At 43.9% G+C, this 122,020-nt stretch overlaps 4 protein-coding genes across 5 annotated transcripts; 1 reads left to right on the top strand and 3 right to left on the bottom strand.

Annotated features, from left to right (window-relative positions):
• Nucleotides 1–1,476: 1,476 nt before the first annotated feature.
• Nucleotides 1,477–43,363, bottom strand: LOC144717624 (RING finger protein 24-like). 2 transcript variants are annotated; one of them, XM_078593133.1, is made up of 6 exons: nt 43,118–43,363; nt 23,103–23,261; nt 14,922–14,964; nt 14,758–14,799; nt 11,495–11,574; nt 1,477–5,812 (listed from the first exon to the last, which is right to left on the bottom strand). In XM_078593133.1, the coding sequence occupies exons 1-6, from the start codon at nt 43,174–43,176 to the stop codon at nt 5,503–5,505; spliced, it is 693 nt and encodes a 230-aa protein (XP_078449259.1). In that variant the 5' UTR covers nt 43,177–43,363; the 3' UTR covers nt 1,477–5,502. The 2 variants fall into 2 exon arrangements, with proteins under 2 accessions (XP_078449259.1, XP_078449260.1); XM_078593134.1 differs by lacking the exon at nt 43,118–43,363 and adding an exon at nt 24,665–25,181.
• A 9,343-nt stretch (nt 43,364–52,706) lies between these two features.
• C4H5orf24 (chromosome 4 C5orf24 homolog) lies at nt 52,707–82,367 on the bottom strand. Its single transcript, XM_078593127.1, has 9 exons — nt 82,213–82,367; nt 78,558–78,598; nt 74,602–74,731; nt 72,807–72,869; nt 71,589–71,722; nt 68,958–69,142; nt 56,197–56,436; nt 55,203–55,373; nt 52,707–54,274 (listed from the first exon to the last, which is right to left on the bottom strand). The coding sequence occupies exons 3-9, from the start codon at nt 74,691–74,693 to the stop codon at nt 54,062–54,064; spliced, it is 1,098 nt and encodes a 365-aa protein (XP_078449253.1). The 5' UTR covers nt 74,694–74,731; nt 78,558–78,598; nt 82,213–82,367; the 3' UTR covers nt 52,707–54,061.
• Nucleotides 82,368–84,995: 2,628 nt separating this feature from the next.
• Nucleotides 84,996–92,371, bottom strand: YKT6 (YKT6 vesicular SNARE protein). The gene is made up of 8 exons (XM_078593128.1): nt 92,181–92,371; nt 89,696–89,839; nt 89,110–89,192; nt 88,724–88,824; nt 87,761–87,865; nt 87,570–87,635; nt 87,340–87,441; nt 84,996–87,099 (listed from the first exon to the last, which is right to left on the bottom strand). Exons 2-8 carry the CDS (start codon nt 89,797–89,799, stop codon nt 87,064–87,066), a joined length of 597 nt encoding a protein of 198 aa, XP_078449254.1. The 5' UTR covers nt 89,800–89,839; nt 92,181–92,371; the 3' UTR covers nt 84,996–87,063.
• A 657-nt stretch (nt 92,372–93,028) lies between these two features.
• On the top strand, nt 93,029–111,790 carry LOC144717622 (transmembrane emp24 domain-containing protein 4-like). The gene is made up of 6 exons (XM_078593129.1): nt 93,029–93,218; nt 96,097–96,197; nt 97,854–97,979; nt 103,509–103,655; nt 109,089–109,228; nt 110,001–111,790. The coding sequence occupies exons 1-6, from the start codon at nt 93,089–93,091 to the stop codon at nt 110,104–110,106; spliced, it is 750 nt and encodes a 249-aa protein (XP_078449255.1). The 5' UTR covers nt 93,029–93,088; the 3' UTR covers nt 110,107–111,790.
• The last annotated feature ends 10,230 nt before the right edge of the window (nt 111,791–122,020 follow it).

The raw sequence follows: 122,020 nt of genomic DNA, 5'->3' as shown, positions 1-122,020 counted from the left end.
CTGCGAGCAGCCTTTGCCCCAATTCGAATCTGCCCGCTTATGCGACACGGGTCTCCGGGCCAACTTTGGTGGGGTGCCCTGCCACCAGCCGCCTCTCCGATGTGGCATATCGTGTGACAGCGTGACAGGGGGTGACAGCGTGACAGCGTGACGGTGTCATGCCGAGCGCAAGCGCCGCCGGTGTGCATCGGCTATGGCGCCCTCGCCCGCTGCTAGGCTAGGCTGTGTGCCAGCCGTGGTGGCTGCCGGCACACTGTTGCGGCACTTGCCAACTGGGCTTGTCAGGGCATTTTCACACTTGGGAGACTTGTGCTACTTTTGTGCTGGGTTGTGCAGTGCCTCCCCGCCCCGTGCCTGCGTCACTCCCATCTCGTCCCAGTGATTGTGGGTGTGTCTGCACGCACAGGGTAACTTGATGCAAGCTGTACGGTAATCTGTGTAGATTGCTATTGCAGTATGAGGTGGCTGGTGAGTGAAATGTTTTGTAATCGTGAATGCGCACCCGTGTCATGTAATGAGTCAAACTTGGGCACAAGCGAGAATTGCACAATTTAGCTTTCGGCATAAACCCAACTTTCCACGTGTACTTTTACCCAAATTCAGCTCAATGCTCTGCAGTTAGGAAGAAGGGAGCTTTTACAAATTTAGAAACTCAATATGATCCTTTGTCGATGCCTACGAAAACAACAAATATTTTAATGGGACCGTGGCTTCCAAGGGCATCCGCGATGTTCGTCGCAGGTCGCCCTTGGGCTGTTCGGCACCACGGGATTTGCTGCACAGTTCTGTTTCGGTGGAGGCGGGGGGGGGGGCGACAAGGATGAGACGCTCACGCGCCCTACGCGAATTAGCGGAGTCCAGTTTTCCGTTGAGACGAGGGAGAGGGAGGGGGGGCATTGTAAATTACTCATTGCGTTCATCGACTCGTGCAGGCAAAAACTCGTTCGAAAATCCCCCCCCCCCGCCTCTGCAGATTTCATACCCACCCACATTCGTCATGACAAATCGAGGGGCGGATATTTAATTGAGCAATATGAAGGAATGTAGCTGCATTGGTGTTGCGCGCAGGCTTTTGTTCATTGCTGACAACTGTGGAATAATCCGGCGCGAATCATTTTTTTTTGGCGTTGGAAACCACAGCCCATTGCATCAGCGGCACAATCACGGAAACTCGCTCGGCTGTTTCGATTTATTACCGCTGGTTTAGATTAGAGGTCTTCTCGTATGCGTTTATTGTTGTTTGCCGATTACCAAAGTGGGCTTTAGTGGTGCGGAGCGATGAGCGTTATTTCGGAGGGTTGCTTCACAATCGGATTGGTGATGGGGAAGGCGTTTTTTTTTATAACGTAATAATTTTCGAGAATCATCTGGTCATTTCTTGTTTAAGAGTATAATTCCATCGCATGGAAACATCTTGGCACAACAGCAAAAATGAAGTTACTCACGCGCGCGCACTCAAAACTGTCCTTGGCCCCGTTTTTGTTTTTCATATTTATTAAATGCGAGCATTTTTTCCATGGAAACACATCGTCGAGAAATGCAAGTTACGCTCTAACAATACAAATAACTTTTTTTTGTAATGTTTTTTTTCCCCTCGGTTTTTGTTTCTTTATTTACCTAGAATCTGGTAATAAATATGTACAGGCTCGTTTCGACAAGAAACAGACAGCAAGCAGACCGCCGCCACCACCACCACCACCACCAAAGGGCAATGGTGCAAAATTGGCATTTGTTGAGGACCCAATGCCACAAGCTGTGGTGCACCAACAGCAGCAGACTGAGGCACAATTTCTGGGCGTTGGCAACATCCCTTCAGAGGGCAGCAGGCGGGGAGGTAACGGCATTTTCCATCGATCCCCATTGCACAAACCACAACGACCGCAACGCATCCAAGTCTCGTGCCCTTGAAATCCATCCGCGATGTTCTGCATATCACTGGAGATTCTTGGTCAGGGGCCCTTTCAAAAAAAAAACTTTTGAAAAACTAAAATTTGAATTGCGCTACTGAAACACTTGGAAGAGCACTGGACCAGGGCAATTAAACCTGATTTTATTTTTATTGCGTCTCCACACTGTTCAGAAACTCCGTGCCAGTGCAGTCCCAATTGGGTGATGTATTTTGCACTAAAGTACCATTCGATTGCGTGTTTCACAATTGGTTTGATTTTTGGCAGGTTCAGTGTTCTTTTTTTCATCATACCTTTCATAACGCATTTAAATTTGTAAATATAACAAAAACAATTTCACAAGTGGGCTAAATTTCGTCTTCATGCAAATAATGGTGTTTCTTTTGTTATTGAAGTGGATATACCGGGGCATCCCTTCCCTGAATTAGCTCGCTATTTCGAGGACACACTGTACTGGGTATTGGTGACATATCCGCAGTACGGTGGCTATGGGAGACTGCATGTTTCTTACAAAAATTCCTATCGCGATCCAGCCGAGTATCGTGCCACCCCAGGAAGCGCACGACCCTTGTCAGCATCTTTCCTTCACCTCCCTCCAACTTCGACTTTCATTTTGTTCCTTCGTGAGTTCAACAATGCCCTGCTTCAGTGCTACTTAAGAGCAAGTGGGTGCGAGTACAAGTGTGAAGGACCCTGGTTTACTTATATCTCCTTGTGTTTTGTCTTTCTTTAGGCAGCTGTGTATACATTGATATATCGTATATATGTCTAGAGGATTTTTTTCCACTGAATTTTTGCACACGTGTAGGCGGGCCAGTGATATGTTTTGGGGGGAAATAAGATTTCTATTCAATGACTTGATTAGTAATTGAATAGAAAGATAAACATGTTCTTTATACTTTCTCTGCACAGTATTTTTAAGAGGATAGTTCTTCCCAACGAGAAGATACAGGCCCGTTGCGGATATGAACAGCGGTGAATATTTTAGAAACGTTAATATTTACGTAAGCTAGAAGCGGGTCGTCACTCGCCGTCGGATTAAATTGGATTGGAAGAGGCCTTTTTGTTGAAACACTTTTTTGACGTGCTAGCTTGCACTGTGGCATTTCCTTTGCACCTTCAGGTATTCACTTGTATGTATTGTGAACTTCTTTCGCACCGTACAAAGCCAACCGTGCTAACTGGAGGTGCACTCCCCCCTGCTCCATGTAAACATGGGCTGCGAAAAAACTTCTCCAGGAGATCTCCACGCACGGAGTACAAGAGTAACAGAACCATCGGCGCACGCTGATCGGAAACTGGTATGGATAACTAAATGAAACTGCTCGCCTGTAACCTGTGGGACAAGCGCCACCTCTAATTGATGAATTAAAGCAGGCAATCGTTTGCTGCCTGTATTTTACTTGGTCTCTGTTCCCACATTGGATGCTGTATATATATTTACAAAAACTAATTCAAATTCTTTTACAAAATTACCTTTTGTTCATCTTAATTATGGCATAAATCCCAAGGCCATAGTCCTTGCATATCGCGCAATGAATACCGGACCTGATACATTCTTTTTAAAACACTTTCATGATATTTGACAAGCTTTTTTTCTTCCTCTTATAGTTTTCAACCTCCTCAGGCAACGTTCTTCTGAACGTTCAGGGTAACTGTCCAGGCTGGTGCTATGTTTTTACCAGTGTGGTTTCACCTGATGTAGCTTAAAAAGGGGCATTGTGTGTCAAATATTGGGCTTATTTCCAGACTTGAGATGAGAAACCGATTGTACTCGCGTTTCACGATTTAACCTCAAAAGGGGGAAACATTTCGCCATCGCTTGAAGCAGAAAAAATCCCGCACTGTGCCGCGCTATCGTTTACATTGTCGTGCAATAGTAAAAAATGAATCCTGTTTAACATAACAAAATAACACTGTATTATGTAAAAAATTAAAAGCTTAACTGTAAAAATAAATTAATGATTACAACAACAAAACGAGGCTTTCACAATAAATATCAAATAGCAATTTGTAGTCATTTTAACTTACAATTATAAATTTCAAGTTGTAAACAATCAGGCACAGGGTAGTGTTGCTAATCTACAAGTCTGACATTGATGTGTTTTAGAACCGTAAGAATTGGATGAAGATGTTATTTTGTGGTGGAAATGTTGATCGTCAGTCAGCCTTGCCTGCTGCTCGAAAATATGGTTCGGAAAGGAGCGGGTCAATATTGTAGGGGCCTTTTTGGAAGCGTGCTTGTAAAGTGGCCGACGGACAGGCCAACCTTGTTCACGTTCAGATTTTTCATGAAAACCCCACAAGAGGTCTTCATTTCCAAACAACGGGATACATTCCCAAAATGGATTTAGTTTCAGCCATTTTGTCCAAGAGCAACCAGGGCCAATTCAATAGATGTTATTTCATGAAACCAACCTGTCACGTCCAAATAGAAATATGTTCAGTCAAACATACGCCTCTTGGCTTTTTGCTTCCGAGCTAAACACTGGATATTAAATACAACTCGAGCATCAATGAATGGCACCTGTGGAGGGTGAACCGTGGTAATTACATCGACCACTGTAACAGAATTGGTTCATTCCATATCCAGTCTTGCAGATGTGATGTTTGCAGTGAATTCATATGTGCAGAGCAAACCAACTACTCTCCATAGGGGTCTCCTTGCACGATCAACTTTGCCAGCGTACCAATGATCCCAAATGATATTAACTAACTTTCTGTAGACCTCCAAAATCATACATCTTGCACATCACCAGGTATAAACATCACATAATTACCTTGCCATTTAAGTAAAAATAAAAACTATCATAAAAATGTACAGTATTACACAGAATAACTTACAATAATAATGTTCAAGTCCTTATCACAATTTCCTCTGCGTTGCCCTCGTAACGTTAACCACACATCACCAACATTTAACGTGGCTTTAAACTTTGGTGTTATTCCTTCACAGCAAAACTTTGTTTCAAAGCTTTCCTTATACTAATATTTGTCGATAAATGATGCAGTATTTTACACTATAATTCATCGTCATTTTCACAGCCTTGTCCTCTGGAAATCTGTTATTTTACTCAGGTCTCCTTTCCCCGCCTGTGTAATTTTAGCGAAGGTGGAAATAATGCAAAAAAAAAAGGCTCGTAATTTTTACTCCCCTTTTTTTAACAAAACGGACCATTAGCAAAAAAAAAGCAGATGTGATGCTGAGCAAAAGTGAGCTCTTGACAGCGTGTGCCCATAGCGAGTGAGACGGGAGCGGCTGCAGGCGGCAGCAGCAGCAGCATTCGCAACCGGGCAACAGCGGTTGACACGACAGACCGCTCGCTGCGCACGCCCTGCGATGGTCTGAAGCGGGGCTCTTCCAATGTCCATACTGGTAAACGCAGGCCCGTCACGACGATGGGCCCACTACCACCTGCACCAACTTTGCGTTCTCCCCCAACAGTCCCTTTTAAAAACTTCGCAAGTCCAAACTTCGTCGGTGGCGGCGGCATCCGGTGCCCGTCGCGACGACCCCCGGAAAAAATGGAGCCAAGGTGCCCCCCGCCGTCAAACGACGGCACGCGGTCACGAAACAAAGATTCCCTTTTGTTATTTACACCGCAGAGAAGCCGCCGCTGGGCCCTTCGGCCCCGTAGAGCGCCGCTCGCGAGATCTGCTGCCTGTCGACGGGGCAGCCCAAGGAGCTCGGTGACCCCAGGGCGCCCACGCCGAGGCCAAGGTCCCCGGAGTCGCTCGTGTCACTCGCATCCCCGGACTCGGCCGATGGCAGCAGCCGCTGGCGCTGCGTCGGCTCGAAGGAGGCCGGCTCGCCCTGGCTCCTGATGGCCTTGGAGCCAGGCAGCAGGATGGGCGTGATGCACATGGGGCACGACTTGCGGATCTCTAGCCAGCGCACCAGGCACCTGTGACGGATGAGGAGGAGATGAGTCAGGCTCAGCGTCGGGTGAAGAAAAAAAATGACATCCTGAGGACGTTCTTAACGCGGAACAATATGTTGTCAGGTGCTGGCTGGGAGATTGTTTTGTCACATACTGGGGAGCTACTTTGGTATGTTTTGTTTGCCAGGAGCTTGAGTTCCGGGAGAAGCTGCCAGCATGTGACAACATAATGCATCCGGAACTGAAGGCAAAAATATCGTCTCGGTAGCTGAAGGAGCACATGGACGACATGGTGCCGAACAATACGTGGTGACACAACCAGAAAACGCATATGAAAGCCGTACAGCACAAGCGCGAAAAAACTGCGCAGTAATATTTCAATTGTGGTGTCGGTGGCGTCAAATGACGAGACGAATAAAAGCACGTTGGGAACTCTCGCGGCGAGCAATGCCCGTAGCATTGCGGAGCGGCCACTGGAAAGTTACATCAAAGATTGCCTCCGAGAGTCATTTCCATAGACCTCTGGCAACAGGACACACCGTGCACGCGGTGTCTGTCGCGTAACAAACCGGACTTTGTCGTTCTGAGAGATGAAACTGGTGTATTGAAAACGCCGATTCGTAAAAAAAAAATTGGTGCGGCCGAGAGAAATGTATTATTTATTTTGCAACCAAATCATCTGTGACAACGGGCACGTGCAGGAATTAACCTGCATTCGCGAAGTCAGAGATAAGCATATCATTTTTGACCTGTGACATATATGAATATTATCTTTAAAGTATACCACGTACTGAAAGTGAATCAACAAACTTGATTTGAAGCTTTCGTGACTGCAGAAATGACTCGTTGGTTCTTTCGGTAAAGTCACGTAGAAAGAAAATAAATTAAATAATAGAATACGACGTTTCGATTGCAACACAAGCAACCGTCATCAGGTAGAACTAAATTTGAGAGAGAGACAAAACACAGACACAGAGACACAGACAGACACACAAGCAGAGAGCCAACACAGAGACACAGAGAGAGACACACAACATAGTTGTTGTGTCTCTCTCGGTGTTGTTGAGTAAAGCACCAACATTTATTGGCTTGTGTGTTTATGAAATTGTAAGCTCTTAAAAAAGTGAGACCTTTAAACGTTCTCAGAATTTGTTCTGTAACATCTGCTTCTGTGGGCCACTCTCACAAGAAGGGTTCATAGCTGCAGCGTAAATTCCAAATAGATCATTCGTCACGAGACACGACGCCAAAAGCACAATTGGGTTAAAGTTTGGAAAATTATTCTTGCAGGAATGAGATGAAATCCAACAATTATTAATGTGCGATGTTCCCTTTGCAGTCGTATTAAGGGCTATGAAATTATCACAATGAAACAAGAGCATATGGTTACTGGAATCCAAAAATAGAACACCCACATAGAGCAGCTGGCAGCTGTTAATCACTCCTATTTGGCTGGGAGACAGACATGTTCCTCACCCACATATCAGGCACACTGTTCGTATTCAAGAATGCTTTGAAGTGGGTAGCTGTTTAATGTGAAATGGGAATTATTATACTCCTCTGCACTTGAATGCTAAAATTGTTGCTCTGCCAATATGTATGTTTTGCAATTGGCAAGGCGAGCGAGTATAACATCTGCAGGGGCACTTGGTTACAAAAAGTTTGCCCCCTTAACAGAGAAGAATAAACAGCTTCCCAGCAGGCACTGCTTGGATGGTGGATTTGGAGAGATGAGACGAAGCCACCGCTATTACATAATCTCATCTTGTTCAAACCTGCTGTCAAAACACTGAGGTTCCACGAACAAGTAGGGGAAATTCTAGATTTGAAGCTTTCGTGACTGCAAGGATTCATATTCTTAGGTTTTTTCGGTAAAGTCATTACTTGATACAGCTGTCGTGGCTGTGAGGGTTCCACCTGAAGACGGAAGCTTGTGTTGCCTCCGAAACGTCGTGATTTTTATTTTATTTTACTTTTATTAATTTTAATGTTTTTACCTACGTGACTTTACCGAAAAAACCTAAGAATAAGTAGGGGAAATTGCTCGGCTTATTCGAATGAAATATGTTTGTATACATTTGAGCAACAATTTTCCAAAACGGAAGTGTTTCTAATTAAATGGCCACTGCTGACGTCGTGTGCCGTGATTTACGCGTCGTTTTCACAGCAGTTCCCCGATGATGCCTGTTTCGTGATCGGACGTGGAGCTTATTCGGTCGTCAAACGTAGTCGCTGTGTTCCAAATGCATCTATTTGACAAAATATCATGTATATGTTAATCTTGTACACGTGCTTTGGTACGTATGTAATTTTTTTTGGTATCAAATAGTGTGCAAGGTCAAGGTGCAGTCTGTAATTTGCTTGCTCATGCCACTGCCGGCAGAGGCCCTTCTGGCGGCATTGGCTATAGAGGGCAAGTTGGCTTCGTCATCCACGGTGGCCAGACATGTTCAATAAATGGCGCTCATTATGACAATACCGCAAATTGAAAATCCAGGAAACAGTGGCTCTCGTCCACTCTATACAGCCTCGGTTTGAATTCCAAAATGCCCACATCACTCGACCCCCCCCCCACCCAGAGATACACCCCCCACTCTGCACGTGGTAGATGTCTGGGGTAGCTGCCTTATAAAATATAGGAAACTTCCCTGAACATTAAATGGTCTGGTATCTGTCAGTTGCGTAAAAATACAGCACTCCAGACGTGCAGTTACATGTGGTTCTTCCGGTATTGATCGTGCTTTTGGGATGACGGTGCCTTCACAATTGCAGCACCTAAACTCAGGAACTCCTTGCCCTTCGAGTTCAGGACTTCTGAGACACACACAAATCTTCAAATCACGACGAAAAACGTATCTGTTTAAAATGGCTTTCTCTCTTTAGTTATTTTCAAAGCGTCTTTCTTACTTCTTCTTTGCTTGGCTAATGTAAAACTATTTCTGCCTTTCCATGCATAGCGCCGTGAGATCGATTGTTTAAGGGCGCTTCATAAATTGAAATTATTATTATTGTGAGAAATTATTCTTCTCATTGCTCTGGCTTTTATGGTGGTGGTATCTCCGCTCCAGGCCTAATCCCGACTAACAAGTAGCACAACGAAAATCGCTTCATATACACGGCCACACAGGATCCGCTTTCCCTTAAATGAGCAATGTTTCAAATTGTACGTTATCCGCCAAGCTCACTTAACACAGCGGTGCACTGGTCGCTTTCATTTAAGTGAGCTTAGTGCCCGGACAGATTTTCTGCTGCCGCTGGAAATTGTAGCCAAGCGGAGTTAGCAGCAGATGTACCGGGCCTGACAGCGGGAGCTCACGCCAATGAGCACACTTGCACCGAGTGACCTTTTCATTCCCACTCACTGTGCTGCACGCACCGTATGCTCGTTAAGTTGGGGAGCAACAACGGACCTTTGGAAGGGGCGCCGTGGTGGCGAGGTGTTATCTCCCTCACCTGGTATGCAGTAGAGCGTGGGTTCGATCCCTACCCCTGACGCCTGTATATTTGGAGTTTGCGTATTCTCCCCGTGGTCGCGTGGATGTTTTATCCGGGCCCTATGGTTTTTCCCTCCACATTCAGAAACGTGTGCTTAAGAGTGTTTGCCTGCTATACATGTCCACATGATAAGCCACTGTGTTGAGCTATCATTCATGGCCAGGTCGTTTCTGACAAAGAGCTTTCTAGCTCAGTGGGCCTTACCCGGTAAAATATAACACAAGTTAGTTTAGTTTTAAATACGGGACGAGTGACAGGTCAAACGCTAACCAGAGTTATTGTTTCAAGCCCTGACAATGTGGGTTTCGCCATGGAGTCTAGGCTGTGCGGGATTGGTCGCGTGGGAACAACATTCCCCACCGGAGGTATCATAATAATCATAATCAGGGTTTAAATTAAACCAGAGCGCTCCAGAGATGAGCTCTGTGGGGTTATGGGTTGGTTGAGGGGGAGTGGGGGGGGGGTGCCAGAAAATATTCCACAAGATACTAAGCCCTGATCATGCTACTACTGCGTAGGTTTTCGTGCTTTTGCTGCACAGATCTCTGACGTGTTGTCTGGTTCCTGAAAAATCTCCCAGCACGTGGATAAAAATACGTCGAACCAACACGCGGTGCAACGCAGCAACACATCGGAGAGCTACCACCATAATCGTCATCATCATCAGCCAACGTCTGTCCACTGTCAGACAAGGGCCTCCCCTGCAAGCCAGCACCATCCCTCATAGTCACGTGATGCAACAATCCGTCTCTCTCGTATTATGCAGGAAACTCGCATGCTGTTCAGGTTACTTGACAGCCAGTGTTTGGCTAAACCAGTGCTTCTTAAACCTGGGGTGCACGCACCCCCTGGGAATGCGAGATGCCATTTCTGAGGGTGCGTGAAATGGCCAGATTATTTTTTAAGGTAAATCATCCAAACACAAATTAAGCATGGGTACGTAAGCACAACTACTTTGTTTCATCAAACCTATTTATTGACCTTCTTGGTTCTTTCGGTAAAGTCACGTAGAAGGGAAGTAATAAAATAATAAAAATAAAACATAATAAAATAAAATAATTATTATTATATTATTTTATTTTATTATGTTTTAATTATTATTATATTATTTTATTTTATTATGTTTTATTTTTATTATTTTATTACTTCCCTTCTACATGACTTTACCGAAAGAACCAAGAAGATGAATCCCTGCAGTCACGAAAGCTTTAAATCGAAATCTATTTATTGACGTAATTTTTTTTACAACTGAGAACCAAAAGGGGTGCAAGGCTGCAGTAATCGTTAAGAACCACTGGGCTAAAGAAACACTTGTAGATACCACAACTTCCAACTACTCAGGTTAACTCGGCCTTAAATGAGTACCCAGCAATGCGTGCGAGTTCCAGCGCTGATTCACGATGGCAGCCTAGGGTGGCGCTGTCCTTAGAGGTTGGCCGTCCATGTGCGCTGTGTCAGTGTTAATGGGGGCTCGCTAACGATGCGTCATGCATTAATTAAAACAGGTAAATTGTGGATGTCTTTGCAAGTATCCTGCAGTGTTCCCATTTGTGTGTTAGAGAAAAGTCCCATTCATGCAGATTTTCGTTTTTGAAAAAAGATGTTGCTGCTCACTTGTATTTCCAGCAATGTGGAGAACTGCAAGGTCGATGTGATTTTAGGAATTCAAGTCAAGATGGGAAACTTACTCAAATCGTTTAAACCCAGGTCTAACAGATGGTTAAAATTCCAGTCAAAGTTTGGAGACAGCCGATAATCCCTCTGGGGTCAATAAAGTAAGGCCCATTTTGTGGGTTAGTCAGCAGTGGTCGTTCTATGTAGAATTCCTGCCCCTGGCTTGGAGTTAACGGTGAAAGCAAATCAACCGAGCTGTCTGCTTGTCGTCATTCAAATATAAAGATATCACTTCATTATTTCATAGTGGGTGAATTATTAAATTCCCTGTGCCACCAAAAGTACATTGTCACGTGTTACAATGAAACCAGCATGAATGACCAAAAATATATAGATGTAATGTGCGTGTGTGTGTGTGTTGCACACCGCCACTTAGTGGCGAATGGCGGTTGTTGTTGTGTTGGATATTAAATTTGTTCCTGGACACCTCCCCAAATGGCGTTTTGCCTCACGATATTCGTGGCTCACACTCTCGGCACTCCAAAGAAAACACAGAGAATGCCCCGCCCCCTCCCCCCCGGTCACCGGGTCACTTACTTTCGGTGGAAGGCGTGCCGGCACGGACAAATGCCCAGCTTGTCCTTGAGCGTGAAGTCCTCCAAGCAGACGGCACAAGTCTGCACGATCACAGAGTCAACGTTACCAACGCGGCCACAACACCGGCACATGGTACGGCACACGCCCGCCGACTTGCTCCCGCGCGCCATTTCGCACAAACGTTCAACTTTTGGAAGAGGTTCACAATGTTTATAGCACTGCCCGATTTTCAAAGCCGAAATTTCGCAGGATTTGGCGTGTGGATGAAGAGGCAAAGCTGCCGAACTTGTTATCCCCCCGAGTCGCGGTTAGAGAAGGGAAGGTGCCCCAGCATGGCTATTGAGGCCAAGGCTTGCAGTCGTGAGTTTTAAATGAATTGCTTGGCCAGAATTATTGTGCTTGCGTGGAAGAGTAATAATGCCACATGTATCTTGAGGCTGTTTCACATTTAAAAAAATACACATAATTGCAATGTCAAACTCTGCTTCTGGCTAGGAATGCCCTCAAGTCAAGCAGCAAGAGTAAATGTGAAAAAATGCCATCTGTTAGTCCAACACGCATGTTCACATTGGTTCAACACGAGTATTTATTTTAATGCAGTGCAGTAGATTTAAAAATACATAATAAATGTACACATGTTTCTATAATTCGTTATTATGCATGGCGACATGGTGTTTTTTTATGTATGTCCACAAGCTGCCATTGTGTGGTCTGATAAAGGCTGTAGTTGATAAGATGTTAATAAAATATTAAGAATGTAAATGTGTCAATTTGCTTATTTGGTTTAGTGCTCTGAATTGTACACTGAAAGCAATTTTTATTAATCCACTGCTGGAGGGCCTTCCAACGCCGGCCGGGTACGGGTACGGGTACCTGTTTCCGACCCTGGTGCGGCCAGGTACGGGTACGGGTAGGCCGTGAGTCACTGGTGAGTCACCGTTTGTCACTCATTTCCCAACGTCTTGTCTCTTTTCACAATTCAAGTTCCTAGAATCAACCCACCCGCGCCTGCAACATGGCTTCATCCCAGAGGTCGCAATCTGGTACCCGTACCCGTACCCTACCCGATACCCGGCCGGGTACGGGTAGGGTACGGGTACGGGTACCCGTTTGCGACCCTGGTGTGGCCGGGTACGGGTACGGGTAGGCCATGAGTCACTGGTGAGTCACCGTTTGTCACTCATTTCCCAACGTCTTGTCTCTTCTCACAATTCAAGTTCCTAGAATCAACCCACCCGCGCCTGCAACATGGCTTCATCCCAGAGGTCGCAATCGGGTACCCTACCCGTACCCTACCCGATACCCGGCCGGGTACGGGTAGGGTACGGGTACGGGTACCCGTTTGCGACCCTGGTGTGGCCGGGTACGGGTAAGGAATCAAAACCCGTTTGCGACCTCTGCCCACAAGTCCAGGTCTCTGCTTTACAAATTAGACTATCCTGGCCTCCCAAGTACTCACCTGTTTAAACAAAAACAAGCTCATGCCAGGTGGCTCAGGGGGAACGCGAGCGGCTCGCAATCAGAAGGATCTGAGTTCAACTCCTGGTTGGGGGTTGACGCGACTCATCATCACTCCGGGGTTGATAAAATGAGCATCCGTTTTGTGGGGAAGTTAACACTCGCCGATTTCAGGATCTACTGCACCCCCCCACACCCACCCCTCACCACCATAGCAATAGGGAATTTCCACGACTTTCTTACAGCTTTCAAAGGGAGATAAGCACCACATAAATGCTCATTTGCGCAAGAAAATCCCCTGTCTTTTTTATTTATTTCTTGCCGTGCAGCGCGAAAGAAGCTGCCCTACGAGCCGGGCAGCTACACAACACCATTTTTGTCCATAATCAACGTTTTTGGGTTTAGATCGCGTTATTTATAAATGTGTCGTAACCCTCCACCACCCGACACGGCCAATGAATAATATTGGTCGCGAAAGCCTACGTGTTAAACCATTTTTGTCACAATGCGCACGTCAAAGTTCGCAAACTGTTGTTTCTCCAGAATCACGTGGTCATGAGGGGGATCCTCCATCCGCGATCACGTGCGGAGCACATGATCGCGGATGGCAGCACCGATCGGGATAAAAATGGCATCGACACAAGGGCATTACCGTTGGCGCACACACTCGTGTGGACTCGGCTGACCGGGGCAGGAGCCAACATTTTGGTTAGAGGCGGGTTTAATTTACCGGCTCATGCAATCCGATTCCCGGAGCACGTCGCCGCAACCCCCACCACCCCCATACCCGCCCCTTGTGTGCCTGGTTGTCTATACATAGGTGCCCGCTGACGAATAGAAATACTAAGTGAAATCTCAACGGTAAGTTGTTGCTTCTCCCAAAACAAACAGTTCAGATCGTAACGTTACATAGGCTGTCTCAAAGTGCACTGTCCCCTTAGCGGTATCGGAACGTGACAATAACGCACTGTTCTCCTTTAACATATCTGTGAGATCCTTTGGCTCACAAGTTCATCAAACGAATCTCTTTTTTTATCCGCTCATCACCTTTGAAGCCACTTGTGTTCATCACGACTGGCTCGGCAGGTCAATTACAGTTCGGATGAGAGTCTGATAACCATTTTTCCATGAGTGGTAGCACAATTACTTTTTTCTAGGGTGTCCCTATCGTTTCCATATTGTATTCTGCCCCAATGTGCTATTTGATGAAGGTCTGCGTTTAAGTGTTACATGCATCTTGGCTAACTTGTGGCGATGGTTAACAGATTTTTTTTCAATACTGCACATCGAGCCCACGTTATTACCAAAGCCAAAATCATGGCCAACTCTCTGAGGAACATATCAAGTCCATTTTAAAGACATAAAACGTCTGACAGACACCGCCTCATGTTTACGATGTTTTTGATGTTTTCGACGCTGGGCTGGCCTTCTCTTTCAAGGCTAAGGTGCCTGCAAATGCCGTAAATAATACGTTGGAATGAAGCCATATGGTTTAGTTCCCAGTCAATTTTCCTAATCCACACTACAGTATTGACGATCACTTGTGTAGCTATTTAACGACGGGCAATTGCACTGCATTACGCCGGGTCACTGAAGAAATAGAGCCGCGAAGGTTCGCTCCACCCAGGGCAGACACTCGGTGATCAGACGCACGCTTGGCTCGCAGCCATTCCCACCACGGCATTTGCGTCTCGACTGTAAGCTGGAAATCGACGGCAGCGATTTTGCCAAAATCACGATGTAAACTCAATATTGGCGCCGTAATTCAATTTGTAAACGCACAGAGACATCACCGTGCTATTTACCTCGTAGCAGTCAAAGTTCCGTGCTTTTCCTTTTTTGATGACCTGTTGAAAAGAAGAAAATAATTTTCAAAAATTATAACAAAAACAGAATATAAGACACTAGATGTAGTGCCAAACCGTACATATTGAACAAAAGCGACAACAGAGTAAATAAAATCTCTTACCTCATTGTACTTGTTAATTTCACGCTGCGCTTTGAGCCGTAACCTGGCAACAACATGAACCAAAAATATATATTTATTTCTCATGTAAAATTGGCACTGAATACAGATTATTTCAATTAACAGCGTTTACATCCCATTATTCTCTCGACGTGAGGTAGATTCAAGTCAGCCATTGAAAAATCACAGTCGTTCGTGGTGGGTTTTTTTTTGTTCTCTGGCTAGTAACTTCAGCCAATATTGGCCATGGCCTGATACCAACAATCTTAATGCCCTTCTGAAAGCCAACTTTGTCTCACCTTAATTTGTGTAAAAAAAAACTTCCCAAACCACAAAACCAGTATAAACCACATTTTGACTCAGATTTACCTTTGCCATATTTTGCTATGCAAATATTCAAAAATAAAGGGTGCTTAATGAAAAGGGCATTTGGCTCGGGCAATGCAGTTGGCAGCAAACTGCGTAACAAATAATGCAAATGCATGAGTGAAGTCCTAGGATTTTCAGAAGCCACCTGATTAGTGTTTTCATTTACACTTTGAAGTTCAGCCTTTTCAAGTCGTGAATTAGCTCTAACTTAATAAAATCGAATTTTTCCCCGAGCCAACAGTTCAAAGTCCCCACAGAGAGCCATGGCACGTGCTTATTAGTCAGCCCGCACCAGCTTCCAGCTTGTAACCTCACGTGGCGCCACATGGGGGTATAACATTGTATGGCCTTTCCCATACAACACCATTCTCTCCACTCGGATAAGGGGGCCCCATAAAAGGTTAATGTGGAAAGTGGAAACAATGTAAAAGTTCATACTGCAGTGGTGTAATTATAAAGGCTGCAGCTAGCCTTTTACAGACATTTGCGCGTTCTTAGATGTAGCCGCATATGTTCGGAATATCCTGTCGTCTTTATTTAACCAAAAAATTAAAAACAGGCCCCATTGAGACACGTGATGCATGGCCTGTTTTGCAAGGTTGGCCTGGGTTACATGAATACATTTAAAATACTGTACAACAAAATGTTTACAAACGTTTTATCGTCTACAAACCTAGATTTGATTTGTGATAAATTGGATACAAATGTGAATATTGTCAAAGAAAAACAGAATGTAATACTTGGGGGGTTATAGAATATGTTCAAAGTCGTTCGTAAAATTTTAAGCCAAATATTGTACAAACTAACCATTTTTACACTTTGTTAAAGGATTTTTTTTCGACAACAAAAGCAATTTTAAATGCAAGGCTACGTTCAAGTGCAGTATCTGTGCCAAGTGAGATTAGAACTGGTCCTGAACCCCCCTCCGTCCTTTCACCAACCCGAAACAAACCAGCATGGTGAAGTATGGTTTAAAAGAGAACTCTATTATCGAAACGAGGTGGAGAGCTCTTCATGCGTTGGTGGGAAGAGAATGGCTGGAATGAATTAATTGTTCCACCAAGTACACAATGTGGCAAATTACTTTGTTGAACTTAACACATTTCATTCATTTATTATTAATTCATCAGCCAGGTGAGAGCCCATTGTGACTATCTATTTTATTTCAAGGGAGCCCATAGTCAGAGCAATGCAAGTACAATAGAACATGTGAAGATTAAAGGTCCATAACAGCTGTCGACAATAACAATAATATTGCAAATAAAGCTACATTTATTACCACGTAACAATTACAACACTGAAGCTCCCGACACAAAGCCCATGCATTGTGCACCATTCGGCCATGTGACACGGCAACCGCGCGCGTGTGGTTTCGATTGCCACAGCTGTCCTCTCATTGCCTGCCCTCAAAAGAGATCGGTTTGGAGAAAAAAAAATCCACGGAAAAAGACGTGAACTTAAAAAATATATATTCTATCTCTCATTCAACAAAAAATCGACACTCAATTGCGTAGCGGTGTTGTTCTCTTCTTAAACGTCGTCTTTCGTGTATGCACGTTGTGGATGGAATACTTTTGCCACGATTGGATGAAGGCCTCAACAAACAGTGCGAGTCTTGGGGATTGTTTGGCAATGCTTCACCGCACTGACCAGTACAGGTCGGTGACCAATTTAGACATCAATCTGGCACCGATCTTAGCCATGGCCAGGAAACAAACTCAGGACGCAGGGTTCGTAGCAGCGAACCACTTTGCCACTGCTCAATCCCACCAAACCCCACCCCATTTCGACCTCACCCTACCCCTACGTTACGAATACTAGTTAATTATAATGGTGTAATTGATATAATCACCAACAGAACAACAGTACGTTCGAAAAGTTAAAAAAATAACGTCGTTTTCACTGACATCTGGTCATTATCACAGGAATAGGTGGTTTCCCATATTCCCAGCAATGTCCCGCCAGAACGCACACTAAACAAACCCATCACGGGGGGTTCAACGGTCACACAGAAAGCCCCTTAAAGCACCACAGCCTCTCGAACATTCTTCCCTTTGACTTCCACCCCCCCCCCCCTTGGGGACTCTCACTTGATCCAAGTTAACAATTGCCACTGCAAACCACAGCACTCAGTTTATCAACACGAGCCACACAGCGTTAAAAAAAATACAGTCAGCAATTGCGCAAAAAAAAACACATGGAACCAATGAAAACATTGCTTAATCCTGTGACACACTTCTGTATGCGCGTCACTGCTGTCGAAATTTACCCCACATTACTGTTATATGATTACAATGCAAGGACAATTACGGTAGTTTCTGAGCAAGCCGCACATACTCATCTCCGAGGTAAAGGTGCTTTTAATAACATAATTGCCTAACCGGGACTCAACCTAAAGTGCCGCTTGAATTGAGTCATTGGGGCCATTTCATGCGTTGAATCACTTGGCACCAGATTTGTGGCAAGTCGCAATGAATGAGTGTGCCGTTCTCAGATAAGGGAAGTAAAACTACCGATCGACTACTCGGCAACAGGCAAGCAGGCAGTGTTTGGCAGCCGAAGTTTGATGCCAGTTAACGTCTTAAATCAGTGGCGACTGACACGTGAAAGATGATTGGGGCCCACACACCCCTTCACCAGCCTGCACCGACCAGCTTTGATAAGTGTGGTCAAATAACCCTCATGCCCACACAGTGGAATGAGGAGGCCTTCACCCAGCAGTTGATTGTCAGAAGGGCTGCAAGTTATTTATTGTAAAACTAGCCTTTTGCCCGTCCAAGGACGGGTGTATTGCAGTAAATCTGAAACAATTCAGCGGGAGAACTGCTGTATCTTTTTAACTTGAAGACGATTGCTTGTGCTGCGATCGAAACGTCGTAATTTTTGGTTATTTTTCTATCTGCGTGACTTTACCGAAAGAGCCAAAGAGTATGAAATCCTGCGGTCACGAAAGCTTTAAGTCAAGATTACATTGGCGTCATCTGGTCCAACACCGTGTGAGACTAGGCTCTAAGAAAAGCTGTCTCGGGTGTGGACCAATCAATTTCAAGCACAGTGCATACATTATCAGAGTTGTGGTTTTTGTTTGCATTCCGACCGTAGGTATTGTGGTCAATGCAAACATGACTCCTTGTAAAAAAGGTGTCAGTTTTGTTGCCAGATAAAAGGGTAAAAAAACAAATATCATATTTTGCTACTGGCAAAGGAGGTTCCAATGGTGTAAATTACATTGTTTGTCGAATAAATGTTTATTATCGATTCCTATCATCATCTGTGGTCAATCCACTGCTGGATGAAGGTCTCCTTCAAGCCGTTACCATCTCTCACAACTTTGCGATGTAATAATTGTTTAGGATGTTGTAAGCAACACATTATGGATGTTGTATACAACACAATATACATAATTACAACACAATCGCCCTAACCCTAACTAATGTTAACAAGGGAAAGCATACCGTATCTTGGATCAACCCTTGCACGTCTTTAATTAAAATACATTTTAGAGAGGCTAAACCATTTAAATAATTTTCGAAAGTTTTTTTTTCAAGCACTATACTGTACAGAATTTGCATCTTTTCTGCGTTTTGCCATCCCCTTATTTAAAGACTTTATCAAAGTTAAAGAAACATTTTCTAATTAAATACTTACATTCTATGCAAGCCTAGCTGCTGTCGTGGGCCACCCAAGAATTATGCTTTGGCAGTGTTGCACAAGCACAACAAAGACAGACCCCCGTGTCGCCTTAACAGACTGCTGGGGGCTAATGCTGTTAGCGAGCAGGCAAGGCACACGAGGAGGGGGGGTGGCCAGCACCACGCCCGACCGCCTTTGTCTTCCCCCCGTGGCGATGTTTACCGCACACCGCACCTGGTACTCATTCGAGGCTGACACGACCTAGGGGAGGGACCCCACCACCCCCGCCACCCCCAGGAGCAGTTCAAGATCACTGTCACTGGGTGTTGACCGTGAGCCCGATTCGAAACTCGTGTGTCGCCCGGTTCGGAGCACGCAGCTCCCTAACCGTTTGCACTCTCGCTCAAAAAAAAACACGAAAACACACACACACGAACTCAACACTGCCTTAAAAAGATTTAGACATTTGTTTGTGTTTTTTTATTAAAGCGTTATTCAACAACGCGTTGGGTCCATTTCCTTTCTAAGCGCACGTAAGAGGCGGCTCTTTAAACCCCTCCGGTGGGTGACGTCATTCATTTCCGGCAACATCGCTGACGAACACCGCCAGACGTGGGAGGGAGAGGGCCTCGTGGTGGTGGTGATGATCTCCCGTGGAATGTTACAAGGGGGAAAACCGAGTTTTAATCTTAAATACGATGGGTTTTTTTTTAATAAGGAGCAGCTCACGGGCGGCAGCAAGAACGTGCATTTTATCTTGCGATGTATCAACATTGGGGGGGTAAGAGCCCCTTTTTCGATTTAAAGCTTTCGTGACTGCAGGGATTCATCTTCTTGGTTATTTCGGTAAAGTCACGTAGAAGGGAAATAATAAACTAATAATAAAAAATACAAATAAAACATAATAAAATAATTCTCACTATTTGAGAATTATTTTATTATGTTTTTTTTTATTATTTCCCTTCTACGTGACTTTACCGAAAGAACCAAGAAGATAAGAGCCCCTTTGTAACGTAAACATAAAATTATAACTGGAGTAAATGCTCTCTAATCATCGTGCATCGTCTTCGCAGTGTTTCGTTCGCCTTTTGGCGTCGTTCTCTAGTTTACTGACACTGCTGGCGAGACTAGGCCCTAAATCAGGCGTTGCTGTCTCTGATGTAGTGCAATCAGTTTCAAAGACAATGCCACATTATCATCATTACAAGAGCACCTTTGTTCGTTTGCATGTTCACCACAATCACACGTGTGCGGTCAATGCAGCCTCGATTCCTTGCAACAAAAGGTTTCTATTTGGTCTTTGAACATCTTAACACCTCCTTGTTTTATTGCCACAAAGGGGTAAACACTCTCTCCTTTTTGTTTTACATACTGGAGTAGTTAGAATCTGTACAGGGCTGGGCAGTGTCGGTGGGGGTGCTGCTGCTGCTAGTGGTGGTGGTGACGCACAGAGTGGAAATTTCCAACTCGTTCGGAGGCGCAATGGGACCCACGCGTGGTGGATTCTCTTTCGCTGTGCGAGTGTGGTGCGAGCCCGTGGCGTGGAGAAGAGAGAGAAACGCTGCAGAAGGGGCACTCATCCATTGCGTTAAATGGAGGAACGTGAGAGCCCCCCCACCTCCTCCCGAGCACGTGCTCGCCCACGTGTACATTTCCCGTCGTGGGGTTTATGTTGTGATAGTTGCAGGCTCTGGCGTGTTGCGTAATAATTGTTTGTTTGTTTTCCCAATCGATATTGTATTTACAAAGCTGCTATCGGCATTGGCACGGTTTCGTGTATATGTGTAAGGAAATTAATGTAGGGGGCATACGTGTGTGCTGCTATTGTAATTGATGTTTAATAACACGCCCTTACAGGGTGTGTCCTTTAAAAAGTACACCCAGGTAACGTTCTTGGGTGAACTGTTACTTTATATGCCCTATAGAGGTAGCCACGATTTTAAAGGAAAGTTGCTGTTTTGTCAAAGCCAACATACACAATTTCAATACAGCAAATAAAATGGCCAAATTATTCCTTTAAAATAATACAACGGTGCTGCTGCTTTGCTTGCGAGCTGCATTTTCTCGGTCGCTTTCAAATATAAACATACCGTGAGCAAAACGCGCGTTCGCGTATCCACCGTGACGTTGCGAGCACACGCAAACAGCGTGCCCACTGCAAAATTGGGCTAAAAAAAAGCCTCGCCAACCATCTGTCGATCTTTACCGAGGCTCTCTGCTCAGTTGAGCGAGATCACAGGCAAAGAGCCCCAGTAATATTCCACCGCGCAGCATTGCATATAAATATAAACACAGCGCCGATGAGTAATCCGCATTAGCAGCAGTGCCCGTCACTTGCATTGAACTCGTGGTACACGTAACCTCTACCCTTCTCTCTCGTGCCCAAGCCATGCTGCTGTCGCGTGAGATATAAACTCATTGAGCCAACTCTTCGCCTGTCGGCGATCTACATCGGTGCTTCTCAACCTGATTTCATTCCACGACACTCACTTTCGAGTTTTCCCGATTTTTCGCGGCACGCCGAACCCAACAACCACCTTGACGCCAGGCGTGTGGGTATCCGCTGCTGTACCGTCGTATTACTGCTCACGAATACAAATAAACGTGGGTATTCGCGACTGTGCGAGTACCCCCCCCCCCCCATGTCTGCCGTGTGTGTGTCTTCGTGTCTGCCCAATTGCGAAAGTGTCCCATCGAGGTAGTTGAGAGGGCCTGGGGGTGGTGGCCATGCTGCACCGCGACCAAAACCAGCGGGAGGTGTGGGGATGTGGGGTGGGGGCTGGATCAGCCACTGAACGGCATGGAGAGTTCCAATGTCCCAGCTCGCAAACAGCGACGGGTTCTTTACTTTCCTGTATTCTTCAAATACCGAGGCACACCAGGGACCTGTCGCCATAGCAGCACACTGGTGTGCCATGGCGCGCGCTGCTTGCAAAGCACTGATCTATGTGAATGCATGCCAGGCCAAGCCCCTCCTCCTTTCGGTGTCACGAGGGTTGTGGCTAAAAAAGTTCGAAAAATTTGTTACGCAGGGAACCTCTGCACAATTCAACGCAACGCGCACACCCACCAACCTCATTTATACCACGTACTTTATGTGCTAGAAATAAGGGTTATTGGCCAAAACATCTTTTTTACAGTATAGTTTTCGTTTTAAGGCAGTGTTATTGATGAGTGTTTTTGTAATTGATAATGGTTCACCACTACCAATGCAGCAGCATCGCCACAGAATATGTTTAACCCCATTTATACATGACACATGTGGCTAACAATGTTGCTGTAACATCTGCCTTGCGATGAAAAATGTTTAATGTTATATTGTATACGCAGATGCCATGATGTTTTGACCAATGTTTAGCCACCATTGCCCAATGCAGAGTGTTTGCTGGGTGTGCATTACCTATGTCACAGGGTTTCCAAAATTCCTTTAAATTACAAGCCACAACAGTTCAACGTATTCCACTTCCACCCACTGCCATATGGGGATGTGCAATCTATAAGGCCTTCACGTGCATTTGAATGGAGATTAGTGAATGTGAAAAGGAGGTCTGTGGCGGGCTGAATAGACTGGGACATTACAAAGCCCAGTAAAGAATATTCCACACAGCAGAGCCTCCAACAATACAGGCACTATAACAGTTGTCACCAACAACAGCGTCATAGAAAACTAGAATTTCCGATACCAGCAGAGAAGTTGAGCACAAACCGACGACGTCCATTCAAACATTTCAAAAACGTTGATGACAGATTTTACAAATCCGAGTTGTACATCATTTATTTAATTAAATACATATACTTCCGTTAATTTCTCTATATCAAATCTATATTTTAGTCCATTATCCATCCGTTTTTTTTTTTAAGCAAGCAATCTCTGCACGAGTTGCAATCGTGTGGGTCTTCTTTTGAAATGTTTAAGCAAACAAACTCTCAGCCAGATGGTGTCATTATCAAGGAGCAATTAAGCAAGCAAATTCTGGACCAGTTTCAACTGTCTGGGTCTCTTTGATTAAATTAGTGCAAAGCTTGGAACGCCAAGAGGCAAATGGACTAAGCTGATATCGTGTTACTGGAGAAATTGATAATACACACATGTTATTATTTGTGTGTTTATCCGTTTCTATGTGTGTGTGTGTCTGTATGTGTAATTGCATGGGTGAGTGGGTATGTGTTGTTGGCACTTACTTTACGAGATGGCAGCAGAAAATGAGGCTCAGAACAAAGACGAACACGGCCGAGCCGGTGGCAAAGACGACGAGATTTAGCGGCAGGTCCTGCAGACCCACGCTTGGCATCGCAGTTGTGCTGTCAGAGTAGCCCCAGGAGTAGACTGGAATGTACATCCTGGATGGGAGGGGCAGAATGTGTGGTGGGGAGATGGGGGTTTACAACATGTGTGGTACATAAACCGTTTTATCTTATCAGCAAACCAATTGTAAAGGAATAAACGTAACGGGCAAAAGTCAAAAGTAATTTCTGTGCCATGGTTGGCTTAGTTTTGTTTATGTTTTAACCAGGTGACAACTTAAGAGACCAAGTATCATTTCAAAGAGTGACCTGGGTCATTAGTCTGTCAGCACAGGGCGATGATGGCTATCCATCATCCCAATTAAATAATGTGCGTGGTAGGTTTCGAAATCGACAAATTTGGACACCGATGCTGGTCGACTCGTGCAAATGACGTCAGGAGACCTTCAACGTTCTCCGTGAAGCTGATGGCACCGTAGTATTAGTCAGAGCGGCGGTGGTTACCATCTGAAGTAATAACCAGGGCGGCCGCTGGGTTTGAACCGCGACCGTTCGCACACAAAGCGCCAAAAGCGTTACAGCTAGGCAATGTCATCGCCCAATCGCCCATCAACGTCCTCGTAATCAATACAATACGCAAATTTGACTCATGCAGTCTAAACGCAGCTACTTCTCAAGATAACAGGTAACATCTGTTTAGATAATGCCGATTATTTACCGAGTAATTGCCTCATTTCAGCCTCGAGACTGACATTCAGGCGGTCCCTGCTACAACGGACGGGATGTTTGGCCAATACCATGAACGAGTGGGTTGCCTTCGTGTCGGACAGACAAACCCCATACAACCTGGAGAAATCCCATAAAACCTGGACAAACCCCATACAACCTGGAGAAATCGCATAAAACCTTGAGAAATCCCATACAATCTGGAGAAATCCCATAAAACCTGGACAAACCCCATACAACGTGGAGAAATCCCATAAAACCTGGACAAATCCCATACAACCTGGATAAATCCCATAAAACCTGGAGAAATCCCACGGCGCATCGGAAGGGGATAACCCTCAAAGCTCCGCACAGATGGATTCAATGCACGGGCAGGCTCAATCCACAGTTAATCGCATCAGGTTATTGGCTATCGTTAATTAAGACTGCATTGGCCATTGGCGAGGATAATTTTGCAATATAATCAATGAGCATCTGTATGATAGTGAACTGTACAACAGCAGGCTTAACTGCATCACATACAGCCATCTGGCACGAGTTATTTCAGCAGACTGGGTCATGCATTCTTGCCACGGACACAGTATTTGAAGAATGCATAATTTAACACTTTTGTAATCTTATGACATTAAAAAAACAACTGCAATACAATGGAACGAGCTTCTTTTATCGGCAGACAAATCGATACAGTGGCAGTATATACACACACACAGTACGATAAAGCTTGGCAAACAATGTACATTTGATTAGAGATGTATAGATAATGTTTCTCTTACCCGTATGAAAGCCAAAACGATGGTGAGCGGCGATTCACGGTGCAGAATATTTGAAAGATTTCTCTGCCCAGCGATTTCAATTTAGACCGACCAACACTCAACAATCACAACGCATTAAAAGTCCGATCTGCAAGCAGCAAAGGTGGGCAAGGTGGTGGTCTCGGGGCTAATAGATTTAGCCGAATACACGACCCTAAATAATAATGGGCATACAGAAGATGACTGCAAGTCTACGCTTCTTCCCACTTTGTCTTCAAAGCCAACTTGCTGGTGTCCCCCGTACACTTGGAACTGAACTGAAAGCCGTGCCGGATGTCGCTCTAACGCCGTAGCAAGACAACAATGTTTGGCAATTGTTCGCCCTTATCACTGCAGCAATGCTGAGACACAGAGCGAGAGAGAGAGATCGAAGGCGACACACACACATCTGTGTTGTGGCTCTCCGCTGCTCAAGGCTGCACAGCTTATAGAGAGAGAGCTGCGCTCATTCCGTGTGGAAAATTCCCAAGTTCAGCCCCGACAATCGGAGCTCCGCCTACACACAGAGGGAGCCTCCTCCCCCTGCTGCCCCCTCCCTCTCTCCCCGTCCTCCTCCTCTCCCCTCCCTCCCCATCCTCCTCCCCCTCCCCATCCTCCTCCCCCTCCCCATCCTCCTCCCCCTCCCCATCCTCCTACCCCCTCCCCATCCTCCTCCCCCCTCCCCACCCTCCTCCCCCCTCCCCACCCTCCTCCCCCCTCCCCACCCTCCTCCCCCCTCCCCATCCTCCCCCCCACCCCATTCTCCTCCTCCCTCCTATCCTCCCCCCATCCTCCCTCCTCCCCCCTCCCCGTCCTCCTCCCCCCCTCCCCGTCCTCCTCCCCCCCTCCCCACCCTCCTCCCCCCTCCCCATCCTCCCCCCCACCCCATTCTCCTCCTCCCTCCTATCCTCCCCCCATCCTCCCTCCTCCCCCCTCCCCGTCCTCCTCCCCCCTCCCCATCCTCCTCCCCCCTGCCCATCCTCCTCCTCCTCCTCCCCCCCATCCTCCTCCCCCTCCCCATCATCCTTCTCCTCCCCATCCTTCCCCCTCCTCTTAGCCCCTCCCCTTCATCCTCCGCCACGCACGCGCGTCAGTGGCGCGCGCGCGCGTGCGCGACGTGAGCTCCGAGGGGGCGTGACTCCATCCGCTCGTCATCCGTGATGCGTCTGGGGCGTGGCTTGGGGGCGTGTTTCTGTGTGAGTGTGTTGGGTGTGAACCGGACCTGGGCCTCTCCTAGGTCGACTCAGCCTCAAATGAGTACTCGGTGCGGTGTGTAAACATCGGGTGGGAGACAAAGGCGGTCGGGCGTGGTGCTGGCCACCCACCCACCCCCTCGTATTCCTTGCCGGCTCGCTAACAGCATTAGCCCCAGCAGTCTGTGTTACAGGTAACACGGGGGTATTTTCTTTTTGTCTTTTGCAGAATGTGTCACAGAGTCAGTCCCACCTTGAGTGAGCTCCTCCCGCAGGCGAGGCTGTTAGTCACGGAGCCCGGCATGCCAAAGCAGCTTTGGTTTTGGCCGGATAGAGGAAGATCTTTGCAAACGAGCTTTATAACTCATCGGATTCCTCCAGTAACACATTCCTGCGGAGGGAGCTGGTAGGAACGTTACTGGGTTGCTCGGTCAATGGCCAGGGTCAACGGCGGCGTGGTGTATTCCGCAAATATGCCCGACTGTGAGGGCGGGCACAAGTCGGCGTGAGTAGGTTAAACGTTGAGTTTTATAAGGGCACCACGGGGTGACCAGCCCCTCCCCACCCAGCCCCACCCCTCCCACCCCCCACCCAGCCCCTTCATCCCCACCCAGCCCCTCCCTGCACGACGGACGGACACAATAATCCCCTGTGGGTTGATGTAACCAGGAGGTTCCTACCAGTATAAATATTCTGATATGGAGTACTCAGAGGAAACATGGGAAAACACTCAAAGCTTCACACGGATATATTTAACCACACTGTCTAGTAGAGGCCGACCTAAACTGAATTTCTGGTTTCGGCCGAAAACGAAATCAGACCGAAAGTAAAAAAAAATTACTTTTGGCCAAAACCGAAAGTTAACTTTTTGGCTTCGGCAGAAACAGAAACGATGCCGAAAGAGGCCATTTGCTCATTAATAATTATGAGCGGCTGACGTCACTCCACATGGGGGCGGGGGGCGATCTCCGCAACGATATTGAGACATTGAAGTAAAAAGGACGTCGTGATGAACAAGGGATTATAACCTTTAAATGAAATAGGTCTGTGTCACCACGCCCTTACAAACTGCACACGAATTGATGCAATGAATATCACGTCGCGGTCTGATTTTCGTTTGCAAGTTTCAGATTTATAGCAATACACCCGTCCTTGGACGGGCAAAAGGCTAGTTCATATCGAGTTGTGAGTGTCTGGGTACTCCGGTTTCCTGCAACATGACCAAACACAATGGAATTGGCCAAACATCTCGATTCAGGATCCTCTTGGAACAAAAAAAATGTTGCTACTCAGTGAATATTATGGGTAAAAGTGTATAAATATAACAAATACTGCTGGCAAACGCTGGCCTCAACGTCTTAAAATACTCAACAATGGCACATCCGGAGTTTCTGTTCAATTATTATGTACGCTCACAAAGAACTCTGAACTCTGAATTCACTCCTTATGCACTTAGAAGCATTTTTCCTGTGTGGGCAGTTAGTTTTTTAAGTCGACTGCTGGGAAATCCCACCGTCTAGAAAGGCAAGCAGGGTCGGGCCGTTCCTCACACTGCACACGTGACTGAACACCCACTGCCCATTCTCCTGCCCTGCATGCAATTGCTCTGCAATCGCTCTGCTTGACGACTGATGCAAGTGGGTCGCAATCTGATTTTCATATTTTAGTTATACAGCGCAGAGCACCGTAGAACAATTCGCTTTTTATTTATACAAATATAATGCAGTGACGGGCAATTCAAAGACTAAAATCATACTGAACTGCGATGGCATACAGTGCTAAATGGGATTGATTTTTTCTCTAGAAGGTTCCTTTTGGCAAAACATCACTCATGAACAAATAGTAATGTACAGTCATCTCTTTTACAATCCATTTCTGGATGAAGGCCTCTCCACACACCATTGTGGCCATGGGGTTATTTAATTACAACTCCACATGCTGGTCAGTGTGGGTTGGTGAAATGGAGGGTTTCACTACCATTTGAGATACCAGTCGACGGTGTTAGTCACGGGAATTAAACTCAGTTCATCGAGTTCATAGCGCAGTGCTTTAAACAAGTGCCAACGCGCCACCAAAATATAACATTTTTAAATACTTGTTTTAAAGAGCGCCAAGCTAAAACCCAATAACGGTTACTTGTAAATATACAAAGTGTACTGTACATGTAAGTGTATTCTCTAAAAAGCTACAAATTGAAAATGTCTTAACCATCCGCAAAAGTGTGGTATGAAGCAGAAAAGCTTCCATGTGAAATATGAATTCCAAGTTTTAACATTCGAGCTTAAAATAGCATGGCCGGGATGCTTCAGCCCTAATAAAGCTGGCAAAGATGCCATGGAAACATGCCACACTAAGCAAAATCTTATGGATAAGTGACATCATGCATGGCTAGAGTTCAAGAAAATAGGTCTGTCTCTCTTGTGTTTAAAGATCCCTTGCGTTTAAAGTGCCTACAATCCAGCCACTTGCAAAATTAAGTTGGTGGACTACGCAAAAATGGAACCAGCGTGCGTGTGAGATACTCGCATGCTGGAATATGATGGTGTGTACAGCAAAGAGGTATACGCTTTCTTATCAGTGTAGAGTTTAAGAGTTCTCTGGTATATGTTGGTTTTCTCTGACCACCCAACTTTCCTCCCGCACATAAAAGCACCTTCCTCCCAAGTGTTTACATGTCTTGGTCAAGCATCCCAAAAAGGGCCTCCCAAAATCTGGCAGTCATCCAGCGACTAAACACAGTAACTGCCCTTTGCAGGAATTAGGCAGCTGTTAAACAAACGAGCTAATACATTCAAACACAGCTGATGCAAATTATGTTCATCTTGGATACCGCTATGGATTATTAAAATTATGTTTGTAAAAAAATTGCAGTCTGGAACCTACCTCTTTACTGTACGATCTTTCCATTTACACGCAGGTCTCGCTTGCCAAATAATATAGACGTGGTCTCCATGTACCCTTGAAATAATGCTCATTATAATTTATAGCTCGTATCAATCCACGACTGGACGACGGTTCTGCCAAAGCCATGTCAGGCATGGGGGTTGTTTGACGACTGCACTATGCTGGTCAGCGAGGGTTGGTGAGAGGGTGGTGGATGGGGAGTGGGATGGTTGGTGGGGTGCAGAGGTCGCAAACTGGTTTTGATTCCTTACCCGTACCCGTACCCAGCCGCACCAGGGTCGCAAATGGGTACCCGTACCCGGCCGGGTACGGGTTCCCGTTCCCTACCCGTACCCGTACCCTACCCGAAATGAGTGACAAACGGTTACTCACCAGTGACTCACGGCCTATCCGTACCCGTACCCAGCCGCACCAGGGTCGGGCATCGAGTAGGGTACGGGTATCGGGTACCCGGTTGCGACCTCTGGTGGGGTGTAGGCCAGGACCAGCTTGCGTGGCACTTGCCATTGACAGAGCCGTTCCTTGGGTACGCCGGATGGGGGCGAATGCCCCGGGCTTCGCGGGGGGGGGGGGGCACGCTTCGACGCCACGGTGTCAGATGTTAATACTTACAGTTTTAATACTTAAGGTCCCATGATGAAATTTACGGTTTCGTTTGAAGGCGTCTGGAGGACCCACACAGTGGGATTTAACTTGGACCCCAAACCTTCCTATGGACGGCCCTGGCCACTGATGCCAGTTTTGGCTATTGACCGGGTTTATAGTGCACTGTGCCAACCACCAATTGTCTTAAATATGGGTTTAAAAGCTGCATAGTGTTTTATTCTACTAAAAAAAAGCAACTACCTTAACATTTGGCTGCCAGTGTAGTGTGCATATTATACTGTATACACGTGCTAGCAATGAGTTATGCTAACATAAAACGGGCAGCATTAAAAAAATGAGAGTGGGCATTTCATCGGGACATGTTAATGCTGAACTGTTTGGCAATACTCCAGTTGCCCACATTTTAAGGAATCTGATATCAGGAGTCAAAACTCTGCCAAGAGTCAAACTCTACCAAGGCCCCGATGGCTGGGGAGTTAAAGAGTCAGAATCAAGGACACGTGGAGCGACTTGCACTCTTTTGCCATAACTGCGTTTGCACATTCCCTATCCCAGCTACCGTTCGAGATAGCCTGTCGGATTTAAGTGTCCAACAATCACACGAGAATGATTAAAATCATTGATTGTAGGAGTGGGCCCGATTCAAGTATCATTTGCACCTGCTTAGATCGGAGGAAGAAAGCGACCAACACTAACTTCTCAGGACACGCTCCAATGCAAACAGCAAACTACTGTACTGTCTTTATACGTCTTTTCCAATCGAAATTGCACTTTTAGCAAAGGCAATTAATAAAGGCAGAAGTATTCATATTGTTCGCATCAAAAGGATACTCTAAATAGTCGCACTATTCGTCATGTAAAATCCAATGTATATTTTCTCGGGCCCTTGTTACGTTTTTGTTACGGCCAAATTATCTCCAGTTTGCTCCCCCACTCCCACCTACACCCCCCCACCGCCCCCCACAAATATGCTACTAAATCCGGCCTTGTTGGGGGGAAAGGTTAAAATTGCAATGAGACCACCCCAGTTGTGTCAGTTTAACACTGTTGGCATCTCAACATAGTCATAGAATTACAGTTCATACCTACTTTTTTAAATAGATGTGACACTTACTTTGGCTAGAATACAATTCACAGACAGGAGTTGAGTTTAAGCATGCACTGGTGATTGAATAAATATACTTCGATTGCCTCTATATTCTAGAATACACTGTTTATTAAAAAACACCATTTATTGCATTATTGCCAGAATACAGTATTAACAAAGTGAAATGCGTATTGTTTTAACTCCTTCTCATCTATTGTATCCTTTGCTGTATCACTTTTATGCCGTTATTTATTTATTTTAGATTTGTATTGCAAAATGTTTGTGTCGTTTAAATTCTCATTCTAATCAGATCTCCATTGCTCTAACCACTCTCAGCCGGCTCTAGCTTGCCTATAAACAAAGGAATCAACACAAAAATGAATGAACACATCAGATAAGTGTCTGCTACGAGCTCAGTGAACATGAAAGCATAATGTGGAGCCCTGAGATCATAGGAATAGAGAAGTTACTTGACAGACATGTATTTATTCTTAGGTTTTTTCGGTAAAGTCACGTAGGTAAAAAAATTAAATTAATAAAAGTAAAATAAAACAAAATAAAAAATTCACGACGTTTAGGAAGCAACACAAGCCTCCGTCTTCAGTTGGAACCGTCACAGCCACGACAGCTGTATCAAGTAAATGGGAGATCACAAGAAATACCACCCCGTATATATAATGGTTGAGGGGGGAAGGGCCAGGAACGGCACACTTTTTATTAATATGGTAAGGTGAGGCTTAAGACTAAGAATAGACTGCATAACAAAGGACTGAGCCTTTGTTATGGAGAGGTGCGGTTTGTAACTAACATCTAGCATACATAACAAAAGTGTGAAAAAAGAAAAGAAAGTAAGTAAAAACTAAAACTGGTAAAACAACAAACTGGCTGTCTATCAATAACCTGTAATAGTTGTCTGTCAAATAAGATGGTCCAAATAAGTGTCTTTCCACAATACTCCACCGGGTGTCTCTCGACGAGTTTACAATTTTACATCATAATTAAGGCGTTACACGCGCCACTCATATGATTTCTAAACACGTATAATGTCACGTTCAGGTAGGGTGGCCCAGTGTGCTGATACAAATTGACGGTAATGAGTGCTCTCTTAATGCCACGAGGGAGCGTGTTTAGCAATCTTCGGGCTTGCAAGTTGATTTGTATTTGAAAGGCGATCAATTGGCCAGCACCACGCACGACCGCCTTCGTGGTGACTTGTAGCAGTGAATTGCAGGAAGTTAAATTACGGGAAACTCTTCTTTAAATGCTGTACATTTTGTGTCGTTGCCGTTATAGTGAGTGTCTAATACATCCCTACTCTCATTTTAAGCATTAGTAATATTGAATGCTAAATGGCACAGTGGTAAGCACAATGAACTCCGCAAACCTCAGTTCGATTCCGGGCTACGGCTAAATTCACGAGTGATATCAGTCCGGGTCGCCCCGCATCCAGCCAATCACATTCCAGCGTGGTGAATTATGGTGGAATAACCCCCAAAGAAAGACCCATGCGGGCAGTGGATTGCCAAACGGCTGAATCTAGTGCTGTATCGAGCCAGCACCTATGAAGGCCGGAACGGTGCACAAGAGGGTGGGTGGCCAGCACCACGCCTGACCGCCTTTGTCTCCCTAGTGGCCATGATTTTTACACACCACACCAGGTACTCATTTGAGGCTGAGTCGACCTAGGGGAGGCCCAGGGCAGATCCAAATAATCGGCACTGGTGTTGGCCGCGAGCGGGAATCGAACTCGTGTCGCCGGATTTAAAGCGCAGCACGCTCAACGTTACACTACCGCTCCCTATACAAATGGGGCACATGCATGAGAACGTCCACCGATGGGATGGATGCAGCGATGAAAGCAGCCTGTGTACAGATGCTTGGTGGATTGCTACATCACAGGGTCATGATGAAAGGCCACAGCCTGGGGAGGCCTTCATCTAACAGTGGATAGATAATGGCCGTTAGTGAACGGGTGCTTCACGTTGTCACGCAGTTGTAGCGAGTGATTCAAATCTCTGAAGTGTCCAAATGTTTTGCCACATCGCTAAGCAATGACGCAGCCTATATAGATTGCCATTGCGTGGGTTGTTGTATCATGCATGCTATAAAGCAACGCTATCGATTACTATGCCCAGAGGTGATTACTGGAATTCATGAAAACCATTTGCGAAATGAAGACCTCAAACGGACTCCTGGCCCGATGGCAACGTCATTACATGTCGCATTTGTTATTTGTAGATACATGAATAACGTTTCTGGTTAACGTTTATATCCCAGTAAGTGCCGTGTACTTATCTGCCCGTGGGCAGGAACACGTCGCTAGAAGGGACGATGATACCCGATGGTCAAGAATAACGATGGAGCGGCGGTCAAGGAATGGACCGCGTCCGACAGGACGTTCGTGAAAGAGATGGGAGGGATGAAATCCACTGGTGTGCAGATGTTATGTAGGTTATTTCTACATCTCAGGACCGTTCTAGGATGACGGCACGTTGGGAGGAGGCCTTTATCCAGCAGTAGATTGACCATGGTTGATCATGATGATGTTTTGTTCTATAAATACCCAGTGGAATTTGGAGAACGCGATTAGAATATCGATGCATGTCTATTTAATTTCTGGATATAGAATGTCATATTTGACAACTTGGCTACAAGCTCGCTATAGACAACATCACGCTCATAACACACAACAACAGCCGTTCATTTGCGAGCAAGTCGCAGTAAGATCGCACGACACTCGTGCCAGGCTAGGTGCACTTTGATGCCACACGAAGTACTGAGACAAGGTTCAAGCAGAAAGCTGTCTCTGGTGTGGACCAATCAGTTTCAAGGACAATGCATATATTATGTTTTTTGTTTGCATTCTGACCACAAGCATTGTGGTTAATGTAGACATGATTCCTTGTAAAAAGTTTCAGTTTGGTGTTTTAACATCATAACACCTGTTTTGTTGCCAGAAAAAAGGGGAAAAACCTATTATCATATTTTGGTACTGGCAAAGAAGATCCCATGATGTAGTGAAGGCTAGTGGGCAGGATTTTTTTTTATTCTCACTACCCACCACAGTAAGCATGTCCATGTTTACAATATTCTGGTAAACACGGACGATGTTCTTGATTGGTATGGAGCCAAATGTGTGTGGAAAAGCAAAAATAAAATAACAATGTCAATTACAGTAAGTCGTTACACGCCGCATACGCCTGATGATTAAAACCCGCATTTCACGTATAGAGCCCACAGTTGATGTCTTCTTGTGTGCACGCGTTCACGTGATGTGGACAGCATGAAACATTTTAATTAGCGATGTTTACAAGTCGCGTTGGACGTGTTTCGCAATTCGTCTCGCGCACGCGCACCACCGTTTATATGAACGTGTAACTTGTGGATCATGGTGGCCGACGGGGATTTTGGTGACCCCGTGCTACGGGTTAACCGAGGTGAGATTGACCTACAGGAACGGATTGGGTAGCAACGAGTGAAGTGTCAGTACAGGGAAGTACAGCAAGTGAGGTGTAGGGTTTTTTGCACGGATCTTGAGTGTACAATACTGGATATCGTTATTCCATTGGATTCGACATCCCAACCAAAACCATGCACAGAAAAAGTCTTCAGATTTAGTTAAGACAGTTTTTTTGGGTGGGTCGTGGGGGGGGGGGGGCTATTTGTATATATCTTGAACGTCTATTGCACCGTACTTAGCCAACTGTGCTCGTCGGAGGTGCTGGGGAAGCAGTGAAGGATTATCGTAGTAGCAAAAGTACCTACACAATTATGATAAAGGGCCCCGCGCTAAACGCTTTCAAGCTACCAATTCCGTTTCAGTGATTCTGCACTTGCTCTATTACTATAGTACTATACCGCCTTTAACTTTTATGATCGACTGGGTGTTTAAGGTTAGCGATTTGTCATATTATCTGGCTGTATAGCAAATTAAAAATACAATTACTTTACTGTGCAAGTTAAACATTTATGTGTTCTAGATTTGAAGCTTTCGTGACTGCAAGGATTCATACTCTTTGTTTTTTTCGGTAAAGTCACGTAAACAAAATAAAATAAATGAAAACAACTAAATTAAATCACGACGTTTCAGGCACAACAAAGAAGGACGCTTGTGTTGCGCCCGAAACGTCGTGATTACATTTAGTTGTTTTCATTTATTTGATTTTTTTACCTACCTGACTTTACCTAAAAAAATCAAAGAGCATTTATATTTCCGTTTTTTTAAAAATATTTAGGGCCCCTTCAAAACATTCTACAGGCCCCGCACTAGCTTCATCCGCCACTGGGGGCGAAAGAGTTTGATGTGTGACCACACGTCACCCTCCGATGGGACGGACCGCAACAGACGTGAACACGGCAGTCAAGGAAAGCAACGCACCTCCATCAACGTGGCTGAACGACGGGCGCGACTCAGCTGATTGTGCCCAGCAAGTTGAGACACGCGCGCGTTCATTACGTGCCAAGACACATGCAACAGGAATGGCATTTACCGTGCCTAGAGTGTGTACTCAGTCCCCAGGGCGTCAGGCGATGGGCTGGGGGGGGGGTGTTTTCATTGTAAGATTAAAGGAATAGCTATTTGAACAAATTGTGCAGCGTATTAAACATCTACAAATGGTGAGTGCTGATTAAATCAGAATCGACTATAGCTCCGCATCCGACTTTGCAACTGGTGCAACTTTCGATTTAAAGCTTTCGTGACTGCAGGGATTCATCTTCTTGGTTCTTTCGGTAAAGTCACGTAGAATTGAAATAACAAAATAATAAGAATAAAACATAATACAATAATTCTCACGACGTTTCGGCCACAACGCAAGCAGCCGTCCTCTCGACAGACCTGTTCTCCACCTGAGGACGGCTGCTTGCGTTGTGGCCGAAACGTCGTGAGAAATATTTTATCATGTTTTATTTTTATTATTTTATTATTTCCATTCTACGTGACTTTACCGAAAGAACCAAGAAGATGAACTGGTGAAACTGTTGCTCTGCATCATGCAAGACGGTGATGCTCTGCTTCAGCACACGCGTACTTGACAGTGCCCTCGTGTTCGTTGTTAATTACCGCCCGTACGCTCTGACAAATAACACGATATCGTTATATCGTGTTTCCACGCGTTGGCGAAACACGTGCAGGCGAAGTTCGCACGTGTTTTTTGGTAAATAAGCGCGGCATTTAACCCGCATAGGGCTGGAGCAGTGGCGTATAGTTGGTGAGCGCACTTCGGTATGACGATACGAGAACAATTTCCGGCCACTAGTTTCCCCCAATCAGTGGCAAGTGATGTCCAAACTTGCCATCTCGGCCCCTGCAATCCGCAATGACGAGCTTTTTGAAATATGCTCAACACGGTCCTTATAAACGGCACGGTGTTGAGAGGCCTTGATCCAGCGTGTTATTGCTTGTTTTACGTAATAATAATAAAAATTGCAGGCCTTTATCGAGACTGCACAACAAAGGGCTGTCATTTTATTATGATAGCATTTTTAAAATGTATTATATTTATTATATTATTTTATTATATTACTTAATAATGTTTTATTTTTATTATTTTATTATTTCCCTTCTACGTGACTTTACCGAAAGAACCAAGAAGATATGATAGCATTATTTAGCTGTTGTTCTCTGAATATTGTATAAGTACTGTGCTTGATAAATACAACAAAGATTCATGCCACAAGGCTCAACAGAGAAAATATGTGCACTGCCACTGGGCTCTGCTATAAATATCACTCTATTTCAGTATGGTAAGCTTAGGTAGTCCACATTAAAACCCAGATTCGTGGGGTATTTAAAGAATGTGACCCAGCCACAGATGAACTGTGCTATAACTATGAAGGTCAGCAGAACTTCCTACTCCGCAACAACTCACGCATTATTGTTTCTTTACCCCATCAACAACAAACTATGGGTCTCTGTCTGAGTCTATGGGTCTCAGTGCGAGTCTGTGGATCTATGTGTGAGTCTGTGGGTCTCCGTGATTCTATGGGTATCTGTGTGAATCTATAGGTTTGTGTGTGAATCTATGGGTCTGCATGCGAGTCTGTGGAGCTCTGTGTGATTCTAGGGCCTCTGTGCGAGTTCATGTTTGTATGTTGAACTTTTGCACGGCATGTAACCAACCGTGAGAATCTGAGGTGTGGGGGAAGGACAACAAACTAAACACAAAAAGCAGTCCTAAGAAGAATTGCTCTCACGGGACACAATATGAATGCCGTCAGGTTTCAATTACCTCTAAAGAAATGAGTGTAGTATATCGTATAGTCTATAGTATAGTGCACGTTGAACTTCTTTCGCACCTTACGTAGCCAACCGTGCTAATCGGAGGTGCGGGTGGAAGGACAACAAACTAAACTAAAAAAATCAGTTAGTTCTAAGAAGAATTGCTCTCACGGGACACAATATGAATGCCGCCAGGTTTCAATCGAACCCGACTCGCCTATTGCAAATCCCTTCTATACGGCCAACCCAAATACATTTTCTAGAATATCCAGATGAATCCAAATGCCACTTCCAGACTTATGGCCCACACTTGTAAACGAGACCACATCAACCCAATATCAACCCAATATCAATCCACCAGCTCCCAATCCAGTTGTCGATTAATTTCAAGATTGCACTCGCCATCTTCAAGATCCTCCATGGAATGTACCCTTGCACCTGCCTCTCTCCTCTCATCTCAGTCTACTCACCTGTATGCACTCACCACCCAAGTGGCCAATGTTTTTTTTTTATCAAAAGCCTCAGGCAATCTTCGCGCAGTGGGAGGTCACTTTATCTTCTGTGCTGCCGTAATAGTCCGGGACCTCCTTGTAGCGACGCCAGATATCGTGTCAGATATGTTGCTGTTGTTTATACAGGGCACCTTACCTGCTTAAGATGATTGAATGTTTTACTTGACTCTGCAACTTGTCCCATGACCAAATCATTTGGAACGAGCCAGATCTCGTAGGCTAAGCGGCGTTGAGCATGGACGGTGATCGGCATGCACAGAAATTTGGCTTTAAGTTGAGCGGGGCTACGTGGCGGGCAGCAGAGACCAATGCAGTAAAATCCTTCGTTGTATTGTACTGATATGCTCCCGCATCTGCGCTCCCCTCCCCCCCACCCTTTACCAACCCACACATATAATCGTGGAAGTATAGTCAAATAACCCCCACACCTCACATGGCGTGGGCAGGCCCTCATTCAATTGAATGACAAAATAGTCTGTGCGTCTACACGTGCCTGTTCTCAGTTGCATGGACCATCGTGTACATACAACTTCAGATGGGGTGGCTTCCTCCATATGCGAATTAAAGCACGACTTTGGTTCTTAGGCAATAAATCCACTGCTGCTATTGAATCGTTACCCAGTTACCCGATTATACAGTTGCAAGCTAAGCCATTACCCAGATTCCCCCAATACACGTTACCTAGAAACCACGTGACCCAGCGACCTCATTACCCAGTTACTTTGATACTCAATTAGCACAGCACCGAGTTTCCCCGTTTCCCAGTTACCATGTCGACCTCATTGCCACGTTACAGACCCACCGTTGCTGTTGTATTAGCTCTCAGGCACATGCTGACTAGATACCCCTACAGCGTTGCGGTTGGTTATCAACTCTTACATTTCGTGTTATAAAAAAGCACAGCCAAGAGCCAGCCAATGCAGTGCTTTATAGTGAGATTTAAACGGGGCACGTTCCTAATCTGAAAGATGAGATCATTTATATAATGTTGATTTGCCCTTGGAGCTTTAGCAATGATATACACGAGCTGTTTAAAACTATCCCACGATAATCTATAACGAATCATCATCGTGGTCATCCATAATCCACCCACTGCTTGGATGAAGGCCTCTTCAAGTCGTCTCCATCTCTCACGATCCTGTGATGTAATACTCCTCCACCTGGCACCTCCACACGGGCGATCTTCCAGCCGCGTTACATTCCTTGGCTGTTCAGCCCAAACGCACCTTTGATGTACGCGCTATGAAGGGCCTTTTCCCGGAATATAGCTTTTCTATTTTAAAACCACGGTGTTATTGGCGAATACGTTTGAGGGTTGGGCTTTTTGAACTTTGAGTAGCAGTTTGAATGGCGTGATTAACCGACCTGTTTGTATTACTCTTTCACTTACTCAAATACATTTCAAGCATGCAGTCTCTCGGCATTTCTGGCACACTTTTCAGTTTCGGTTCCTTGTTTGTTATTTGCCGTGTCTCTGAGCCATAGGGTATATCAGAAGCTGCTACGTGCTTGCAATCCCCCATTATACCTACAGCTGATGCGTTGTTATGATTTCGCAAGCAGTGCGGTCATCGTGAAGAGCAGATTCGAGACGAAACATCAGCATTGGCATTTTTACATTACACGCCCGCTTCACAAGCCCACGTGGGTGGGTTCATTTAATGATTTTAGTAAATCCTTCGATACAATCCAAGGTTGCCTTTTCTTCTCTGCTCCCTTTCCCCTAGCCATCCGCGCTGTCAAGTCAAAGTAGGATGTTTAACCTCCGATTAGGACGGTTGGATACGTACGATGCGAAAGAAGTTAAGCATACATACGTCACCAGGTGCGAACTGAGTCTCGTTTTAATTTCCAAAAGAGCTGTTTACTCCCCGTTCAAGTCTAGGCTCGAGACCTTCCTCTCTTTCATTTTCCCCTCTATATAAAATAAATCAACCCATTTCGTTTGTGCAGCGTGTTGAGCCGAGTTCACATTTAGGGTGATGGCGATGGCAGAACACTTCTGTAAGCCAGCACTGTGGAGGCGAGGGTTGGTGGAACGCGCACACACGTTGTGAAACACTCTTCCGGTGGGCGTCGATGTGTCATACCCTGGCTTGTCACAGGAGGAGGATGCAGTACAGCAAGTGGACTAATCTCCATCTGTTTCCATCTGTACGGTGATAGAGTATTGCCCCCCTCGGGCGTACGTGGGGTTTTATCTGGCTGCTCCGGTTTTGTGTCGCTCGTGTAAACATCTCATAAATGATTTGCTAAAAATATCTTACAATAAAAACTCGATGCAAAAAAATTCCTGTGACTTTACTGGATAAATTAATAACATTGTAGAGTAATTGCATTGTGTGAGGGCCGCGAAACCTCACTTAATACTTCTAGATTTGAAGCTTTCGTGACTGCAAGTATTCATATTCTTAGTTTTTTTCGGTAAAGTCACGTAGGTAAAAAAATCAAAATTAATTAAAAGTAAAATAACTTAATACCGCAAGGGGGCGCGCTAGAGGCCACGCACACGGGATATAGTCGGTTGCGTTTAAAGATATTGAGATTAATGGTCATGCATAAGTTCGTCTGAATTAGAGTATTGACCTTATGGGAGTACATAGAGGCAATTATGAGTGGGCGATGTGCATTATAATGCTATAAAGGGTTAAAATTGTACAAACAAACGAATCGAGTCCAGATAATGACGACCAGATGGTCGAAACTTCCCCTTTTCACCCATGAGTAACAGCCCGGAGGTCGTTGTGTTTAACTTACAGGGCAGGGCAAGCAGTTGTTAGTTCAAAAACAAAACACGATCCCCATCATCAGCGAACCAAGTAATGCGCCCCTCCGTGGAGTGTGATGCCAAAACCGATTATATAAACACTGCAGCTCCTATTCTTGGTTATTTCGGTAAAGCCACGTAGAAGGGAAATAATAAAATAATAAAAATAAAACAATAAAATTCTCACGACGTTTCGATTGCAACACAAGCAATCGTCATCAGGTGTTGCCATCGAAACGTCGTGAGAATGTTATTGTTTTATTTTTATTCTTTTATTATTTCCTTTCTACGTGACTTTACCGAAAGAACCAATAAAATGAATACTCCCAGGTTTTTTCGGTAAAGTCACGTCGGTAAAAAATTAAGTTCAAAGTTAATAAAAGTAATAATGGAAATAATTTTTATTATAATTTTATTTTATTTCCATTATTACTTTTATTAACTTTTAATTTTATTTTTTACCTACGTGACTTTACCGAAAAAACCTGAGAGTATGAATCCTTGCAGTCACGAAAGCTTTAAATCGAAAATTCCTCCAGCTCCTGCTAGAAGGTTCTAGATAGTAAATGTTTAAATTACGTGTGGCTGCAGTAAAACACAAGGGCAATGGCTTGCATGTTGAATGTCCTTGTACATGGGTATGCGTCTACGTACAACTGCATTGTACGTAATTCGTGTTGAGGTGGGGTCTGCGTAGGGCAGAAGGCGTGATGGGCAGACGGTCAAGAAGAGTGACGGGATTGGAAGGAAGCCATGGGATGGAACGCGTTCTTGAGATCATTCACAGAGGAGATGGAGCAATGGAGTCAGCTCGTGTGCATTTGTTGGGTGGATATCGGGAGATGAAGGCGGCTTAGGGAGGCCTTCATCCAGTAGTGGATTAACCATGGCTAATAAGGATAATAAATCATCATGGGACCTCCTGGTAGTGCGTTGTCTTGGAACTGTGCGCCTTTTGGCGTCATCTGGTCGAACACCATGTGAGACGAGGCTCCAAAGAAAGCTGTCTCTGGTGTGTACCAATCATTTTCAAAGACAATGAATAAATTATCAGAGTATTGTTTTTTGTTTGCATTTGACTGCAAGTATTGTGGTTAATGTAAGCATGATTCCTTGCAAAAAGGTATCAGTTTTGTTGCCAGAAAAGAGGGGAAAACCCCTATTAGTAAGGATAATAAAATAAACGACAGCATTTATTTGATCAGTTAAAGGCCCACTGGGCTATATGGGTCTTTTCAGAAACAACATGTCCATATGATAGCTCAACGAAGTGGTTTATCACGTGGACACTTATAACAGCCAAAAACTCGAAAGGCATGTTTATAAATGTGGAGGGGAAAACCCGGAGGACCCGGAGAAAAATCCACACGACCACAGAGGAGAGAGCGTGCAAACTCCAGGGTCGGGGTCATGCCCACGACCTCCTGTATACCAGGCGAGGTTGTTAACATCTCGCCACAATGAGTTGTGTGTCGAACACTTCATTATCGTAACATCTCATAACCGCGTCATATAGACTGCCGTACGCTTGTCGACTTTCCATATTCACCTGATTATAGTTTGTACGTTTTCCCTGTACGTCAAAGCAAAAGTTGTGGTCCGTCTTAAAATCCTACCAATTATGTGGTGATCCTGCGTTGGCAGTGGTGCACAAGCACAATAATAATAATCATCGTGAATTACACTGCCCTATAATGGTCCTTCCTCATAGCACGTCAATGTGTATCTTAAGACTGTTGTATGTGCGTTGAACTTCTTTCACACCGTACGTATCCAACCGTGCTAAGCGGAGGTCCGGGGGATGGACAACAAACTCAACATAAAACGCATTTCTAAAGGAGTCTTTAATCTATATTGTTTAAAAGTGGCTTTATAATTCTAGATTTGAAATGTTCGTGACTGCAAGGATCCATACTCTTTGGTTCTTTCGGTAAAGTCACGTAGATGAAAAATAAAAATAATAATAGAAAATAATAAAATGAGTTTTTTTTTTTAGATGAGTGTTCTCGTCGCGTCATGAATCCAAACAGCATCTCACAACGCTACACAATCCGCCAACACGGAGGTGCGCACATTTATATTAACACGGAGTGCATGTCTATGTTAAGATGCTTTAGCCCAGGGGTCGGTAACTAAATGAACAAGCGGAGACATTTTTATTTCGAATTCGTGAATACGAGACGGTGGCCCTTAATAAATAACGTCACGAAAAAGTCGCAGGTTACCCATGGTAAACCTGGACTTCCACCATGGAAGTGCAGTTTACCATGGAAGTCCAGTTTACCATGAAGTCCAGGTTTACCATGGAAGTCCAGTTTACCATGGGTAACCCATGGAAGTCCAGTTTACCATGGGTAACCCATGGAAATCCAGGTTTACCATGAAAGTCCAGTTTACCATGGAAGTCCAGTTTACCATGGGTAACCCGTGGAAATCCAGGTTTACCATGGATGTCCAGGTTTACCATGGAAGTCCAGTTTACCATGGGCAGGGCTCGGTAACATACGACTCAATTTTTGTCTACCTGCGTGACTTTACCGAAAGAACCAAAGGGTAAAAAGCCATTTCGTTTCGAATTTCAAGAGCCGCACTGCAGTCCTTCAAGAGCCGCATGCTTTCGCCAAATAATTAGCGTTATATAACGTGTGGGAGGAATCCGTCCGTGCGAGGCATGGGGGGGGGGGGGCAACACTCTAAAGTCTAAACCATAAATCGGCAAACCTGAGGCTTCGGAGCCGCATGCGGTGGCTGTTTAACGACTGGCTTCGTTACGTTATTCATTAAGGACCGGTGACACCGGCTCGTATTCGCGTGCATTGCGGCTCTTGAAATAGCACAGGGTTTTCTTGTTATACCGAATTCGAAACAAAACAATTGCCTCCCTTGTTATTTTTGTTGGCGGACCCCTACTGCATCCCACAAAGCAGGGACAGACGCTCTAGGTCCGCGCTTTGCGCTACCGCAATTCTCCTGGCGAGGCACGGTACGGTAACGTTGACATCCACCAACAGTCGCCTACAGAGGGCAGGATCACAGGTGTGCATAGCCACCACCGTATTGCACTTATTTACAACGCACACACACACATAAACAATGTTCACATCCAAACCAAAAACAGATTGTGCGCGTGTTGCATAAATACGTACATCATTTTGTTGACTTGGTCACTCACTGGCGCTGTCGTGGAGATTAATTTACGTGGCATAAAATAGAGACAGACAGACAGACGAGTGTATGACCTACGCTAGTTTCGAGACGGACGGAGCAGCAAAGGTGAGGTCCTCTCGGAGGGAGCTGTACGTGTAGATGCGTACGATATACAACGCTAACAGAGCGCGCAGGAGGAAAGACGGCTTCTTCTTGAGTGCCTCGCTTGCCCCCGACAGAAGACGCGTGCGGGCGGGTGTGAGCGCCTCTGCTTGCGAGAGGGGTTATATACCCAGATCCTCTCTCGAGCCGACCCCCTACTCCGCCCCAAAAATAGACAACTACCGTCCACTTCCTCTGCAGGCAACTAACTAGCACACGAGTCAGTGGCCCACGTGATGTGATTAACGCATGCACTAAACTATGTTTGCCAAGAGAAACAATACCACTCACCCGCCCTCCCGAAAACTCGCGTTGTTCAGCAGTAAAGGGCGTGGAGCTGACTTGCACGCCTCTGTGTGCATTAGCATTACAACTAACAGCAGGATGCAGACTTCAAGACTAAACAATTAATTATGAATTCGTATTTATTCATTGGATGAAGACAACTCAACGTACATTAAGGCAATGTAATATCCAGAACGAATAACAAAGGCGCATGATATTAACATCGGTGCCCTTAAAGAAGAACACACAACAATAGGAGTTCCGTTTGGGGAAATGACGCTTCTTTATCGATCGCTGCTGTTGACAAATGTGTTGCATTTTTGTTATGAGGGCTTGCGTGCACCACTGACAAAGCAGCATCACAACACTTTACAGCTTTTGATCCGTGTTCTCAATGCTCATGGTTTCTGATCCATGCCATAGCAGGTAATACACACTGATTCGAAAAAAAGTTAACTAAACAATTGAAACTATCTGCTGGAGAGACAACTAAAAAAACACATAATCGTACACATATATACACATACCTAGGGCAATTATTAAAGGCGGAGGCGGCGGCCGAGAGTAATCCTTCCAAGAAACTGCGATTAATGAAACACAAAATGACAATTTGTCCGAGAGAAGAACGCGTGCTTGAGTCAGCGTGCATTGCCCGCTACGACAACGTGCTTAGAGATCGATGTAAATCCCGTTCACGTGAAAAGCCTGCAAGCCATCGTGATGCAGCGATGAGTCACGCGGCGAGTTTTTGTCCGCCTCAAAAGAGGCATGGAATCGAGGACCCTCATTTGCAACAAGCACTCCTCTCCCCTGTCGCGTCTGACTCAGGCGCCCACAGCCAAAGGCGCTCCATTTGTTCGATAAAGATCGGAGACAATGGAAACGCCGCTTCTCAAACAATTACGCAAAACATACCAAAGAGTTAACCCACTTACAGAGTCTAGACTAAATGGGGTGAGTGTAATGAAGATTGAGAGATAAGTTACGACCCGGGATGTAAATGTAGCCCTTTTGTAAATCCACTGCGGCCTCTCCATGCACACCACGCTGCTGGGGGCTGGCTGGTGAAGGGGTCGTTCTGGGGTAATGGGACAGGAGAGGTACAGATGTCGATCACCGCGGTCCGATTTGAACCCGGGAGTCCGAGTTCATAGCGCAGTGCGCCAACCACCGCGAGATCCGATGTAGATATTACAAACTTGGAAAAGAAACTTGATTTGAAGCTTTCGTAAGTGCAGGAATTACTCTTTGGTTTTTTCGGTAAGGTCACGTAGAAATAAAATAAATAATAGAATACGACGTTTCGATTGCGACACAAGCAACCGTCATCAGGTGTAAATGAATGCAAGCTCGGAGAGAGACAACACAGACACGAAGAGAGACGCATACACAGAGAGAGAGACAGAGAGAGAGACAGAGAGAGACACACAGAAAGACAAACACAGAGACAGAGAGAGAGACACGCAGAGAGAGAGACACAGACACACAGAGGTAAGAAAACCATGTTAGTTGATATGATCCGAGGGAGAAATGTTATAGCTTGTTTTAAGAATTACAAGGTCGGAATATATATTCATAAATAAGTCAGGAGCATCGAACATGAAAGAGAATCAGACAAAGGCTAAAGGAATCCCATTGCACCTCCGTCATGCAAACGAATTGGTTTCCAACGTTGCACTCCTATAGTCGATCTAATCTCCCCGATCTCCGTGACAAAAGAACAATTGTCTTCGTAGGCCCGTCCATGATTAATGCATTATTCGGGAATAGGTATCGATAATAACATTTAAATAGGCCGTGATCGTGCATAGCCGCCTCTGTAGACCATTATCGGTCAGACGGATACCGATAAATGCATCTCCAAATTACAATCCATTCTCTCCCTTGATAGGCAATTTAATCTGTAAATACATATCGTGTTCAATTTTAATTGACTCAAAGCATGTTCAGTTACGCTATGAAATCAAGTTGACGAACTGAGTATCCGTGGATATTTAGGAAAAATCTGTTTAAATATGTAGCCTAAAATAAACGTCTTCAGAGTAGTATTTGTACACTGTGTTTGCACGACCCTCCTCTGAGCTTTACCCGTGTTAAATGAGCGTGCGTGTGGTTTGAGCGGGGAGCGGTAGTGCCAAGGGTTAGCGCTCTGCGCAACGAACCTGTCGACGCGAGTTCGACCAGTGACGCTTATCTGAATCGGTCCTGAGCCACCCCTAGGTCGACTCAGCCACAGGTGCGATGTGTATGCATTGGCACTGGGGAGACAAAGGCGGCCGGGCGTGGTGCTGGCCACCCACATACTTAACAGCACTTGTTCAGGCTATACGGGGGGGATCTTTGTCTTCATGTAAATTTATTGCCAATGGGCACAACCTTGGAGCGCGTCTTACTTTCCGGAACGTCTTCTAAAATCCCATCGGCCAGACCTCAGCAATCATGAATACCCATTGCTATGCAATGCATTGCAGTCATTATATATTTTTTTTCTTACCAGGTAAACGGGTTTATCAAGGGAGAGTGGAGGCAGGGTGTACGTTATCTCTCTCCTGGACACGTTCCCAATAAACCCGTTTGTTTGCATGTGCGTTGGACGTTTAAGTAACGTAGTTCCCTTGGCCTCCGAGAAGAGGCTTACAATTGTGCCATCGCTTGTTCGGTGCGTGATGTTAGTTGTTGTTGCATTATGTATATTAGTGCGTCGGGGGTGATTATAATACACGTGGGTTGCTTGTTCCGCCGCCGTCTCGCTGGCTGTACGATTTAATCTTCATCATTCTCTGGAGAGGGATGACCCCAGCCCTCCCCCGTCTCTTCGTCGCAGCACGGATGAAGTACTCGCTTATGTAAGTACTGTAGTGCAATTCAAGCTTATCCATGGAGATAAGGCACGGTAAAATGTGGTTACAGTTCGTACTTGCGTTACGGGTTGGAACGTTAGTATTACTTAGCCAGAGCCAAATATACGCATATGCACAAGGTGGTTCACATGCCTTGTGACTCACAATTCATTGACCCGTAAAAAAAAATTATTTCCATATTCATGTCTGGTTATATTAACATTACTTTCAAAATATGAAGTTTTTAGATGCTAAAATTGGGGTCATAAGACATCTGGGCCACCCTGCAATGTTGAACTAATTTCGCACCGTACGTAGCCAACCGTGCACACTTTTATTACAACGTATGCAATGATTTGTGTCAAATTAGGTATTTGTGTCAACATGTCCTGCCGTTTATCAATCAACTGCTGGATTAAGGCCTCCCCGCACCTTGCAAGGCGAGGGAGATGGGGTCTCTTTCACCATACGGCAACACGCTGGTCAGTGCGGATTGCTTAAGGCCGGGAAACTTCGTCGCGAAAGCAACGCTTTTGGTGGCAACGCTCTCATCGTAAAACTACTATTTACGTCTGTCCGCGAACTATATCGCCTGCGTTGGTAAAAAGAAAACGTACGTCAAGTGCAGTCGACGTTAACCACCTCAATCCTCGTGGGAACAGTGGCAGCAGCGAGTGGCGAGGCGCAATTGCGTCTGAGCATATTTGCTTCATTCTCCCCCTGTCTGGCTTCTCGGGACCAGGGTGTGAGCAGCGGTGGGTGGCCACTGAACATGCAATCGTTTCCAACTACATTGCGAACGTTGGCCCAACGTCGCATGTTTACTGGGAGGGTGGCCGCTCATTTGTTTTAATGTTTACCGGGGAAGTGGCACGTGATAAGCAGAGGTGTGGACTCGAGTCATGTGACTTAGACTCGAGTCAGACTCGAGTCATGAATTTGATGACTTGCGACTCGACTTGGACTTGCATAACAATGACTTTGTCCCACCTATGAGATGTGGACTCGAGTCATGTGACTTGGACTCGAGTCAGACTCGAGTCATGAATTTGATGACTTGCGACTCGACTTGGACTTGCATAACAATGACTTTGTCCCACCTATGAGATGTGGACTCGAGTCATGTGACTTGGACTCGAGTCAGACTCGAGTCATGAATTTGATGACTTGCGACTCGACTTGGACTTGCATAACAATGACTTTGTCCCACCTATGGTGATAAGTAGCCGCAGCCAGTGCCGGATTAAGCGAGTGCGGGGCATGTAGCATATAGGGGTCCTAAGTAAAAAGAAACACGTACATATTAAAACACAAATGTTTTACTTGCACAGTAAAGTAATTTAATTTTAGTATTTGCTATACAGCCAGATAATACGACAAATCGCTAACCTTAAACACCCAGTCGTTCATAAAAGTTGAAGGCAGTATAGTACTATAGTGATATAGCAAGTGCAGAATCACTGAACCGGAATTGATAGCTTGAAAGTGCGGTGCCCGTAGCATATGTAGCTACTTTTGCTACTAGGATAATCCGGCATTTGCGGAAGCCACAGCGAGCTGTTTACAGTACTGGATGTGGCTTGCGTATTGTTGTATATTACCCAGAAATTAGCGACTCATTATAAATCGCATTGTTTACAACCAGGGATGGGTGAATATTTCCCGGGTCGCTGGTAGGCTTGGAGGTGATACTACTAACCTCAGCCATAGCGAGAGGCATACTCGATATGGTGTGCCGGTGGATAAGTATTTCTGCATTGGTTTGATGTAAATACCCTCACCATGGCTTAATATATCACTGAATATGCTATGTGCGGACCGGGAAGAGGGTACGTGCTAAGTAGCTTTCGCCACAGAGGAATATTTCCCAAGTTAAACATCCCAATGAATACAACTTCGGGGCTATGATTGCTAAAATTATCACCAAATAATTTTGCGGGTCGCCTGGAACATTGGAAGGTGGCACGCGAATTGTAATAATCGCAGCCAAAGGGAGGAGACGCTGTTTGTATCGAATGCGGTGTGCCCGGTGCAGACACATTCGAGACGGAAAGAACCGAATGCTTTTGCACCCCCAACGCTTCCACAAAGAATGCGTTCACTGTAATGACTTTGCTGTACGAGGCTGAAATTTAGCCCACGAGCCAAAGTGGGGGCCTTGTCGGTACCACCCGGTGTGGGCCTGCTACTCGTGTCCTCCGTGGGCAGAATGAGTTTAAGTGTACGTATTTAATTGTTCTGTGGACATACAGTACTTGTAAGTATGTTGAACTTCTTTGGCGCCGTACGTCGTCAACTACGTGGAAATACTTCCTGTTTCCTTTCATATTCCGTTGAGTTTCCATATCTCATTCGTTGTTTCGTGCCCAAAACAATACTGGTTTGTCCGTCAAACACACCAAGATACCATTATTTAAGGTCATTTCTATCACACACTAACACAGTGACCTTGCTAAAGTACGTATTTGTAATTTTCAGAGATGACGCTTTATGAAAATATTGTTCGCGTCTGTTACCCTGGGTGAGTCCCGATAAGCTATGTTTGGGCCAATGGCCCAATGACCAATTAAGAAGCCATATCCTGCGTGTGTACAACGCGGGGAGAGGTTATCTGCTGACGAGAGATGTGCTGGGACGCTTTGCGGATTGAAGCCGAGTTGTAATGCTCGTTGTGCGAGAGCCCGTAATTCATTGAATTCTTCTGAACATTGTTGCCAGTACGTGACACCGTGGAGTATCTGCAATGGGCAGCTGGGTAACCGGAGGTAAACAAAACGCCAAGGTCAGAGACAATGTAAAAACACACAACCTTGAATATGACGTTTATCGTCAAACAATAACGATACTATTTTGTACTCTACTTTAGCGGTTTTTTCTTGCTGTGGTTGTCCCACCTGATGACGGTTGCTTGTGTTGCGATCGAAACGTCGTGATCTATTATTTTTCTACCTACTTGACTTTACCGAAAGAACCAAAGAGTATGGATTCCTGTAGTCACGAACGCTTCAAATCAAGATTGATACGATTTTAATTTAAAACTTTCGTGACTGCTGGAATTCATATTCTTTCGTTCTTTCGGTAAAGTCACGTAGATAGAAACGTCGTTAGTTTATTTATTTATTTTCTAAAGAATCTGAAATAACGATACGATCTGCTTAAATATGGGCGCAACGGCGGCGAGATGTTAACTACCTCGCGTGGTATACAGGAGGTCGTGGGTTACATCCCGAGCCTGATGCCTGTACATTACGAATTCGCAATATCTCTCGCGCATGGATTTTTCTCCACATTTAGAATCAACATCACGCGTTTAGGGTATATGGCTGTCAAATATTTCCACGTTATAAGCCACTTCGTTCAGCTATCATTTGTGACCAGGCCGCTTCTGAAAAATGCCTATATAGCTCAGTGGTGGACCTTGCCTGGTAAAGTAAAATAGTTTAGTTTTGTTAGTTCATATCGTGCATTCTTGTTCTAAAGCTCACCCCCGATGTACGGGAGCTCTGTGAGTCATTTATTTATTTATCCAGAGTCCTGCTGAGTCGTGGAACATTTTTTTATGACCGGCCCTATATTGTTGTTTTTTCATTAACAAATGTTTACATATTCAATTGGGAGGAAACCAGAGCTCCCGGAGAAAACTCCAGTTGCGCGAGAGGTACAGGGATGTGCAACAAGGAAGGGATTCGTACAGATAGATGGCTGGTGATGATTATGATACGCTAAATAAAACGATACGATATGATTTGTTTCCATCATGCTTCCTTGCTAGAGCTCTCATGCCCCTGTTTATATGAAGAAACGCTGCTACGTTTTTCGATTACGTTGTACGGAATGGGTTCGCATCACTTCAGCAGCAAAGCTCGAGGCTGCCGCATTCAGCACGATGTTTAGAACTGCTGGTTGTGTTGTTTGTTGTCCTTCCTCGCACGTTCGATTAGCACGGTTGGCTACGTACGGTGCTAAAGAAGTTCAACATACATACAAATTATGCTCTATTATTCAATCGAATAGCTGCAGTTTATAGAACCGTATTCATCATACAAACGGAATCACGTTAATTTACATTTGTATGCGGAATATACAGGAACATATATTTTTAACGCGATACCACCCAATGTAATGAACATCGGCATACGACCACATCACCAGGAATACACCCAATCTCACCACATCTCGGTAGCCAGACCGGCTCATCCCTGGATAGTGCCTGAATGGACAACCACTACGAACAAAAACAGGAGACGTGGGATAGCTTGCACATGGTTACGTTATTTGAACCTCATTTGCCAGTAAAAAATATGATAATTGTTTTTTTACCCTTCTATCTGGCAACAATTTTTTACTGGCAAATGAGGTTCCAATGGTGTAAATGCTTACCCCGAGCTCTCATACTCTGATGGTACATTGTCTTTTGAGTTGTGCGCCTTTTGGCGTCATCTGGTCCAACCCATGTGAGACTAGGCTCTAAGAAAAGCTGTCTCGGGTGTGAGCAAATCAACTTCAAGGACAGTGCATATATTATCAGAGTTATGTTTTTTGTTTGCATTATGGCTGCAGGTATTGTGGTCTATGCAAACATGACTCCTTGTAAAAATAAGGTGTCAGTGTTGTTGCCAGATAGAAGAGTAAAAAAAGAATTATCATGGTTACGTTGTCAACAGAGGGCAGTGTAGCAATATATATTGTTGCACTGTACTATGCTCCAACGCCTTCACCAACGAGCATGATCGACGCGGCTCTTGTGTGAATAAACATCACCCCTGAAGAAGAATTCATACGCCGTACTGGGTTTGTGCTTGCGTGATGTTGATGTATTTATATACATACAATCTCTTGGACGCCCTAAGCACAGACAGACGTCTGGCACGTCATGTTGGTGAATTTTTATCGACTTGGACAGATGTCAGCTACGATGTACAATTCCGTGTTTTGTTTGAGCTATGTGAGAGAGCTGCTGTGTAATGGCGATCCTGTTCATACCCTCACGACGTCTATTTGATTCATTTGTTACGATTCTGTACCGAGGGTTCCATTAAAAAAAAACGTATCTTTGCTTTGATTCTGTTATTTAGTGTTACATTCACTCAATGAACCGAAATACACTTTTTTTTAAACCCAACACTGTCCAGAAAAGCAAACAATAATCGTTGACGTTTCTAGCAATGGCCCTTATTTGCGGCATAGATCAGCCCTAAGTGTAACATGAGCTGATCATAATTTTCATTAAAAAAATATTATTGGACGTTAAGAGTGTTGATATTAATCGACGAATTGTTTCCTCTTCTCGAATAAGATGTGTATTTAAAAAAAAACATTGACACTTCCGTAAACGTGCAGCCCTTCCACTGCTGGATGAGCGCTTCCCCGCATCATGCGGGTCTTACGCTTTGACGATACTTCAAACTTAAGAATGTTATATTCCTGCATCACATCACGGCGCCCACATTGATGTGCATTGGGGCTTTAAAATGGGAATGCCAGAATGTCCCGTTTTATTTGAAGTGACATCTTTAAGGTCGGGGCTTTGATGTGGGTAGATTTAAGTACGCTGCACTTTTCTATTTTAAATTATGCAAACGGTAAATAAGGTGCACAGCAAGTTCCCCCCCCCCCCCCTAAAATACCCAATTATCACTGAATGTGTACCACATGGGTCTTAATGGCGAGAATGAAGGCTTGATGGCAAGGTTTTGAATTATGCGTCTTATTAAATGTGCAGAAATATCATCAAAGCTATCTAGTTCATGTCAGCATTTAAAATCCCACTGGACGTAGCATGTATTTAGTAAAATGCAATTCTTCTCGTTCCAGCGACGCGACACAATTTATCGAGTCAATGCCGTGGGACAATTGTCACACGTGTATTGAGCGCCATCTGCCGGAGCAAATTGAAACCGACCATCCTGGTTCCTTTTTGTAATGGGATTTGATAAACAAAGTGCAACAGCTTCGGCGCTGCGCGCGCGTGGAACCGCGAGCGACTAATGATGTGCGCATAATCTGCTACCCACATTAGACCTTTTACAAATAGAGATAAAAACCCAATTGAAGATTTTTTTTTATTAACAACGTAAGAAAATACCAGTACACGCAACGTAGCTCACTAAAGTGGAAATGTGAAAAATATACACTCGTGCTTTGCCAAGCATTTAATAGAGGGTTAAGCGACCTAATAGGATTTTGCATGCATTCCTGACAATCACACATTTACAATTATACTCGTCTCATCGAATACCGCAGGTGAATTGCTCTTCCCAAATGTACCACCACACAGCAAAAAAAACGGAAAATGCTTCAATTACGGAAACAAATACCTGCATGTTTTATTAAAAGCGTAAACATGTTGTGTAACGCATGCAATGTATACATGAGTTTTTCGTGACTGCAAGAGATTAATTGCTGGCCAGTGGAATTAGTTGTGTACATACTGTATATGAAATGCCAATGACAAGTATTATGTATCAATGCAAATCAATAATCGTGACCAAGTAGCCCATACGCATCCGTTTTATAGACGTCAGCTGCATGTTAATTGTGATTTCAGATATACTAAACGTGGAAAAAAGCACTTTTATATTTGATTTGCAACTACAAAATACAGCATACAGTACACCACAATGGATACACAAAGATAAAAGCATATAGAATGGACATTTTACGTCTAAAAAATGTGGCAAAGTGCCTGCGAGCATTCTACTGGTAACTACGGCAGTTTTTATACAAGCACTTCTCAAACGGTGATGTGGTTAACATGATCCTAGTAGGAAGGCTGCACTCTGCACACCAAGTGTGAAGGGGCACGTACGATGACGAAGATAGCTACACCAAAAGACTGACCTTTTCGATTGACGTGACATTAATAAAAGCTATTCAAATCATGGTAAGTGTGTATATGCCCTGCAAAGCTGTACAACTGACAATAGGAAGCTGGGGCTAAAATACCACCAAAAAGCACAAGTCAGATCTAACGGTTAAACAGCATAATATGGTCATTTTTTTAATGATTCATTAGACTTAATAGACTATCTGAAAAGCAATTAAAGTTTTACAAAATCCAAATTTATGTATCTTATAAGTTTCAGCAACTTAATTTTTGATAATACAGCAGTTGGCATTAGAAGCGTATTCACCGTTGAAGGAAACAATTTTGCTACGTTTATTGCATGTCATTTGGTGTAATGTTAGCAATTGTATAAGACCACACGGATCAACATCTGCAGTATAAATATGGACATATCTTTTTTGATATTACAGTAACTTAATATTTGGTTCAACTACTGTACCAGCACAGTCCAAGGAAACATTAATCAGGCAAACCCTGAACGAAGATTTGTCAGAAGTGGTTTACCTAGAATGTTTTTAAAAGAAAATACTCTCGGTAAATATTTGTGAGTTGCTTTTTTTACTTGGGCATTGCCAAACTCAACATAACCTTGAACTGTGCTGTTTGTAACCCTTTTATCGACATTTCTTTACCTAAAGATAAGCAACAACCCAACAGATCATTAAAATATTACAGTAACACACAAATGTATCCAAATTAAATCAATATATATCTTGCAGATGCCAGTCAAACATTTTTTTGTTCCCCAAAATGGACACTTACCCGAAGCATCATTCTCAAAATTAAAAAGAGTGCTGTCGTTAAAAGGGTTAACTCTGTTCCCCTAAACCAAAGCACCGGTGCCCCATCGCTTGTGACAGCTCCCCGCTCTGTCCGTGTGCCGTCACCGCCCTCACAGCTTCAGCAACCGCCTCCGAGCTGGCGTGCCACAGCCCTTCCGCCGATCCGTGCTGCTCCTTGAGTTGAGGAGATGCCCGTACTGGGCCCTGTGCCCCTCCACGGGCCGGAGATCCCTTCACATGCTGCACAACACAACACAACCCGGGTGACCCGACCGCAAAGTAAGCACATACCATTCCAAGAAAAACGTTCTACACAAACAGGACTGACAAATTGTTGGAAAATGCATTATATAACCCACGATTTAAATAGGTAAAATTACATATGATAACGTACATGTGCAACAGCCTTTGTTAAACTGCTTGATGAAGAGCCTCCCCCTTGCAATGTTGGTTCTGGGGGTTATTTCGCCATATATACCCATGTTGATCACAGTGCAGATTCGTGAAGGTGAGGAACATAGACATATTTCAGTGCAATTAATTTTTAACTTGGTGGGGGGCTAATGAAACCAGTCAGTTTGCAAGGTTGACTTGGTACAAAATAGGGTACACACTACTTAATTGTAGAAAAAAACAACCGTACAACTCTAAACATTGCAACAATATTCTAGTTTTGATGTTAAATGAGCTCTGGCCCATACAAACAATACATATTTATCAGCATTGCTACTTGTAGCGCTCTTGGCAATTGGAACTTCTAAAACAGAACCAAATTTGACTATGTAAGAGCCTATCTATATTCACATTTTCTTTACATGGGAGACCTCTCGTGTTAAAGAGCTACTTGAGTGTCATGGCAGCAGAACATTCCTCGGGCCAATACAGTCAAGTGTCCCAGTTGGTATGAAACATGTACAATTATGCTTTTTGAACAAATGTATTGTTTACCTATGTAGAATGGGGTTGAAGACGTTGAATGTATAATCTGTTTTAATAGCTTAAGGTAATCCGTTTACTGGTCAACTGATTCACGGACTCCCAGACAAGAAACATAACTAATTACACCAGTGTGTGTGTGTTTAAAAGCTGAAAATGAGCATGGCTCATCTACAACCAGGATAGTTTAACTCTAGATTATTCATAGCTAGATGAATATGGCAACATGTACCAAGTGATGATGCGGAGGTCGTCCAGGGCTGGTCCTGTATCCGGCAGCCTTGGTGGTGCCAGGTGGGCGTCCAGTGCTGGTTCTGTAGCCTGCTGCCTTGGTGGTGCCAGGTGGGCGTCCTGTGCTTGTCCTAAAGCCCGCAGCTTTGGTGGTGCCGGCAGGACGGCCTCGCTTTCTGGTTAACAAATAACAAACCCAGTTCATACCTTGTGGCATATTGCATTGGCAAGACCATGGCTTCTATTTACTTCCTGGAAAGTAATGCTTTATGTATTTTCTACTCAAAGATTCAAGGTAGAATACCATCAGCATCTTAATTCATATATTTGCACTGCCTTTTTCAATTATATTTGGGTTAATCTACATTTAGGTTTCCCAAATTACCCTTTCACACCCGTAATTTTAACAGCCCTTTGACAAAAGTCATGGCTACATAGCCAGCTGATCAATTACACGAATCACTCATTATTTCGAAGAGCTTCTTGCTAAATACCTCGCAATGTAAAGCACACTTTTAATTGAAAACGAAATCAATTCTAAGCTGTCACTAAGAATCGCCATGGAGGTCCAGTATCTCTTTTGTAAGCCACACTTTTTCGAGCCAAATACAGTAAACCCGTCAAGGGCATATACACAAACAAAAAAATTAACCCGTAAAAACAAAGTTTTTCACTATAAATCCTTTATATGCGTGGCGGCTGGAGTCCTCTCGTCCTCTGGCTTGAGATGGCTGCCACCTATGGGTGAGATGATTGCCTGCCACCATTAAGCAATTGGTAATTAAATATCATTTTTTTTCCCTAAAAAGTGTAAAATTTTGGGAAAAAAATTTCACGAAAATTAATTGTCACGCACAATGAGTCTGTGTGGAAAATGTCAGCTCGATTGGATCACGGGAAGTGGGATAAAACACGACCGAAAGATTTGCACGGTCGTAAGTAAGCAAGCAAGCAAGTGAACTTAATATAAAGGATTTAAAAAGAAGGGTGACCACTTGCTTGGGTGTGGCTGTGGGAGATGTAGACTTCTTAGGAGTGCGAGCCTTTTTCCCAAGTGGAGTCTGTGGCTGTGGCTGGTGTTGGTGATGTTGCTGAAGCAGCGATGGCGGCGGTGGCATTAGACCAAAGTCCCCGTTCTCTGGTTGGTAAGCGCTGGCAGCCATCAACCCGACCTGCTCCGGCACCGACAGCCGGGACCCATTCTCTAGGCCAAAGTCCCCCAGGAACCCCGCCATCTATATCACGTTTTCAGGTGTTGGGGGGGGAGGGCAGCAAGGGTTTGGCAAAGTGGGAGAGAAACACGAGTGGAGATGAATACGTTATTGTAAACAGGCTAAACATTTATTTAACCAGGTAAGGCCCACTGAGCTATATAGCTTTTTCTTCAGAAGTTTCCTTGCCACAAATGATAGTTCAACTAAGTGGTTTATCATGCGGGGAAAAATGTATAGCAGCCAAATACAGTACTCTCAACGCATGTTGTTTCAAAATGTGGAGGGGAAAATCGGAGGACCCGGAGAAAAATCCACGCGACCACGGGGAGAACTTGCAAACTCCAAAATATACAGGCGTTAGGGTCGGGATGGAACCTACGACTTCTTGCGTACCAGGCTGGGGAGATAACATCTCTCCACCACGGCCCATCTGGAACCAGTGACTTCAACTACGCTTCCTGCACGCATCCGAATTGTATAAACTTGGATTTTTTTTTAAACCCTTGTTGAGATGTCGCGTACAAAGCCACGCATCGATAGTTCAGTGGACTTGGTAACACTGAAACGAATTGCAGGTTGCATAATGCAGTGTACTCAAAACTAAATTGTACACTGCAAGAGCACGTTGCAGAATCGTCTCCAACTACTACAGACCACATTTTTACAATAAATGTAAACACTCGACAAGACATAAATCTAAATATCACGTGAGTCATTCACCCTGCCAGCCAGCAAAAAGCTACAAGGGACTACACGTTTTGGGCAACGAGGTCGACTAAGGGGAACGAGTTCTTTCCTTTAAAGTGTACATTTAATATATTGCCCTTCATTCTAAAGGGTTATTGCCCGAAACATTTGCATACAGCAGTTTATGTTATAGGCCGGTGCTGAATTAGGATATTGATTTGTGCACGTTTGCTATCGGAAACCATAAACGTCATATACCATGTATACAACACAGTACATACTCAAGTAGTGCAACACGTTAACGCAGCATTCAAAACACGTGTGTCCAGGACTAAGCAAACGAAACACATTGAATGCACTTCCTGCCAATGCTACATATATGTTGCTCCACGGTACAGTACTGAACATTACAGCAGAATAAACCATGCACGTATCGCTACCAGCACGCCTCCTGCAATACCCGTCACGAACAGATGACTTTGATCGCCTCACTAGAAAAGAATAACAATCTTCAATGCAATTAGCAGATGCAGTAAAAAAAATAACAGAACGTAGCAAACACAAAAGAGTCTCAAGTCGACACGAGTGCGACCTCCAGCGTAGGCCTCGGACGCAGGGTGTCGCTGCTTTAAAGAAACGCGTTCAATAATAAAACCACCTTCAGTTGATTCATTAATAATTTAAAAAGTCGTCCATTTGCACTCTGCTGCTCCGTTGTTGAATATCGCCGTTACCTTAACACCCCGTCGGTCATTAAATCTCGCTAATCGCGATGAAAGTGACGAAGCCGAGGGGGGGCCTTCAACAGGCCCCGCGCCAAAAACACAAAAACCCTCCGCCGCGTTGCCGCCTCCACACGAATCGTTCATTTTGACAATTCCCGTCGATTGAAACACACGGGGGGGGGAACACACAAAACGGGTTCTGACCGAGGCACAGAGGCAAACGACGTCTTCCGAAACTGCACTTTTTGCCGAGACAAACCCCTAAACACACGCGAACAAGGAGGTGTGCGATGATTTACGCGTCTCGAGTCGAGGCACCGCGGGCCCAGAGGCCTCGACGAGGAGGCCGCGATTTGCTTGCGGCGGACGACGACTTTGCGATCGTCAACTACAACGTTGGGTGATTACAAAACAACGGGGACGACAATGAAATCGGCCGCAAATGCGTTTTGCTAATAAGAGTAATAATAATAATTAAAGAGGGAAAAAAAAATCCACCACCACCAGCAACCGCACGTAGTCTCCACCTTCCCCGTCCGCCACCAACGCCCCCCTCTTAACGATGCCCGCCTCCCCAACATCATCACCGACGATGGTGACGATACCATCAGCATCATCATCAGAAGCATCAGCAGAAGCATCATCAGCAGCTCTCCGTACCGTCCTCTCATTCCTTGCACGTCTCTTATCGAATGCAACCACCTCCTAGCGTGGCGTCCTCGAGCACTGCCACGGGCAGTGCTCGAGAGGGTGTGGGGGGGGGATGTGTGTGTGGGGGGGGGATGTGTGTGTGGGGGGCAGAGGAGAAGGTGGTGGTGGGGTGGGGAAGGAGGAAAAGAAGGAGGGGAAGGAGGAGGAGGGGAAGGAGTGAAGCGGCTACACACAAACGCGAGCGCCGCGGTGTCCAGGCCGTGGGAGTGAAGCAGCAGCAGCAGCAGCTCAAGGCGGGGAGTCTCTCTCCTCTCCTGTGTCTCCCCCTCTCTCGTCCACGTCTTCCTCTCCTCCTCCTCCACCCCACCACCACCACCACCTCCTCGTCTTCTCTCTCTGTCCCTGTGGTAATTCTCTCGTTTCGCTTTGCCCCCCCCTCCTCCTCCCACACACCCCCCCCCCCAACTTTGCCTCTCTCTCTCTCAACGTCTTCACCGTCCCCTCCCGGAGAAGCCTTTTTTTTGTCCCTTCCTTTATATTTTTATATATTCTCTATTTACCTGGGGGTTCTTACAAGGCGCCGGGAAGAGACAGGGGGGTGTGGTGGGTGCCCCGCAGTGGTTACAAAGCGTGCGAGCCTCGGTAGCGAGAGCGGCGGAGTGCGGGAGGGCGAGAGGGAGAGAGGCGGTGGGGGGCGGGGAATGGCAGAGGAGGAGGGGCGGTGGTGGAGTTGTCTCCCCCCCCCTCCTCCAGTGTGTGTGGGTGGTGAGGGTGGTGTGTGTGTGTGGTTTGGATGGTGTGTGGGTGGTGTAGGTGGTGGGTGTGTGTGTGGTGTGTGTGTGGTGTAGGTGGTTGTGTGTGTGGTGTGTGTGTGGTGTGAGTGGTGTGTGGGTGGTGGTGTGTGGGTGGTGTGTGGTGTGGGTGGTGTTTGGGTGGTGTGTGTAGTGTAGGTGGTGTGTGTGTGGTGTAGGTGGTGTGTGGGTGGTGTAGGTGTGTGTGTGTGGGTGATGTAGGTGGTGTGTGGGTGGTGTGTGTAGATGGTGTGTGGGTGGTGTGTGGTGTGGGTGGTGTTTGGGTGGTGTGTGTAGTGTAGGTGGTGTGTGTAGGTGGTGTGTGGGTGGTGTGTGTGTGGTGTGTGTGTGGGTGGTGTGTGTAGGTGGTGTGTGTGGTGTGCGTGTGGTGTTGGTGGTGTAGGTGTGTAGGTGGTGTAGGTGGTGTGTGGGTGGTGTGTGGTGTAGGTTTAGTGTAGGTGGTGTAGGTGGTGTGTGTGTGGTGTAGGTGGTGTGTGGTGTAGGTGGTGTGTGGTGTAGGTGGTAGGTGTGTGTAGTGTAGGTGGTGTGTGTGTGGTGTAGGTGGTGTGTGTGTGGTGTAGGTGGTGTGTGTGTGGGTGGTGGAGGTGGTGTGTGTGTGTGGAGTAGGTGGTGTGTGTAGTGTAGGTTTGTGTTGTAAGTGGTGTGTATAGTGTAGGTGGTGTATAGGTGGTGTGTGTGGGTGGTGTAGGTGGTGTGTGTGGTGTAGGTGGTGTGTGTGTGGGTGGTGTAGGCGGTGTGTGTAGGTGGTGTGTGTGTGTGGTGTAGGTGGTTTGTGTAGGTGGTGTGTGTGGGTGGTGTAGGTGGTGTGTAGTGTAGGTTTGTGGTCCAGGTGGTGTGTGTAGGGGTGGTGTCGGTGGTGTGTAGGTGGTGTGTGGATGCGGTGTTGGTGGTGTGTGCGTGTGGTGTAGGTGGTGTGTGCGGTGTAGGTGGTGCGTGGGTGGTGCAGATGGTGTGTGGGTGGGGTAGGTGGTCTGTGGGTGGTGTATGTGTGCTGTACGTGGTGTGTGTGTGGTGTAGGTGGTGTGGATTGTGTCTGTGGGGAGCGGTGGTGTCGCGGTTAGCGCGCTGCGCTATGAACCTGGCGACCCGGGTTCGATTCCCTCTCACGGCCAACACCAGTGATGATTATCTGAACCGGTTCTGGGCCTCCCCTAGGTCGACTCAGCCTGAAATGAGTACCTGGTGCAGTGTATAAACATCGCCACTGGGGAGACAAAGGCGGTCGGGCGTGGTGCTGGCCACCCACCCCCTCGTGTACCGTTCCGGCCTTCAATGGTGCTCGCTAGCAGCACTTGCCCCTACATTCTGTTAAGGCTATACGGGGGATCTTTGTCTTTGTGGGTTGTGTGTGGTGTAGGTTGTGTGTGTGTGGTGTCGGTGGTGTGTGTGGTGTAGGTTGTTTGTGGTGTGTGTGGTGGTGTAGGTGGTTTGTGTGTTGGTGTAGGTGGTTTGTGTGGTGGTGTAGGTGGGGTGTGTGTGGGGTAGGTGGGGTGTGTGGTGTAGGTGAGGTCGACTCAGTCTCAAATGAGTACCTGGTGCGGTGTGTAAACATCGCCACTGGGGAGACAAAGGCGGTCGGGCGTGGCGCTGGCCACCCACCCCCTCGTGTACTGTTCCTTGCCCCTACAGTCTGTTAAGGCGATTCGTGGGGTCTTTGTCTTTGTAGGTGGGGTGTATGTGGTAAAAAGTCCGGCAAAACAACCCTCTACCTCCTCGTGGTGCTAGACGGGCGGCAACGCTGTCGTCAACAGTGCCGTGGGGGGAGGGCCAATTCCGATTGGCCTTTCCCCTCGGGGCATTTGTAGCCACTGGACAGGTGCGAGTGGCTGGTAATCCCTCCACCTTCAATAAATTACCACTAAACCACGTCTAAAATATCTAATTAATAAGCTTGTGCCGGAGGCCCTGGGGGGACAAGCGTCTATGACGTCTCCTGGCCAAACCCCATTTGGTGGAGCCAGGAGATTGAATCTTTAACCTTGGGGCTCCTCCAGAAATAACAAAAAGCCACTACGGATGGCCACATGGAATGTTCGAACGCTCACTGCGGAGGAGAGGCTGCCACTCCTCTGTTGGGAGCTGGACCGGTACCGCCTGGATCTCTGTGGCATTCAGGAGGTGGACAGTCCTCTACTCGGGGCAGGAGACTACCAAATAACAGGGAGTGGCTCTTCTTCTGAACAAAAGATTGAAGGGGGCATGGAAGCGTGGCGGTAGGTGTGGGAAGCTGTAAGCCCCAGGATACTTTGGGCGCACCTTCCCATCAACAGGAGGCGAGCAGTGGTGGTTGTGGTTACTTATGCACTCACCAAAAACGAACATCCGTGGAGGGATGCAGGCAAGGCCAATGAGTCCGATGCCTTCTATGACCTCCTGTCACAGGTGCTGGCTAAAGTGGCCCCTCGGGATAAAGTCATCTTGTTGGGTGACTTCAATGCCCGAGTTGGTCATGATGCTGGCACCTGGTCTGGAGTGATTGGAAGACATGGGCCAAATCAGCTCAATAACAACGGTAGGAGGCTGTTAGATTTTTGTGCAGCCCATGGGCTTGTAATTACCAACACGCTGTTCAGGCATCGGCGCATCCATACAACATCATGGATGCATGCCGGGTCCCGGCAAGAACATCTGCTGGACTACATAGTGATGGATCAGCGGATGCGGGCCCATGTCCTTGACACCAGGACCTACCGTAGAGCTGATCTGCCCTCTGACCATCGACTTGTCATCTGTAAGATGCGCCTGCCATTCTTCCACTCCGGTGGTGGGTGTACACCCAAGACCCCATTCCAACGTAAGGTGGCCTGGTTTCAGCTAGCTGATGAAAGTTGCAAGCGAGAATTTCATCATCACTTGCGGCTGGGATTGGCATCATCCTCCACTCCTCTAGATGTCGAGGGTAAATGGGCGAGGTTTATGACTGTGACTCATGCAACTGCAATGGCTGCTTTGGGTACGCGGTCCAAACCTCCCCAGAGACCCTGGCTGACAGAAGAGGTATTCAGGATAGTTGAGAAAAGCAACAGGCCCACTCTAATAATCTACAGCATCCCACGTCAGAGAATGAGGAGGCTTACCGCAGCCTTCGCTCGGAGGTTCGGAGAGCCGTGAGGCGCTGCAAGGATGGGAGGTGGTCGCGGGGGTTGCTGTGGAGATGGAGTCTGCCTCAATGGCCCGCGATCACAAATCCCTATTTAACGCCATCAAAAAAGTAACCTGCATCACCACACCTATTACCATAATTAAGGGAAAAACGGTGATCCAATCTCTGACCCCCAGGAACAGGTTTGCAGATTTGCTGAGCATTTCTGTGAAGTCCTGGGGGAGGGGAAATCCCTCGATGGGAAACATCGTGGGACAAAGTGGGGACCACCCTGCGGAGGCTGCGGTGCCTCAAATATTTGAAGAACTCACCCCCTGTGAGTGGCTGGCTGAGGTGCCATCTGTTGAGGAAGTACTACAGGCGATCCAGAGTCTGAGACCAGGAAAGCAGAGGTGTGGACTCGAGTCATGTGACTTGGACTCGAGTCAGACTCGAGTCATGAATTTGATGACTTGCGACTCGACTTGGACTTGCATAACAATGACTTTGTCCCACCTATGAGATGTGGACTCGAGTCATGTGACTTGGACTCGAGTCAGACTCGAGTCATGAATTTGATGACTTGCGACTCGACTTGGACTTGCATAACAATGACTTTGTCCCACCTCTGCAGGAAAGGCACCGGGCAGAGATGATCTCCCAAGTGAAATGCTGAGGAAGGGTGGCGTTTGTGCACAGACTGCCCGGGAAAGGTCCTGGTAAGGATTATTCAACATCGCCTTGCTAGGCACGCTGAGGAGTGGCTTGCGGAGCCTCAATATGGTTTCAGGAAAGGGCGGTCCTGCACAGATGCCATATTTTACGTCCCGTCTGCTACAGCAGAGGTGTAGGGAATTCCAACAAGACCTACATCTCTTGTTTTATTGACCTGGTCAAGGCCGATGATACCATCAGTAGGCCTGGGCTCTGGATTGTTCTTCGTGCTTTCGGAGTCCCTGACCCTCTGCTCACGATCATTAAGGACCTTCATGATGGTGAGTGGGCCCGGGTAAAACTACGTGGCCGGGAGTCGGAGCCATTCGCTGTACACCTTGGGGTGCGACAAGGATGTCCTCTGGCTCCCACATTATTTAACATCTATTTGGACCACGTAGTTCGTGAGGCCTGCAATAGCTGTACCTGAGGAATTTCCATCTGGTACAGATATAATGGGAGGCTGATCGATGCCCGGGTGCGGTCAAGGGATGGTTCCCTATTGCTCAACCATGTTATGTATGCCGATGATCTACTAATTGCTGCTCACTCAGAGGAGGAGTTGGAGGCGCTGCTACTGAACCTGGAGCACTAAGAGGTGGGGACTTACCATCAGCCCCACCAAAACTAAGCACCTGCCTGAGTATTTTATACCATCGGACACTCCACCCCCACAACTCCCAATTGGTGATAGGGCAGTTGTGGAGAGAGTGGAGAGTTTCCCATACCTGGGCAGTGTGCTCATGACCGGCTCCGGTTTGACAGCAGAGGTCTCACTCTGAATCAGTCGAGTGGCATTATCTTTTCATCGGTTGCGTAACGCTGTGTGGAAGTTACCTGGTCTGTCGCACCGCACGAAGCTTCAGGTCTTCTCGGCCACAGTCATTCCCTCCCTTCTGTACGCTTGCGAAACGTGGACCCCCCCTAATGGAACATCTTCGCCAGTTAGAAACATTTAGGCTGGCCTGCCTACGATCCATTCTGGGTTTAACCAGGCTGGATTGTGTGAGGAGCTCACATATTCTTGAAAGATCTGGACAAAGTCCCATCGGGAGCTCCTCCGGCAGGCAAGGCTGCGTTGGCTGGGTCACGTAGCCCGCATGCCCAGCCACCGCATGCCTAAACAGCTTTTGTTCGGCCGGATAGAGGGGCCAAATGGGTGCGGCACGGGCTAGAGAAGAGATGGAGTTATGTGGTACAGGAGGATGTGGAGCTGAGTGGACTTGTCAATGACTGGTACCAGCGTTGTCAAGATCGGCTTCTGTGGAGGAGGCTTGTGAAGGACGCTGCTGTCGCCCTCCAACAACGGAGGGTGGAGGAGCGACGCTCACAACAACGAGTGGAGCGCCGGGTGGCTAAAGCACAACCGGTTGGCACAGTAGGGGGCACAGGTGGTGCATCAGCCAGTCATCTCAGTCAGGCGACCCGTGGCACCTGGGTCTGCCCCGTGACCTGCCAGCGGGCGTTCCACACTTCACGTGGCCTCAACGTGCACATAGCCTGGCACAAGCGTCTTGGTGATGTCACCGCCACTTAGGGGTGAATAGCGGTTGTTGTTATGTGTGTGTTGTAGGTGATGTGTGTGAGTGTAGTGTAGGTGGTGTGTGTGTAGTGTAGGTGGTGTGTGTAGGTGATGTGTGTGTGTGTGTGGTGGTGTAGGTGGTGTGTGTGTGTGGTGGTGTAGGAGGGGTGTGTGTGGGGTGTAGGTGGTGTGTGTGTAGTGTAGGTGGTGTGTGTGTGTGTGAGGGGAGCGGTAGTGTAGTGGTTAGCGCTACACTGCGCTATGAACCCCGCTCACGGCCAACACCAGTGACGATTATCTGAACCGGTCCTCGAGCCTCCCCTAGGTCGACTTAGCCTCAAATGAGCATCTGGTGCGGTGTGTAAACATCGTGACTGGGGAGACAAAGGCGGTCGGGCATGGTGCTGGCCACCCACCCCCTCGTGTGCTCTTCTGGCCTTCATAGGTGCTTGCTAACAGCACTTGGCCGAACAGTCTGTTCAGGCTATACAGGGGGATCTTTGTGGTGTGTGTGTGTTGCACTACAACAGCAGAGTATTTATACTGGAGAAATCCGATGAGCTGTAAAGTTCTTTTTTTGTTTAACATATCCTGTAAGAGGCGGGTAAGAACGTTTCATACACCAACAACAAACAAGAAAAAAAACCTCACGACAGTTTGTATAAAGTACAAAGGCAAACAAATCGTCCAAAAATATACTCCGAGTTCGACTCCCGCTCACGGCCAACACCAGTGACGATTATTTGAACAGGTCCTGAGCATCCCCTAGGTCAACTCGGCCTCAAATGAGCAGCTAGTGCGATGGTGTTAAACATCGCCACTAGGGAGACAAAGGCTGCCCGGCGTGGTGTTGACCACCTACTCCTTCGTGTACCGTGCCAGCCTTCATAGGTGCTCGCTAACAGCATTTGCCCCACCAGTCTATTACAGGCTATATGAGAGAACTTTGTCTTCATGTCAACGTTCTTAAGCCCTCTTTTAGATAACGACCTCGATGTTTTACTCAATAATTGAACATATTTTGTTGTATTTGTTTGTTGTTTTAATTTATGTTTCTGGGTGTTTGTTCTGCATATTTATTTGCAGGTTTGTGTAATGGTTTTCGGCTGCGTTTAAAAATTTCGGAATTGCATTTTTAGGTGTTTTTTGCATTTAGTGTTCCGTATTTTTAGCTGTTTGTGTTATTGTAATGTTTAATCTGGGTCTTTTATGTTTTTTTTTGATCATTGGATGATAGGCTCCTCTCGGTTTTTCAAATGATTCACAATTACAGTACACGCAGTGTAATTTTTTAAATTTAAATTCAATCTCTAGACTTCTCAACTACATTTTTCTGTATGCCAAGTACTTATATAATACATTTGTTGCTTAAATGTAAGCTGCACGTGTTTTTTTATTCTTAATTGTTGACTAATGAATTGTGTTCTGTGCAAATCTTGCGCATGGCAGCAATAAGTTCAGAAGCTAAAATGCAAGTGTCGAGGTCTCGTGAGGGCTTCAGCTATTCCTCCTATGGCACCCGTCGAGTACAGCATGCACAATCTTATTTCGTTTCTTTTCTGCTTACTTTTCGTAATGAAAAATAATGACGTTTTATAACCATTGTCAGCGCTATCCTTTTTTCATGGGGGGTTTGCTCTGTAGGTCAAAGTTATTGGTTTTTTTTCCATCTTTAAAGTGTGCTTTTAACTGTGCTTTCTCAACTATTTTAACAAGTGTTAACTCCCATTAATACCGTACAGTACTGTTTTTTTATTTCACTATGTTATCTTCTTCATGTCACTATATATACTTCTTTTATTTCTTCCTTAATTTCGCTATTATTGTTAATTCACATTTAAAAATAACAAATACTTTCAATTATACCGCTCGATACAGCTGAAAATGGAAAGCTATTTTTAAGTTATTAGTGATATAACGGAAATAATAATTTCAACTTTGTAATGTGCTGCACGGTATTTGCTCACTCTCGTAGAGAGAGAGAATGACTCAAAGAGGAACGAGGAGGAACCACAGACAAGGAGAAGGCAGCCAGGCAGTTGGCTGGTGCCAACCATTGGCCAAGATATGCGGCCTTCTATATACAGTGCAGTATTCCATCCCTATTCTTAGGTTTTTTCGGTAAAGTCACGTAGGTAAAAAAAATGTTTATTAATAAAAGTAAAATAAAACAAAATAAAAAATCACGACGTTTCGGAAGCAACACAAGCCTCCGTCTTCAGGTGGAACCATCACAGCCACGACAGCTGTATCAAGTAAATGACGGTTCCACCTGAAGACGGAGGCTTGTGTTGCTTCCGAAACGTCGTGATTTTTTATTTGTTTTATTTTACTTTTATTAATTAAAAAAAAAATTTACCTACGTGACTTTACCGAAAAAACCTAAGAATATGAATCCTTGCAGTCACGAAAGCTTCAAATCTATTCCATCCCTCTTCACAAACTTACTATCCGCGATTTTGGCTCCCCGCGAATTGCATTATGGACCTCTACACGGCTGCAATGAGAGAGAGATACAGTGTTGAGAGAGATCAAATGTTGAGAGAGATAGAGTGATGTGAGAGGATGTGATGCGAGAGAATATGAGGTGAGAAAGTGATGAGATAATTTTCAGATATTTAAACGCATATGTATGAACGTATTCCTCACAAATAATGAGGGAATACTGCATTGAGGTGTTACATCTGGGAGGAAACTGGGGCACCCAGAGAAACCCTCGTGTGCGAGGGGAGAAACACTTTATATCCCATACAGACCGAACAGGTGGAGTCCACATTTTTTGTACCGCCTTCGCCTGGCAAGCCAGGGTGACACCTCCATGGCCACGGGAAGGGAGATTCACAACATTTGTGTAATCCACCAACCCTCGCCTCAACACCACTGGGTTATAGGTGTGTACCACCACTGCCCGGCTACAAAAATACATCTTTATTTCAATGCATTATCGTTTACTCCTAGAGGTTGCATTTTAAATATCTCAATTGTGTGAAACGAACTCTCAAGCATGGTCCAACATTGTAGGAGCACAAATAAAATGTGACCAGTGTAATGTATTTGAATGTTGTGCGTAGGTTTGCTTTAGGTGCACGTGTGCTGTGCATGAAGTAAACTTGCAGAAAATATTGCACCATCATGAGCAGTCATTCTCAATCAACTGCTGGACAAAGGCATCCTGCTGATGCAGATGAGTAGATTCCTGTGCACCGACAATCATTTCAATCTCATAATTATCCTACTTCTAATCACGACGTCTCATATTTGGTTATTTCATCATCGGCCTTCCCCTTACGCGTCAATACGACACTGCATTTGTCAATTGATTGATATCTCCTCAATCAACATCAAATGGAAGTCCACGTGTGTTGTTTGTTTTTGTTACAACATATATCTCCAAATGATGTTCTTATATCTGTATGTGTCCTTTGAGGTATCCCAGGCTTGCTTGTGACTTGTAAAACTTTGTGGATTTGCAACATTTGCATTGTGAGTGAGCACGTTTATAACCATCACTTGATGGAGACACATTAAATTGACTTCATCTTCACAGGCACAAAAGTAATAAATAACTCGGTCCTCCAATAACAAATCAACTTGTTGACCACAGTGTGTGCAGTTTCACGTAAATAATAATTGTGGCACTGCATCATGTTATCTAGCAAAACAATGTGCAGCATTTGTAAATTCATTCTGTGGTAGGAAGCAATTTGTAAAATAGGAAAATGCTCGTCTGCCCAGTTTGTAAGCCAACAAGGCTCTGGCTAGATGGCAGAAACCCATCTAAGCATGCATCATGGGGACAGAGGTAAAAAAAATGGTAAGCACATGATTCAAATTCCCATTACATGATTATTCTCCCACTAACACAGCTACATTCCCAAATGTGCTCATCCTGCATTGTCCTGGCGTTACTGAGCAAAGCGCTAACGATTCCTTATACCACACATTCTATTTCATGTAACATGAATACTGTACAGTATTAATACTCTACAAAGACGATATTTTTCATGATATTTGAACCTCGAAATTTGAATGTGGGTTTTTATCTCTGTGATTTTACTGTATGTTCAAGAGTCATGTATGCACCTCTGATTAGCATGGTTGGCTACGTATGGTGGGAAATAAGTTCTACATACATACATGGATACAGTATCTTTAGGAATGCTGTCATATGTGTTTGGCATGATGTCTGAATCCTGAATAAGCTCCCAGTGCATGGAACAAAACGTCAGACTTCGTGTACAAGGACGTGCAGTACAACTAGAAAACGCATCGGGGAAACTGTACAGCACAACCGCAAAAACGTGTGCAGGCAATTAAATGGCGCTTGCGAACAGTGGGTGGGAGCTCACCTGGACATGGCGATGGGAGAAAAATACTTCTGATCGGTGGTGCGAGCCATCCTTCCTCACACCAACAGCATCGGTAGCTGTGGGCAGTGCGACGGTGGTGGAAGTGGTGGTGGTGGCGGCGGCAGCGGTGGCAGCATCAGGCCAAGGGGGGATGCGCTGCAGGGCATCTATCCAGCTCGTTGCACCTGGAGCAATATGGTTGTGTGGATTCATGGGATGTGGTTGAGAAACCAATCGCCCGACCAACCCTACACGTTCAGTTTATTTCATGCTCAGAGTGACAAGTTAATACGTGGATTCATTGTGGAATTTGTATACAATTACATATACAGTATGTACAAATGTGAAAGCTTAGCGCTCTCTGCACGGCAAGTGCTAGCGAGGTAAGGGTGGCTGTGCTATGGGTGATGGCACTGCCGTGTCCCAGTGTGCTGTGTTTAATAGCTGTTTGCTAACACTACTTGAAAAGGTGCAACATTTTATGGGCTGCAGGCCATGTGATAACTATAGGCTGGTGGGCTGCAGCTTGCTGCTACGAGTGTTCATATTCCCAACCGCCTCACTTGTGTTCAACCTGTATGTGTGTTAAATGCCATAAATTGCATTTAACACACATACTTTTCGAAATGTGGTTTCAAGTTTGAATGTGGTGTTCTGGCTTGAATAGGTATGGGGTGGTACTTATCTCCTGTTGAAAGCTTTGAACTTTTGTGAAATTTCCACATTCCTTTGGCAGAGGCAAGTTTATCCATAGGACCTCCCACCACATAGTGCTTGATTAATAAACTCCAGAGGGATGATGTGCCAAGTACATTTCCAACAGGGAATTGAAATCATAACGTTCCAGTTGCTTGAACTGCTGTGCCACTTAGCTATACTATTGTACACACGTATTTTTTAATTTTCATTCTCTGCAGTGTATAACACACTTTAGTTCAAACAGGGCATGTTGCCATTGAAGCGCAATTTTTGGGAAATATATATGACTGCTGGTTTGTATATCCGCAATCAATGCTCTTTGGGAATGGAAAATACAAGTAGTCCTAGATGCTCAGATGTCATTGCTGCCACATCAAATTAATTGGCATCCTAGACCCTATTCATTTTACTCTTGTACCTGCACCTGGGCAAAAAAAAAACACGGGGATGTACACACTTGGAATTACAGCGAGATACATAAAGAGAAACACATGGATTGGAGGACAAAAATAAGTTCCGGACATTGTATTGACTTAAGAAAAGGCAGTATACGTTGCGAGGAGGGATGATGGCTGGTGGTCGAGACTAATGATGGTGTGGCAGACAAAGGAGTGAACATGCTCAATTTGTTTGCAGGAACTAGAGGGTTTGATACATCTTGAGACCATAACAGATGGTGACAGATTGTTGGAGACCTTCATCCAGTAGTGGATTGATCTTGGCTGATGATGACCTGCACCCTGGAAATATACAGACTCCAGCTACTCACTATATAAAAATGATCCTGTTTAAATGTTTTCATTAGAAATTGAAGCCATTGTCACTTTTATGTTATTTATATATGCAGTCTATACATTCAAAGAGTATTTGAAACGTTGACACGTATGGGTCACATTCGACCATGCTCAATTATAGCCATGCCAATCAAACCACAAGATAATCTGTGGTCCCTTGATTTTAGCTATGAGTAGCAGGGAGCAGGAGGGCAATACTGTGAGATGGGTCCAGTGGTTAAGGTTGCCCATTTTAGCCGGAGCTGTCTGGGGCTGAGCTCCGAAACATATTTCCCCCCTGCAGAGGTCTAGAGAGTTGGGGAGCCCAGAAAACTAGTCCATGAGAAAGCAAACCCTGGGTGTGTTCCATCAAAAGGTGACCCATGTCGGAGGAATGATGCGAGGAGAGGGCTTCTGGCTGGGGCTTTCCAGTGTGGTCTCTTGGCCACTCTGCCACCGGCTCACACCAGTTTAAATGCATTGTTTCTCTCTCCTGCCAAGGGCAAAACTGCCTTATAGGGTGTATTATGTGGGTTCCTGTGCATGTCAGCAAAGGCCCTCCCATGAGGCGTGCCAAAATGAAGAAACAGAAAAAAACCCACATTGGGAGAGGAAACTGTGGCTGACTGTACAGCGGATCAGGCGCTCAGCCATACTTGAGAACGTTTGTGCTTATCGGCGGTGCAAAAAAGTCACAGTAGCATTGCACAACAGTTCCATGGTATGCAGAACCATAATATATTTTTGTATTTAGAACATTTAATTTATTTTTCAAAACATTCCATTGTGTTTCCTTAGCTTGTGCTGACAACATTGACGGCATGGGCTAGAGTTTCATTGCATCTTTTTTTTTAGTACTTGGAAGAAGAAAAAGAAGCACCCATAGTTGCATAAGCGAGCACGTGTATGAACACACACGCCTGAAACTTCAGTGGCACTCTTAACTCAAGTATGCCGCCGCCATGTTTTAACGCTTCTTCCAAATCATTCCGTCGCGAGAATGGGAAAGGGGCAAACTTTTTAGTTTTACAACCAGTAACTTTGTGGAATTTTGGAGTGACCGGTAAAGCAGACTTCCTCAGTCCTGCCTAGAAAAAAACCGTAATGGTCAAACGAATCGCGCCCACTCTTTAGTGGTGGTGGGGGGGGGTCATCTTACCTTGGCAGTGTAGCCCCGCCATGCACCTCTGGCCGACCCCTCCCTGCGTTGCTGCTTCTGTTGCTGCTGCTGCTGCCGCCGCTGAAGTATCAGCGTGTTGGTGCCTGTGGGTGTGGCCCCAGTGAGAGGCTAACCTGTCGGCAAGGAGGGAGTTGAGACCACACACAGCAAGGCGAGGGGAGGAGGGCTTCAGCTGTCTTGTCACATTTAGCTTGTCTCCGAGGGCAGATTTTTGTTTGCTACGTTTTTTGTTCGGGGGTCTGTCGATTTGCTGCGAGTTCGTTTGGCTCTTTTGACACCTCGCCTGCCCAAACGACCGACCGCCACTACTGTTTGGGGGCAGAGGGGTTGGATTTAAACCCCAACTGAAAGCCAGGCAGGCGCTTGAAAGAACGCAGCTTCCTGGAAGGGGATGTTAAGCCGGAAAAAGGGTTCTACTGGCAGATTTGTTTCGGTCTCCAGTTGGCTGATTTTTGAGCACCGGATTTTGCTCCGACAATTTTTTTTAATGCAAATGAAATTTGGAGGAACTTGATAATGTGCAACTCAGTTTGGGTGCACATTACATTACATGGCAATTTGTTAGAGCAAAAAATAGAAATAATCAGTTGCATAATCACATTACCTAAACAAAATGTAGTATTGTATTAGCTTTACCATTACAGTAGTTTAGAAGCATTACAAGTACGTTTGACGTATACATTACGCATATGCGCAGTCGAGCGTAAATAATCCCATTTTCAGCTTCATGATGGTGAAATACCTTATTCAGTCTGTAGGGAATACATTTTAATGTATGGCAGTTATAAGCTGTGAACATGACATTTTCATACATTTCCACTTGCAGTATAAAAACACATTTTTTTTTTACCCACAGTCATACACACATTAAGCACATATCGTGAAAAAGCACCTTCTCTCAATCGCTTGGTAGTTTTGTCTCGCGAGGCTATAAATGCGTTGCACACGTGCAACTATGTATGCCGAGCCTGTTTCCTCTTGCCCCGGCAAAAAAGTTCCAGCACGACCTTTTTTGATGTTGCTGAAGCATTCCTCAGCCATTACAGTTGCTTGCATCACTACCCACAATTCCTCTTCTTTGCCGGCCCCGGCCGATTGGCTTGCCACATTGCCTTGAGTTGGGCTCCATGCCAGGGGCAGCCCCATCCATAAAAACCTTGTGTGAATGTGAGTGCAATTCTCATTTGGGGTGTGTACCACGTGCAGGGCTTTGCCGGAGAATTGTGCAGACGCCGGGGACTTTCCAGTATTTGTGGGATACTGGAGAAGAAAAAATGAAAGTGAAATTCATAAGGTAAGAGCCGGCGAAATGTTATGAATCTTGCATGTATTTTGGCTCACGTTTGACAACAGTTCGCCGTAATTTAGGAAAAAGTGAAATTGATCATTGTGTGGGGTTTTTACACATGGATTATGGCAATTTTGAGAGAAGTCTTTTAATAGTTTTCTTCAATAGTGTTTCTAAAAAATACATGTTTTAATGATAACTAAACCACGTTTTTTTTATCCCCATAAATGCTTCATAGTAATTGGGGCATTATTTTTGAGGAACGAGAGTCTTGTTGAGATATGGTTGAAGCTGCAGTGTGCAATGAAAATGTGAATGTGTATCAGCTTACAAAGCAAAAGTCCCAATAGATATAGCTCGACTGGTCTAATGGCAATCTTCCTACTTGTGAAATACAAGTGCAAGTCCCCAACAGGCTCAACTCAGCCCATCATCCCTAAAGGGGTGAATAAATTGATCACTGCCTGGTTGACATAGCATAATTTGCTAGGAAGATAATGATGGTTGTTCTATAGATAAATATGTATATTTTTATACTTTTGTCCCATTAGTTCGGGTTGATAGTTTTTGTCCTTTATCTCCAAGCAGTCTTGTCCTGGACAACGTCAAATCTTCCACCAAACTTCTTCATGTCGTTCAGCATTATGAATCACTTTTTTTCTGGGTCTTCTTCCTGGTCTTTGTCTTGTAGCCACTGGGGAGCGCTAGAAATTGGGCAACCTCAAATAATCTTCCAAATAATAAGTATCAGGTATAATTTTAAAGGTAATTATCTACGGTTTTAGAAAACATAGCTTATTTATGTAATAATTTGCTAGTTTCATACGGACAGAACTAATTGCACCATCACCATCCAAACGTAGGTGAAGAAGTCTGGCCATCTGAGTGCATCTGACACTGGTAATGTAAGACAATGTCTCGCTTGCCAACAAACATTTTTTCTCCCTGACATACTCTGCCCATGTGTAAAGCACTTTATGATCATCCTATTGACTACCGACATGTATTTGAAATGCTTAAGTGTACGTCTGAAATTATGGAACTGTCCCACTCGATATTGTACTACTTGGGCGACATATCCTGCATCTTGTCTTCTCACATGACCCAGCCAACTTTGTCGATACTCGCCCATCATGGCTCCTACTGAGGGCTTATTTTCTCACTGAATATTTTCCATGTCACTGATCGGCTGGAAAAGGCACATGCCTCATAACCATTGCCATAGCAAGAGGTATATTGGATGCGGTGTGCCCGGTGTGGTCATATTTTCTGGATCGACAACTCAGACAGACCCAGACTAAATGAAGGCCTGCTCCTTCTGTTTTGTTGCAAAGCCGACCAGCTCTCATGCAACCCAGTGTCAATATTAACTTTTCAGCGGTGTCAAATAGCTCTCTCCTCCTCACTTGGCAACATTCTAATCCAAAAGTAGTTTATCGCCTAATCATAGTCTTAACATCGATGGATAGATGAGTCTCTGCCAAAAGAACTTGGAATGTCCAAGAATGGTTTCAGACTTTCAATGCTTTGAGCACCGTCCGGTGCCCGTGTGAGTATTACGTGTGCACAAATAAAACTCCGCTTTAATGTTTTTTTTCCCCACAGTTTTCCATATTACTGTACCGAAAGGCATTTTTGGCTTGGAGTGAAACTAAATGCCAACGAATGTCATATTTTGTGACTGGTGTCTTGGAATGCCTGTACTTGTTGTGGAATCTGCGCGCGTTGGCCATGAGCTCTTTGCGGTTGTGTGTCCCGAAGGCTGGTGAGGCGGAGGGCGAGGCGCCGGCAATCATTGCAGAGGCATTGCCGCGGGGCCACCATTTTGCCAAACCTGCTCACAGGGGTGGTGAAGACCAAAGGAAAAAAGTGAACATTTAATAAACTTAAAAATAGATCTTCTCCCCATTAAGGAGAGTGCATACTGCGATGGCCTAAATGTGTATGTGTATGCATGTCATAACTGTTAGAGCGGAAGTGCAGTTGTTAGTACACTGCGCTACAAACACACTGATCCGAGTTCCATTCCTGACCATGGCTAACATCAGTGGTGAATATAACACATTGGCTTTCACGACCAATATCATCCATAATATAGGTATTTTGGGTTAGATTGTGTAAAATAAATGTGTCGCTAAACCCGCCACCACCTGTCGCCTGATGAAGCTAGTTGTAATTACTGGCAAAACGTCGTATTCGCATTGTAAATGTTGTAGAATTGCTCTCCAACACGCCGGTGTGTTGTACTAGTCACGAATTGGCATGTTCTATTTACTTGACAAACTTTACAAATTGTCTGTATTAGGTGGTCGCGGGTTTAATAACACATTGTGACTGGTGTCTTGGAATGCGATCTAACCCAAAAAAAATCTATATTTTCAGTGGTGAATCTCTGCACTGGTCTTGGGCCCCCCTAAGTGACTAGGCCTAAAATATTGAGATGTGTAAACATCAGCACTTTGGAAATAAAGGTACCTGGGTGTGTTGTTGCCCACACCATCCCATCATGCACCATGGTGACCGCACCACCCCTTTTTACGCCGTACCGACCTTAATAGGTGCTCACTAACAGCACTCTCCCCAACAGAGTATGTAAGCTATGTAGGAGAAGCTTTTTTTGTCCTCTTATGAAATCCTCTTGTATGATGCGTACACAAGTGCATTTGTGTTTGCTAGCCTAGTGTAATGATTAGTTGAATTGTGAAAGTGCATGAACAGTGTTATTTTCTGTGATTGAATTAAGCATTTGTGGTGATAAAGGTGGTCACTGCATACTTGCATGATTTCTTTCTGTGAATAGGTTATCACGCATTCCACTTGCATAACAATCGTGCACTATGAAGATCTTTGCCTGAAATGTCACCGATTATAAATATTTACGACTGTTGTGTTTATTAATGTATGTACGTTGAACTTGAATATTGACTTAAAGGCTTTCGTGACTGCAGGAATTCATATTTTTGGGGTCACGTAGATAGGTTCAAAGAAAATAACAAAAAACTACGACGTTTCAATCGCAACACAAGCGGTCGTCTTCAGGAAGAAGAAAAAACTACGACGTTTCGATCGCAAAGGGTCTTTTCTTGAAGACGACCGCTTGTGTTGCGATCGAAACGTCGTCGTTTTTTGTTATTTTCTTTGAACCTATCTACGTGGCTTTACCGAAAGACCCAAATAATATGTTGAACTTCTTTCACACCGTATGTAGCCAACCATGCTAATCGGAGGTATACATACTAACAACCACTCATGATATGTGTCCTCTGTTTATTGGCTTTCCTGTCACTTCATTAAAAGTGAATGACTTAGTTTACTGGTGGTGAGGATCGTGTGTTTACAGGCGTTAAACATGAAATGTAAAGCATTGTGCAGGATTTCAGTCTGACCCATCATACGTGTGAAACCAATCAACATCAGGGCCGTTACAATCGAGCACAGGCTCGATTGCGTTTATGCCAAATTAGTATTTAGTCCTTTCAGAAGATCATTATAATTTAGATCAGTCACTTACGATAATCTGTGCCAAATTATATATCTATAATAAAAAAGGGTTGAAGTACGAATACTTCTCAAATAGTAAATATACATGAGGAAATTACAATTGTAAGGCTGAAGCAGAAACTGAATGTAATCACATTAATACAAATATAATAGTTGTCTATCCATCATTTTAATTTATGTAATAATACAACAAATGAAGTACAATTACTAACAATTTGGAATCAATATAGCAAATATTGAATTCACACAAAATGAAATGTGTATTTCTATCTCGCATCATGGATATAATTAAAAATGCCTTTGTATTTTGACTCCCGCAATATTTGTGACATATTCCAACAAAGATGGGGAAATACCCCGGGCGGGAAATTTCTTGGTATAACTTTTACAGAAAATTTTCACGGATAAAAAAAAATAGTAATCCAGTTTTCTTTTTAGAAATCCCTGTCACTGAACACATTCTATAGATTGTGATACTTTAGCCCATGTAAGAAGATTAAAACAGACCGATTTTTTTTATTGTATGGCACAAGTGTTTCGGAAGTATGTTGTAAAATTGTAGTATAGTTCCATGAATGGTAAAGGTATTGATCTGCATTTTCTTGCACACACCACTGCTGATGGAATGTCCTCTAGAGGGAGCCCTAGAGAGCCCCTCGAGAGTGTATTTGGCCTACTCTTCCATGATGGATGAGGTGGGAGTACTCACCAGTTACTCCCACCACACGTGACCTGCCGATCAACTAACTGCGGAGTTCTAGATTTGAAGCTTTCGTGACTGCAAGGATTCATACTCTTTGTTTTTTTCGGTAAAGTCACGTAGGTATAAAAATAAAATAAATGAAAACAACTAAATTAAATCACGACGTTTCGGGCGCAACACAAGCGTCCGTCATCATGTGTTGCGCCCAAAACGTCATTTAATTTAATTTTCATATATTTTACAAAACATTTTACCTAGGTGACTTTACCGATAAAAAAACAGTCCCTGTACCCGTTTTTCTTATACGGTACTGCTTGGTGGACAGAGGGCAGTGGGTAGGAGGGGGGCGAGCGTAAAAACAACTGCTGCGCCAGGGGGTTGCATTAATGGTGACATTCGTATAATTTTACGAATGTAACAATTGAGGGTTCGATTTAAGTATTGATAATTTCCCATCTTTTTAGCATCAAGTTTATTTTAGTCTCGTTTTTTTCCGTCTCATACAAGTTTAGTTCTTTCCACGGTCCCAACCTGGCAATGGCAAATCGCCTTCATAAAGTGTAAATGTGTCAATTATTCTGATCTCTATGTTTGTCAATTTATTTGCAATGTAATATTCAATATTAAATATGACTTTTACAAGTTTTCAGACAAACTACCATGACATGTCACGCTCACGTGCTAAGTATTTACATTTGTGTGCAAGCTCTCTTCCTCCCTACCGTCAGCATACTCAGCTGCCAGTCATTGTGCCATACACCTGCAAGTATTCACTTTCAGGGCCAAGCTAAGCCATTTCAAGGACACCCGTAAACATTTCATTGTGTTTTATTACATGTTCCGTACACCGATGATTGGAATGCCACCAATTCATAAAGCTGAAATACATGTTTCCATATTTTGATACTTGACTACTGTGATCAGTGTGGGTTGGTGAAGTTGGTTGCCAATTGGGGGGGAGGGGGGAGGCTGAAGAACCGGTTTAGATATCACGCGCCACCAATGCGAGGCGCGATTGCGAATCAAACTCGGGATACAAGGTGGCCAGCTTCATTGTGCAGGGTGCGAAGCACTGCATTATGCTCCACTCCAGTGTTTACGCCGCACAGATCTCCTCCTCGCAACTCTCTTCCCTCGCCCACTCACTTTGGAAACCCTTATAAGCAGTTGCATTTGGAGGCTTTTGCCCCCTCTTTTCTCTCCGCCTGATGAAGACCGCTTGTGTCGCGATCGAAACGTCGTGGGTTTTTTTGCTTTTATTATTCTCAATTTATTTTTACTTTTATTTTATCTTCTATCTACGTGACTTTACCGAAAGAACCAAGAATATGAATTCCTGCAGTCACGAAAGTTTAAGTCAAAATGTAAAATCTCAAAGCCAGTAAATGTCATGGTGGGTGAATATCATTGTGACCTATATTAGTAAAGTGCTAATTACAGCAATGTTATTTATCACCTTTAAAATGGGTGTTGCGAATGGGACCCCTGCTGTGGTACCTGCCATGCCCCACAGGAGAGAGGTTAGTGAGAGCATTGTTTTACTGGCGTTATTAACATGTTCATTATATATCTATATATAAAACACTTTAATCAATTGGTGTTGCTAAGTAAACATTCCAAGCTAGCGTTTATAATTGATGGGACACTGGGGGTTCTTGTGTTGGCGTGATAGCAAAAAAGAGTAGAATGCTACTTTATGAGAGCAAGAGTTGATGCTCACTTTGTGCCGTGCAAGCACATGTAGAGTTCTCTGTAATAAGGTACAACATATCTAATGTGCACCTGCCCAATGGTCGACAATATTCATTACGTAAAATAGGAGCTGCATTTTCTCAATATAAGTCTACATTTTGTATACATTTTCAGTGAAGTTTCCACTTTATTAAGTGCAGAAATCATCTTATGGGATGTGTAATGTCTACAACACAGGGTGCCCTTTCTTAATACCCTGCATTGTGACATTACAGTTAAATGCTCAGGTTTATGTCATTTGTTGAAAACGTTAAGTAGGCTATTATAAGTATGCTGTCATCTCAAACAATGTAAACTGGGGTTGCATTGTAGTATTAGCGTGACAATAAGGATACGCCATTTCATATTTGACATACTGCACAGCATCAAACCTTTAGAATTGTGTACGTATCACAATGTTGTGCATGGGTATTGCCATAAAGGGTGGTCCGTTTATAGATGCCCCACACACGTGTCTAATGGCAGTTTTCTAAACAGATGTTTGAATATTGGAAAAGTGATGGCTACATATTTTAGGGAGTTTTTAAAAAAATATTTCAATAGTGTAGAGGTTGGTGGAGTATCTATTAATGGATCATCCTGTAATCTGGAGAGAGGAAAAAAATCACCATGTAGCTGAGGGTAAAATGGTTATTTTATACATCCTGGTGTGTAATTTTATTCAGCTGCCAATTCTCCGTACAATTGGCACGCAAGTGGCCTGTGCTTTCACTGTACTCTAATAACAGAATTTTAAATACAAAATGTATTTAACTTTTGGCTAATGGCAGTTTGAGCAATTAATTTATTTTTTCTAAATAGATCGTCTAAGGTAAAGCTGTAAGGTACAACTTTAATGTTATAGTATGCTTATCTTATGGCCTCAGTTTCTCCAACTTGAGAATGATTCACTGCACGCACTCGAAATTTGAAACAAGTATAACCCGTAAAAACAAAGTTTTTCACTATAAATCCTTTATATGCGTGGCGGCTAGAGTCCTCTCGTCCTCTGGCTTGAGATGGCTGCCACCTATGGGTCAGATGATTGCATGGCAGCATTAAGCAATTGGTAATTAAATATAATATTTTTGTCCTAAAAAGTGTAAAAAATTTTAAAAAAAATTTCACGAACATTAATTGTCACGCACAACGAGTCTGTGTGCACAATGTCAGCTCGATTGGATCACGGGAAGTGGGTTAAAAAACGACCGAAAGATTTGCACGGTCCTAAGCAAGCAAGTGAACTTAATATAAAGGATTTAAAAAGGCCTTCTGAGGATGTTGCCATGTTCCATGAGCCTGCGATACAACAATCCATCTTGCGCCCACACGTGCGCTGGTTTAATCACCCATCTTTGTGGTTCGTTCTCTCTTCAGCTGATGTGTTCCGCTCATGCCCACTTTTCTTCAGTCAATACGATGTCTCTAACTTGTGTATGCTCTCTGATCTTCGTGTTGGTGTTTTTGTGCCCCAGTGTAATGACAAGCGTGTACCTTGCCACGCTTGTTTGCATACCTGTCAGATGTTGTTGTTAATGTATCTGATTCATTTGCCTTAGCAGGTAATATAGATTGTTTATAAACGTTCCCCTTCAGATGCATTGGTATGGTCCTTTTCATTCGTAAGTTCGTTTTTCTAAAGCGATCTAGCCTATTGTCGTCCACCTCTTTATTTCAAGATGATTTTGATCCTGGTCCATTATAAATAATTGCCAGCGGTTGCGCATGCTTTAATCTGTTTTCCAATTGTGCCCCTCCACCAGACATCTTTAATTTTGTCACGAAATTGTATGTGATTTCTAGTAATTTATTTTTAGCCCATATTTGCGGCCTTTTTTTTAAAAAAAAAGCCTTTCAACTTCAATATATTACCATTATGACTATCATAATAACCTCTGAGATGGTCAATATTTTTTTTTATCAATCTATGTTTATGCCTTAATAGTTCTAATTTGATTTTCAGAAAACACCTGCTATTGTTGTAACTTCATTTGGAGAAAGTGTGTCTGTTAGTATGACTCGCCTTTTCACATGTATTTTTCTGCTTATATCATGAAATAAACGGTAGTTATTCCGGTTCTTGTAAATGGGTAATAATAATAAATATATTTTTTATTTAGAATTTTCTTCGTAAAAGCTTGCGTGGCTACATCAATTTCCACTGATTCATGCCTTTCAATAGTTTACAGAAGGATAGACACATTGGTATTTAATACCCATTTGTATTTTCCCAGATTCAGATTTATAGTATAAAGATGTGGTGGATGGCAGACAACCCTTTCCTAAACCAAGCTTGCTCATGTGGTTTTAGGCCGATACAGTTTCCGTGTTTCTGTTTCCAGTGGTCTTCGTGAATGATTTATATACACGCGATAAGGGACTAACGCAGAATATGAATGTAATGAAAAACGAATCAATTTCCGAGTGAGGATAAAACGCATTCAGACATTATAGTCAATGATATAAATGCAAAGGTAGGTAGCAGGTGCATTGAGCTGAGGGTTATTCTTAAGTATGCTATTGCGGTGAGAAATGAGAGGTGAGTGTCAAGTTTGCATCCAGCAAGGATATGAGGATAATGATTTTTAAAAAGGCATCTAGGAGAGTGGTGTGGAGCCCAAATGGTGGAATTAGAAACGAGCTATTCTCAATCTTATCTTGCGAAACCCAGATTGTCAAACGTCCCTGTCCTCAACACATTAAAAACAGGAAGTGACCACAGACTGGTGCGATGTTTGTTACAATTCAACTTGGACAGAAGGCGCAGATAATGCCAGGGAAAAGCCAGATACAGTAGTTAACATAAAAAATATGGGTTGGGAGGTAACCAATTTTAGACGAACTGTAAACATTCAAATTCACGGAGAGAAATTATGATATGCGTGTCACCACTCAATAATGCAACTAAATCATATGATAGTGAATAATACATTGGAACGGGGGCGGGGGGGGCTATGTTTAACAGCAAATTGTCTGAAACTATAGAATACGTGTTGAGGAAGAAGAGATGCAGAAAGAGACTGAGAAACTAAACAAAATATTTAATACGCAGAACGCTGTGAGACGATAAAAAACAATACATTTAGAAAATAAATCGGAGAACCAACAAAAAATGGTTGTCCTAGCCAAGCAATGTGAGCATGAGAGCTGCAAAAAGATGCTTTTTTCTTCGCCAATCCCCAAATAGAAAAAATAAATACATGGAACCATAAACACGATGTTGCCACAGACCACAAAAACGCTTCATATTTTTCACGTTAAAACAAAACATTTTCATCTCATTACCGCGCGCGCGATGACCGGGAGTGTGGATGGCTTATACGCGCGTGTGTATGATATACAGTATAGACGCACACGTACAGAGTACAAGTGAATAATACCTATACGCATTCTCTGTCCGTGCCTGTTGTTGTTGGTGGTGGTGGTGGTGCTGCAGGCTGACTGTGAGGGTTGTTCGGAGCTCGAGACGCGAATCCGCGTCGCCCACCGCCGCCGCTGCTGCCACTGCCACTGCTGCCACCACTGCCGCTGCCACCGAGAGGGCTCAAACGCGCATGGCTCAGAGGGCTCAAGCGCTGAGCGTAGCAGCAGCAGCAGTTGCCCTGGCGATTGCGACACACCACCACGCGCTAGCGTGCGCACGGTCGTATATTTCGTGGTAAGTCACCTTTTTTTATTTTAAACGTGTGTGACCCATTTTCGCTTCTTATCCTCTCGTCTGCACGACGTTGCTCTTCTCTCGCGTTTTGGTCTTCTCATTCTGTGCGCTGTGTGTGTGTGTGTGCGTAAATGTGGTGGCTTTGCACGATCAATAACACCACCGGTGTTGCTGTATTCGTAACGAATTGGCACGTTCTGTTTACGTGAGAAACCTTACTAATTGTCCGTGGCGGGTTTAAAAATATATTTATATATTTACGCGATCTAACCCCCAAAAAAACCTGCATTACGGATAATGGTCGCGAAAGCCGACGTGTTAAACTGTGCGCGCGCCCCGCTTAAATAAAAGTCAAAGCAATTAATAAGACGATCATGCTAATGGGGCACTGGTTTGTCTTCCCGTCAATCGTTTCGATGGGGTTGCGGTGACCATACGTTTGCAAATGGTTAAAAGAGCCGTATTGCCCTGCTGGGATTTCACCAAGTTAAGGGTCACAGAGTCAATTTAAAATCAGCATGTAGAACAAATAATGCATTGTTATAAGAAGACGCTTTTGAACCCTGTCTCTCGGTTCATATAAAATTATCTCAAGTGTCAGGCCATGTGCTTTTATGTCACTATGCTTCTGTGACATACCCAGGTGTGAAATAATGTATGCTTAGATACAGGCGTTTTTGGTTTCATATTGAACATTTCCAGAACAATTCCCTTAAACATCAAATGTAATTTGTTCACCCGAGTACTTTCCTTAGGTACTAGACATTATGCATCAGAATGATAAAATCTTATGAGTTGAATGCCCGATGGCCTTGCTGTTTTGGAACACAATTGTCACATCTTTGATTCATTGTGTATCCAAGTGGGTTGAATTTCAATTTTTTTTCTCATGCTAATTCTGGCGGAATGCCTCCACTAGAGGGAGATCTATCGTACCCATGTTTCATATACAGTATACTTTATATATCAGTGAATGGTATTGGGAAATCAGAGCAAGAGAGGGAGCTCTATAAAGCCCTTCTAGAGGAGGGTATGTTGTCCTACTCTTCAACACTGGCCAGGTGTCTTTGAGGTTCCACGAGCACCCATGTTTTATATGATTAATCAGTGGTTGCATATAATGTAACCGATATAATTCACTATGTATTACAAGTTTTCAATTGAAACCTTAGTCCATTACTCTGAATCAATAGCCTTGCTCTATATATTTCAAACAAGCCTCTTCGTTGGTTGATATTTTGTAGTACTGCATTACATTGAGATTCTGATTAAAGCCGTTTAATGCAATATTTTGATTAAAATCAGTGCAATCTTGATACGTTTACCAAGAGTTTTATGTATAAAATGAGTACCTCATACTGCACTCAATGCACCTGTTGTTTTCCAGATTGAAGAGGCCTGCAGAATCCAGGACCATACTGCCTTTCCTCCCCACCCATTTCATTTTTCTGCACGTTGCGCTATTGTGGAGCACACAAATCGTCCGAGTATGTAAGTGCTTGACTGCTTGCTAGGTGCATTGTGTGTGCTTCTACGTGACCTAGATTGATGCTGAAACGTGGATAAGCAAAATGCACACACTTTACTGTGCAATTGGCTTTAACACTTGGGGGCATAACAATGTACCAGAACTTATGCACGAGCAGTTATTGATGCCGACTAGGACAAATGATAGGCCGAGAGTGGCTTGTGTTTAATTCATGTTCACAAACTAGATTTTCTCGAGTCGTGGTTTCCAACTTGTGGTATGTGGACCACTGGTAGTCCGCAAGGCTGTGGGAAGTGGTTCACAGAACTGATGGAGATTTTTTTTTTGTTCCACATGGTCTGCAATTTTATTTTATTGAGGATTGCGACTGGTTCACGAGTTTGGGAACCACTGTTGTACAGCATTGCTCCTAGTATTTAATGGCACGAGTCTTTTTAGCATGTCACCATTCAGATACATTTACCAAGAGTTTCTATGTTGATGTGATTTGTGGTGTTAGTTTTTACTTCTACTATTTTGCACTATAAACAAGTTTGTAATTGTTTTGTTTCAAAGATATGTTTAAAGTAATGCATATACAACGCAAACAATATTTACGTAAATTCCAGTACATTAGATGTTTTTTTAGGTTTTCCACTGCAGCAGTGATTCTTAACTAGGATGGCGTTTTCTTTCAGAACACATTAAAATTTGAAGGGATCTCAGAAAAGGTGTAATATACATTACTTGTCTGCTAATAGATGTCAGCTTTAGTGCTTTACAACGATGCTGTTATACAATAGAATTGCACTGCTGCAAGACAAACTGCTGAACATTTGCATTGCTCTTGTATACATTTCATGCCTTCTAGTTTTACAACTTTTAAATTAGTATTTCAAAATAAAATTAAAATGTACTGGAATGTTTGTTGAAAATTGTGAAATAAACATTCACGGGCATAACACACACATGTAACGTTTTCTTTACATGTTAAACACAATGTGAAAAATGCAAAATTGGTTACGCTTTCCATGCAGTCATGTGCACAAGTGTTGGTTTATTGTTAAAGCTCCTGCAACATACACTTAATACTTACATTTGCAATAAAAAATAAGCATTTATTTCAATTAGTTCACTGCAGCATGTTTCTCACTTTCCATAATATTTCAGCATATACAGTCAAAGGAATTTTAATCAAGCTTGTTGATTTTTTCAGACAATCTGACAAATAGTTTCTTTCTGTTACTGTGAACATACGCAGTTTTACCAATAGTCAAGTTTTACTCAGGTTTTCAGCACAAAAGCTACCACAGCTTTTTTTTCTCTCACCGTGGAAAGGTTTCACTGATATTTGGAAATGCGTAAAAAAACAGCGGTTTCCTGGAGCCGAGAAAATGGCCAATGGTATTTGCTGGTTTGAGTGCAGAGAATTGAAAAACCACTATTGTTACATCACTGTTGGAATTTAATTGTTGTACACGACAGTATCTTTTTCAAGACCTGGACTGAAACCAAGACCTGTATCTTGATTTTTGCCATCAGGGAAATGCTGCGTAGTGTCGACAATGGAATGGGTACTAAGTTAATGGTTATAAATCAGTGTAATTTATATAGGGTATATAAAATTACAACTCATGCAAAATTGTACAACAGAAAAGTGTGTATTGCTTTATCCAGTTGGATTTTTTAAATACACACCCATCAAACTGTTGTTCGTTTGAAAGATTATAATAACTAGCCAATGTTATTTTAAAAGTAACTAGCTAGTGGCATATCAATAGGCTGGCAAATAAATTCACCGCAAAATGTATGATCATTATAAATACAGCTGCACACAGGCCAACCTTAAAGAACACATTCTACTTGGCAAGCACTGCGAATGTTTGGAGCCATTTTTAGATGTTACTACCATTGCCAGATCTTAATTGAACATAACTTATCAGAATGATTCCCCACAACAAGAACGCCTCAGCCCTTAAACTCAGCAGCCAATCACAACTGCTGTTATAGATTTTATTTATTTCAGCTGGAAGGGCCCAATGAGCTGTTGGGCTCTATTTCCTCGGCATAAACATCGTGCAATGTGGGACCATATTGTTCAAAAATAGTAGTAATTGCTGGATGTGTTGTCAAATCGGAAGTTGTGTACGGTTCAAGGTTGACCTTTTCTTAAAATCTTCACTTCCCTTATCCCCAGAACAGATGTTTATGATGTGCCACTAGACTTATGCAGTTAAAATACAACAGCAGTTATCGCAATAAAAAATATTCGGAAAAAAATACTTGAATACAGATTTATTACTGAATGTAACAATTTTGTTTTAATATATATAGATTTTAGAAATGCAAATGTCGACTAAATTCCACAGATCACACTTAACATTTATACAGTATAGTACATAGCTTACCTTACGGTACACAAAAGCAACACAAAGCCACAGTTGCGTAGACACTCAAACATTAGTGACAGCAGGGGTTATTTACAGCTAATATAGCCACTGTGCTCCTTAGTAAAAAGTTCTGAAATTAAAAGATGTAATTTAACTTATCCCTTTGGTGAACTTTAAATAACCGTATTTAGATGACACAAGTTAATGTTTTCCATACATATTACTGATAAGGCCTGGTTAATTTACTTTCCCCATTCAGATTTGGTGAAGACACAGAAAATGTGGTACAACGATGACCAAAATACCACTTGTAAATCAGTACAATATATTCCTCTATTTAACCTGCTGCCTTGAAGCAGCGCCTACACAGCACGACAGACCTGGGGTCAATAACAATTGTAATTGTCTCATTTATAATTCAATTCAACCCATAATGCAAATTGTAAAACAATGTTACGGTGTTTGTAATAACAATTGCCCCCAGGTTTGGAGTGTAAAAAGAAAAGCAAATCATGCCTATGCGACGAAGCAATTATCACTTTAAAGCTTACTTTGAGTAACTGTATCCAAGTGTTGTAAACGGCGTACATTTGGCGCTTGGCTAATGCCATAAATAACCCCTGATGATGGTCGGTTGAACTCACAAGGCTTCAAAATCACAAGTCTGAATCGGCCGTTGTTGCTTGAGTCATCGTAGCACCTGCCACTAAAATTGTTACATGACGCTGCAGCAGGAATTTTGTTTCCGAGCCTAAAACGAAAACAACACGTTCATTAGAGTAAATGCAGCAGCAGCAGGTCAAAGCAAAATATACTTCACGTCACCAATAACCTAACCTTTAAAAATAAGTAAAGATGTTAATATGTACAGAATGTGAAGACTGTGTTAATTTTATATGGTAGGATATGTAAACATTTATCTTATTGACAGCAAACAAATACGTCGAAACTGATGAAAATAAATGATGTACGAGTCTTTGTGAAGAGTCACCGTTTTGTAGAAGGTTTTGGACTGAAGGCTGAGGTGATCCGACTTGGAGACCAAATCATCGAGTTTTTCTCCTCGTTGAAGAAGCGACTCCATGGTATGGTGCTACAGAAACAGAGTAAATGTCTCCATCGTCAAAAACTACGGAGACGTAAACAACTGCTCGTCATCAAAGCTCAATGTGGCACATTCACTTTGTAAACCTATAGCATTGAAAGACACAAACCACTCACCAATATGACTTTTGTTTCATCCAGCTCTGCCTGCACCTTGGTCATAGCGTCCGCTTCCTTTGGGTTCTGCCAAAAATAATTGTCTTCAACTTTCACTCTTCATATTGAGACACATTTTTTTACTTATGGGTGTCGGACAGGGCAAATACAAAAACTATTAATGGTACATATACACACGGAAATTTTAATACCTGGTATTTTGCAAGGTAGGCATCTAGTCCTTCAAAGGTGGTCGATGCCGGGGAGCCTCCGGGCCAGTCTGTACTTTTCACCTGCATAAAAAACTCCTCCAAAACCTTTAGAATAATCAGAGGAACAGGGTTAGCCTGTATGCATCTTAAATGTTCAGACGTATATAAGACAAGCTACATGAGCAAAGACAAGCGTTGAGATTAGTCGATACTTGGCGTCCCTGACAAAGATATTCTGACATTTACCATAAAATACTTAATCGAGTGCAAATAAAAACAGAAGGGGGGAATGCGGCCATGGTGTATTGGTTATACTGGTAGTAACCTCCTGGTTACACCAGCCCACAGGGGATTATTGTGTCCGTCGTGCAGGGAGGGGCTGGGTAGGAAGGGAGGGGCTGGGTGGGGAGGGGAGGGTGGGGCTGGGTGGGGAGGGTGGGGCTGGGTGGGGGGTGGGGCTGGGTGGGGGGTGGGAGGGGTGGGGCAGGGTGGGGAGGGGAGGGGCTGGTCACCCCGTGGTGCCCTTATAAAACTCAACGTTCAACCTACTCACGCCGGCTTGTGCCCGCCCTCACAGTCGGGCATATTTGCGGAATACACCACGCCGCCGTTGACCCTGGCCATTGACTGAGCAACCCAACGTTCCTACCAGCTCCCTCCGCAGGAATGTGTTGCTAGGAGTGGCATGAGCAAGAATTTGCAGGAATGCACATTTACCTTTATGATTCAAAACAGTGGCTAATATTTTCAAGCGATATTGGCTGCATTGCTTGTTTGCTTGTGATAAGTTGCATTTCATTGCCATGATTTACGTGCTATGAAGAAGGGCTATTGCCAAAAACGTCACCTACTATATCCTGTTCTCTATTTAAGGCAGTGTTGTTGACAAATGTCTTGGATGTCAGTGGCTGATCCTGAGAGCGGCTCATGTGTACAATGTAAATGTGCCACACGTTCACTTGCCTTGCCGAGAAGAGAGAAGCAGACCCGTGATGGATATTCATGATCTGCCACAACCACTCCTGCCAGCCCATCCTCACGTACATGAACATGACAGAAGTAATCTGCAATCAGTTACAATGAGAGCAATTCATGCATGAATCCTGAAAATCTCAAAACAAGAACAATAAGCATAGCATGTTCTTCACAGTTCTGCCAGATAAGTGCCTGTTAAGACTAAAAGTGTATTTTTCGAGGAGGATTTGGTTCTAAAGTCAAATGTAAAAACATTTTATGTTAAGTGCTAAAAACCTAACACACCACAATAATGTTTCTTACGTTAAAATGCAATAGTTTTATAAACCAATCATGCTTAGAAATTATTGTCACAAATATATTTAATGTTCTACCTTGTTCCTTTACAGAAGCACGACTGCATCGGTTTGTCCTCTCCACAATGATTTGACTCGTAAAAGCCAGAAATTCCTGTACACTGTACAGAAACAGGTGCATGTTTATACAAGAAAGATTTAAAAATGTGAAACACATTGGCTATTCTTTATTCAAGCACAACGTGTCCCCTAATTTTCAGTAACGGCCGTGAATCTGGCTATGCATGTGATCACATGGATGACTTGTGACTTGTGTGCACATTTCAGCGCCTATCAAATGTCATTCAGAAAATTACAACAGTAATCCTTCGCCAACGAATTAAGTGCAACGCCCTTCCAAAGACATTTTACGTGCCAACAAAGTTTGTAAAAAGGAAACATTTTAAATGTATAAATTTACGTGTTAACATAAATGGTTCATTAATAGACAAAGACCCCCCATATCGCCTCAACAGACTGTAGGAGCAAGTGTTGTTAGTGGTCACCTTCACTTATTGACCACACATATTGTGACAAACATTGCATACCTGAAATACATACATAACCAACCTCATGCCCATGTCAATAACATTTCAAAAACTGTTACAGAATCACAATGTTATACCTAGACCGCTGGAAAAACCCAAATGATGAGACATCGTAGGCAGCTTTTAGGAGGTTTGCTTTGTTTTCTCCTTTGTAGAGGATGCTCAAGCAGTACAGCTTCATGCTTGTTTTTTCCACTTGAACTTGCCTATCTTCTCCAGCACTGCAAGTAAATATTCACGAAGAGCATTAACTTGATGATCGAATCGTTTTTTGGTATCATTTTCAGTATCAATGATAGCCCAAAGTGAAGATGAAATTATCACAACGTGCACTTCGTGTTTCGACTTCAGTCGAGTCGCTGTGCTACGATATTCAAGAAATGAGTTCGGTGGTTAATAATGAAAATGACACGTCAGGGAAATTCCCGTTTGGTCGGAAACAACTACACACCTTAGAGAATTGGAACCCATTTCCAAAGTTTGGAGCTTACCATATACATTTTCTTAGTAGGGTTTGTACCTCGGTTTACGTCGGGGATGCATTCGTGAAAGTTGTGACAAACATCGAAACGACGTAAACCAAAGAAATGTACAGGCTAGGTTGGAGGCGAAGGCTGAGGCGACGGATACGAGAAAGGACAGATGATACTGCTGTCAGCGAAGTTAGTGTGGGTTGAGGCGACACAAATCAGGTAGTGACAATGTATTTGCAAAACGACGTAAAATGGCCAGACGTAAATCGGGGTATTATTGTATAAACATATACCGTCACGTAAGTTGGAAGTGTTTAAATCTCAAGTGCACACACTAATATGAAATATGAAGGTTCTAATGGGCTGTAAACGCCATAATTCAATGATTTCACCAGAGGGTGCCTGTCACTTCTATCAGCTGAGCTTATATACAACCAATAACTAACCCTGTTGTGAGTACAAACGTTGCCACTGGGAACTCTTCATCAATTGGTAACGTATCATGTACTGACTGGAGGTATTGTGATGATTGTGCCAAGTCAACATTGATGTTGGATCATCTCACATACTGCCCTCCTGCTCTATGAACTGTGCTCGTACATTTTTCAACTGTGCTCATCATATACACTGTTTATAAAAAAGAATTCCCACTTTCAGTTATATTTCCATTGCGTTATTTCATAATTAGACAAAAACATTCCGGCTAAACAATGAACGAATTGCCTTGAAATCATCACTTGAAGAATATATCACAGAATGACTTCAATAGGCATTTTTGTCGCATTAGAGGGCACACATTTTATATGCTGGGACATGTCAAACCGAAAATTTAAATTAGTCAGATTTAGTCTAGCTACGTGATACTAAAGCTATAATAAATCTAATTAACTGAAAACCCTAATTTAATATCCCCTACTGATAGTAATGTTCATAGCAATAAAGGCAAACGTGTTTTTATACTAAAACCACCATGGTTTGAGTATAAATGTCTATCCACATTAACTGCCAATCCAAATTTAATATGATGGTTTTTGTGCAGTCATTAGCGATTGGAGAGTGCTTAAACTCGCTATACAGTACTTGAGAGCTGAGTTTAATTACACGTGTGGCTTAAACACGGATTCATATCCATGATCTCAGTACGGTCGTGGCAATGCAGTCAGTTGGTCTGACCTGGTACCACTTGTGATACTGCATGTGTTTTAAACGTACGTGAAATGTGTACGTTTCAATTGCAACATCAAATCCCGGCTCAACATTAATCTCAAGCCCTACCGGCACCTGTAACGTGAATACCACTTCTGTGGAAGGTCACCGTTAGTACTTATCCTGCGTTGTGGAATATCAGCCATTATTAGTCCAGGTCTGAGAATGAAACACCATAACACACTCACGGGGCGGAAACCACCGTGCCACCTTAAAAGCCGCTGTTATAAACTTGCATCATTATGCTCCACGTGTGCCGGGCTGTCAGAAATGTACAACACAGTATCTCGAAGCTTCGCTAATTAAAATAAAACCTTGAAAGTGATGATCAAGCGGTAGTTGCGTCACTACAGTGCTATTGTGTGGTGCCCTTTTTAAAATTAAAAAGCTTCAAAACCACCCGTGTAGAAACAACCACACACACACACCACCTAGCCTCTTGTGTCTTAGAGACTAGATGATTCGACAAAGGAACGTCTCAGCTTTAATTTCGAATTTCACTCAGGCGGCAGATATACGATAAACGACCCCCTAACCACGGTTATCCACCCAGTCACCCAACCAACCAGCCAGTTACCCACCCACTCGGTCACCCAGTTACCCACCCACCCGGTCACCCACCCGGTCACCCACCCAGTGACCCACCCAGTGACCCACCTAGTCACCCACCCGGTCACCCATCCGGTCACCCACCCGGTCACCCAACCAAACACCCAACCAACCACCCAGTCAACCCACCCGGTCACCCATCCACCCCAACCACTTCCGACACAGGAGAAAACCGACAACGTCGACAGCATCAGTATCCGCAGGCCCGAGACCATTGTTCGCAAGCGAGCGAGTGGGAGACGCGAGTAAAAAGAAGGCTTCGGGTGTTAATTACCATGAAGCGTGTAAAAAAAACAGCGGCGGCGGCGGCACCAGTCCACAGCCTTCTTCCAAGCACCACGTCGAACTGAACCCTGACCCGGAAGCCCCCCGTACGTCATCCGGCAAGCAGTGAAGTCATCATGACGCAATTTTGGCCTCGTCGCTCAGAAACGGTGGAGGGAAGTGACGTCACGACGACGATCGAAGGCGGCTCACGTGACGCGCGTTGTCGTCTCCGCCCCCACCCGTCGTGACGTCACCGTCACTGAGTGGCGAATGGCGGGTATTGGTATTGGAGGGGGGGTTGGTTGGTGGTTGAGGGACACAGCTGGTGCCATAGCAGTCATCTCAGCCAACTCATGGCACCTGCTGGGTCTGGTCCCCGAGACCTCCTGTCAGCAGCGAGCCAACGTGGCCTCAAAGTGCACCTAGCCTGGCACAAGCGCCTCGGTGACGTCACCGACCGAGCGGCGAATGGCGTCTCTTGGTTGGTCGCCTACTTGCCGGAACTCTTCCCGTGGCCCTCTGAACGAGACTGACGTGGCAAACCAGCCGCCCTCGCGCATGCGCACAGCGATTAGGGAGGGGGGGGAAAGGGGGCGGGGCTTCTGGTGGAGCGTGAGGGGGTGGGCGGGGGCAGTTGGTGGCGCGTGGGCGCGCGCGCGAGCCGACATCTCCGCTTCCGTTTCCTGTTTCGCGTCGCACCCTCATTGCTGAGAGAGAAACTTCTTCCGCCTACTCCGTGACGTCAACGTGAATAGCTCCTCCTCCGCCCCTCCCCCTTCTACACCCACCCCGCCTACTTATTAGCATAGCTCCACCCATCTGTGCGCTAGCGCCCACCCACTTATCCCCGTCCTGCCCCCCCCTTTCCCCTCCTCTTCCCGGCGGCTCCGAGGACGACGACGACAAGCGGCGACAATGACTAAGTGCGCCTTGCTCTGTTTACTGCTGGCCGTTGTCGACGTGTCGACCGCGCTGTACTTCCACATCGGCGAGACAGAGAAGAAATGCTTCATCGAGGAGATCCCCGACGAGACCATGGTTATAGGTGCGCGATTGCCGCCGTCATCCACCGCACTCACTTCTAGACCGCGCGGCCTACGTGTAGGCCTAAGCCTTGACCTCGCCCGGTTGGGATACCGCGATCGGTACGCTATGGCTCGGCCTGTGGGTTCAGGCGTGCGGCGGGGTCGGCCCGGTGTTCTCGCTGTTCTTCGCCACGCGTTTGTTGACGCGTGGCGGTGGTCGCTTCGCCCTTGGCTCCTTTTGGGCGTTTTGTTGAAGCGCTGACTGACGGTGTCCGTGTGAGTGTTGAAGGTCCGTCCAGAGTGTGAAGGCGGAACTTCGCGTCCAGAATGGCCTTGTACTTGATATCCATATCGAAGTTGGTGTTTCCTGTGCTGTACACGCGAGTTAGAAGCTACGGTAATAGCAAACAAACCACTCTAAATTAATGATTGACCGGACCCCTTTTGCGCTGTGTTAACGTCACAAAGTCAAATTTCTTGTGAACGAATCTTAAATCTCCATTTGGACAGCCCAGACATTAATGTGTACATCTGAAAGATTATGCATTTGTGTTTATTGGTCAGATCTCCTTTAAAGTTGTGCGAATTGTGTTTCGGGTTTGGTGTCGTAGGTATTTAGGAGTTTTATATTGGTCATCGTGGCCAAGTTTTGAAGCCTGGGCCATGTGTTAGGTTGACGTGTGTTAAATTGGAGGGTGTGTGCGCCGTGTCAACCAAGTTCTGCTCGCGCTAAAACAACCATTTTATGTTTGTATTGCTCCATTCGTACGTGCACACAACTCTGACTTGCCACCAGTCAACTCCGTGCATTACATTCTTTTTTGAGAAACCGCACGTATTGCACTGCATTACACGCAAGCATATCGTTTCCATGTAAAAGTTTACGTTCATGCAAAAAACATACGCCAAATTTGTTTCATAAACAGTGCTACTGCGTGTGTGTTTTCATGCCGAACGTGGCCACGTACGGCAAAGTTGTACGAAGTTGCAATGACGCTTTGTTTGTTACAACCCAGCTTGATGAAGCACCCAGTGATGACGTGTAAGGTTCACGGCTTCACCGGTACACGTTGCCCTTACAGAGTTGTATGTATTGGATTCTTGCCTGCCTGTCTGTCACGATGTTTCACTCTTTATTTATACTACGCCACTGCCATCGCTGCATTGTACCATTACTATACGTTGATGTCGCCGCATGTAATAATGCCCATGGTCACCGATCGCGAATGCTAAGCAGACGAATTAAGCCTGGATAGTGCTTGGATAGGCGACTACCATGCATGCCAGGTGTCATAGGCGATGAACTTAAGGCTTGCGTGAAGGGCAGCGCAGCAACATACATTGATGTACTTGAATGTTACCTGCCTTAAGCCAGTGCGGTTTGGCTATGTGGTGAAATATGGTTCCGTAACCTCCCACAGCGTTGGGAGGCCCAAATCCATTGATGGATTTACCAAGGGCTGTGTATACACATGCACGTGTGTAGTTTGAGTCGAGTGTAGTAGTGTTCAATTTACCTTTAACCTCCTTGTAGTGTGTCATACTTTTATTTTGGCAGTGCACATTTATGTTCTATCGGTCATGAAATTATATTGATGTTTTTTTTTTAAATATCAAACTTCTTGGACAACACATTGCTATGTCCATGATATGGAATTATAACTGTCAATAACAGTGGTCGTAATTGCAAGCGAAACCTAACATGTTGATTCTTGCGAGTTTCTGGTGACGCTTAACATGGTACATTTAACAAGTGAGTGCCCATGCTCATTACTAAGCAAAATCTTGCTCGACTTGAACCACATTTTGAAGTCATTGTTCACGCAGACACCTGTTTGAAGAGGGCAGCTGTAAGCGTTCCTATTCGATATCTTTCTACTGACGCCCTTGTTCAATAGCACTCTATGCTAAGTGTGTCACTGATGTGGTGACACTGCTCACCATATAATAGGTCCCTCTATTGACGTGACAAAAAGGAGGTTGGGTTTTGGGTTAAACGTAAATCCGGTGAGCTGACAAATAAGTGTACTCCGTATGTTTATTCTCCCACGGATTTTTGTTTCACTTGTATTAATACCAGTTGAAAGGAGACCCTTTTTGAATAAAAAGGCGTTAGCGTCTATATGGTACTCAGAATCTTTATTTAGACTGGAGGAATCTGATGAGCTGTGAAGCTCTAGTAGGGGTGGGTCAGTAAGTTACAACAAAAAACTTGCAGTGTACCTTTTATGTTAAAATCAATTACACCGCCATGCATAAAATATCGCTCGTCAGGGATGTAACTTAACACCTTCAATAACCCATTGGACATACATTGTATTAGAATGTATGGCTTGCTCTATGAGTAATTGCCAAATATATTTTCATATTTATTTTTATATTGGGATATTATTCATTACCACAGTTATATAGTACTGTATGCATGAGTGGTGATTATAGTTTAGCTTGTTATACAGTACTGTATTTTAGTGCTGGTACAGATGCCTTATTTGGTGAAGCACTGATAAGTGTAACAGAATACAAACCACTATTGTGGTGCAAGAGGCTGATAAATTACGGAACTCTATTGCAGCTCTTTACATTGCGAAGTGTGTGTACGTTAATTTGCATGTACACATTGCTTTTTATGACACGTGGACATACATTATAAAACCGTAGCTCTAAGGTAAAAAATGCATGTTCAGAGATATCAATTGTCTTTTTTAAAAGTAGTTTCTTGCACTCCTGTCCTATATTTCTGTGAATTAATGTGCCTCTGTAGAGTTTCTTTGGCAGGGTTTATATATGATTTATATTAATGAGGAAACAGTGTCACATTTGAAAATGCGTTTTGCTAACCTTTCTTTTATTGTGCATACTTATAATGTAAGTGGACTAATTTTTGCTTTCCTTTCACAGGCAATTACAAGACTCAGCTTTGGGACAAGAACAAACAGGAATTTCTTCCTTCCACCCCTGGTTTGGGAATGCATGTGGAGGTTAAGGACCCAGATGGAAAGGTATGCCTGCAGAAGAACAAAAAAAGATACATAACTTCATCATCTTGTGCAATTTGTTTAAGTTTTATTAAAATATTGTACAACCCTATTTTAAATTGATGCGGTGAAGATTTTGATTGTGAAGAGATGGGTGGCTACAAAATTGCCTTGTGGCTGACAGTTAATTTTCTACGTCATCACATCAGAGGTCGCAATCGGGTACCCGATACCCGGCTACCCGTACACTCATTTCCCAACGTCTTGTCTCTTCTCACAATTCAAGTTCTTAGAATCAACCCACCCGCGCCTGCAACATGGCTTCATACCAGAGGTCGCAATCGGGTACCCGATACCCGTACCCTACCCGACCGGGTACGGGTACCTGTTTGCGACCCTGGTGCGGCCGGGTACGGGTAAGGAATCAAAACCCGTTTGCGACCTCTGCATCACATTCATGTCTCATGCTTGGAATCTAAATTCTGAGCGATGAAGTCTTAACAATTGCGGTAGATTTTGCATTTCTCTTGAGACATGGAATTGACGACCTCTACCTTTCAGGTACTTTGAAAGACTAGAAAACAAGATAATCATCAGCCATGATCGATGCACTGTTAGATGAAGGCTGCCCGAAACCATCACCATCTCCCGTGATTTAACAATCCACTAGGCACCTGTATGATCCAAATGTGTTGCTCTGTCTGTTGGACGGACATCCTTTTTGTAGCATTTCCTCCCGTGGCTATCCATTATCTTTGTCAATGTCCACGTTCATGATCGATATATATTAGCAGGTAGTATGCATTGATTAAAAAGTGTCTTCAGGTACATTTTTATGTTGCTTTTCATTGTGAAGTTTGGCTTTTTAAAAGCACTCCCAACTGGTTCTCATGCGCCTCTTTATTTCATAATTATGCTTTCAGTCCACCCTCCATAACTTTCCTAATAATTCATGTCCTGCTGTGTTTAAAACTTTTTTCCACCCACATATCTGCAATTGTTTAACCTATTTGTCATGTGACTTTATTTTTAAATATAGTGGCGAATTTCGCGAGGATACTGCCATGGTTGATGGTTGTCATACTGGTTCAATCTCTCAGCACAGCAGTTGCAACAATGGGAACATTTCTTAAACCCCCCTACCCCTGTTCACCAAGCAGTATGAATGGGTACACCACAGTTGATTGGCAGGTCATGTATGGTGGGATAAATTGTGGCTACTCCTACCTCTTCCAAGATGTCTGGTTTGTGTGGAATTGTAGTCCAAAATACCCTCTGACGGGGTTCACTCGTACTCCCCCTTGTGGGAGGTCATTCTGTCGGCAGTGGAGTGAGCAAGTAATTGCAGGGATATGCCACTTTTCAGCAGGCCCTTAAGCAAAGTAAAACATACTCTTTGGTTCTTTTGGTAAAGTCACGTAGTTAGAAATAAAATAAAACAAATCACGACCGCTTGTGTTGCGATCGAAACGTCGTGATTTGTTTTATTTTATTTCTAACTACGTTACTTTACCGAAAGAACCAAGGAGTATGCATTCCGGCAGTCACGAAAGCTTCAAATCAAGATTCAAAGTAAAACAATAAATAATTATGCCCTGAATGAATTTTGTAAGAATGTTTTCCTTGCACTCTTATTTCAGTTGTAATGTGATCATATGGTTGGATTCACCCCCTTTGCAGATCATCCTCTCCAAGCAGTACAGCTCAGAGGGCCGCTTTACGTTCACTTCCCACACCCCTGGGGAGCACCAGATCTGCCTCCACTCCAACTCCACCAAGATCGCCCTCTTTGCTGGTGGGCGCTTGGTAAGTAATCGTGGTGTTTCTTTATTTGGGGGTCGTGTCATGAAACGAAGTTTACTATTATATATTTTTTATTTTACCAGGTAAGGCCCACTGAGCTCTATAGCTCTTTTTCAGAAGCGTCTTGGCCACAAATGATAGCTTATCACGTGGAAATTTACAGCAGCCAAATACTGTGAACGCACGTTAATTCTAAATGTTGAGGGAAAAACTGAAGCACCCGGAGAAAAATCCATAAGACCATGGAGAAAATATGCAGACTCCAAATGTACAGCAGACATCAGGGTTGGAATCGAACCCACGATCTGTATACCAGGCGAGGTAGTTAGCATCTTGCCACTGCGGTGCCCACAGAGCAGTGCAACCCTTCATGTTAGATAGTGGCCTATGCAGGAGGATGTCACTAAGCCACCTCTGAAATCCCTTCAAGTGACCTCTGGTACACATTCAGGGGTAGTACTTTCCCACCCACTCTGCCACTAAAAATAATGTTCACCGTGCAAAAGTAGAACCAATATTTTTCATCCTCAGACCTGAATTTTAACTAAATTAAGTGCCATACCAAATTTTACGTAACTTTTTTTGTGTGCACTCATTGGCAACCAGCCTGAGGACATCAACTCACTCACCTTGAACCAGTTTAATCATGAGTGGTCCCTAGAATCCTACCCAGGTTCTTAGCGGTACTTCGTCAGCACTCTGAGGATTGAGCCATCCAACCATCTTTAAGGCATGTTTCCTTGTAAAGTTACTGAGATACTACATTAACTTCCACTACTGATAAAACTGCATTGGTCCAATGGATATACTTGATTCTATAATAGTAATGTAACATTTCCTGCAATTAGAATTCTGTATAGAATATAACAAACCTCCTAAACTATTTGGCAGGAAACCACTTTGACTTTTGTCAACTAAAAAGGTAATAATGAAAAATAAAAATCGGTTTTACCCCTTCTGGCAATAAAACAGGTGTTAAGATGTTCAAACACCAAATAGATACCTTTTGCAAGGAATCAAATCCGCATGAACTACACGAACTTGTGGTGAACATGCAAACAAAACATGCTCTCATAATATATCCATTCTCGATTTGAAGCTTTCGTGACTGCAGGAATCCATACTCTTTGGTTCTTTCGGTAAAGTCACGTAGGCAGAAAATTAATCGATCACGACGTTCATACTGGCAAAAAAGGTCCCATGATAAATAACGTAATATTATCTTTGCAGTTTGAGTTGTGCTATGCTTAATTTTCTATTTCATAGGCAAACATTAACAATTACAATTGAGATTATAAATCATGGGAATGTCACTGCATCTCGATGTACTGCAAATAAGGAAGACGTTGTGAGATTGTGGGCAAGTGAAGTACGGAGTTTCTTATAGCGAAGGTGAATGTTACAGAAAACAGTGTGTGGGGGAAGAGTTCTTCAACTGAATATGAAATGTTGATTAGATGGACACCGTTACACGCAGAAAACAGGAAAATCTTAAGCCTGATGGAGTCGGTCATACATGTGGCCAGAAGGAGAGCATTCTAGGCAGTGGGTGCAGTATCAGAGAAAGTGTTTTATCGAGTGTCGGTTTAGGGGTTTTGCCAGAGGGCATTTATTGCTGGAGCTGAGAACATGTGGAGAGGAGAAGAGGGAGATGAAAGGGGAAGAGAGGTAGGTGAGGGTGAGTTTAAGGGGGGGGGGGATCTTGAAGATGGCACTCGGTCGATGAGGGGGGGGACCTTGTAATTTGTGGGATTTGATGAAGTTGGGGGAGGAAACTCATAGCAGCATCCAGGATCACTTGAAATTGGTGGTTATTTGGGGAGATCATAGAGAGGGTTGCAGTCCTCAACCCATGAGCAGGAAACATCAGATTCTAAAACATTTTAATGTTTAGGATTTGTACATTCTCCTTTTGAATGTTATATAAGTTGTTTAATATCAAGTTGAATTTTGAACTTGATGCGAAATGATTGTTATCGAATTCGTCTGAAATTGTTCCTGAGCGACCGCTTCTGTTGCGATCGAAACGTCGTGCTCTATCTACGTGACTTTACCGAAAGAACCATAGAATATGAATTCCTGCAGTCACGGAAGTTTTTAAGTCAAAATTGTTCCCGAGTGTTTTTGTAAGTCACGGTCTAGTGATGAGACGCAACACATTTGTGTATAACATTGCCTTAAAATGAAAAATATAAAATCGGTGACATTTTGTGCAATTGGCCATTCAGTACATCATGGGAGTGTTATGAACGAATGTGAGTTTTTTAAAAATCTTTTTATGCTTGCCAACTCGGTAACAGTATGGGCAATCTATGTAGCGATGCTCATGTCACGTTTTCACCGTGAGGTGGCGCCACGTGACCAGGTTTTGCTGACCCTCTATTTCGTCATGCAATCAGAACATAAACCACAAGATGGTGTGAGCCGACCATTACAAAAAAATAAGTTTTGAATGTTATGTTCGGGAAAACTTTGCTCTTGCTAGTGTTTAGAATCAATTTAATGTAAAATACTTGGAAGAAAATATATCAGCCAAAATCGGTTGTTTGCATTAAAAAATTGTCATAGGCATACTCTGTTACGTTTTCCCTGCTGAGGTCTAATTTTTAACAGCTTCAAATATACACGCACATGATTTAAAAATTGTACACATTCGCTCTTATGTTTCATCTATCCTTGTTGTGTTCATGAATTACATTTATATAACGGTGTAAGATTATGTAAAAATATTACATAGCACATTTACAACTATACAACTTGGATAAAATACGTATAGTGTAATGAATGAAAGGGAAAAAAAACGATACATGTGTCTTAATTCAAACTCCATAATAGAGGGTTTTGGGTTAGATCGCGTAAATATATAAATGTGTCGTTAAACCCGCCACCACCAGACACAGCCAACTAGTCAGGGTTGTCACGTAAACAGAACATGCCAATTCATCACTAGCACAGCACACCGGTGTGTTGGAGAGCCAAGCCACAACATTTACAAACTGAGTAACGACGTTTCGCCAGTAATTACAACTAGCATCATCAGGTGACAGCTAGATTTTTTTTTGCCTGATGAAGCTAGTTGTAATTACTGGCGAAACGTCGTTACTCAGTTTGTAAATGTTGTGGCTTGGCTCTCCAACACACCGGCGTGCTGTACTAGTGACGAATTGGCATGTTCTGTTTGCGTGACAACCCTTACGAGTTGGCTGTGTCTGGTGGTGGCGGGTTTTAACGACACATTGATATATTTACGCGATTTAACCCAAAAACCTCTTATGGATGATATTGGTCACGAAAGCCTACGTGTTAAACTTAATTCAAACTGTATTTAGGCAATCTGTAACGTATGAGGTATTACGATGCATTGATTCATAGATTAATATAAATTCTTACCCTAAATGGAATCGCATGTGTAAGAAAGTGTTTTTCATTTCAAATGTTGTAAATCATTGGTGGGGCATGAGCATATGATTACTTACATCCTTATATATTACCTGAAATGGGAAAAACAGTTCATGTTTACATTGTCTCCACCTCGTGAGTAATCATGGAACATATTTTATTTAATAACAAACAGTAATGATGTCTTACGATTTCGTAGGTTTTTTTGTGGTTTTCATGTTTGTTTTTGGGTTGTACATTGTTGTTCGGCATGATTAAGCTCACAGCACGTGGAGTGAAACGTCGGACATCATGCTGAACAACACGCGGTGCAACCACAAAACACATCGGAGAGCTTATAGCATGATGTATTTTTCCGTTGAAATGTATTTTCCTTTTGCCTTGATGGGTAAAAAAAAAGATGAGATCTGCTCTGGATGGGATAATAAAGGAAACAATTTTTCAGCCTCGTCCGGACATTTCTGGAGTGTTTTATGTTTTGAATATACATTTTGGCAGTTTTTTTTACCGTTAATTTTCTAATAAATAAATTGTTTTTGTGTTCAGCAAAAGCTCCATTGAAGTAAAAACTTATTTTGATGGATATATTATTGTTTAAAAGTGATTCTGGCCGTAGAGTTGGGTGACATTAGTGCAGATGGTGCATAGTCGTTTGTGTTAAACTCTTCAGTGCTACAAAACGCATATATATCCCTTAATGAGTTTTTCTGCCTGGTAGCTGGCACGGAGCAGACCGGAAACCCGCCTGCTTGCGTTCAGCTATTGGCCTCAGTTAATCTCGCCGACTCCATTTTGAAATGACCAAGTCGCTGTAAAGAAAATAAATGTTTAATTGCACTATTGGGATTTACGGTAATGTGCGATGGAGTGGGGAGGAAAAGCAGAAAAGGGGTTTCATACTAAAGGAATTCTGTTCCTTTATAAAACAGAGACTCCTTTCACAAATATGAAAACTTATGCCAAAAAATATTTCTTGTACAAATATTTTACGAGTTAGTTTGGTAGTCTCTTTAGTTTAAGCCTCAACTTATTGCAATACTAAAATGCCGTAACAAAACACGTGGCGTGCTTATTTGTAATTTCTTGATTGACAGTTGTTGAAATTAATTTTTGGAACATTTTTTTATTCCAATTTTGTTTGTATATCTTGGATTTGGTTTTCTGCATTGAATACATAACCAAAAATGAACGATTTGGTGATAAGGCACACTGAAATCACAGTGACAAGCTGTAGATACGTTCCAAAAGAATCACGCAATTTTAATGTTTATGTCCAGGGCAGCGCCTAATGATATATTTTTCATAAGAAACATGCTTAAGCACACAAATGTACAATGGTCTCCAGATGAGCCACGGCTGTCAAAATGTCCACAGCCAAGGGATGCGGAAGGGTTGAGACTGTTGCAGTATTTAAGTTGGCAAGATTGATGATCTTTCTTTCCTCGGCATCGTGACATGCAATTAATTAGACCACCCTTCAGTCGTGGAGGCACATAACTTGGGTCTTTCGGTGAAAACAAACCTTAAAGCACTTGTGGGAGTGTAATTTATGTTGTGGCAGTTTCACAAAAAATATAGATCTGTCTTCCACAGTAACAACACATTTTCTTTTATGCTGCATGTTTAAACGCTGGAGTTAATCCATATCTTGCTATTATAAGGCATATTCATTGATATGCAAGTTCATTTGAATAACTAGGACTATGTTTTTTAAACGTGCTACATTTTTCAGTTCATTGGCAGGTTACTTTTGCAGATACTACAAGGTGGGGAATTTATCTGATCCAGTATGTGATTCATTGTAGAAAGGTAACAACTTGTACATTGAATATGTTTTTGTTATTTGTATCAAATCAAATATAGCTGTCTGTACAGATTTTATAAATTAATACCCCCTGTGGATTACCCTCTGTGGGTTCTGAAAACATCACAAGAGCAAACATTCATGACCTTGAATCTTGGCAATTCATTGAATAGTGGAGTGGAGGTGGTGATGAATTATATCTCTAATCAAGTAAACACTGCGGTTGTTGATTGAAGTCGACTTGCATCACAGTTGAATGGTGTGTGATTGCGTGTTGCTGTTGTTAATGGTCGTGTTGCCTGCACTGTTACGTGGTTGTCTGCCTGTAGAGAGTACACCTGGATATCCAAGTGGGCGAGCACGCCAACGACTACTCTGAGATTGCGGCCAAGGACAAGTTGACAGAACTGCAGCTCAGGGTGCGGCAGCTGTTGGACCAGGTGGAGCAAATCCAGAAGGAGCAGAATTATCAGCGGGTGAGATTTGCATTGGCGCCAGTAATAATCATGGCCAGCACCATTATACGTTGTCCATAATTGCAAATATGATTTAAATTTGCACACAAATTGTATTTTGCCAGTCTAACTGTGCCCTTGCAATTTGTTGACCCCTCTGCATGCGATGTAAAGTTGTATCTTTATTGTGTTTATCGTCAAACTTTGGCACAGTGCAACCGCACCTTAAAGCACATGTACTGTGTATGAGGATAGTTCTATTGATGAAAATTTGCACTTGTGTTGATATTTGTTTGTTATCTTGAACACAAAACTGAGAGTCTGATTAATCTTCCATGCATGCTAATGTTAAGCTTCATTCCACCCTTGCTTGTTTGTATCTTAACAAATGTTTTTATATGAAGAATCAATTCCTGGTCACAAGTACTTCAGCTTGTCAAAACTGTGAACAGTGTGGATCTTATTTCATGCCAACAAAAAATTCACTCCGTTTAAACAAAAGCACGAATCTGAAGTTATTTTGTGGCACAGTGGGGGGGGGGGGCTGCTAAGTTTGTTCTAAAATGTTAACCTTAGGTCATCTTCAGCTATAGTGTTTAATTGATATTAAGCTTACATTTACACTCAAAACCGTTTTTTTATATTTCACCAGAGTTGACTTTTGCCCAGTTCCTTGGTATTTGTTTTGACACAGGCCACAGAGAACCAGCAGTGGTAAAAAAAAGTGGTGTGGTGTGCAGCCCAGCTGAGAAAACCAAGAAACACTTCACTATGGGAGCCCTGCTGTGATGGGTTGACAAGTGATTTACTGCATGGGGCCCCGTAATGTATTTTAATGAAGTCGAGCACACAATGCTGCTTCAGTTTTCTCCAAATAATGGACTTGGAATCAAGACACTTTTGCATTTTCCACTTTTTATAGCTAAAAAATTCTCTTTGCATCAAGAAAACAGTCACATGTTAAGTTTTATTCTCACATGCAATATAAAACAGTAATTTGCATACATGCAGCACTGTGCAATATGTACACGACATATTTTTCTACAATTCAATTAATTATAATTCTGCTTTATTGGTTGAGAGTATCAAAAAACCCACTAATTTGGCCAAGCACGCCAGTGACTTGGACTTATACGTCATTATTCTCATTTCACGTCCTTAGAATCTCCAGAATTTTTGCAGGAGGTAGGATGTGCCCAATGCCCATGGACGTGTTTAGGCCTGCAACGGACACCATTGTTGTGTATGGGCCACCCACGTTGTGGGTTAGCAGATGTGCAAACACACCTGCTTGTGAAATCTGCACAACCAGGCCTGTGCAGTGGATTCCATCCGCCAGTGCTCTCACAGCATAATGAGGCTCTTGAGTAATGAAGTTGGGAGTTAGGGAAATGACAAATAAATCAACTTTTGGCTCACGTGCTTAATTCAAAATTATCATATATTACAACCAGGCATGTGTTGCTTTTTTGGCAGAAATCCGTTTCCTGATCCGCTGGGGATGTCCGTGTACGTGCAGTCTCGGTCAAACGTTGTGTTACAGACACAAGATGTCCTCAGAGTCGTAGGCTATCCATTTTCAGCTGTCCATTATGCAATTTTTCTTTTTCAGTTCCATTCACATGGAGGTGATAATGTAATAGATTTGTTAATGTGCAATACATTGGCTTGCTCTTATCCTGGTTTAAAGTGACACAAATGGGCTATAGATCCGTAATTATGCTTTGTGCCAAGACCTAGTGGCATGGAAGTCCTTTTTCAAATGAATGCTTGAACTCGGAATAATTGCCTCCACTTACAGTGTGAAACCGGCTTTTAGCCTTGCCTGGTGCTGCAGATGAGTTAATCGTTAAATGACGCTGCCATCGAAATCTTGTTATTGTATGTGGTGTTCAGTGTTGTGCAGGAATTTGTTCAGTTTAATTTCTGCACAATGGCGCGGTCTGGTTTTGTATGTTGCCTGGGCGTTGTCTGTTGTGCGATGTGCTGCTTCCGATTGAAATGCCTGTGAAATCGGATTGGAAAACACTCAGGTGAACAAAGTGTGTTATTTTACTCTACTTCAGAGACAGCAAAGGGTGAGGCATCGTGTCGGCAGAAGCCCATGCCCCGCAGACAACATCCAAAGTGTTCTCATCTTTCTTTTTTAATGTTACTTGAAACATTCCAATTCGCCCCACTAGAAGTTTTCTTTCAAAAAAATAACATTGCAACATAGACCATTGTAAATGTGATTCCTAGATTTGTTTCCATCAGTTGTTAGCATTATTTGAAGTGTTTGCAATCAGTATCATTCCTACTATACATTACAACTAGCCAAAGTAATTTTCACAAATCTGCGGTTTTATACTTTGATGTTTTCTTTATGAATAATTTATATGTTATTAATTGAAAACTATTTTTTTTTCTTGGGGGGGTAACACTTATTGGGGTGAAGCAGTGGTGGGGGGCAGTAGTTTGCGCGCGCTGCAGCATGAACTGGGCAGCAACCTGAGTTCGATGGCAGGCTGTGGCTAACATCAGGAGCACATGGTGGATGAACTAGTCTTGGCACCCAACCCCTCACCCCAATCCGTGCTGACCAGTATGGCCAAGCAACGCTCATGACCAAAAGTTGCCTGAGAGCCTTAATCCAGCAGCGGATTGGGTAAGGGCTGTAATTAATTATTCATACTTCAATGGCAACACGCAAATAATGGTTGTAATTTTTGAACACAGTCCCACGTCAAAAATGCTTGTTTTTATTAAGAAATAGTATCTGTAATTGAAATAATATATTTTCGCAATATGCATGGGCATAACATTCTCCACGTCTATACACAAATCACTCAGTCTCTAAGGCTGTGGATTAAGTTAATTCCCGGTGTTCATCACGCTGCCACCATTAAACTCGCTGATTTTTATCATGGGTCATAAATATTTTCTTTAGCACTCCCAGGACACTTTGTCCATGGCGTGCTTCATAAATTTCCAAAGTTGATGGCACAGTGTACAGCGGCGGTAGGCAGTGAGTGTTCGAGTAGAGGGGTTAAAATGTGGTGAAGAACGCGCTGTCCTTGCGTCAGGTCACTTGGAACTCAGTGGAGAGCGCTTGGCGCGCAACACATGAACAGCACAGGGTTGCACTCTGTCAGAGAAGTAGAAATTATTCTAATTTGTTTTTCTTGGCATTTTTGTCTCAACATTGCTGTTTTTTCCAGCTGTTTCTGCAAATAATTTGGAATTACAATGACGTTGTTTTGATTTGAAGCACTATTTGTTTAAACTAATTTATTGATTTTTAGATGTAATTATATAATGCATTATGAGCGTATAAAAATCTGAGGTTCAAAATATGCATTGCCATAATTACGGTATCCAAATTAGGCTCCTGCCCATGCTATTGTGTGTAAAGCTATCAAGTTCTTGTTCACGACACCACTTGGACCTTCAAAGCTCATAATTCTGAAACGTAAAACCTTGTATTTGTCTGGGATCGAGAAAATTACATTATGGACACCTATATAAGCATTGTGTTGCCCCGGGCTACACCATTTGATTTAGATTTTAAGGAATCTTTACCATTCCTTTGTATTGCACTCCATTTACTCTTGCACCCAAACATCCGCCCCTCCGGACATTCCCCTTGGATCACCGTTACATTTTGAAACCAGACGATGGTCTGTCCGTCGACTTTCCATATTGACATTAAATTAATATCCTTTATTGAAATATAAGGAGCCTTCGTCCTGGAATATATTCTCAATACTTGTATTGCTTCTCAGCCGTATATTTTCAAGTCCTTTGCATGCTTAAAGCATTAACTTATGCGTTCCATATTTATAAGATATTGCCTCACAGTATATTTCATAAAGGTGTTGAACAGCTGAAAGAATTGACAAAACGTAGTTAATGTCGAAAATATTTTTACAGGACTATAATATTCGCCTGTGACGATGTCACCCAGATACACCTGATCTCAGCAGGTCTTGAAAGCTTGAGATAGTTGAGCCTGGAGAGTGCCTGGATGGGTGACTACTCTGCATAAAAACAGGTGTTGTTCGCTCATGTGTCACAGAAGGCAGTGCAGCAAAATTAATTCTACTCTCCTATACTCTCTGCCTTCACCGACCAGTGCGTAAAGTACTGTCAAACAATTGACCATACTTTGTTCGCATATAATTAATCTCTTTAAAACATGTTGTTTATGAATGGCAGGTGTGTGTGTGTATTGATCACTGTTTGCTTGAGGAATAAGGAAGTTTCTCGTCATTAGATTAAAATAGGCAGTGGTCCTGCTGAAGTACCGCACGTGCTGAAGGTTTTAAACGTGGTTTGTGTGACCTTGACTGATAATGGCGTGGAGAGAGCATTGACTCTGTGCCTGAGCAAACAAGCTTCTGTTCACCAAACCCATTTTGGCACAACAAAAGGTCTTGTTGTAGCAGGCCCCACGCCGGAGATTGGTTTCCGTTTAAAATAACACCATTTAAGGAAGGAAACCTGCCACAAACGGAATAACGAAGTCCAATCCATCATTCGGTGCAAGGCCGGAAATGCATTGCAGAAAATCAGGGTAAAAAAGAAACCTTCGGGCTGCCAAGTGCGGACAGGATCTCGTAACCCAATGCGGGGGCTACTCAGCCCTTGTTTTGATAAGCTGATTGCGAGCTATAACTCTCAAGGTCTGTTTTGAAAAGGGAGTGTGGCTTATTAAAAAGGCCCATTGGAAAATGAAAGTCCCCATGTGCTATTTGATAGCAGCAGCTATAGCCCCCCCCCCTTGTCAAGTCTGTCATCTGAATTGTTCCCGAAGAGAAGCGTATATTGTAAATAGGAATCTCACTTCCACATATTACACTGCTTAGCGATGCGTTATGTCGGTGGAAAAATAATTTCAAATCCTGTTATCAACGTTGATGTTTAATTGACTGTTGTACATTCCTTCCACAAATTGTGAACTTAAGTATAGTCGTACCCCTTTTAGACTCGTGTGAACTGCTTGGAATTACGATGGGTGGTAGACTACTAGCTCCTTTTGATCACATGGCTCAGAATGTGTCCGATCTTGTCTGATTTTGGAAGCGAAACAGGATTGGGCCTGAATAGTGCTTGGATAGGTCCTCACCATGCACAGTGGGTTGTTACGGGATGGTGGGCTACATGGTGGTCGGTAGCGCCCTCATATTTGCTCCCTTGCTACTGACCTTCGTGATGAAATTTGGTCAAATCAACTCCACGGTCAACATATTGTGGGCAGACCCTCATCCAGCAGTGGATTAACATATATAGACTAGCCACAATGCTATGGTATTTAAAAAATACAGAACTTGAAGGTTACAGTTTCATTTCACATTTAAAGTGTGTGGAAATGTGCGTGTTTCAAAGTTTTGCCTCGTGTTAAAACTCCGATATGTATTGTCCTGTAATTTGACTTTAACTGTTGTCCAAATTGCGTTTGTCCCTTTTCAACAGTATCGGGAGGAGCGCTTCCGACAGACGAGCGAGAGCACAAACCAGCGCGTTCTGTGGTGGTCCATTGCCCAAACACTCATCCTCATTACTACCGGCATCTGGCAGATGAGGCACCTCAAGAGCTTTTTTGAGGCGAAAAAGTTAGTATAGGGATGGAGGGGCCTCTTGCCTAATGCACTCTGGGTGGTTCGGGTGCTGATTCAACTCTCCCCTCCCGCGACCTCTCCTCCAGTAGTAGGGATGCCACAACTTTTGATTTTGCTGCACCGCCCTGTAACTGTGCTTTATTTAATGATGGGTTAAATTGTGATTGTTTTTTTTCTTTCTTTCTTCCCCCCCTAATTAATGTGTGTATGTTGGTCAAAATCGCCTCCATTAAAATGCTGTCTCATCTCAATCAATGAACATCGTGAGATGCTCTGTGGGGGTAGTAATAAGTACTGTTGCCTGTGTCAATGCAGAATACCTCCCAGGCAATGCCAATGCAAATTGGGTTGTTTATTGGTTTTTGTATTATTGTATGCAGAATTGATGTAGGATATACAGTACCCTATTAAAACTATTATTAGCATTTGGTGTATCAATATGTTGATTTTCAAGCGAGGTTAAGGTCAACATGCATTACATATTGGTCTCATGAAGTGGAATGGAAATTGTCATTATGAACATTGTTATGGCATACCTACTAAGTAATTGGAGAATAATTTATCGGAACATCAACCCTTCGAGTGCAGGTTACAAGACAGTTGAACTCGGACATTTTATTTTGAGGATTAAACTACGTAATTGCAAGCATACCTTCACCCCTCAATTAAATTTCTTCCAGATGCATCTGTATGTTAGGATTCTCTACTTTTTTTTACTTGTGCAACAGTCATTTAATGACAATCTCCACATTTGTCATTTCAACAGCCTTCACATGGACATTTCCATAATATATTTAAAACCAACTCGCCAAGAAGCCATGGATACAAAAGCATTAGCTGGTAATACAGAAGAAACGTTTATAAAAGGGTAGCAATACCCTATTTGGAGAGACACTGTTATCATGTTTATTTTTCAAGAGAGAGGTGGGTAAGTGACTTGTCAAATAAATAATTTAACATTTGGTGTTCATTTTCCTTCCATTGGCATTGATAATAAATAAGTAGGGAGCAGTGTTTTTCCAAATCGGGCATGTTGATCACTTTATGAACAACAATCACTCATGTTGGACAACGTCGGCTTGTGGAACCTTGTCTTCTGGAAGAACATTCTGGGCTCTGGACAACTCAATAGCATCCTATGCACACACATGTTAGTCATGCTGCCACAGCACCTTTATAAATGAGCACTGGTTGTACCGATTATGGATTAACAAATTTAAGTGGAATATATTATCATATTGTCACAAACCTGTTGACTTCAAATTACAGCATATGTGACATGCATTACACTGTGTCAGTTTTGATGTGCCACGTTTTCTGAAACGAACCTTGTAACCGGAGTTCACAACAATGCTATTTTACATATGCTTGTGCTGGTGGTGTGAACGAGCGAGTGGCTGGAACAGTATATTTGTATTTTGTTTCTGGGTGGTTTTATTCTTCGGCATTTTAGGGCTGCATTTGAAAATGTCTATACTGTATATCCCCAACTGGTTGTTAAGAGTAGTGGACTGAACTTGGCATTCCTAAGGAAAAAAACAAAATTTTCAGTTTTTTGTTATTTACTCTTTTGTGATGCAGAATTAACGAACAGAACAGATTTGACAAATTTGGAGAAAAAACCTGAAATTACTTGATTGGTAAAACAGCAACTGTGTCGCCCCAACTGCAAAAACCTTAGCTGGATCCTCCTGAAATATATTGAATATTGATAATGCTTTCTTGGGTAAAAAAACATGTTTTAAAATATACCGATTCAGCTACGTACTTTATCATCCATTCAACACACCATCAGAAGAGCTGCATTATGGGAGTTAGTCGGCTGACACGTATATTATTTCCAATTTGGCCTAACTGCTGCAGTTTTGTTTATTCCCTAGATTTGAGAGTTGTATCACTGTTCTTAAAGTTGGGGTGGTAAATGTATAGCTGCTTTTGAAGTATGTTTTTTTTAGTGCGTGTGATTAGTTGTGGAAATCCTCAGATGAGTTCCGTTCCTTGCATTTTCCACCAGTATGTTGTAATATATTTAAGGAAAAAAAGTTGCATATTTCTCTGCTTAGATAATTTTGACACTTAAAAAAAACAAGCGACTCATGAGCTAAATTTTGCTTTACCTTTTCTGAAAGTTTGTTTTCTTGCAGTTAATTTTGGCAAAAAAAAATATTATTTTTGAACATTGGCAACACTGGAAGCTTGCACTTCTCGCAAGCCTCAACACTGTTAATGCTCAGTGTGTGTTCGCAAATTGTGATGAATACACAACGCGATGCATAACATTGTGAAAGTCAGAAGAAACACGTACTTTGGAGGATTTCGTTCCATCGGTGAGTGCACAAACAACAGTGAATTCTTACCTACAACACTCTTTCGTGACTAAATTTGAAAGATCAAGAAACAAATAAACCACCCAGGAAGTGCAAGCAACTTGTTAATTTTAGATAATTCAAGTCGTCAAACGTTTTTCCAGCTTGTTCTGACGCGTGAATGGGGAGGTCCATTTGGAAATACACAATGTTTTGTAAGTTTATGGAAATAAAGGTAAGGGTTCTCTGGCGTCTGCCTTGTGTGTTTGTTTTGTAAAGGCATTTGCATCCTTTTATGTTTTTGAAAGCAAATGCTCTTTTGAAAAGTGTAGGTGTAAAATAAAATAGACTTTGAAGCTATTGTGAATCCACTCTTGTGAAAAGGCTTCAACCATTGCCATTTCTGTCATGGAGAGTGGTTGGGGGGGGGGGGACCACACTTCACGTTAGCCAGCGTTGATTAGTAAAGGAGTGGAGGGGATTCAGGACCGGTTCAGAAATCACTCGCCAGGGATGTTTGCCGTAGCTGGGAATCGATCTTAGGTTACGAGGTTTATAGCGCAGTTTGCCAACGGCTCTACAACTGCTCCCCAAGCATGGATCGTGTCAGCATAACTGAATCATGCAGTCAAGTTTTTATTTTGGATGGGTAATGGCTGCAACTTTTAAGTTTATTGAATGTGTTAACAGATTATCCCATTTAGCCAGTTGCCTGACTTTTACAAGGGAGATCCGTTGTCCAACTTAACCTCCTACATTGAAATCCGTTTCTGTTGGCGTACATTTTTGTGATATTTCCCTTTTGGCAACGAGGTATTTGTGGGAATATAATGTTCAACTCTGAACTGGTTTAGTATTGAGTGCTCTCACCGCTATGTTACCCGGCCACCTGACGTTTCAGCAGCCGTCACTAGCCAAATTGTTTGCATTGAGAAAAAAAAGACTGAAATAATATTTGAGCAGCGCACCACAATGCTCACTTGACGAATGACACAGCAATTCAGCATTGCTGAACCGATGAATGATGCCGCTGCAATGAACATTACCACTCGGTACTCTGTTGACTGCAGCACCTCGATATTGGCAAATGTGGCGTGTTACTCTAAACCTCACCAACCCACACTACTCACCCACGTGGTGAAGTATGGTCAAATAACCCATATGACCCACAGCAAAGGAAGACTCCTAGCAGTGGGTTGAAAAAAGGGGCTATAAATGCACATCAAATTAAAACTCCTTCCGTGCTACTTGTTGCTTAAAAAAAATCAGCATGTCAGTACAGCACATGCAATTATTTGATACATGCTTATAATTTTATATGAAAATGTACATGTTATGGGCTTTGTACGGTCTAATTACAGCCATCAAAGGTCATAACGCTTTAAATGTTCGTTTTCTGCAACTGCGCCGAGTTTGTAAGTGACACTTGAAGCCAGCTGCCATGCATTCGCTGGCCAAGGGCAGACGTGGAATTAATTGGATGTCATTTGATGTCGGCGGAACCATAATAATGTTAAGTTTATTGTACAAGCAGAATTTCAAAGCGATGTTTAAAAGAGAACCTCCATTAAAGTCCCGGAAACCTAATATTTGCCTGAAAGGGAACATTTCTCTGCAAGTTTTTTAGAGGTCAGTAATACAATGAAAGGTGCAAGGTTTTCTGAGGATTGAGCGTTGCGATTGTTAGTTGAAATTTCTGCAATAACATTCGATCACATTAGCGTGCGTGCGTGTGTGTATGTGTCTTTAAGAGGCTGTGCCCTCCTCCCGCTGCCTCTATCCGATCCTTAAGCGCCGCTGGAGAAAACGTGGGAATGTTTTGCATTAGTGCGGTGGACAGATATAGGACACAGCGTCGCCGAGCTCCGTTTCATTAGGAGAATTTGTTGAATGAATTTGTTAACACGACGCCGCTGCCACGGCTAAGCCAGTTCTCACAATGCGCAGCATTTACGTTGGCAACTCTTTGCAAAAGGGGTAAAGTGCTGAGTCTCCCCCTCCAAAAAAACCCCAACCCCATACCCATGCTGTAAGAGGAGCGTGGGGCTAAAGCAGCGAACGCTTAAGAAAAGGCTCCCTTTTCCCGAGCCAGCTTCGATTCTTTAAACAGGGTGCTGGCTTGTTCATTTTCAGCTATTGTTAAACGAGACGTGCTGGCCATGCAACGCGATCTCTTGTAGGAGTTTTACTGCAGGAGGCGATACGAGCCCTGAGAAACTATCCCACCCTGTGCCTATTATGGCACTGGATTTTTTTCGACGCGAGATAAACAGGAGAATTACCGGGATTGAAAAATAACACATGCAGCCGCACTGCCGTGAAACAAATCTCTCTCTCTCTCTGTGCCCTTTGATAAAGCACTGGGAGGCCACAGACCACCAATGTGGCTTAACGCAAATGTTACAAAAAAAACCCTTTGAATTCAATAATTAACAACCAGCTGAATACACTCCTTTTTTTTACTACGGTTCATTCGCCACAGCCTGAAAAAAAACGTATAATACAACAGGTTAAAAATACACCAGAAAAAAGTATGACGATTTGCTGAAAACTGCCGTGTAAAACACCAATATACGGCGAGAGAAAATCTTTAAATGAATAGGCACGCACACTTTGGGGATCTTGTAAGCATGGGATTTAAGTACCGAAGCGCGCCCGTGTCTGTGGGCACGTTTCATTAGGCTCTGTGACATTGTGTCGATTGTAAATATTACAATAATGTGGACCCAAGCTTCAACGCCAAAGATTCACAGCGCTCAAAAAATATGGGCTGTGAAATGAGATTTACTCGACTCTTGAGTGTGGGTTGACTGGTCCTGCGGCTGGCTTAAATTTGCTGTAATGGAATTCCCGGCTGTAATGTAATTTTACGTCCGGAGGACTCCACAGGTGTGAGGAATGTATACCTTCAGCATGTGGTTAAATTCAATTTGGACATTCACACTTCATGTGATCCGCTTATTATATAGCTAAACACAAGGAGTGTGTGGGAATTGACTTCTAGACTTTCTTGCCTTGGCAGTGAGAGAAGGCGTGGATGACCGTATAACGTTCAATAATATTACAAATTCCTGCCTATTTGTGGTAACTAGAAGCAGACTCGGAGAAGTGCAATGAAACATGTCCACATACCTTAATACATATACAAAGAATTATCATCCATTTGTGAATCCACTGCTGAATGAAGTCTTCACGATGCCATATTGGAGACGGGGGTTCTTTGACTATTTCTCATGTTGGTCAGTGCGGGTTGCTGGGTGAAGAAGCGTGTTCAGCACTAGTTCAGATATCACTCGCCACTGATCTTAGCTCTGGCTGAGAATTGAACTCAGGTCTCTGGGTTCATGGCGCAGTGTCTACTGCGGCATCACTCCACACTTTTAAAATAAACAACAAACCAAAAATGTGTTTTTTCCTCTTTTTAAATCCTTTATATTAAGTTCACTTGCTTGCTTGCTTGCGCGCTTACGACCGTGAAAATCTTTCGGTCGTTTTTTAACCCACTTCCCGTGATCCAATCGAGTGGACATTTTGCACACAGACTCGTTGTAAGTGACAATTTATTTCCGTGAAAATTTTTTCCCAAAATTTTCCACTTTTTAGGAATTTTTTTTTCATATTTCATTTAAAATACCAATGTGATAAAAATGAAACTCTTACTCAAGAAAAACAGAAATGAATAATAAAATAAAACCGATGCCACGCATATAAAGGATTTATAGTGAAAAACTTTGTTTTTACGGGTTAATTTTTTAAAATTGAATCAATTGACGTGCCAATGCAGCATACAGGAAGCACACCAGATGAAAGCAGTTTCAACCGTTCAAGTCGGTGAGAGTGAGTGGCATTAGAATGTCTACCGACATGGACACTTTCTCATAAAGACAATACACTCGGATTGTTGTCCTGGAAAGACCTGATAGCCCACAAGGTTCAACGATCAGAAACCAGAGTTTTATTGATACAGTAAGTAAATGGAGTGAGTGATTTTGTTTTCTTAGAACAACACCACCTTTACATCACCGGCGTTGCATCTTCTACTGGAATTTAATAACATGATTTCAGAGTGAGTGGAACATTAAGTTCACTGTGTGAACATCAGTGGGGCGACAAATGATAAAATATGAATTATGAAAATTAGACCACCACGTGTTTCAATTAGGTTATTATGGTTACCAGAACAGTTACATGTGGTTTTTATCAAGTTTTATCAGGACACCCCTTCAATTGTTCAATCAATCATGCGCACGTCAATTTACACAATCACAAATTAAGCTCTAAACAGGTGCAAGGAGAGGATTAAAGTAAACGACAGCTTTGCACTACCCACAATCCCTTTCTACAAACTACATTCCAGTCCAGTTGGCAACACTGCACTTTACACAACCTGTACCAACAGAGAGATTTCCGTATATCGCCGTCCTCCTTTGACTATGCCATGGCAAAACTACAGAGAAATGGCAACAGCTGCATGAGCTGTTTGGCGTGTGCCGTTATTGAACGTTTGTTTAGATATTTCGTTACAAGGTTTCAACAACAACACAGAAATTTCAGTCCATTTGCAAAGGAGGTTGGCGGGCAGAAGCACTCAAGGTTACCATCTTCATCCTCTCTCCGCAGCGGCCTTGGCATTTGGGTGCAGGTTCGAGTTGCAATTTCTGTATGTCTCGCTCAGTGTGTGTATATGTATACACGTGCACAGGGCTCTCCATTTATAGATACCCCACTGATCGGCAATAGCCCTCTTTCCTCTCAACACGTTGTCCAACATAGACCGTCTATGTTGGACTAAGTGTAGCAGGTGATTGTTACATTATTTAACAAGTGCGTTGAGATGGGTGGGGGGGCATGGAGAGGCTTTGGAAAAAAAAACCTCTCGTATGGCTGATATCGATTCAAAAAGCAACAACTGCAATTTCACATTCAGGTGGTCGAGTCAGATAACCTGCCTCTACCATTGGAACCTCATTTGCCAGTAACAAAATATGATAATTGGTTTTTGGTGTAAATGCTTACCCCGAGCTCTCATACTCTGATGGTTCATTGTCCTTGAGTTGTGCGCCTTTTGGCGTAATCTGGTCCAACACCAGGGTGAGACTAGGCTCTAAAGAAAGCAGTCTCGGGTGTGGGCCAATCAATTTCAAGGACAGTGCATACATTATCAGAGTTGTGTTTTTTGTTTGCATTCCGACCGCAGGTATTGTGGTCAATGCAAACATGACTCCTTGTAAAAAAATGTGTCAGTTTTGTTGCCAGATAGAAGGGTAAAAAAACAATTATCAACCTGTCTCTAATTTTGCGCTAAATTGTGAGTGCGCTCTCCGGCCTCTCCCAAGACGTCTGCCCAGCGTGAATTCGGAGGCCAAATATTCTCCAGAGGGCCTCTCTAGAACTCCCTTTAACGGAGGCCCTTCCACCAGCAGTGGCATAAGCAATACATTCCAGGACCGCATCTTTACCTTTATAACTGCTTTTTTGTTTAGTTTGTTGTCCTTCCCCCACACCTCCGATCAGCATGGTTGGCTACGTACGGTGCGAAAGAAGTTCAACCTACATAGCTATTTTAGTGGGGTATGTATCGATGGATCACACCCGCGGTGTACCGGATTATAAGACGCAACCCTTTCCTTTGTATTTTAAAGTAGAAGTTTGGGGTGGGTGGGGCTGGGGTGTTTATAATCAACAAGTGTGACGAGATTTGCATAACCGTATTGACACCGGGCACAAGTCGAGGGACGTGAGTTTGCGGAGGAGCTTATAATCCAGACAATATGGCCAATGCAATGACCGCTGTGCAAGTCCGCTGACCGGCTCAAGTTGGAGCCAAGGGGTTGATGCACTCAAGACCCGTTCGTTAGTGCACACGACGCCCCCAGCGCATGCCGCTGTGAACCTCCCTAAGACGTCTTTCATCAGCTCCGAGGCGGTCCCTTGGTTCTCGTGAAAGATCGGAGCGCGTGGGATGGTGGGAGGCGTGCGATGGGACCTGTTAAAGGGGTCTCTGTCATGAAGTGGACGAGACGCTGACCTTGGCTAAATGTGTTCTTGGCCAATTCTGGTAAACCCTTCCACTTCAACTGTTTTCCCATTTGCCTATTGGCCTCTGCGCTAAAGTTGGAATGGGTCTTTTCGCACTGGAGATAGCACGGGCCGCAGAAGAGATGGATCGGGAGGATGCGGAGCCGAGTGGACTTGCCGAAGACTGGTACCCAGCGGTGTCAAGATCGGCCTCTATGGAGTAGGCTCATGAAGCACGCTACTGGTCAGTTGGAAGCAGTCGCCGTCCACCAACAACGGAGGGCAGAGGAGCGATGCTCACAACAACGAGCGGAGCGCCGGGTGGACAAAAAAAAGCACTTTGGCACAGTAGGGGGCACAGCTGCCAGTCATCTCAGTCAGCCCAACCCATGGCCCTTGGGTCTGTGCCGTGACCTCCTGTCAGCGAGCCTTCGACACTTCACGTGGCCGTCAAAGTGCACCTGGCCTGGCACAGGCGCCGTGGTGACATCACTGTCATTTGGTTGCGAATGGCGCGTATTGGTATTGGATGGTTTTATCCCAAGAACGTGGATGAAATGCTGAAAGAGCAGGCGCTTTACAACACCGGCCATGACATCGGCCCTTGTTTGCGGTGGCTTGAAAAGGGCCTTCATCCAGCAGTGGAGAGATCTTGTTTGACGGTGGCGATTCTGGGTCTTTTGGCTCAACTGTTTGCAGTGTACCACCATTGGAACCTCATATGCCAGTAGCAAAATATGATAATTGGTGTTTTACCCTTTTATCTGGGGGTGGTGGAGGGTTACGACACATTTATAAATAACGCGATCTAAATCTATAATTACTCTTTGTTTTTTTCGGTAAAGTCACGTAGGTAAAAAAAGAAATAAAATAAATGAAAACAACTAAATGAAATGGCTGTAACGGTTCGACCTGAAGACGGAAGCTTGTGTTGCCTCCGAAACGTCGTGATTTAATTGAGTTGTTTTCATTAATTTTATTTTTTTACCTTCGTGACTTTACCGAAAAAAACGAAGAGTATGAATCCTTGCAGTCACGAAAGCTTCAAATCTAGAACTCCACAATTGTTCCATACTCCACCCTTCCACCTCTACCAGGGGTTGGCAACTAAAACAACACGAAGAGCCATACATTTTTTTGAATTCGGCAAGAAACTCGATATTTCAAGAGCCGCGATGCATGCGAATAAAGAGACGGTTCTGAATGAACGTCACGAAGCAGTCCTTAAAGAGCCGCAGGCTACGCCGACCCCTGACCTATGCCAACCCGCGTTGAGCTCCGTGGTGAAGTATGGTCAAAGAACCATCGCTGCTTGCACGGGTGTGGATTTGCCAACGGACTGTGTGTCCAATGCAATCCGTTTGCATATGAAAGCTTCAATGAGTCGCAAGATACCTTTTTTTCTAAAGAGGAGGCCCTGCATTGAGACGTTTGGCCAGTGTCATTTCGGGAGCAATTTGTGTGTGGGAGAGAAACTAGAAACCCCCACCACAAACGGGGGGATAGCACTCGATCAGTGGTCCGTATGTGGGTTCACGAAGCCATTCGCTCTATCCGTCTGTTGGCCACCTCTTAACACAGCAGTTTTTTTAAAGGAGTTTTGCACGTTCGCTTGATCCACCAACCCTGGTCTTCAAAGCATCGGCTCATCCACCAACGCTCGGGTATTCTGACCCCTTGTCAACAATGGGCCATGAGTATCGTTATAACTTCCGCTTATTTTTAACAGTTGCCTGCAAATACGTGGCGTGTATGGATGCCGACGACAGACTGATGTGTATATATATCTTTCATTGGCATTTTAACTGACAAGTTGGCGATTACTTTTCAGCATTGACCTTAGCTTCACTGCTCATGCGTGTTCACATTTCCCAAAGTGTGAGGCTAAAGTCCAAAAATGTATTGTGATGATAAAGTAGAGAGCCCTTTGTTAATCCACTGCTGGATGAAGGCTGTGTCGGTCATTGGGGTTGTTTGACCATACTTCACCACACTCGTCAGAGCGGGGTCGTGAAGCCTGGGCTCCCAGGACTGATTCAGATATTGCTCGCCGCTGATATTTACCGTGGCCAGGATTCGAACTCAGGTCACCAGCTTCATAGTGCAACGCTCGAATTAACCACTGTGCTAACTATACAGGAACACGAATAGCGATACGATTGTTAGAACGGGGACAGTCATAGAACACCACAGGTGTGCTCAATAGTTGTCATGTTTTGATTTAAAGCTTTCGTGACTGCAGGGATTCATATTCTTGGTTCTTTCGGTAAAGTCACGTAGAAGGGAAGTAATAAAATAATACAAATATAAAACAAAAAAATGATTGCTTGTGTTGCAGTCGAAACGTCGTGATAATTTTTTATTGTTTTATATTATTTTATTATTTCCCTTCTACGTGACTTTACAGAAAGAACCAAGAATATAGTTGTCATGTTGTTGTTTGACTTGCACTGGGATTGTTGCACACAGCGTTGGTGTACGGTGCTTTTTCTGAATATTTTGCTGTCTTTTCTCGGATTTTCTGTTTGCACATAGTCACATAGTCACTTTAAGATGTTTTCTTGTTCATGTTTTTTGTTTGTTTGTGGCGGTTGCACCCGAATCAAGAGCCGAATGGCTCACAGGGCTATACCTAATAAATAAACTTGACCTTAAATGTTACGCTCAATCTATTATAACGTATGTACATAATTAATCACACCTTAGTCATTAACACTGCCTTTAAAACAGACCCTACAGTAGGAAATCCAGCAGTGGATTGACCAAGGGTGCTGTACATTGCCACGTTGTTATTATGTTCTTCACGTGGGGCTCGCAATCAGCCGCGTTCGTGACTCGTCAGCGCTCACGCACGCGTCGCGCACGCATACGCGCGTCGTTCGATGCGTTCTGCACCGACGCAGTGATACGAATGGAGTGCAGCGGAGGGCGATTCGTCTTCATCGATGGCCAACGACGTCTTGGGCTTGACGGCTGAGGCAGCAGAGAGGGGGCTCCGCGCACGGGTGTAGAACACGTGTCCCCAAGAGGCCAGGCAGATGTGCGGCCAGAGTTTGCTGCTGCTGCTGCTGCTGCGGCGTTTGGCCCACTGCGTTCGCTCCGTGGTCAACCTTTGCGGATTATTAGCGGTGCGGCCGGCGATGATTGACGCAGTTAATTTTGGATATCCGCTAATGGCCTTCATGGAAGCCAGTGTGTGTGTGTATATATATGATGGTTGTGTAGTGGTCAGCGCGCTGCGCTACGAACCTGACGACCCGAGTTCGATTCGCGCTCACGGGCAACATCAGTGACGATTATCTGCACCGGTCCTGAGCCTCCCCTAGGTCGACTCGGCCTCAAATGAGTACCTGGTGCGGTGCGTAAAAACATCGCCACTGGGGAGACGAAGGCGGCCGGGCGTAGCCCAGGCCACCCACCCCCTCGTGTGCCGTTCTGCCCTTCATAGGTGCTTGCTAACAGCACTTTACCCAAAATCACTTATGGCCACGTGTCAGGGCTTTGTCTGTTTTTTTTTATATCTTGGGGCGCGGTAGTGCGCTGATGAGCGCACCTCAATGCGAGCCCGAGTTCGATTCCTGCTCGCGACCAACATCGGTGGTGGTCATTTGAACCGATCCTGGGCCTCCCCTAGGTCGGCTCAGCCTGAAATGAGTACCCGGTGCAGTGTGAGACGACGGTAGCCACGCACGGTGCTCGCTACTGGCACTATCCCTCTCCAATGGCCCTTTCCCCCCCCCCCCCTGTTATACATCTGTGTGATTCATACATCATTCTCAAACCCGCACTGAAGAGAAGTGGTGAAGTATGGTCAAAGAACTCCGATGACTCGCATTGTGGGGGAGGATTTTTTATTTAAATCCAGCAATGGATTGGCACGTGGGGTTGTCCGTCATAATGTGACCACATGGCACGTATTGCAGTTTACACGCACACACACACACGTGGCTGTACGCGAGAAGAACGATAAACACGCTACAATAGTGTAAACATTGTGATTATGCTATATTTAACACGCGGCCTTATTAAACCATGCAGTTTGCTACTTTAATGAAAAGCGTAACAAAACATGCTAATAGTTAATATTACAATTGTTAGATTGTTTATACCAGAGAAATTTTTTTCCAAAAAAAAATACAATATTGATTTTAAGCTTTCGTGACTGCAGGAATCCATACTCTTTGCTTGTTTCGGTAAAGTCACGTGGGTAGAAAAATACAACTTTATAATCGGTCTAGGAATATAGTTGATTCAATTTTCCCATCAAGAAAACATTTATCAATTGGGCCCCCAAACATAAGAGGGTGATTGGGTTCACTCCGAGAACAACGTCAGCCTAAAGTTCTGAGTTGCTTTAAATCTGGTGCTAGAGACCTTAATAAATATACAATCCTCGTCCTCGGTGAACCAAGTAGTTTGCTCCCAGTGGAGTGTGATGCTAAAGCCGTTAGAAAGCAGACAA

The sequence above is a fragment of the Lampetra planeri genome, chromosome 4 (genome assembly GCF_965212315.1).
Source record: "Lampetra planeri chromosome 4, kcLamPlan1.2.h2, whole genome shotgun sequence".
NCBI classification, from domain to species: Eukaryota; Metazoa; Chordata; class Hyperoartia; order Petromyzontiformes; family Petromyzontidae; genus Lampetra; species Lampetra planeri.
Note: the sequence above shows the minus strand (reverse complement) of the source record. Positions and strands in the feature narration are given on the sequence as shown.

Excerpts from the sequence above, each read along its gene's own strand:
- C4H5orf24 (XM_078593127.1), bottom strand. The coding sequence starts at position 74,693 with ATGATTGCCGGCGCCTCGCCCTCCGCCTCACCAGCCTTCGGGACACAC. Across the intron at positions 71,723-72,806 it reads CCGGCAAAGCCCTGCACGTG|GTTAGCCTCTCACTGGGGCC; the intron begins GTACACACCCCA and ends CCTTGCCGACAG. Across the intron at positions 54,275-55,202 it reads GACCTCCGCATCATCACTTG|CATGTGAAGGGATCTCCGGC; the intron begins GTACATGTTGCC and ends TGTGTTGTGCAG.
- LOC144717624 (XM_078593133.1), bottom strand. The coding sequence starts at position 43,176 with ATGCCACGTAAATTAATCTCCACGACAGCGCCAGTGAGTGACCAAGTC. Across the intron at positions 14,800-14,921 it reads AAATTAACAAGTACAATGAG|GTCATCAAAAAAGGAAAAGC; the intron begins GTAAGAGATTTT and ends TCTTTTCAACAG. Across the intron at positions 11,575-14,757 it reads GGAACTTTGACTGCTACGAG|ACTTGTGCCGTCTGCTTGGA; the intron begins GTAAATAGCACG and ends GTGATCGTGCAG.
- LOC144717622 (XM_078593129.1), top strand. The coding sequence starts at position 93,089 with ATGACTAAGTGCGCCTTGCTCTGTTTACTGCTGGCCGTTGTCGACGTG. Across the intron at positions 93,219-96,096 it reads CGACGAGACCATGGTTATAG|GCAATTACAAGACTCAGCTT; the intron begins GTGCGCGATTGC and ends TTCCTTTCACAG. Across the intron at positions 96,198-97,853 it reads TTAAGGACCCAGATGGAAAG|ATCATCCTCTCCAAGCAGTA; the intron begins GTATGCCTGCAG and ends CCCCCTTTGCAG.
- YKT6 (XM_078593128.1), bottom strand. The coding sequence starts at position 89,799 with ATGAAGCTGTACTGCTTGAGCATCCTCTACAAAGGAGAAAACAAAGCA. Across the intron at positions 89,193-89,695 it reads GGGTTTTTCCAGCGGTCTAG|TGTACAGGAATTTCTGGCTT; the intron begins GTATAACATTGT and ends GTTTCTGTACAG. Across the intron at positions 87,636-87,760 it reads CCTACCTTGCAAAATACCAG|AACCCAAAGGAAGCGGACGC; the intron begins GTATTAAAATTT and ends TATTTTTGGCAG.